The 144,179-nt window shown below is 43.4% G+C and overlaps 1 protein-coding gene across 1 annotated transcript; it reads left to right on the top strand.

Annotated features, from left to right (window-relative positions):
• The first annotated feature begins 38,873 nt into the window (after positions 1-38,873).
• ACBD3 (acyl-CoA binding domain containing 3) lies at positions 38,874-90,905 on the top strand. The gene is made up of 8 exons (XM_077485852.1): positions 38,874-39,138; positions 69,933-70,074; positions 76,187-76,327; positions 76,530-76,688; positions 79,453-79,627; positions 80,265-80,463; positions 83,206-83,490; positions 89,794-90,905. The coding sequence occupies exons 1-8, from the start codon at positions 38,928-38,930 to the stop codon at positions 90,003-90,005; spliced, it is 1,524 nt and encodes a 507-aa protein (XP_077341978.1). The 5' UTR covers positions 38,874-38,927; the 3' UTR covers positions 90,006-90,905.
• The last annotated feature ends 53,274 nt before the right edge of the window (positions 90,906-144,179 follow it).

The raw sequence follows: 144,179 nt of genomic DNA, 5'->3' as shown, positions 1-144,179 counted from the left end.
GACGTAGGGCTGGCGGGGTCCACTGCGCATCGACGTCATGTTTCCAGCGCCGGAAGTTCGGCGTCCTCGTGGCGTACTTATACCGGCTGCTTGGTTGTACATCTCCGACGATTGAAGGGCTCGGTCCGACGCTCGCGGCTGCCAAGCCTGGCTGGCATGGCGGGCAGCTGGTGACGCTTCCCTTGCCCTTCCCTATATCGGCTACATGGCGTTGGGGGTAGGTCTAGGGCGGCACCCTCTGCATGGGTTCTCTTCCCTGAGCAGGTTCCTATACTTAGGTCTTATCTTTCTTCTGCAGTCTTTTGCTACATTCCCCTTCAAACACACACATTATGTTTTTTTACCTCCACTCAAGTTACTCTTACGCACCCTTACATCTGTATTTCTTTTATTCTAGAACTATTCTTCCCTTTTGCTATTTTTCTAATTTCACTCACCTGATCTCACTTTTGTAATTCTCATCACCTAAGTTTTTCCAATTCACATCCCTTTATCCAACCTTTCCTTGCACTTTTTATTATATTAATTTATGATTATTATTCATTTTTTTTTCCATATTCATTTTCATTCTCCTTTTTTATTTTCATTTCTTTCCCCTTTCTTTTCTCAACACCACTTATTCTCCCCACATTCCCTTGTCACTTTTAGATTTTTTGATTGTTTCACTTTTAGATGTTCCATCAGCACCCATCACTCCATTTTCAAACACTGAATGTGTGTCTCATCCTACACTTGGACCTGCTTGGGTTGCCATTCGTGCGTTTGGTTGTCGCTTTGATCCTGCCCCCTCAACCCCGGTCTGTGGCATCTATGGCTTGGCCTGACTACCGGTGTCCTGCACCACCTCTGCGCAGGTATATATGCAAATTTATGGATCAAGGATACATGTGGGTTTTTCCACATTGTATATTTGGCCAGCTTTTTCCCTAGATATCTCCAAATATGGTTGTTTTCTTTATCCATAGGCTACCTTCATGGTTCTGCTCCTGATGAGTGATAAAAAGGTCACGAAACGCGTAGAGCTGTCAACTTCCATGTTGGGTACACATCTTTTAACAAAGAATGAACGTTCCATCTTTGGTTCATTCGATTTTTGTCTTTATTTATTTTTAGGTGACACTTCAGAGTGCCACATATCCATAGATAACTGGTATTTATTTTATGTGAAGATTCTCATGTATGTACTATCAAGTCCTTGTTGGAATGTATATTTTGATGAAATTCTAAATATTAATTTATGATTATGTGTAAAAATATGTGCAATATATGATTATTTGAACTTATTAAAACCTGTTTTTTATCTAATCGGATTTTCTTGCTTCCCTGTGCCTCATTTAAAGTCCCGCCCGTTGCTCTCCCTTTTTTTCTAGAATTGAACCCGGGATGGAGGAGGGGTTTTGAACGGCCCCTACATATACCTCATTTAAAGTCCCAAACATTGTTGCTCCCCATTTTTAACTATGTAATTAGGGATGGAGGCACAGGGACGCTTTAACAATTATTTTCTTTTTCTACATTTTTTTATTTCTTCTTTTTTCAATCCCATTTTTATTTGTTATTTTTTCTATTGCTTTTAACATACCAACAATCAATTGGATACTATATTTTCCCTGTGTATTTTTGCTGCATGCGCATCGGTGGTGTTGGACGCTGCCTGTCTTATGGCTGTGCTGTTCTTTGTTACGTCCCGGGGTTGCGATGCGCACAGGATTTCCCCTCCGCCCGGTTCTGACGTAGGGCTGGCGGGGTCCACTGCGCATCGACGTCATGTTTCCAGCGCTGGAAGTTCGGCGTCCTCATGGCGTACTTATACCGGCTGCTTGGTTGTACATCTCCGACGATTGAAGGGCTCGGTCCGACGCTTGCGGCTGCCAAGCCTGGCTGGCATGGCGGGCAGCTGGTGACGCTTCCCTTGCCCTTCCCTGTATCGGCTACATGGCGTTGGGGGTAGGTCTAGGGCGGCACCCTCTGCATGGGTTCTCTTCCCTGAGCAGGTTCCTATACTTAGGTCTTATCTTTCTTCTGCAGTCTTTTGCTACATTCCCCTTCAAACACACACATTATGTTTTTTTACCTTACATTCCCTTGTCACTTTTAGATTTTTTGATTGTTTCACTTTTAGATGTTCCATCAGCACCCATCACTCCATTTTCAAACACTGAATGTGTGTCTCATCCTACACTTGGACCTGCTTGGGTTGCCATTCGTGCGTTTGGTTGTCGCTTTGATCCTGCCCCCTCAACCCCGGTCTGTGGCATCTATGGCTTGGCCTGACTACCGGTGTCCTGCACCACCTCTGCGCAGGTATATATGCAAATTTATGGATCAAGGATACATGTGGGTTTTTCCACATTGTATATTTGTCCAGCTTTTTCCCTAGATATCTCCAAATATGGTTGTTTTCTTTATCCATAGGCTACCTTCATGGTTCTGCTCCTGATGAGTGATAAAAAGGTCACGAAACGCGTAGAGCTGTCAACTTCCATGTTGGGTACACATCTTTTAACAAAGAATGAACGTTCCATCTTTGGTTCATTCCGATTTTTGTCTTTATTTATTTTTAGGTGACACTTCAGAGTGCCACATATCCATAGATAACTGGTATTTATTTTATGTGAAGATTCTCATGTATGTACTATCAAGTCCTTGTTGGAATGTATATTTTGATGAAATTCTAAATATTAATTTATGATTATGTGTAAAAATATGTGCAATATATGATTATTTGAACTTATTAAAACCTGTTTTTTATCTAATCGGATTTTCTTGCTTCCCTGTGCCTCATTTAAAGTCCCGCCCGTTGCTCTCCCTTTTTTTCTAGAATTGAACCCGGGATGGAGGAGGGGTTTTGAACGGCCCCTACATATACCTCATTTAAAGTCCCAAACATTGTTGCTCCCCATTTTTAACACAGTAAATGCATAGATAAACAATAACAGTTATACACTTAGTGAATGAAAGTGCATAAAAATAAGTAAGAATAAAAAATGAAAAACAGTCCATAATAAACTGTGTTCTTTTTTGCCTAACATGTGAGCGTGAGGCAATAACTGTCGGTGAGTGTACATCCTACTGGGGAAGGTGCTGTGCGGAATCACACAATCAACTGATTTTTTTATCATGGATTATCAATTATATCCATACTGAACTGGACACAGTATATTATGGACTGTTTTTCGTTTTTTATTCTTAACTGTTACTGTTTATCTATTCATTTACTGTGTTTTTAGCACCACTATTTAGCTGATTGTTTTTATGGTAGATGTGTTTTATACTTTTAGATTAATATCTGGTATAATCCTGTATATTAAATATTGTCATTCAAAGTGTGAGAGCACCGAAAGATGAAAATTGGTCTAGTTAGGAAGGGGGTTTAAGTGCCTAGTGGTCAAGTGGTTAAAGCTTTGATCGCCTCTGATGTTAAACCTTTGATCACCTCTGATGCTAATATGTACATGAGACAATCCTTCCCTGCCAGTGTCATTTATACAGTGACAATACATATTTTTTAGCACTGATCACTGTATTGGCATCACTGGTCCCGAAAAAGTGTTACTTAGTGTTAGATTTGTCCACCACAATGTCGCAGTCTTGCTAAAAATCACTGATCAAAAAAAAAATCACGATAACTGTCATTACTAGTAGTGATGGACGAACTTCCGACGGGACGTTTCGCGAACGCGAAACGCGAACGGACACAAACGTTCGCGAAAACGACCGTTCGCCGCGGGCTCCATTGACTTCAATGGGAGGCGAATTTCGCAAACCTTTAGGTCGAATTTGCGGCCACGGGGTAATTATTAGGGGGTAGCACGTAGTCCCACCACCTGGACAATAGCATAATACATGTATGAGGTGAATTTGGGATCGATAACTACAAGCATTTTTTTTTTATTTGGGAAATTGTTCTGACAATTCAGGACTATGGAGCTAATGAAGGCAATGGAGGAGAGGGAAGGTCAGGGACCAGGGTAGGCAAACAAGAGGGTGCAGGAGATACAGAGCACTGACAGCAGCACCGTAATACAGAGCACTGACATCAGCACCGTGACATACAGCGCTGACAGCAGCTCCGTGACATACAGCGCTGACAGCAGCTCCGTGACATACAGCGCTGACAGCAGCTCCGTGACATACAGCGCTGACAGCAGCTCCGTGACATACAGCGCTGACAGCAGCACCGTGACATACAGCGCTGACAGCAGCTCCGTGACATACAGCGCTGACAGCAGCTCCGTGACATACAGCGCTGACAGCAGCTCCGTGACATACAGCGCTGACAGCAGCTCCGTGACATACAGCGCTGACAGCAGCTCCGTGACATACAGCGCTGACAGCAGCTCCGTGACATACAGCGCTGACAGCAGCTCCGTGACATACAGCGCTGACAGCAGCTCCGTGACATACAGCGCTGACAGCAGCTCCGTGACATACAGCGCTGACAGCAGCACCGTAAGCAGCCCCAGGAGGAAGTCAGCACAGCACAGGGATGGTGTGATCCCCTCATAATAAGAACCCCCAGGAGGAAGTCAGCACAGCACAGGGATGGTGGGAGCCCCTCATAATAAGAACACCCAGGAGGAAGTCAGCACAGCACAGGGATGGTGGGAACCCCTCATAATAAGCAGCCCCAGTAGAAATATGACACCGCTCAACCTCTTCAAAGAGGAGGGTAGGGGCATATAGTACGGTGTGCTTTTTTGGGTCAGGGAAGTGAGCCAAATGAATTAAGAAGGTCTGTGTGCTTGATTCCAAAAATTGTTTATAGACATATACATGGTCTACTGATCACATGTGTTGAATTCCTCCGAGATCCATGCCTCATTCATTTTTAGAAATGTGAGGTAGTTAACACTGTGGTGAGCTAGGCGAGTACGCTTATCGGTCACAATCCCCCCTGCTGCGCTGAACGTCCTTTCGGACAGGACACTGGATGAGGGGCAAGCCAACAGTTCGATTGCAAATTGGGCAAGCTCTGGCCAGAGGTCAAGCCTGCCCACCCAGTAGTCTAGGGGTTCATCACTCCTCAGAGCGTCCACATCGGCCGTTAACCCAATGTAGTCGGACACCTGACGGTCTAGGCGTTCCCTGATGCTGGATCCGGATGACACCTGTCGATGGGTCGGCTGAAAGAATGACCTCATATCCGAAGTCACCAACACATCTTCAAACCGGCCTCTTCTTGCAGGCGCTGTTGGATTGGTACCCGCAAATCCTTCTCTGGGAGTGGGAATTGCTCCTCTGCCAGCGCACGCAAAAGCAGAATGCAGCATTTCTCGAAGCAAGGCCTGGAAGTGCTGCATTCTGACAGCCCTCTGCGACGGCGGTAACATTTCCGCCATTTTGTGTTTGTACCGGGGGTCTAAGTACGTTGCCACCCAGTACTGGTCCTTGACCCTCATGCTTTTTATACGGGGGTCCCTATTAAAACACTGGAGCATGAAGGCCCCCATTTGCACTAAAGTGGAAGCGGTGTGGTGGCCTGGCTCCTGCTCATCATCCAGGATAATGTCGTCCTCTTCATTCTCCTCTCCCCATCCTCGCACAACAGGGATCCCAGAAAGGTTTAAAGCATGCTCTTCTTGCTCCTGCTCATCCGCCCCGGCACCATCCTCCTCTGACTCCTCATCAGACTCCTGTTGTTGACTTGTCTCAGATAGAGTAGCCCCCCCTGGGAATTCATCCAGCATTGCGACTTCCTCATCTTCCCGCTCCTGCTCCTCCACAGCCTGATCAATGACACGACGCAATGCACGCTCCAGAAAGAAGGCATAAGGTACCATGTCACTGATGGCGCCATGGCTGCGACTGACCAGTTTGGTGATCTCCTCAAATGGCCGCAGAAGTCTGCATGTGTCGCGCATGAGCAGCCACTGGCGCGGTGAAAAAAAACCCAGCTCCCCAGAACCGTTTCTTTCGCAGAGTTCATACAGGTAGACGTTAACTGCACGTTTCTGCTGGAGCAGCCTATCAAGCATATAGAAGGTTGAGTTCCATCGCGTCGGGCAATCGCAAATAAGACGTCTGACCGGCAGATGGTGTCGCCGCTGAATGTCAGCAAGGCGAGCCATGGCCGTGTAAGATCTTCTGAAATGGGCCGAGATTTTCCTTGCCTGCCGCAAGATGTCCTGGACCCCAGGGTATTTGACAAGGAATCGCTGCACGACCAAGTTTAAGACGTGTGCCATGCACGGCACGTGCGTGATTTTGCCCTGTTTCAATGCGCTAAGCAGATTGGCACCGTTGTCACACACCACTTTACCAACTGTCAAATTGAGCGGTGTTAGCCACTCATCTGCCTGTGAACGCAAAGCTGAAAGGAGTGCCGGGCCAGTGTGGCTCTTTGCTTCCAGGCACAACAGACGCAGCACGGCATGGCAACGTCTCACCTGGCATGTGGAATAGGTTCTGGGGAGCTTGGGCGGTGCAGTGGAAGAGACGCTAGCAGCGGAAAAGGAGGAGGCAGCTGAGGAGGAGAGGGAGGAGGATGGAGTAGGAGGAGGAGAAGAAGAGTCAGGCCTGCATGCAATCCGTGGCGGTAAAACCAAATCTACACGGGTGCCACGGGTTACATGCTTGACGGCCGTCAGAAGGTTCACCCAGTGGGCAGTAAAACTGATATACCTTCCCTGCCCGTGTTTGCTAGACCACGTGTCTGTGGTCAGATGTATCTTGGCACCGACACTGTGTGCCAGAGATACATTCACTTGCCGCTGAACATGGCCATATAGCTCTGGGATGCCCTTCTCTGAGAAATACTTCCTTCCTGGGACCTTCCATTGTGGTGTTCCAATGGCCACAAATTTGCGAAAGGCCTCCGAGTCCACCAGTTTATATGGCAGTAGTTGGCGGGCTATGAGTTCTGACAAGCCAGCCGCCAACCGTTGGGCAAGAGGGTTATCCGGCGTCATCATTTTTTTACGCTCAAACATTAGGCCCACGGAAGCCTGCCTTTTTGCAGAAAAATGTGAGCTTGGCGTGATGGAAGGTGGAGTGGAGGACAATTGTGAGGAGAGAGGAGAAGGAGAAGTAGAAGACGAGGCTGGACGGTGAGAGCCTGCAGTGTGGCTTTGTGTGTTCCGTTGCTCCCACTGGGCTCGGTGATGGCTGCTCATGTGCCTTCTTAAGGCGGTCGTCCCTAGGTGAGTATTGGGCTTACCGCGACTAACGCGTTGACTGCAAAGATTGCAGATGGCAACGCTATTGTCAGCAGCGGACACGTTAAAAAAAGCCCACACTGCGGAGCCATGTGCCGGTGTCCTGGGAGCGCCAGATGTGACCGTACATGGTCGATGACTCGCTCCTGATACATTTGCAGTCTGCTTTGTCCCTGCTGTGCAATGTAAGTCATTGCTGCTTCTCCTCCCTATCTGCTGGTCCATATCTCCCTCTGAACTCCCCTCCTCTTCCTCTCTTGTGGGCACCCACGTGACATCACTAGACACGTCATCATCAACGTCACCTTCCCCACCGCTATAAGTAGAGTAGGCAGCAACACCGGGGACCAACCTCCTCCTTGGGCTGATCTGGGTACTGGCGTCAGACTGCTGAGTAGCGCTTGTTGCTACCTCCTCTTCCTGATCCAATACCAAGAGTGGCTGCGCATCAGAAATGTCCTCTTGATATGGATCGGAAAATAATTCCAGTGACTCAAGCGGAAGGTATGTGGTGGTGGTGGTGGTGGTCGTGTTGTTGGTGGTAGTGTCTTTGGGGGTGCACATAGCAGAGAGTGAAGAAGAGGGTGCAGATCGAGAGGATGAGGAGGGTGCAGAAGAGTAAGGCTGAGCGAGCCACTCAACCAAGTCTGGTGCATCCTTTAAAGTAATTGAACGCACCTTCTGCAACTTCCCACTTTGGCTCAAGCCTGTTGCTCCTGCCCTACCCCTACCACCCCTGCGGAAGGGCCTGCCTCTTCCTCTGCATGTCATTTTTTAAATGACCCTGTGACAAAACTCTTAGTCCCTATACCGCTGAAGGACTGCTGCAGTATAGGTGAGCGGTCAGCAGTGGTGCACGTCAACCCTATCTATTGTGGACCTATAGCGGTCCTTACAGAACAGCAGACTGTACCGCACTCAAGCCTATGTACCGTAGCACCCTATACCAAGTTACCAGTCCTTATAAGAACTTTTGTGGACCAAGCAGGTTGTGTATTAGTGTTTAGCAGACTGTACGTCAGTCCCTATACCGCTGAAGGACTGCTGCAGTATAGGTGAGCGGTCAGCAGTGGTGCACGTCAACCCTATCTATTGTGGACCGATAGCGGTCCTTACAGAACAGCAGACTGTACCGCACTCAAGCCTATGTACCGTAGCACCCTATACCAAGTTACCAGTCCTTATAAGAACTTTTGTGGACCAAGCAGGTTGTGTATTAGTGTTTAGCAGACTGTACGTCAGTCCCTATACCGCTGAAGGACTGCTGCAGTATAGGTGAGCGGTCAGCAGTGGTGCACGTCAACCCTATCTATTGTGGACCGATAGCGGTCCTTACAGAACAGCAGACTGTACCGCACTCAAGCCTATGTACCGTAGCACCCTATACCAAGTTACCAGTCCTTATAAGAACTTTTGTGGACCAAGCAGGTTGTGTATTAGTGTTTAGCAGACTGTACGTCAGTCCCTATACCGCTGAAGGACTGCTGCAGTATAGGGCAGCGGTCAGCAGTGGTGCACGTCAACCCTATCTATTGTGGACCGATAGCGGTCCTTACAGAACAGCAGACTGTACCGCACTCAAGCCTATGTACCGTAGCACCCTATACCAAGTTACCAGTCCTTATAAGAACTTTTGTGGAACAAGCAGGTTGTGTGTTAGTGATTAGCAGACTGTACGTCAGTCCCTATACCGCTGAAGGACTGCTGCAGTATAGGGCAGCGGTCAGCAGTGGTGCACGTCAACCCTATCTATTGTGGACCGATAGCGGTCCTTACAGAACAGCAGACTGTACCGCACTCAAGCCTATGTACCGTAGCACCCTATACCAAGTTACCAGTCCTTATAAGAACTTTTGTGGAACAAGCAGGTTGTGTGTTAGTGATTAGCAGACTGTACGTCAGTCCCTATACCGCTGAAGGACTGCTGCAGTATAGGTGAGCGGTCAGCAGTGGTGCACGTCAACCCTATCTATTGTGGACCGATAGCGGTCCTTACAGAACAGCAGACTGTACCGCACTCAAGCCTATGTACCGTAGCACCCTATACCAAGTTACCAGTCCTTATAAGAACTTTTGTGGACCAAGCAGGTTGTGTATTAGTGTTTAGCAGACTGTACGTCAGTCCCTATACCGCTGAAGGACTGCTGCAGTATAGGGCAGCGGTCAGCAGTGGTGCACGTCAACCCTATCTATTGTGGACCGATAGCGGTCCTTACAGAACAGCAGACTGTACCGCACTCAAGCCTATGTACCGTAGCACCCTATACCAAGTTACCAGTCCTTATAAGAACTTTTGTGGAACAAGCAGGTTGTGTGTTAGTGATTAGCAGACTGTACGTCAGTCCCTATACCGCTGAAGGACTGCTGCAGTATAGGTGAGCGGTCAGCAGTGGTGCACGTCAACCCTATCTATTGTGGACCGATAGCGGTCCTTACAGAACAGCAGACTGTACCGCATTCAAGCCTATGTACCGTAGCACCCTATACCAAGTTACCAGTCCTTATAAGAACTTTTGTGGACCAAGCAGGTTGTGTATTAGTGTTTAGCAGACTGTACGTCAGTCCCTATACCGCTGAAGGACTGCTGCAGTATAGGGCAGCGGTCAGCAGTGGTGCACGTCAACCCTATCTATTGTGGACCGATAGCGGTCCTTACAGAACAGCAGACTGTACCGCACTCAAGCCTATGTACCGTAGCACCCTATACCAAGTTACCAGTCCTTATAAGAACTTTTGTGGACCAAGCAGGTTGTGTATTAGTGTTTAGCAGACTGTACGTCAGTCCCTATACCGCTGAAGGACTGCTGCAGTATAGGGCAGCGGTCAGCAGTGGTGCACGTCAACCCTATCTATTGTGGACCGATAGCGGTCCTTACAGAACAGCAGACTGTACCGCACTCAAGCCTATGTACCGTAGCACCCTATACCAAGTTACCAGTCCTTATAAGAACTTTTGTGGAACAAGCAGGTTGTGTGTTAGTGATTAGCAGACTGTACGTCAGTCCCTATACCGCTGAAGGACTGCTGCAGTATAGGGCAGCGGTCAGCAGTGGTGCACGTCAACCCTATCTATTGTGGACCGATAGCGGTCCTTACAGAACAGCAGACTGTACCGCACTCAAGCCTATGTACCGTAGCACCCTATACCAAGTTACCAGTCCTTATAAGAACTTTTGTGGACCAAGCAGGTTGTGTATTAGTGTTTAGCAGACTGTACGTCAGTCCCTATACCGCTGAAGGACTGCTGCAGTATAGGGCAGCGGTCAGCAGTGGTGCACGTCAACCCTATCTATTGTGGACCGATAGCGGTCCTTACAGAACAGCAGACTGTACCGCACTCAAGCCTATGTACCGTAGCACCCTATACCAAGTTACCAGTCCTTATAAGAACTTTTGTGGACCAAGCAGGTTGTGTATTAGTGTTTAGCAGACTGTACGTCAGTCCCTATACCGCTGAAGGACTGCTGCAGTATAGGGCAGCGGTCAGCAGTGGTGCACGTCAACCCTATCTATTGTGGACCGATAGCGGTCCTTACAGAACAGCAGACTGTACCGCACTCAAGCCTATGTACCGTAGCACCCTATACCAAGTTACCAGTCCTTATAAGAACTTTTGTGGAACAAGCAGGTTGTGTGTTAGTGATTAGCAGACTGTACGTCAGTCCCTATACCGCTGAAGGACTGCTGCAGTATAGGGCAGCGGTCAGCAGTGGTGCACGTCAACCCTATCTATTGTGGACCGATAGCGGTCCTTACAGAACAGCAGACTGTACCGCACTCAAGCCTATGTACCGTAGCACCCTATACCAAGTTACCAGTCCTTATAAGAACTTTTGTGGAACAAGTGAGTTGTGAATGTTTAGCAGACTGCAGCAGAAGGGCAGCAGTCAAGTATAATATCCTTTCTATATTTGGAAGAAAGAATATTATACATGTACAAGCCTATTACTGTACCACTGATACCAGTCCTGAAAAGAACCTTTGTGGAACTAATAATAACAGCAAGTCTTTAAAATTACCCTCACTGCCTGACAACACTGCTTCCTTCCTGTCCCTATACAAATTGGCAAAAAAAGAGAACGATTAGTGGTTACTGGAACAGCTCTTTTGTGGACCTTGATAGTAACAGCTAATGATGATGATGATGATGATGATGATGAAAGACTAATCTGGCTGTCCCTGTAGCATACACCGTCCTTTCCCTTTCTCTAAACTAACAAAAGACACTCAGGCTGCTGCAAGAATCAGCAGCACAGCAAACCTATCAACACCTAACACCTATACCAGTCCTGAAAAGAACTTTTGTGTACCAAATAGCTAGTGGTTTATCTCTCCCTACTCCACACAGGAACCTGTCCCTATCTTAACAGAAGAAAGAATGTAAAATGGCCACCGGATCGGGTGTATTTATAGGTTAGGGGGAATGTACAAGTGTCCATGTGCTGTCATGTCTCAATTGGCTGTCCTGTATCACATGATAAACGTGTCACCAAAGGTTAAAGTTCTTGTATACATTAAACACGTAAGTCCGCCGCGGCGAACGACGGAAAAAGGCGTTCGAACGTGCGGACCGCGAATGTCGGAAATTCGCCGCGAAACGACCGCCGGGCGAACCGTTCGGCCATCACTAATTACTAGTAAAACAATAAAAAGTCCATAAATCTATCCCATAGTTGGTAGATGCTATAATGTTTGCGCAAACCAATCAATATACGCTTATTGGGATTTTTGTTTAACAAAAACATGTAGCAGAATACATATTGGCTTAAATTGATGAGGAAATTAGATTTTTTACATTTTTTTGTTGGATATGTTTTATAGCAGAAAGTATAAAATTGTTTTTTTGTTTTTTTTTTCAAAATTGTCAGTCTTTTTTTGTTTATAGCACAAAAACTGCAGAGGTGATCAAATACCACCAAAAGAAAGCACTATTTGTGGGAAAAAAAGACATCAATTGTATTTGGGTACAACATCGCACGACCACACAATTGTCAGTTAAAGCAACGCAGTGCTGAATCGCAAAAAAATGGCCTGGTTAGTTTATTATGACGCAGCTTAAAGAGGAAGTAAACCATGCACTTTGTATTGCGCTTTTCATGTCATATATATGTCATATAGTCATGCATTTTTCGCTCCATAAGATGCACCTGACCATAAGACGCACCTAGATTTTAGAGGTTGAAAACAAGAAAAAAATATATTCTGAACCAAATGGTGTACTAAAATATTTTCTAGTGCCCTTGAAACGCAGAGTGACCATTACCATAGAAAAATGCAGAGTGTGTCTTATAGTCCAAAAAATACGGTAATATGTAACATTATTACAAATAATTACCCAGTCTAATGTCTCCAAAAAACGCTTGTTATTTTAGTAGTTTGTATTTAGTCTGTATTTAATAGTTTTAATAAAATCAACAAAAAACTGTTGCTGTAACTGGATCCCATCATCTCTGTAGCTACAAAATCTATATTATTCAGTGCTTCTCTGTTTACGGGGCACACCCGTACCTTGAGGCTCCATGCACACTGGATGTTAAAATGATGCCAGTAGCTTTGCAGTGGGTCTTTTAACATTTAATGTTTTTGCATTAGCTTTTTTTACCGTTTTTTCTTTTCAATGGATCAAAAACAGTAAAAAACGCTGGTGAGCCACATCGATTTTAATCAGCGTTTTTGCACGTTTAACGGTTTTAAGCGTTTTTTTGTGGTCAGAAAAACAGCTCCTGAACGCGATTTTAGGGCGTTCAGACAACAGCCCATAAACTCCACTGCCGATAAATGTCCAAAAACGTCCACATAGGATACCATAGAGGGGAGTTTATGGGCTGTTATAAAAAAAAAATGCCCAAACTCTCAAAAACAGCCGTTTATGAGCTTCAGTGTGAATGGATCCTTAATGTTATCTCTTGTCATGTTTTTTCCTCTATGCCCAGATCTCCTTGTGTGTAGACTGCAACAGGTTTTACTGTACAATTTCTTGTTGAAAAAGTGGTCCTTTTGTACAAGTTACTTTGTCCTTTCTGTAATGACACTGTTTGCTCAAAATGTGAACATCAATAAAAGATTATTGAACTAAAGAATGTTAGCTTAAGTCAGGGCCTCCTTAACAGCAACATGAGCCCCTGGGCAAAGTAACGCACTGGGGCCCCAACTCTCAACAATTAAAGTATAAATAGTTGATAGAATTATCATATATATTGATAAGTGCTTTCAATAAAATCATTTTTTAACAGTAAGAATACATGCCATAAATCAAAGACTAATCATCATCAAGGGTACAGTACAGGTGGGGGGTCAGGAGGGCACAATAAAGGGATCAGGAGTGACATAGTACAGGTTATACTATACTAGACTATCCCGGCAAATCTGGGACAGTTGGCAAGTGCAATATAATGCAAGATCATCATGGGGCCTCCATGCACCTGGGGCCCTTGGGCAGTGCCCAGGTGTGCCCATGCATTAAGAAGGACCTGGCTGCCAAGGCATATATGAGGGGTCAATTTATTAGCACAATTAACCGTATCAAAACAAACACAAAAGCTTGGGAAACTGAGGTTTGCAAGACACTTAAAGATTCCGAGGATCAATATATTGCTAATCCCACAGAAGACACAAAAAGAGTCTGGTTGGGGGCACAATCTATGTCCAGACAACTGGTTTTGCAGCTGGCTGAAAACAAACAATTTTTCTTGCAACAAACCCATTTTGAAGAGGGGGGGTGTACTGGGCACCTGCTGGCTATACTAGCGTGTGCACAGAGATCCACCGCTACGGTTTCAGCCATCTGTGATGCACAGGGTGTTACTCAGATGCAGACTGCCACAATAGTGCAAAGTTTTAGAACATTCTATGCAGATCTCTACACATCTAAAGTGCATCCTACGGAAAGGGAAATAGAGGGATTTTTGGAAAAATGTACATTGCCCCAATTGTCGGCCTTGGATGCGACCCTGCTTAACGCCCCACTAACGGAGGAAGAATTAGTCACGGCAATAGTACAAACCCCTGGGGGCCGATGGCCTTCCGTCTGAGGTCTACAAAAGATATGCAGGCTCATTGCTGCTCAAGCTTTTGAGGGTTTACAATGAGGCACTGAAAGAGGGAACGTTGCCCAATTCTATGAACAAGGCCATCATTATTCTACTCCTAAATCCAGGCAAGGAAGCTACAATACCACACTCTTAAGGGCCCATTTCCCTCCGCACGACTGGCTGTTGTGTTAGCCACTAGACTAGCACAAGTGATACATAATCTCATACATAAAAATCAGTCAAGGTTTATACACACTAGATCCACTGCTCAAAACATCAGGAGACTCTTTCTAAACGTACAGCTCCCTGTCAATAACACAGGAAATTGGTCAATATTATCACTGGATGCAGCTAAGGCCTTCGACAGTGTCGAGTGGTCATACCTGTGGAAGGTGTTGGATCACATAGGCTTAGGCACAAATTTTATTAGCTGGGTTAAACTATTGTATGCCCAACCATCAGCCCGGATCAGGGTTAATGGGGAATTATTGGAACCCTTTCCACTGTTCCGGGGCACCAGACAGGGGTGCCCACTGTCACCCCTGCTGTTTGCCCTGGCCTTGGAACCTCTTGTGTTGCTAATAAGGGGGGATAACAACATAGTAGGATTTCAGCGTGACATGGGCACTGACGTAGTGTGACTATATACTGACGACACACTGCTATACTTGGGTCACGTGTAGGATTCATTGAGGGCAGTAATGACTCTCATCAAGGCCAACGGCGCACTATCTGGCTTCTCTATTAATTGGAACAAGTCAGTACTAATGCAAATAGACCCCATCACAACCCCTTTACCTGGGTACAATGGTACAAGTGGTTTCCTCCTTTCACTATCTAGATGTACAGATATCATCAGATGTATCTCAATACATATCCCTTAATTTATTTCCCCTACTTGCTAAGTTTCGGGATAAATCGAATGCTTGGTGCAAACTGCCCTTATACGTAGTAGGGACAGCCAACCTTATAAAAATGGTGTGGGCACCCCAATTACTGTACATATTTAACAATTCTCCGGTCTGGATTCCACGACGTTGGTTTGAAAGGCTAGACTACCAGTTTAGGGAACTTATTTGGAGCAAAAAGACGGCAAGAATTAGCTTATCGACGTTACAATATCATAAAAATTAAGAGGGACTAGCAGCACCTCATTCTAGAGCTTATTACCTTGCCTCCCAACTACAGCAGCTGGGAGGATGGGAACTAGTGGATACATCAGCCCCAATCTGCAGGCTTCTCCACAGCACATCTGAGGATAACACAACGGCACTGACATGCTTGGAGGCGGGATATCCGCATTTGGATTCTGGGGCCCCAATTCCTTCTAAAGACACTATGGTCTTATATTAAAAGTCTGCTAGGGATACGGGGCTTTTTGTTCCATACCCCCCTTTGGCAAAACTTGAACTATAAAGAGCTATACAAACTCAGAGGATTTGGGAACTGGGAAAGAGCAGGAATAAGATGCATCATACAACTATATAATGGGCCTACCCTCAAATCATTTATGGAACTACAATCAGAATTTGACATACCACGTATGGATTTCTAGAAGTATCTGCAGCTGTGACATGCATTGCAAACACAGTCACAGCAAACAGAGCTTAGATTGATAGACCACTCACTGATACAGGGGATCCTAATGGAAGGCGAAATAAAAGGTATGATTTATAGGTGTTACAGCATGCTTCTCAATGCAATCCAGGATGCGGCTGCTCTACCTTGCATAAATGGGAGGAGGATGTGGGAGCCATGGATGGGGAGACGTGAAATTTTTGCCTTGCCTCAGTATCTTCCTTTCAAAAATTATCCCATCTTTATCTACTACATCGGGCATACGGAACGCCGACACGACTCCACAAATGGGGAGTATATGACACACCCCTCTGCTCAAAATGTCTGAGAAACAATGGTGACCTCTTGCACATGCTCTGGAAGTGCCCCAAACTCTTCCACTATTGGAAGGAAGCCCTTGACACAATTTCTCAGGTGTATACTTTCGCCATACCTCAAAACCCTATGGTATGCCTATGAGTGCCCTGGAAGAAGAGATATTATCCTCATTAATACACATGGCGATCCTTCGTCTGTTATATGTTGCCTGTAAACTAATTGCACAATTCTGGATAACTCCCAGGGTTCCCACTAGGCAGCAATGGGTGAACAGGTTACCGTAATAGATTTCTAATTAGAGAGACATTAACATATTAGCACAGAAACACAGCGTGCACATTTTATACAATGTGGCAGGCTTGGTTGGAGGTCCCTGGGTTGGCACCACATCAACTGGTTAAAGACAGGCTTTTACAGGATTAAAAAATGAAAATACGCTACTTCAAATAGCTGAAAAGAGAAGTTGCATAGCACTTGACTTCAGTAGGAGTGATGACTTTGGTGGGTCGTGTAGAATGTTGGGGAACAGCATGTCCCCAGGGTCCTGGGGGCATGCAGAACCCATTAAGAATATTTAATTGTTTTATTTTTCTTTATGTTGGGTCTTTGTTGTTTTGAATTGGTTTCTTCTTAATTAAATTCTATCTACTATGCTTACCTCATGAATCATTGTACATTATTGGAGATATCTGAAACACTTATGAATGCACAATACAATGTTTGACTGAACGTGTGAAAATAACTGCTCTCTATTGTACTATTGATTCACAGTACTCTGTCATATCCTGTATGATATGTATATGGCATAATGAACAACAAAATAATAAACTTTTTTCTGATTTAAAAAAAGAAGGCCCTGGCTTAAGTTCACCAGTACTGGCCATCTAAATCTCCTAGTGATCTAAAGCTGGCCATAGATTATTATTATTATTTGTTTTTATATATATATATATATATATATATATATATATATATATATATATATATATATATATATATATATATGGAAGATTTCCCCCAGTGATTTTTTTATGGCAGTCAGGCAATTAGAAAATTAAAAGGAGCTAAGCAATGGAATGCCATGTATTTTTCTGGTGCCAAAGGAATGGTGTTATAGTTATAATCTAAATGTGCACATAATCCCTGAGCTAAAGCCACTATAAAAATACATATATACATAAATGAATATGAAAGGCCTTTTGGACCAACATCAGATGTGAATTAGGGAAACAATCATAATGATTATTGCTCTTTGCCATTTAAAGGACACAGTTCATGGCCTGTCATTGTTTGACATAACGCTACTATTTTATGCGTTTCGTCCTCCATTGTACTTTTATATATAAAGGACATTGTTTGGAGGTTTCTATTAGGTGATAGTACATTACATAGTTGTCTCTTTCACCGTTCCTCCAATGCAGAGCTATTTGGACAAGCAGGAGATTTCAAACAATACAAAGACCTCTGAAGGGGTTTGTAGATGATGTTATTCATCATTGTAAATGAAAAAGACAACAGGGCCCAAAATGAAGATGGATTGGTTTTAACAAATTTGGTAATGCTTTAATTAGTCAGTTTTTTATGACAACAGTGATAGACATCATTTTTTTTTTTTAAAGTAGAACTATGGCCTCCCTTTAAAAGATACACTATATTGTCAAAAGTATTGGGACACCTGCCTTTACACACACGTGAACTTTAATGGCATCCCAGTCTAAAGGCCCATACACACGCTTTGATTTTCGGACGTCAATTGTGTTACGACGACCAATCGTCTGCAAATTTTACCGTTAGTATGGTGCTTTTGACAGCCTATTTCACCTTTTCGTCAGACAAAAGCTGGATGTGCAGACTATAATTTTTTTGTCGGATGTGAACTCAATGTCTGATTTTCGTTTCATTAGTATGGTTTTCATATGAAAAAAATCATAAGAGCAAGACTACGGGTGCTCAGAAATGAAAGAATACATACAAAACTATTGAATGCGTTACGTCACTTCTGACGTTGTATTCTGTCAAACTAAAATTCTCATATTGTTAATAACCTCTTCAATTTCGACATGAGACTAGCATGCCACAAAAATTGGACATTCTGTTGTCTGAAAATCAAAGCGCGTGTACGAGGTTTTAGTCCGTACGGTTCAATATTAAGTTGGCCCACCCTTTGCAGCTATAACAGCTTCAGCTCTTCTGGGAAGGCTGCCACAAGGTTTAGGAGTGTGTCTATGGGAATGTTTGGCCATTCTTCCAGAAGCACATTAAGTAAAACGGAGGCTTGGGGGGGCCAGAGAGTGCAAGGTGTTTTTTCACCTTAATGTATCCCCTATTTCACCTTAATGTATAGGATGCATTAACTGCTTGTCGACCGCCTCGCGCCAATATATGTCGGCAGAAGGGCTCGTACAGGCAGAATCATGTACCTGTACATTGCCCTTTAAGAGGCGCACAGCGCCCTCGGCAAGCCCCGTGAGACGGGTAGCAGGTCCCGTGGACTCAATCGCCGCGGGGATACCCGTGATCGCCTCACAGGGAGGAAGAACGGGGAGATGCTAATGTAAACAAGCATCTCCCCGTTCTGCCTAGTGACAGTGTCACTGATCATAGCTCCCTGTGATTGGAGCAGAGATCAGTGACATGTCACACACAGCGCCACGCCCCCCCACAGTTAGAAAAATGCCTCTAGGACACACTTAACCCCTACACTGCCACCTAGTGGTTAACCCCTTCACTACCAGTGTCATTTACACAGGAATCAGTGCATTTGTATTGCACTGATTGCTGTATAAATGACAATGGTCCCAAAAATGTGTCAAAAATGTCCAATGTGTCTGTCATAATGTCGCAGTCACAATAAAAATCACTGATCGCTGCTGTTTAAGTAAAAAGAAATTCATAAAAATTCCATATAACTATCCCCTATTTTGTAAACTCTATAACTTTTTTTTTTTTTTTTTTACCAGAAATATGTATAAGAATATGTATCGGCCTAAACTGAGGAAAAACAGAAAATTGTACCATACTTACCGTAATTTTCTTTTCCTGGTGCCTATCCAAGGGAGCATACCTGTGACAAGCTCCGCCTTGGCTCCTCCCTCAGGACTAGTGAATATTATAAAAGAAAAGGTTAGTACGGCCCCCGCATTCTCCGTAATATAGAATACCAAGGGTGGGATTATATGCTGCCATGGATAGGCACCAGGAAAAGAAAATTACGGTAAGTATGGTACAATTTTCTGTTTTCCTGGTGCCTCCATGGCAGCATACCTGTGACAAATAACTAGCTGAGACGGGTGGGATGCTTAGAAGTTTATTTTAAAGAAATTATTATTTAGAAGAAGCGAAGGCCGAAGTGACTGCCTGTCTGCCAAACTCCACCGAAGAGAGAGCTCCTGGGTCCACCCTGTAATGTTTCAGAAATGTATGTTGGGACGATTAAGTCGATGCCCGACAAATAGTCTTGATCGACACATTCGCTCTTGCCGCCCAAGAAGCAGAAACCGCTCTGGTGGAGTGCGCCCTGACCGCCGAAGGGGGTTCCATTCCCTTCGTCCTGTACACCTTGTGGATGAGTTTAACGATCCATGAGGCAATCGTTCTTGCTGATGCCTCCTTTCCTTTGTTTTTACCCCAGGGAATTATAAACAGCCTGATGGAAGCTCGGAATGATGCTGTGGCCTGCAGATAGCATTTCAAAGTGGAGGCGATGTCTAGCTCATGAAGAGAGCCGGAGTCCTGTTCTGAAAATGTTGGGAGTGCCCAAGGTTCTGACATGTTCAAGGATGATGCGACCTTGGGAATAAACCCTTGCACTGTTCTGAGTTCCACTCTGTCTGGGTAAAATATAATGTGATCGTGATCTGCTCCTAAAGCTTGGAGCTCCGAAAACCCGTCTGCCAGAGGTTATAGCTATCAGAAAGGCTAAATTCAAGGTTAGATTCCAGAGCGATGTCGAGTCCGAAGGGGCAAAGGGTGGATTGGTCAAGGACTCCAGGATGACGGAAAAGTCCCAAGTGGGAAAAGATTGTTTGGTTGGTGGTCGGATCTTTCTGACAGCTTTGAAGAACTGGATTAACAATGGATCCTCTGCCCATCTTCTACTGGTTGCTGCTGAGATCGCTGATACCTGCACTTTTAGTGTACCTAATGCAAGACCTAGGTCCAGGCCTGTCTGCAAGAACTCGAGAATTTGAGAAGCTGATGGGGAACCTGGATCACAGCTTCTGTCGAGCATGAAGGCCCTGAACTTGTTCCACACCTTATCGTATATGTTGTTTGTGGATGGTTTTCTTGCTTTGAGGAGGGTTGCGATCACTTTGTCGGAGCACCCTAGGGATTGGAACCTTTTCCTTTCAGCTGCCAGATGTGAAGGTCCAGCCTGCGGGGATCTGGATGGGTGTGACATCCCTGCGACAGGAGGAGAGGTATTATTGGAACCTTGACTGGAGATCGGGTGCTCAGATCCATTGCCGTGGGGAACCAAGGCCTTCTTGGCCAATATGGTAGGACCGCTATCACCGTTGAGGTTTCCCTCACAAGTCTTGCCAAAAATCTTGGAATGAGAGGCCGCGGAGGGAAGGCATAGGCCCGATTGCATGCCCAAGGGGCTGAGAGGGCATCTGTTGCCTCCGCCTGGGGGTGAGGAAGCCTCGAGATAAACCTTGGAAGCTTGGTGTTGAATGCTGTCACAAAGAGGTCTAGCTCGAGGGGACCCAACTGGTTCACTATCCAGTTGAAGATTTCTGGGTGTAGGGACCACTCGTTGGTATCCGCGAACTTGCGGGAAAGGCTGTCTGCCCTCAAGTTGAGATGACCGGGCAGATAGACTGCCCTTAGGTCCTTCAGATTCCTTTCCGCCCAGAGGAATATGGGTTCCCCCTCGTTCAGGAGGGACCTGCTGCGCGTCCCCCCTTGTCAGTGCACATAAGATACCGCGGCCCTGTTGTCCATCCTGAGGAGAACTGGTTTCCCCAAAATCTCGAACTCTAGGGCTAGTAGTGCAAGGTAGGCTGCTCTGAGCTCCAAGACATTTGACACCATGCCCGCTGCATGGAAGGACCATCTTCCTTGCACTGAGGTCTGGTTGGAGTGTGCTCCCCAACCAGCTGCACTGGCATCGGTAGTAATTATGATCCAGTCGATATGCCCTAGCGGGCATGATTTCAGAAGTGTCTGTTTCTTCATCCACCAATGTAGACTCCTGAGCATCAGGGTCGTCAAGTGTATGGGTTGGGATAGATATCGTCTGTCCCACAGTCTTAGGAACTCCAGCTGGAAATGTCTCAAATGCCAGTGGGCCCAGGGGACCATAGGGATACATGACGACATCCGGCCTATCAGGCTCAAGCAGTTTGAGGCTGTCAGGTAGGATCTCGTGCTCACTCTCTTCATTTGCTGAATAATGGAAGTTGCCTTCTGAGGTGGGAGAGACACTGTTCCGTTCCTTGTGTTGAACAGAGCGCCCAAATAGACCATCTCCTGGGTTGGAGAAAGGTGACTTTTCTCCTGGTTTATCTTCCATCCGAATTCCGTTAGTGTTGTCAAAAGGATGCTCCTGTGCTCCACTAACTGGGCTGGATCCTTCGCCAGGAGTAGAAGGTCGTCCAAGTAGTGATATACCCGAAGCCCCAATTCTCTCGGAGGGGCTATGATGGCAATCAGGGTCTTTTTGAAGACTCTTGGTGACGTGCAGAGGCCAAATGGAAGGCTCTGAAATTGGAGATGTACCTGCCCCACCGCAAATCTCAGATACTTCTGGAAAGGAGGGAGTATGGGTATATGCAGGTAAGCGTCCTGCAAGTCTATTGACAACATCCAGTCCCCTGGTTGGACTAAACGAATAATAGTCTGTAGTGACTCCATCTTGAATATTTCTAGAAAAATATAGCGATTTAGTCTTTTTAGGTCTATCACGGGTCTCCACCCTCCGTTTCTCTTGGGGACTAGAAACAGGGTGGAGTAAAAACCTGAAAATCTCTCGGATAGAGGCACTGGAACTACTGCTTGTTGCTCCTGCAGGGAGAGAAGAAATCGCTTTAGCTTTTTGGGGGGACCTTGACACCCTTGTCGGGGGAAAAAAAGTCCTTGGGAGGTTTGTCTAGGAAAGACCAGAAATGGCCGTGTTTTACCGTGGCAACTACCCAAGGATCCCTGCACTTTTGTTCCCAGATCTTTGAGAACTGTTTTAACCTGGCCCCTACAGGGATCACTTGGGCTGGCCTGGCGTCAAAAGGATTTCATTGAATCCTGTGGGGTAGGCACTGGCCTCTCTCTCAGGGTCTTGAGAAACGTAGACTGTGTGCTTTTCCAATTGTGCCTGAAGCCTTTCCCTTGCCTGGACTGTCGGTAGTCCTTATTTTTGGAGTACTGGAACCTGGGTGCGAATGACCTGGAGCGTCTGGATCGCCTGTCTTGGAGAAGTAGGCCTGATTTTCCGCCAGTGACCCGAGAGATGGCCTTGTCCAGCTTTTCCCCAAACAAGGCTTTACCGTCAAAAGGTATCTTGCACCAGTTCTGCTTCGAGGCAATGTCCGCTGCCCACAGTTTCAGCCACAGGGCCCGTTTGGCCATTACTGAATGGAGCATTGCCCTTGTGGAGCAACGAATTGAGTCAATGGCGGCTTCTCCAATAAAGTCCGCTGAGAGCTTCAGCTCATCTAAGGCCTTAATTATATCTTCCTTTGGGATGTACTGTTGGATTGCAGACTCTATATTATCCGTCCAGACACGTAATGCGTTAGACACTGATGTCAGGGCTATCGCAGGTTTACAGGCGTTGCCTGCCATCTGATAAGCCTTCTTAAGGTCAAGGTCCATCCTTCTGTCCAGAGGATCCTTGAAAGAAGTTGAATCTTCCAGGGGCAAAGTGACACTTTTTGCCAGCCTTACCACTGCGGCATTGACCACTGGAGAGCCCTCCAGCATTACGGAATCCGCCTCAGAGAGAGGGTATAATTTTCCCAAGCAATTGGTGGAAAATCTCTTTTCTGTCCTCCCCCACTCTTCCTCGATCACTTCCTTGATCTCTTCCATAAGAGGGAAAAAGGAGGTCAGGCGCTTGAGAAAGGGGAAGTATGATCTCGACTTCTTAACCTCCGTGTTGGACTCTTCCCAGCCAATCGCTTGTTTAACCGCCTGTACATAAGGCTGGACCATGGCAAAAGCAAAGCCGGAGGCATCTAGGTCATCAGATGATTCCTCTGAAATGGCCATCTCATCTTGATGCTTAGAGGAAGATGCAGGCGTCGGACGAAAAATTCCACTCGTGGATGGCCCGGGAATGGAGGACTCAGCCATCTGCTCCTGAGGAGGGATGATGGTTGTTGCGTCGGCATTGTAGCTACCAATTCCGCAAGGGAGTCTTTTACTGCCTTTTTAAGGAGATCGGCCACTTGCAGGCCCTTGGATTCTCTGTCCGCTGCATAGTCTCTAAGACAATTTCAACAAATCAGTTTGTCCGGAAGTGGGGTACCTCCACAGGCCTGACATCTAGTGGGTCTCGGTCTCGGGGAGCGCGAATGACGGCGCTTCTTGGCCGAAACTCTCCTGCCACTTCTGTAATCCCCACGCCTGGGTGACCTGTCTCTACTGTGACTAGAGTCATCGTCGTCTTCATATCGCCTTGAGGCCCTCTTAGACGTCTTCTGGCGTACAGGACTGAAATACAAAAAGTACCATCCTCAGTACACTCTTTTTTTTTTTAAAGACTTACCTGGATGTAGGTCCTTACCTTGGGAGTAGAGTAGGATCTTGAGCGGGCGGCGAAAGGCTCATGTTAGGCAGCTTAGCAGAGGCAAAGGAAAAGAGTCAGAGGAGAAGCGTCAACTGGTCATGCCCTAACTTACGAGGAAAAAGGGAATTTACCTGCATAAATAATGACTTTCCCCCTTTTATTTATTTTTTTATTTTTTTATTTTTTTATTTTATATTTTATTTTTCGGAACCGTAAATGATCAATTAATTAATTAAATTTATTAATTTACATTTATATAAATAAATTAATATGTATTATCCATTTATATTATTTAGTACAATATATATATACATCAATTCATTTGCCTACCTTTAGAAGAATGGGTATAACTTCCCTGGAGCTCTAAAGTGCAGTTCTCCCCACAGCCACAGGCATCCCACTGAGGCTATTAGGGAGATAAATAGGAGGAGGAGGGGTGTGCTCTGCCCCTGACGCTCTGAGGGCAAAGTAGACACTCCGCCCTCAGCAAAAATGGCCGCCGTAGCCTCCGAATCTACCGCGCATGCGCCGAACGGCGGAACGAGCCGTTGGAAAATCCAAACCGCCGGCGGGGAATGCCGACAGTAAATAAAAACCCGACGCTGGCCGCGCGCGGCCCCTAGGGAGCCTGAAGGACGGCAGGGGCGAGGGGGGAAGGGAAGGGGTCTCTGAGAGGTATGGGAAGCCAGGGGAACAAAACTAGAAAGTTGGGGAGGAGAGGAAAGGAGAGGAAAGGAGAGGGGGAAGAGGAAAGAGATGCAAGAGACGGATTGCAAGCCTAAAGATAAAGGGAAAAAGGAAAGATAAGGAGGACAGGAGGGAAGAGAGAGACAGAAAGGAAAATAGAAATAGCTGCTACCTCGGCTGCCATGAGCTGAAGCCTGAATACCCAAACTGCAGATAAAGCTCTTATTTAAGAGACAAACTACTTGTCCCAAAAGATCCTACAGAAGAGACTTCCAACCTTATAAGCGCATTTAGCTGCCCAAGAGAAGGAACTGAGTCCGGGAGAGGCTTGAACCCGGACGGAAGCTGCCGAATGCAGAAGGTAAGGACGCCAACCAGAATTCACTGCCATGAGGTATGAGGGAAAAAAAGGAGAATGCGGGGGCCGTACTAACCTTTTATTTTATAATATTCACTAGTGCTGAGGGAGGAGCCAAGGCGGAGCTTGTCACAGGTATGCTGCCATGGAGGCACCAGGAAAAAAAAAATGTCATATATTTTTGGGGCATATTTATTATAGCAAAAAGTAAAAAATAATGTGTTTTTTTTTCAAAATTGTCGCTCTTTTTTTGTTTATAGCGCAAAAAATAAAAACCGCAGGGGTGATCAAATACCACCAAAAGAAAGCTCTACTAGTGGGAAAAAAAAGGACGTCAATTTTGTTTTGGAGCCACGTTGTACGTCCATGCAATTGTCAGTTAAACCGTCACAGTGCCGAATTGCAAAAAGTGCTCAGGAAGGGGGTCAATTCTTCTGGGGCTGAAGTGGTTAAGGTGAAAAAACACGAAGCTTTACAACCCCTTTAAGGCATATGTATAGATATTTTTTTGGATAAAGTATGGGAGGATTAAAACCCCTAGGTTATTTTTGCTGTGAGTGTCCCATTGAGGGGATTTATCTTTATTTCATGTTCCAGAGAAGCAAAGGGAAATGGGGGAGATCTCTACCATGTCTGGCGGGACAGAAGACCTGATTTTTCTCTGCTGCAGTTAAAGAGGTTGTATACCTGCACAAAAAAAAAAAAAAAACCTGTAAGGCAAAGGCATAATGAGCTAGTATGCACTGCATACTAGCTCATTATGAAATATTTACTTGTTCGTGGCTCTGGTGCTGTGAATGGCTGGAGCCGCCATGAAATCACTCCTGGGAGTCTTCTTTCTGGCAAGGTCCGGCAGCATCCGCTGATCCTTCAGCCAAGCCTTCAGAGCACATGCGTCACTGACGTCAGCGGCTGCATGCGAGGTGAATATCTCCTAAACCGTACAGGCCTTATTATAGGCTTCCCTGTAGGTAAAAAAAAGAGGTAAAGCAGTATTAAACCTAAAACCAAAAATGTAATATATTGCAGTTTACTATCATTAGTTGTGGTGGCTGCATTAGTTTTATTTACTTTTTATTTACTTTAGCCTTTTATTTCTGTTTTCACTTGGTGATCTGGCCAGTAAAACACCTCTTGTATTATAGTATACCTAACTCTGAATGAAAGAGCACAGGAGGCACCTTTGGACAGCAGCATTGTTAATGGGGGGGGGGGGGGGGGGGGGTGAGTTGTTAGAAGTGCTAAGATTTAAATACACTGTCAAGTTGAAGCTAAACTCCAGCTAATGCTTTATAGGTAGTTGTAGTAGTTTTCCTTCCATTTTGGATAAAGGTTTTACATAAATAAAAGCTGACCATTGTAAGCCTCCTGTCAGTGGTAAATGGTTTCTAACTGCTACATCTGCAGGACAGCTTGTTCTGTTGAAAACCAATAGACTTACTGGTCAGATCACCAGGTGAGAATGAAGGAGAGCCTAAAAAGGAAAACTAACAGAGCCACCACATCTAATGCCCCGTACACACGATCAGAAATTTGGCCAGCAAAAGACCGATGAGAGCTTTTGGATGGCTTTTCGTGTGTATGCTCCATCGGACTTTTGCTGGCTGAATTTCGGCCAGAAAAAGACTGAGAGCATGTTCTTAATTTTTCGGTCGGAGAAAGTTCCTATTCGAAAATGCGTTTGTGCATATGCAATTCCGACGCGCAAAAACTCATGCATGCTCAGATTCAACTATGAGATGGAAGCTATTGGCTACTGGGTCTTGAACTACCTTTTCCTAGTCCCGTCGTACGTGTTGTACGTTACTGCGTTCTTGACAGTCGGAATTTGGTGTGACCGTGTGTATGCAAGACAGCTTGAGTGAAATCCCGTCGGAAGTCCGTCGGGAAAACCATCAGAGCTTTTTCCGACCAAAATTTACGATCGTGTGTACGCGACATTAGAGTAGGCAAGCTAAAATGTAATAAATGTTTGCTTTTGGATTTAATACTGCTGTAAGCCATACACATGGTATTTTGATTGAGCTACCATATTTTCAATTCGATTTTTTCCTTTGAAGTTGCAAAGTACTCAAAAAGGTCGTTTCAGCCAGATGCAGGGAAAAGGGGTCAAATCTTGTCAATTATGTCTTGATGAAACCCAGCGGAAACCCCCCCCCCCCCCCCCCCCAAAAAAAAAAAAAAAAAAAAAACGATTTCATCAAATTGACACTGGTTTTTCTGGGTTTGATTTTGACCTTTATTAACCTATATAAAAGCATCAATTTATTGCCCAGTTTCATCGATCGGATGGGAAAAAGACACCCGCCGCTCCAGGGGAGGCCAGGAAGCCTAATGATCCAGTAGGTGCTCAACTCACCGCACACAAGGAATTTAGAAGAAATGGCCGCAAACCACTGTAGATCAAAATCCTTTTTATTTGAACATCCCAAAAATGACAATGCTGGGTAGACACGTTTCGCACACTTCACGTGCGCTTAGTTATACTGAGATGCCAATTTCATTTTCCAGCAGGACTTGACACTTGCCTACACACAAATTACCAATACCTGGTTTAATGATCATGGTATCAATGTGCTTGACCTAAACCCCATAGAGAATCTGTGGGGTATTGTCAGCAGGAAGATGAGAGACACCAGTCCCAACAATGCAAATGAGCTGTAGGCCTCTATCAAAGAAACCTGGGCTTCCATAACACCTCAGCAGTGCCACAGGCTGATCACCTCCATGTCATGCCTCATTGATGCAGTAATTCATGCAAAAGGAGCCCCGGCCAAGTATTGAGTGCATACTATACTGTACATGGATATACTTTTCAGTAAGCCAACATTTCTGTATTAAAAAAACATTTTTTTCTGGTCTTATGTAATATTCTAATGTTCTGAGATACTGAATTTTGGGTTTTCACTAGCTGCAAGCCATAATCTTCAACATTAAAATAAAGAAATATATCACTCTGTGTGTAACACACCTATATAAAATTAATGAGCTTCACTTTTTTAATTGAATTACTGAAATAAATACCGTATTTATCGGCGTATAACACACGCCGGCGTATAACACGCACCCCAAGTTTAGGAGGGAATTTTAAGGAAAAAAACTTACATTTAAATGCCCATCAATGCAGCCTTATCAGTGTCATTTGCAGCCTTGTCCATCATTGCATGCTTGGCAGTGTCATATGCAGCTTTGTCCATCATTTGCAGCCTTGTCAGTTTAATTCTCAGCTTTTCCTTTTAAAAATGGTGCCGCCGAGATACAGAGCCGGATGTCCTGTGTATCATGGCGGCACTCGGTAGTTCTCGGCGGCTTTCAGCCGCCACGAGAACGGCCAAAGGCAGCTGATAACCGCCCAAGGCTAACAATCAGCGGGGGATCAGAGTATAACATGCACCAGTGATTTTTCCCCTGATTTTAAGGGGAAAAAAGTGTGTGTTATACGTCGATAAATATGGTATTTTTTTTTTTTTTTTTTTAATATTTATTTAACATTTTTTACAATTTTTCTCATCCGACATTTACAGATCCATTCTCTATTTCACAATACTGTTTCTAGACCTAAACCCTATTGAGCATCTGTGGGGCATCCTCAAACGGAAGGTGGAGGAGCGCAAGGTCTCTAACATCCACCAGCTCAGTGATGTTGTCATGGAGGAGTGGAAGAGGACTCCAGTGGCAACCTCTGAATCTCTGGTGAACTCCTTGCCCAAGAGGGTTAAGGTAGTCTTGGAAAATAATGGTGGCCACACAAAATATTGACAATTTGGGCCCAATTTGGACATTTTCACTTAGGGGTGTACTCGCTTTTATTACCAGCGGTTTAGACTTTAATGGCTGTGTGTTGAGTGTTTTTGAGGGGACAACAAATTTACACTGTTATGCCGCATACACACGATCGGAATTTCCATTAGAAAGTTTTTCCGTCCGGAAAATTGAGAACATGCTATCAATTTTTGGCTGGCGGAAATGCGGACAGCTAAATTCCGATGGAGCATACACACGGTCGCATTTTCCGATGAAAAGCTCTCATCGGTCTTTTTCTGGCTGGAATTCTGATTGTGTGTACGCGGATTTATACAAGCTGTACATTCACAACCTTACATTGTAGCAAAGTGTCATTTCTTCAGTGTTGTCACATGAAAAGATATAATAAAATATTTACAAAAATGTGAGGGGTGTACTCACTTTTGTGAGATACTGTATACAGTATGTTGTACCAATGGGGCTACTATGAGCAACACCAGAGATTTAGTCTACCTGTCTGTGGCTGGGTTTTGATCTACCTGTTTGGTGCATACTCCTTCACATAGGTAATGTGGGCATCCTTTGGGATTGATGTGCTCTGATCTTTGATCTGTACAGATCAGTACATTCTTTTTTTTTTATTATTTTTTTTTATTTAGCGGTATGCGACATGCCCAATGGAAAGATAACTTCACAGAATACGTTTAGAATACAAAATGCAATAGGATCACATCAGGTAATTACCAGAGGATAAAGACGAAAATAAACGGGCAGTCCTGGTACCTATGAAATGCAAGTCTAATGCCGCGTACACACGGTCGGACTTTCCGACAGGAAATGTTGGATGTGAGCTTGTTGTCAGAAAGTCCGACCATGTGTATGCTCCATCGAACATTTGCTGTCGGACTTTCCGCCAACAAATGTTTCTTAGCAAGTTCTCAAATTTTCTGCCAACAAAGCCTTGTTGTCGGAAAGTCTGATCGTGTGTACACAAGTCCGTCGAACAAAAGGTCACACACACTTTGAATCGAGCAGAAGGAGCTGCACTAGCTATTGAACTTCCTTTTTCTTGGCTCGTCACATGTCTTGTACGTCACCGCGTTCGTAATTGTTGGCCAACATTTGTGTGACCGTGTGTATGCAAGACAAGTTTGAGCCAATAACTTTCGAACAAAAATCCATGGTTTTGTTGGTGGAAAGTCCAATCGTGTGTACAGGGCATAAGGTTCGTCTTAGGCAGGTCACACACTTGCCCATACTGCCATAATGAGGGGTCCCTATGTTCTTGAAGAACAGATATGAGAACATGGGGGAAGTTTAATGTGGGATGTCCCATTAGGGCCAAGACCCACCACATTTTTGAGTTATAATGGAAAAGAGGAGAACAGAGAGAGAGAGAGAAAGAAACAAAAAAAAAAGGGGGGGGGGGGTTGATGGGAGATAGGGGAGAGGGAAGTTCCACCTAGGGGGTAAGGAACGTCTGTTTTCATCAAACTGCAAGGGTGTCAGGTTTAAAGCTGAAGCCCTTGACACTCATTAAAGCTAAGCTATGTATAGTGGAGGTATTTATCTGAGAAGCAGAAAGGGTCCCAATGGAACCACCTGGTCTTATGTTCCTCTGATCTATCCTGAATGTTAGCAGTCAGGTCTTCCATCCGTTCAATATCAATAACCCTTGCAAACCATTGGGCTAATGTAGGCGCAGATTGATCAGTACACTCTGAATGCCCTAAGCTGAGTGGTCAGGTCATATTAGACTATATTCATTTTGATGACCTTGCAAATGGGCCTTTAGCAGTCCAGCAATGAATGGGTTACAACATATCAGACTGAGTGACATCACCAGGTCCCAGACAATGACCACTGGATGTGGATTGCACCACTGCTGTGTATTATGGGAGCGTTTCCATTGTGGCTCTTTGATCTGGATGGTTTTATTTCACACCTTTACAGTGAAGACTGAACCTGTCCCAGACATCTCCTGAGCGCAGACAGCTGCCCTCCCAGCCCCATTAGGAGTACACAAGACAGATCTGTATACATAAAGGTATACTCACTTTGTAAAGGTTTTTATGTTACCTGAATGCTGAACTCCAGGCAAAGAGCTAAATGCACAATTGTACATTCACATCTATAAAGTATCTTATCTGCAAAAGGGTTTGTAATTCTGTTCTTTTGATTTAGTGGTGGGGTCACATCCCCTTCCACAATATGATGACCAGACAATGAATGAGCAACACGCCCCTGATAAGTCCTGAAGCCTGCTCACTCTGCCCTCTCCTCCTCTCTGCATGTTCCCTGGCAGCACATGTGAGTGCAGCAGAGATCTGATTGGCTCTTAGTGCTGTCCCTCCCACTTCTGGTCTGAGTAATATACATTTCAGATATAATTTAACATGTTAATGCAACTTTAAATGCCACCAAAAATGCTTGTCCAGGGCTGTTGTAAGATGACAACACTCTCTGTCTCCCCATTGTGCTGCTGCATTGTCACTCTGTAACACAGGCCTCTTATAGAGACTACAAGTGGCTGTTAGAACACCCATTATGCAGGCAAAGTGTATTGTTGTCAGCATCCTGAAGTGGCTGCAAACAGGCTGCAGGAGATCCCCAACACTGAGTCAGCAGTAGAAAAAAGGCTAAACAAGAATTGTATTTTTAAAAAAAAGCATATTTTAAATACACAGTGCTTTAGCTAACTTTATGTCATTCATATAGGCCCGGGCTTACATCTACGTTAACGGTACACTAAACATTTGCATAAACAGATCAGGATTTCCTATTTACTCCAGAGGAACTTTTGAATACATGTTCAGGACTTAGAGAACCTCTGCTGTAATGATTATATCTGCAGCTTATGGCACATGAGCTGGTTTACCAGGAGTACTGATACCTAGGGTGGATAATTTTTTTAGACCCCCCCCTGCTCTGTGTGATGAAAATATTTTGAAGTACTAATCACAAATGAAAATGAGAGCAAATGAATGATTAGAAAATAAAATAAATGTAGACAGATTTCATTACATTGGTGGTCATTGGAGAAATCAGATCTATTGGGAATACGACCTGTGTTGGGATGAAAAGGTAAATCTGTACATGTCTTCCCACTAGGAGAAGCTGCTGTCACACTAGTGCCCTCTAATGGCACTTAAATATCACTACAGTTAAGACGAGTACTTTTACTTGTTCATTTGAGAAATGCCTCCCTGCACCTATGTTTAGTAAAGGGTTTCCCTTACATTGTAGTCAGGAGGAGAGGTGAGTGGAGAAATTACCCCCTACATTTTGATTACATCTAAGGAAATAATTTAATTGGGATATTGGGGTCAGGGGGAAGAATGCCCTTTTCATTGGATGTCATGGGATGCGTGTCCCTCTCATAGGTCTGCGCAGCATTAGTATGCACCCCAAATGTATTAATGCATTAACCATGTTAGTAGGGCAGCGGTTGGTGTCAGTATGGCAGCGGTTGGTGTCAATCGTTTTTTATTTTCATTATTTTTTTTTTATTATTACTTTTTTTTTTTACTATTTTGTAGGAACCCTGTTGGGGTACGGGGGGGGGGGGGGGGGGTGTCCAGGCTATGGTGAATCTGCGCCACATGGGGTGATTAGGGTGTGCCCAAGCACACCTGGCACACCGCCTGTGCACGCCTAAGGCCTCTTTCAATGGGGCCAGTGGAAAGACTGCAGCTCTTACAGACACATCATTGATGTGATGCCACTGCCACTGGCTCTGCACATACCATCAGACAGTACAGCTCTACAATGACAAAAAGGAAGTGAGATTGCGCTATGCGTTATTTCAAGACACTAACAATAATGGGTATGAGCTGCCTCTACTTAATACCTCCTCCCTAAAAGGGGGGGGGGGGGGTTATACTGAAAAAAGAAGAAGAAAAAGTAGATGTGGCACTATACCTTTGAAATCTCTAGAATGGTATAATTGATAATAGGCAAATATTATGAAATATGTGGAATACAACCTAATAAAAAGAGGTGAGTGCCGTAAAAAAAATATATATATATATGTATACCAACTCTATACGTGCATGGATGATATGCTAAGTGCTTGTGACACTCTAATAAATGTAGTTAATATACATGCAATAAATAACTCCTCGTGCAATAATCCATGAAATGTCACATAAACAATTTCCTCCGCAAAAATAAGTATCAGTAAAAGAGAAGGCCATCCATAGTGTAAAACCATTTCAAAACTGGCTTTATTGTTTAAAAAAAACTACTCACATTTGCACAATGTATCAATCGCATATCAAAATACAGCAGCCGTCCGCCGTGGCGTTCTAAGCCGGAGAGAGTGCGTACTATAGCCACGCCCTATGCATTTCATCACTATGACATCCTCTGGAGCGCTCCAGAGGACGTCGTTGTGACGAAACACCACAGCGGACGGCTGCTGTATTTTGATATGCGATTGATACATTGTGCAAATGTGAGTAGTTTTTTAAACAATAAAGCGAGTTTTGAAATGGTTTTACACTATGGATGCCCTTCTCTTTTACTGATACTTGTTTGAGGCACCCCCAACGGACCAATTAAAGGGACCCCCCCAGAGGAGAACCAGACAGCGACACAGGGGCTCACACTGTGGCAGCGAGTTCACCCCTGAAGGGGGGCAGGTGATCTGGTGAGGGCAACAAGAGCCCTTTTTTTGGATACACTTGTTGGGGGATCTTTCTCTTTGAAGTGGCAACACCCTTTTTTCCTTGCACTATCAAGAATTTATTTGGACTGATTGGCTAATCCTGAGTTGGATTAATTACTGTTTAAACACATTATATTTTACTTATTATGTATTTTGTTCTTCACTATAGTTATTAATTAACCCTTAGTGGGTTTGATTATTACTTTTAGAATATATTTTTCACCATTTATTTCTTCACGTTTTCACAATTTTTGCGGAGAAAATTGTTTATGTCACATTTTATGGATTATTGCAAGAGGAGTTATTTATTGCATGAATATTAACTACATTTATTAGAGTGTCACAAGCACTTAGCATATCATCCATGCACGTATAGAGTTGGTATACATATATATATATATTTTTTTCTCTTTTTTTTTACGGCACCCACCTCTTTTTATTAGGTTGTATTCCACATATTTCATAATATTTGCCTATTATCAATTATACCATTCTAGACATCTCTGCAATGCATACACATTATTATTATTATTATAGAGGATTTATATAGCATCAATAGTTTATGCAGCACTTTACATATAAAAGGAGACAATACAGTTACAATACAATAAAATACAAGAGGATTAAGAGGGCCCTGCTCAGAAGAGCTTAGAATTTAATAGGTATTTCCCCATGTTTATACCTTTATGACTCTGCGGGTGCAGAAAGATTCAATAATTAGAAAATGGACCCTCTTATGGCTACTGCTATTATATGAATCATATAGAAAATATAAAAACATTATACATACTAGTATCTGTCTGTAGCATTCCACAAATCCCCCTCCCTTTTTCCCATGCAGGGAACCCATCCCCCCACAGAAAACATCCCTGAAATACCCCCCTCCTGTAAAACTCCTCCAATAACTAGACCCTCCCAACTCTGAAACCATCCGCGATTGATGCCAATGAGACCCATATAAGCCACAGAAGGCTGGTCCCAGTATGAGGACAGATAAAACCTGTAACTTGGTCTCATTGTCCCATCAACTGGGTCCCATTGTTTGGCTGGCATCAATCATGGAGGGGTTTGGGGTTAGGTGGGTTTAGTTTAGGGGGGATTTTTAGGGGCAGTACAGAAAACTACTTTTTGTTCTGCGAGAAACGTTCTCAGCTCCTAAGTCCTCTTAAAGACTGACAACACACAGCATTTTTTTAGACTGATGGGTGTCAGCTATGCCTAGTGTCTTTTGCTAAACTACTCCACTACTCCCACTAGTATAGAGCATAAAGACTAATCATTCTGTAGTCTAAGATAACAACAAAGGGAGGCCTATGAAATGAAGAGTACAGAGGGCTCAGCACAGATCTAAATGTCTGACCAGATCAACAGAGTTTTTTTGTTCCTTTGCCAAATAGATATAACAAAACGCTTCCAATGGTAAAATAATTTTATACACTTTAAAGCGGTATTAAACCCAAAACCAAAAATATAATATATTGCAGTTTATTGATCATTAAATGTGGTAGCTGCATTCGTCTTTCTTTTTAGGCCTTGTTTTCACCTGGTGATCTGGCCAGTAACACACCTCCTGTATTAGAGCGCCCCCCCGCTGGATGAAGGTGTACAATGGGCAGATTTGGACAGCAGTTTTACCATTCTGGGGGGTGGGGAGAGTTAGATGCACTAGAAAGTTCAAATACACTAATATGTTGAAGAAAAACTGCATCTAACACTTTATAAGCAGTCACCAGGGCTGGATTTACATCTCAGGAGCCTATAGGCAGAGAATCGCAAACGGACGGCATAGGTGTCTGTCAGTTTTACACACAATCCCAGTGGCTGTACGGGCCTGGCAGTAAAAGTGTTAAAAAAAAGGGCGCCTGTAGGCACAAGCCTAATGTGCCTAGTGGAATATCCAGCCCTGGCAGTTACAGCCAACAGTTTTTCCTCTATAACTTATAGTTTTTAGTGCATAATTACATTGGTCCGGTGCGATCCAATTACAGTATGAATATTCCATAACTGTCACACTGCCCCACATCTCAACGAATCAGAGAACGGCCTGCATTCACTAAAAAGAAAAAGAAAAAAAGAAAAGAGTACAAGACATTCTGTGAATGACAACCATGTTGAAAAAGCAACCCCCTTTCTTCACTGTGCAAAAGGTCAGCTGCTTGCCACATGATCTAGAAGACTATGGTGATAACTAGCATACCTCCCAACATTTTGAGATGGGAATGAGGGACACCTCATATATGTATGTAGGCATAGGACACGCCCCCTGCCACACCCCCTTAAAGGAGAATTAACAAAAAAAAGGTTAATTAAATCCACAAGGGCTTTTTTTTACCACTGCTATTCCTTTATATTGGCTTTTAAAATTTACAAATACAGCCATTTAGACTTTGAATGAAAGGTTTAGCGCTAGGAAACACTTTTTAAAACATAAAAAGTGCATTTTATATACAACTATATAGATCAGACCAAAATGAGGGACACATGATGGGGAAAGAGGGACATTGCTCCAAATCAGGGACAGTCCCTCAAAATCAGGGACAGTTGGGAGCTATGCTGTAGTAGCACCCACTACAACAACGATTCTCCGCTTCCACAGCGGTTTAATGGAAATGGAATTATGCATACTAACATTGGTCACACTGGACCTATATAACTATGCAATAACTACCCTACCTGGAGGCTGGCTTTAACTAAAGGTAAAGTTGTTCTTTGATCACCACTGCATTGGAAGTTTTGTTAGTTCAGGCAGCTGAAAATGATGCTATAAGCTATGGTGCTTTGCCTCCCTCTGCTGGTGTCCACTGGTACTGACACTAATTTAAGGGATGTCTGAACAGAATAAAAAAAAAGTATTATATTGCAGTTTATCAGTCCTCAGATGAAAGGCTGTATTGTTTTTTACAGTCTTTTTGCAAGTACAGAAAAATACCTGTTAATTCTTCATCTCTAATAAATATGAGGAGAGTGTGTGGTATTTGTATGCACATCAGGAGAGAAACGTAGGGTTAAAGCGCAGCTCTTCCATAGATACAGTAAATGAGTGAGCATTGTCCCCCTAGAACAGGAAATGTGTTAATGGCAAAATAAACAGGTGAAAATTTAGGGAAGAAATTATGAAAAAATAAAACGAATGCAGCCACCACATCTATGGACTGCCAAGCTAAAAAATTTTTTTTTTGTTCATAGGTTTAGAGACGCTTTGAAATAAATGTAATTTTACACATTTGTGTATTTTGTAGATATAAAAATAACATTATAAACACCTTTCTTTTCTTTAAAAGTGATCACATTCCCTATATTCTCAACTGCATAAGACCTAAGGGAGGAGAAACAGCAGCACACTGAACTTCCCAGTGAATTGCTGTGCAGGGAGGTGGGGTGTCAGGACAAATCAAATCATTGGAAGATTGCAGGCTGAGTTCTCAGCACAGCAAGAGAACTGACCACAGTGTGTTCTCTTGTCTAGTGTGGTCAGCTTTTAATAGGCAAGCAGAAGTACTGGAAGGAACACCAGGGATTTCACATAATGGGATTGGACAGAGTGGTCCTGAACCTCCTCTTCTGGGGTCCCCCGCCAGTACGCTTGGCTCCTCTTCTCCTGCGGGCTTGCTCCCGAACTGGGCTACGTGTGTCCATAGACTTGGCCCCAACCCCCACTCCCTCCTTACAGGATTTAATTGCCAGTAGCAGGGACCAAGGCTTGTGAAAGTACCTTGTCTTAAAGTGGTTGTAAAGGCAGTAGTTTTTTTTTGTTTACCTTAGCGCATTCTATGTATGTAGTAAGGTTAAAAAACTTCTGCATGCAGCTTCCCCTTCATCCCCCTTTAAACACATGTCAGTGAACCTGATCTCAATCCAGCATTGTACACAAGAGTTGAGGCTCTCTTGGCTCCCTCCCTCATTGACTCATATTCAGCAGTGGGAGCCATTGGCTCCTGTTGCTGTCAATCACAGTCAGTGACGAGGTGGCAGGCCGAGCAGAGCTCAGGAGAGAGCACACAGGACTGCCCCCTAGCAAGTGGCTTGCTGTGAAGGCATTCAGCTTTGGGGGAGGAGCCAGGAGCGGCGGCTTGGGACCCAAGAAGAGGAGGATAGGGACTGCCCTGTGTAAAACCATTGCACAGAGCAGGTAAGTATAACATGTTTGTTATTTTAATAATAAAAAGCTTTAAGCTGGGACTGAGCTAGACAAGGTTGCCCAGTGGAGTGTCAACACACCTGGCGTAAATGGTCCCTTTTATAGCCAGGTACAAATGCCCCATAAACATGCCAAAAATGCATCATACATATGTTTTGGTGATCTAGGATCTAATCATAACACTACATTTAAAAAATCTGACGGACCTAGAAATAGAACATGAACAAATCTGTCCGAGGGACTCAATTCCTATCGGGAAAACCGTTTGTATGCTGGTCCGACGGACCAAATACGGCATAAGGGAAGCTATTGGCTACTGGCTATTGAACCTCCTTTTTTAGTCCCGTCTTACGTCATCACGTTCAAAACGAACGGACTTTCGAACTAACTTCGTGTGTGGCCAAGTCAGTTTTTTCGTAAGTCTGTCGGAACTCCGCCGAAAGTCCGTTGAAACTAGTCTTCCGGAAAGTCCGGTCGTGTGTATGCAGCATCAGAGTCTGCAAAAGACTTGAGTCTGGGGTGGAGGTTCACCTTCCATCAGGACAACGACCCTAAACATACAGCCAGACCTACAATGGAATGGTTTAGATCAAAGCATATTCAAAGTCCAGACCTAAATCCAACTGATCATCTGTGGTAAGACTTGAAAATTGCTGTTCACAGACACTCTCCATCTAATCTGACAGAACTTGAGTGATTTTGCAAAGTAGAATGGGAAAAATGTCACTCTGTAGATGTGCAAAGCTGGTAGAGACACCCCCAAAAAGACTTGCAGCTGTAATTGCAATGAAAGGGGGTTCTACAAAGTATTCACTCAGGGGGGCGCCATACAAATGCCACACTTTTCACATATTTATCATTTTCCTTCCACTTCACAATTATGTGCCACTTTGTGTTGGTCTATCACATAAAATCCCAATAAATTACATTTTTTGTTTTTGGTTGTAACATGACAAAATGTGGAAAATGTCCAGGGGTATGAATACTTTTTCAAGGCACTGTAATTTACTTTATTTTTGCTTTTATAAATTGTAAAACAATGAGACTGAGGAGGAGCCATCATTATTTGACACAAGTAGAACATATACCCCTTAGGAGCCATTCATGCCCAGTGCACCACCAATGTGCCACAAATCTCCAGATTTACCGGGAAGTTTTGGGAAAATAAAAACTGTAAAATGCCCTCATCCCTACTAAAGTCCGGGACAAGGACTGGGGTCTGTCACTGGACACCAGGCCCAGTGAAGACAGAGGAGTGTGGCCAGCAACCAGGCACACAGGGGTTCGGCCTGTCTGTGTCCCCGGCAACCACGGCCAGTTGTCACTCCTCCATTGGCTGTCACTGTGGCAGGAGGTGGGGGCGCGCCCGTCACTGGCGACAGTCCCGAGGAAGCGACGCGCGCTCCACGCCCAGCTGTCCGCGCATGCGCTCAGGCGTGAGGTGACTGGCTGGCTGGCGGAGGTGACGTGCGCGCCCCCGTGTCTGGGAGCCGGAAGTCGGGACGTGGCCGGGAAAGGATGGCGGTGGTAAGCGGTGTAGAGAGGCTGGAGGTCTCTATAGACGGGCTGACACTGAGCCCTGACCAGGAGGAAGAGCCGCCACAGGGGGCGGATGGAGAGGAGGAGGCGACGGCGGAGGAGGACGAGGAGGCCGGACAGCTCAGCATGGAGCAGCGCTGGGGGTTCAGCCTGGAGGAGCTCTACACCCTGGCACTGAAATTCTTCAAAGGTGAGAGGTACCTGAGGAGGGGCCCCTGAGGGCTCACTACTGCTGTGTGTATGGGGCCTCTCTATTACCAAAACTGTAGGGCCCCTCAACAGCTTTGTATTATAGGGCCCCCATGTCACCTGTGTGTGTTATTGGACACCTGTGCTGCTTTGCACTATGGGACCCCATATCATGTGACAGTGGGGCCCCTGTACTGATACTATGTTTCCCCATATAACATTGCAGTATGGGGCCCCCATATCTGAACTATTTTGGGACCCCCGTACTACTACACATGAGTCCCCATATCATCTGAATGTGGCACTTCCTGCATTGCTTTACACTGTGGGTCCCCATATTATGTGACTGGGGGCCCCTTTAACATTATGTGCTGTGGATCAGGATATATCACTGCTGTATGGGGCCCTGTCTCATCTGTATGCATTGTGGGACCCCTGTACTACTGTGCACTATGGGTCCTTGTGTATCATTACAGTATGGGCCCCCCATATCATCTCAGTGAACTGTGGGGCCCTTGTATTGCTTAGCACTGTGGGACCCCTGTACTACTTTACACAATGTGTCCTCATGTATCATTGCACTATCGGTCCCCATATCATATGACTGTACTGTTGGGCCCCTGTTCTATATTGCGTTATGGGTCCCCATGTCATCTGAATGTACTGTGTGGCTCCTGTATTGCTTAGCACCTTGGGTCCCCTATCATGTGACTGTGAGGCCCCTGTGCTACTTTGCACTATGGCTCCCTATAGCATCTAAAAGTACTGTGGGGTCCCTGTGTTGTTTGGCCCCATATATCATTGCACAGTGAGTCAACTTAATCTGACTGTACTGTGGGGCCCCTGTATGCACACCATGGGCCCCCATATATCATTGCACTATGAGTCTACATATCATCTCACTGTACTTTGTGATTTCCGTAGTGCCATCTTTACTTTGTGGCCTTTATATAGCTGTCAGTATTATGCGCCACCCACCTCTTCACTAGACAGACCCCCTGTACTGTGGTATGTACTGAGTTTCTGAATATTTTTGACTGTTAATGGGGCCCCAGTGCTACAGTATATATTAAGGGTGCCCATATTATCCAAATGTATCCAATGATCCACTACTGCTGTCATCACAGGGCATTTATACTGGTGACTTTACTATGGGGCCCCTGTATTGCATTATACTCTATGGGACCCCATATGATGACTGTACTGTAGGATTCCGGTATGGCCTTGCACCATAGGGACTAATATTTACTTTGTGGAGCCCCATGCTTCTTTGATAATCTTATCCCCATGGTGCCCAGAAATCTCAGTAACGCCCCCCCCCCCCCCCCTCTCTACTGCATGGTCCCATTGTAAAGTGTCTCCTGTTGTCCCATTGACACTGACTTGTGCTGTGTGTAAGGATTTCTTCGATTGTGTTATAGTGATAGTACTTTATTATCATAGTACCTGCAGAGAATGAACACTATTGGTTATGGGTAGAGAAATCGGAGAAGGATGTGTTTATAATGCCACATGCCGATCCTTCCCTTATCTGTCTGCTATAGGAGAACAGAGAAATGCAGCGATATCCTGCTGTACTCATCTGACTGGATAGCATATCGTGTATGTCCATTACTAAAAAAGTGTCAAAGCTAAAGATTAATCTGCTTATACTTTACCTTTCCTGGTTCTTCTCTCTCCCTTCATCAGCATGAGAATGACATGACAATTAGGTAAAATGTTTTCATTTTTTATTTGGATAACTTTTTTTTTTTTCTACCCAGTGACATCATTACTGGGTCGTTGTGCTTCTATGTGCAGTGCAAGCAATTTATTGCAGATGGGAGGAGCCAGCAGGGTGCTGTACATAGCTTCCTAAAAATATTCCAGTACTCTTCTAAAGAGCCCTTGGGCCCTGCTGTAAGAACTGAAATCCAGTGAATGAAAGGGGCAGGCAAGGGATCGTACAGCTGGAGAGGAAAGAGATAGATGATGCTGGATGTCTTACAGCCAGAAAATGAGAGGGTTTCTATCTGACTTGCTGCAGCTTTGGGGGATGCTTACAGCCTGCAGTGAAATTAGAGTAAGCACTTGGAGTACAGGAGAGGAGTCTGTGCAAGACTGAAGGAAAGATTGGAATTCAGCTTTAACTATTGAAGCCACAAAGAAATCAGAAGCAGAGATACACATATTACTGCCACTGTACAGCGTCTTCCTGTAATATCTCTGTGTGTATATAGATGTATATCTGTGCAGTTTGGTGATGTCACACTTATTCATTCGACTTCCTTCCTCATTCCAGCACACCTTGTCCAGCTCATCAGTGACATTTTCAACAATACTTAGTAGGGCTGCAACTAACGATTATTTCCATAAGCGAATAGTTGGACGATTATTGTTTCGATTAATCGGTTAATAACCTTAAAGTGTGGTATTATTTAGTTAATATGTACAGTTAAAAAAAGGCATTTTATTCTTAAATATCTCTATGCAGTGGTAAATATAAATTATCAACTATATGGTTAGAGAGCAAAATCTCTAATCCGCTCTGAGAATAAGACAAGAGATATATACTATTAAAGGGTAAATCTGGTAAATATCATCAGACTCGGAGATCACATTTTTTTTTTTTTTTTTTTTTGAAAAAACAATGTCTTCCTTCAAAAAAAAAATTGTAATTTTTAAGAACGTTGATTCGATTTTTCTAATCATTAGTGGGGTCAAATCGACGTAGATTTTCAACCACAGTGACAGGAACATTTGGAAATGGCAAACTTCTTGGTCAAAGGAATTTTCAGACAGTGTATGTGATTTTTGTTCAGAAATTGCATTAATTTTAAAAACAGGTAAAAATTTCAAACAACGTTCTTTCAGCGAATGTACAAAGATTTTTCGTCTGAATATTCTCGTCTGAAAATTGATCCGTGTGGCCAGCATAAGGCTCGGTAAACTCCTATGCGGTTTGCTTTTGATCTGTTTCTGCAGTGCTTTTTGCTGTGCATTTTCATTTTTGCGCATGCGATTTTGCTGCAATTTGCATTTTTATGGGCCAATTTGTTTTTGGGCAAATTAAAAACACAAATTGCTGCAAAAATGCATTACATGCTTTTCTGCAGCTTCTCCATTGAAGTATATTGAACCAAAAAAGCACCGATTTGCGTTTAAAAAAAAAAAAAAAGCCCTGACCCTTTCCAAATACGCAGCGGCTGAAAAAAACATAGCTATGAACATGTCCCATAGGAAAACGTGTAAATTAACTGTAGTGCTTTTCTGGAAAATGCATCAAAAACGCACAGATGTGAACCAGGTCTAAGACATTTAGTAAAATAATGGGGTTAAAAAATTTAAAATTAGCCCTTTATAGTATAAAAAAAAGCAGATAATCACTTCTGTAAGGGTTTAATTTTTTTACTGTAGAACTGTGAAAGTAATATTTACAGTCTCTTTTTAGTGTGTGTTTTTTTTTATTTTTTCTTTTTTTTTTTTTACACCCCATTATTTTACTGCCCGATTATGAAAATATGAATCGATTCATTTCATAATTGATTAGTTGTCGATTAATTGATTAGTTGTTTCAGCCCTAATACTTGGTGTCATTACTATTACAATGAATCTAGCGTTTAAGTGAAAAAAATAATATATATATATATATATATATATATATATATATATATATATATATATATATATATATATATATATATATATATATATATATATATATATATTTATATTATGTGTGTATGTATGGTGTTTTTTTTTTTTTTTTGTATTTTTTTTACACTCTGTGTCCCATTGGTTGGGAAACTCACCTTTCACATTCGGTCCTATAACGGATTGTCAGAGAAAATCTCTCTAAAGTGAGGGGAATCCCTTCTTGTCAGCTGCCCTTGTTGAAAGATTTCCCCTCTCATCCTGTTCCGTTGAAAACTCAATTTGGGATTTTCCATCATTTCAGTTGCGGTGACCATGGCAACCAAGACCCCAAAGACTAAATTTCCTGAGCAAGGACACAGACAACAGAAAAAAAAATAGATCTGAATATATATTTTAATCCTTTATGTTCATATTGTTACTTTTCCAGTTTGGTTTTAACCACTTCGCATCCAGGCCAATTCTGGCATTTCTCTCCTACATGTAAAATTCATAATTTTTTTGCTAGAAAATTACATAGAACCCCCAAACATTCTACATGTTTTTTTTCTTTTAGCAAAGACTCTAGAGAATACAATGGTGGTCGTTGCAACTTTTTATCTCGCATGGTATTTGCGCAGCAATTTTTCGAACATGTGTTTTTCAGAAAAAAAGTTTCATGCTTTAAAAAAAACAAAAAAACAGTTAAGTTAGCCCAATTTTTTTGCATAATGTGAAAGATGAAGATACGCCGAGTAAATAGATGCCCAACATGTCACGCTTCAAAATTGCACGCGCTCTTGGAATGGCGCCAACCTTTGGTATTTAAAAATCCCCATAGGTGATGCTTTAACTTTTTTTTACTGGTTACATGTTTTGAGTTACAGAGGTCTAGGGCTAGAATTATTGCTCTCGCTCTAACGTTCACAGCGATACCTCACATGTGTGGTTTGAACACAGTTTTCATATGTGGGCGGGACTTAAGTATGCGTTCGCTTCTGCGTACGAGCTCACGGGGACAGGGGCGCTTTATATTTTTATTTTTTTGTTAATTGATGCGCCAGTAATGTCACCGGAAGCATCGCTGGTGAATATCTCCTAAACAGTTTAAGTTTAGGAGATATTCCTGTGTCTCTAATTATAGGCTTACCTGTAGGTACAAGTTCGGCAGCTGGGCTGTGGTGTGGAGCGGCAGCATATTTGCGTGTAATAGCGTCAACAGTGCTGTCCTTTATTGGTTTGCAGGGTTCTGTTAGATTTATCCTTCCTGTCTTCCTGACAGTGTTTTGCCTGACAGGAAGGGGGGATGGGGGGGAGTGATCAGCAACAGAAATATAAATATTTTTCATTTGTAGGGTAGAGGAAAGCCAAAAATCCCTGTCAGATTTTTATTTCTGTCTGTATCCCTGTTGCAGATTTTCCTTAATTTCCTGTCAGGTGAAACAGGTCATCGGGACAAGAAGTGATGAAAAATCTAGGTAACGGAGCCCCAGAAGTAAAAACTCATCTGGAGGTTAATACTTTTCTCACTCTATCCAAAACTAGAAAAAGTTTTTGGCTGGACATACACTTTAAGGCAACTTTTTAAAAGGATTCATTTTTAAACCGGTCTTCAAACCTAAGGCTCCATGCACACTGAAGCTGATAAACTGCAGTTTATTGGCGTTTGGGCGTTTTTTGTAAAAGCCCATAAACTCCACTCTATGTTAGCCTATGTGTCCATGCACACATGGACGTTTTTCAGCTTTAACGAGCAGTGGAGTTTATGGGCTTTTTTCTGAACGCCAGAAATTCGCGTTCAAAGTGCCGTTTTTCAGCGGCAAAAAACGACAAACGCTCATTAACGCTCATTAACGCTCGTTCATTAGTGTTCGGCATTCTATTTTTCAATGCATTGTGGGATTTTTGGAGTGTCCTCTGTGTATTTTTATAAAAAACGCCCATTAACGCTAACGCTGTAAAACGCTCTTTAACGCTCATTAACGCTAGTATAAAACGCTGTTAAAAGCAGGTTTTTCAACCAGCGTTTTCTGCCAGCAATCTGGCGTCCAGAAATAGCTTTTTTGAGCTTCAGTGTGCATGGAGCCCAAGGGGCTTTATTTGCTAAAGATAATTAGACTGCACTTTGCAAGCGCAGTTGCACACATTTCCCCCAGAGCTTAGTAAATGTGGCGAAGCTCTACTCAATCATCCACTCAAATGCAAGCAAAAATACAGTTTTTGTTTTTTTTTATTTATTTTTTCCTTGCACCTTATTGGGTATTCTTTACAATGTAAAGCTTCAGCATATTTATTAAAGTGTTTGTTGCCCTAAAAAAACAAAACAGATCCTGTTGTTCCCTTAACCACTTTAATACCGGGCCTATTCTGGCACTTCTCTCCTTCATGTTAAAATCATCATTTTTTTTCTTCTAGAAAATCACTCAGAACCCCCAAACATTATATATATATTTTTTTTAGCAGACACCCTAGGACAGTGATGGCGAACCTTGGCACTCCAGATGTTTTGGAACTACATTTCCCATGATGCTGCACTACACTGCAGAGTGCCAGAGCATCATGGGAAATGTAGTTCCAAAACATCTGGGGTGCCAAGGTTCGCCATCACTGCCCTAGGAAATAAAATGGCGGTCATTGCAACTTTTTATCTCACACGGTATTTGCGCAATAATTTTTCGAACGCCTTTTTTTTTGGGGAAAAATAACGGGTTTCACGAATCAAATTACAAAACAGTAAAGTTATCCCAATTTTTTTTCTATAATGTGAAAGATGATCTTACGCCGAGTAAATAGATACCTAACATGTCACTCTTTAAAATTGCGCACAATCATGGAGTGGCGCCAAAATTCGGTACTTAAAAATCTCCATAGGCGACGATTTAACATTTTTTACAGGTTACCAGTTTAGAGTTACAGAGGAGGTTTAGTGCTAGAATTGTTGCACGTGCTCTAATGCACGCAGTGATACCTCACATGTGTAGTTTGAGCAGCGTTTACATATGTGGGTGGGACTTACATGGGCGTTCGCTTTTGAGCGTGAGCTGCCGGGAACAGGGGCGTTTTAAATTTTTTTTTTTTTCTTAATTTTTTTATTTTTACACTTTTTTATATTTTCTTTTGATCACTTTTATTCCTATTACAAGGAATGTAAACATCCATTGTAATAGGAATCTATGTGGCAGCTCCTCTTTATGGAGAGATATGGGGTCAATAAGACCCCACATCTCTCCTCCAGGCTGGAAAGCATGAGATCGGGAGGGGGGGGGGTAGTACCCTCCCATTGCCTATAAGAATGATCAAGCGGCGGAACTGCCGCTATGATTGTTCTCATCATGCACAGAATCGCCGGCCGGAAAGATTGATATCTGAATGATGTCTGTAGCTATGGGCATCATTCAGATATTCCCCCACAAACTAGAGGATGTCATTTTACTATGGCCGAGTATTAAAGCATGTTACACAGCACAAGCACTGTGTGGTATAATTTGGCCCCTTCTGTCACCTAAAATACCTGTCTGATCCTGCCTGGTTCTGCCCTTCCCCCTGTAAACTGACCATGGTTTATCATGGCTGCTGAGCCCTGAAACCGTGGTCAGTTTACATGCCTTCCGCCATCTGCTGTCTCTCCTCTCTGCTCTCCCCTCCCTGCCTGTTAGCTCCATCCACTCCCAAGCCCTCCCCTCCTGCTCCTATTATAACTACACTATAAACTTACCATCCCCTCTGTAAAATAAATGATGTGCCCCGTGTCTGTTATATATATATATATATATATATATATATATATATATATATATATATATATATATATATATATATATATATATATATATATATATATATATATATATATATATATATATACACACCACCTGTGTTTGGTTTAAAAGGGGGAGGTGTTTGTAGTATGTTACACATTGCCAGTCATCCTGAGGAAGAGCAGGGATGCTCGTAACTGTATACGGTAGCTGCGGTTGCTGATTTACATGATTTGTCAATACCTGATGATTTGAAGACAAAGTAAAATTATTACAATTGGAGAACGTGTCCCTGTGTCGTCTTTTAAATGGATATTGGTGGAAGATTAGGAGTCCACCTTGACACTGTTCCAGCCAAAAAAACAGGATAAAGAAAAGGCAGTAACCCACCTGAAGTTCTGATATATATTAAAAAAATGCTGATTCCCTTATATCAGAGCTTCTCCCGGCACTCATGTGACTCCTCAGCTCTCTTTCCTCCCTGTCTGACGTCAACGGGAGTGCTTGGCCACACCCGTTATAGCTGTTGCCTGGGAATTCCCCATGACTAAGCTCCAGGGAATGGTGTGGCCCAGTTGGAGTCCAGGCTGAAGTTACCATTCTACTTTCCACTCCAAGACACCTAGACGTGAGACCTTTAAGGGCCACACAATTGTTCTCTGATTCTATAACTGTCAGCCGGGGAGAGGAGAGAGCCGAGGAGTCACATGAGCACCGGAAGACTCTCTGATATAAGGTGTAATCTGCAGTTTTTTTGTATATAACGCAGACACATGGGCACATAGTGTTGTTTTACCGAGGGGATGGTATGTTTTTAGTGTAATCATGATAGCAGCAGGAAGGAAGGCCTGGGGAGAGCGGAGAGGAGAGCTGCGGATGACGGAGGCATGTAAACTGACCATGGTGTCAGGGCTCAGCAGCCATGATAAACCGTGGTCAGTTTACATAGGGAGGGCAGGATCAGCCAGGTATTTTAGGTGTTAGAAGGGGCCAAATTACACAGCACAAGCATTCATGCTTTAAGGGAACAGGATCTGTTTTTTTTTGGTAGCTAACACTTTAACCACTTAAGCCCCGTACCAATTTGCAGCCAAAGGACCAAGCCCTTTTTTGCGATCTGGCACTTCGTCGCTTTAACTGACAATTGCGAGGTCGTGCGACGTAGTTTCCAAACAGAATTGGCATCCCTTTTTTCCCACAAATAGAGCTTTCTTTTGGTGGTATTTGGTCACCTCTGTGGTTTTTATTTTTTTCGCTATAAACAAAAATAGAGCGACAATTTTGAAAAAAAAAAACAATATTTTTTACTTTTTGCTATAATAAATATCCCCAAAAAATATATAAAAAAAACTTTTTTTTTCCTCAGTTTAGGCTGATGCATATTCTTCTACATATTTTTGGTAAAAAAAAAATCGAAATTGCCGATTATTGATTGGTTTGAGCAAAAGTTATAGCGTTTACTGATTCCTGTGTAAATGACACTGGCAGTGAAGGAGTTAACCACTACGGGGCGAGGAGGGGTTATGTGTGACGTTGTGTTTGTTTTTTTTTTTTTTTATTGTAGGGGTCGTGGCTTGGCATTTGAAGTCACTGATCATCTTTCCCTATAACAGGGAACAGAAGATCGGTGATAGCCACAGTAGGAAGCACGGGCAGAGGTTTGTTTACACAGACTTCTCCTCGTTCTTCAGCTCTGTGACCCGATCGCGTTACACCATCGGTGATTGGGTCCACTGGTCCTGCTGCCACGGTCACCAAGCTCAGGCCCGGGTCGGGAGCACGCCACCAGCTGGGCACTTAGAGACAGGTACGTGATTGTGCCCAGCCGTGCCATTCTGCCGACGGATATGTACAGGAAGCAGTCCTTAAGCAGTTAAGCTCTGGGGACAATGAGTGCATCTGCTCTTGAAAAGTGCTCAGTGTTTTTGCCTTTAGTAAGCTTCTGTTCACAATGGTGCAACTTGTCATGCAAATTGACAGTTCCAAATCACATGACAAGTCGCACCCCATTGCTGGCAATGAAACTAATCATATCGCTGCTACGTAATTATGAAAGGTTCCTGCACTACTTTTTGCTGGTTTCATTGGTATCGCGACTTCAAAGCCGCACCTTTGTGAACAGGGACTAAATTGTATGGAAGAATGGAGAAGACTATCAACTGAAAGGTTTATGTGCCTTCAGCAGCCCACAGGTATCAGCTCTGCTTTCATCCAGGGGAGATGACCGCCTCTGTATGGTCTTACATCCACCAACTGATCCAACACTGCACTCCTCTGAGAAGGAAAGAATGGAACCTAAAGCGGAACTTTATAACAACTTGATAAGAAAATTTCTTTAGAAGGGATCATACATTCCACAATAATTATGCTATCCAAATTAGTTTGTGCTGTAAATTGCCTCCAACATTGTTCCTGTTTCTTCTTGCTGAAGGCTGCCATTTTACTGAAGCATAGAGCCCCTGAACAGCAGTAAATCAAAAAGCGGCAGTAAACCCGTCGATTTAACAGTTTAAAAAAAGGTACATTCCTGCATTGCCAAAATTGCTAACTGTCACGTTTGCTTGTGTCCTCCACCCAACTGTCAAACCATTTGCTGTCATAACTGATCACATGTGTAGCACCATGTCAGTTGCAGATCAAACAGAAGCAGCTTCCTTGAATGTAAAGAATAGGATGGTTTAATTCCACTTTAAGGCTGTCAGCAGATCGGCCTCTACAAACTCAACAGTGCCTAAAAATGGAGAGTAACTGAGCATGTGCAGAGCAGGTTTTAAACAGTATAGGCACTTATTTTTAATGTTTCACATAGCCTATACCTGGAAAAGGGGCCAGCCTGAAGTGATCTAGCAGGACTTAATTTTCTGACTAAAATTCTACTTTAAGGCCGGGTTCACACTGGTATAATCTGCAGTTTGGCCACAGCATGGATGTATTTGGGTTTTTTATGCATTTTACCTATGTTTTTAGCCACGGTCCCATAGACTTCTATTAGGTTGTGCAATTTTGCAGATTTTTCTGAAAGTGCGCCAAACTTACAGCATGTAGGACTTTTTGTCCACTTTCAGAAAAAGCTGTAAAAACGTGTGACCCAATAGAATTCTGTGGGCCTGCGGGAAAAGCACATGAAAACCCTGGGTACACCCGGGCTGTTCCCAAACCGCAGCGCAAGAGTGTGAATCCAGCCTAAAAACGGAAGACTTGGCATTACATGAAAGGTATGACTGCACCAGATTCAGATGATTGGCAATTTCGGATTTGCTCTCTGATATTCAGCCATATTAGACATTAGGCATGTCATTGAATATACCTGTTTTGTGGTACTGTTATGTAGGTCCGATTTGCCTCCATCTGTGTTTGTGCTATATTTGTATTAGGCCTCATGCACACAAGACATTTTCTAAACCCTCCTAGACTCCTTTCCTGCTGGCAGCAGAGTTTTGGCAGAAAAAACACTTGACGCTTGTAAACTTGTGTAAGGCCCCTTTCACACGAGCGGACCGTTAAGGTCCGCCTGTCCGTTTTTTTAGGCGGACCTAAACAGATGATCCATACAGGTCTATGGAGGGACGGATGTCATCGGTGACATGTCCGCTGACAACCGACCCGATCCGCTAAAGTGTGACGGGTGGAAACCCTATTTTTCTATCCACCTGGTGAATCGAATGAGATGAAAACGGACTCTGCGGTCTGTCTTCATGCGATTCCCCCATAGAGGAGAGCGGCGCTCTGACAGGTCGGTCCCTGCACAGTGTGCAGAGACCGACCTGTCATCTGCCTGCTCTTTGGGGATCGATGGAACGATCCCTGCTGAGCAAATCGGAGCCCGGACACGTCTGTGTGAAAGGGCCCTAACACGTTTTAGGCGTGTGAAGCATTTGGATATTCATTTCCTTGGCCAGAATAATAATTTATTTTGCCCATTGAAATTAATTACCTATCAGACGCTAAATGTGCCTAGCACTTGCAATGCGTTTAGGCAAGTCAACTGTTTTTATCTTATTTTGCCAAAACTCTGCTGCTTCTGAACGCACTGGTAGTTTTTTTTTTTTTTTCTTTTTTTTAAATCTGCATCTAAACTCCTCTAAAAGTCTCCATGGAGATGTAGGTTTTCATGCTTGGGTAAAAAAACAAAAAAAATGCCAAGTGCCCCTAGGAGCAACAGAAAACTCTAGTGTGCATGAGGCCTTATAGTTAACCTATCTGCTATGAGTTATCAGTAGTTAGTGACAGTTGAATTTATCTTCCACATGTCAGTAGTACAGTACATCCCCTTGTAATAGTGTGTCTGCAGTTGTTTTATGGCAGATTTTTATTCCTAGGTTCTCGCTTGTGACCTCTCACTGTCTTTTTTTGTAATTCTTTTTTTTTTTTTTATCTATATCTTGAAGTTTGCTTGGAGGAAACCAAAACTAGGCAATCAGTCAGCTTATTTGAAGTTTAAAGATTTCTTTATATTAAAGTAGAACTATAGGCAAAACTTTTTTTCCATTTTGGATAGAGCAGAGGAAGGGTTATACACCCTGTCAGTGTTTGTTTTTTTTTTTTTGTTTTTTTTGCAGTCTGTGTCTCGTTATAGAGATTTCTCTTCACTTCCTGTCTCATAGCCAAACAGGAAGTGAGAGAAAATCTCTTTAAGGGAATTCCTTGGGGAGCCCAGGTTACCAGAACTAGTGTCCCTATTGGAAGATTTTCCCTCTATTTCTTTTTTGAGGACAACTCCAAAATTTTGGGATTTTCTTTTACTTACGATGCTAATGGTTAACAGAACAAATAGAGAGGGTGAAACTTCTTGGACACCTTGCACTCTGGGGTGCTTTTCAGCTGTTTTAGTGCTAAATATAGCGTTTGTAAAGCACCTCTCAAGCCACCCCAGTGTGAAAGCCCGAGTGCTTTTACACTGGGGCAGTGCGCTTGCAGGATGGGAAAAAAAGTCCTGCAAGCAGCATCTTTGAGGCAGTGCGGGAGCGATTTATACACCGCTTCCAATATGCCCTGCCCATTGAAATGAATAGGCAACGCTGCCAAAGTGCCCCAACATGGGTGCTATTAACCCTTCGGCTGTTATTGGGGGTTAAAAGAAGCTGAAAACTGCTGCTATGACAGTGGTAAAGTGCCGCTAACACCAGCACCACCCCAGTGTGTAAGTACTCTTGGGCCACTTTCACACTGAAGACCGCCCCACGCTGGCAATAAAGCGCCATTTGTTTTAGCAGCTTTTTTTTATCGGTGCTGTGCAGGCTGGAGCGGGGAGCTTTTAACCCCAAAGAAGTGCTTAACCACTTAAGGACCGCCTCATGCCAATATACGTCGACAGAATGGCACGGCTGGTCACAAGCACGTACTGGTACGTTGCCCTTTAAGTGCCCAGCCCTGGGTCGCGCGCGCCGGCGGCGCACACTCGAGACCTTGTCCTGAGCTCCATGACTGTGGCCACGGGACCCACAGTGCTGAAGAACAGGGAGAGGTAAGTGTAAACAAACCTCTCCTCATGCTTCCTAGTAAGCCTGTCACTGATCGTCTGTTCCCTGTCATAGGGAAAGACAATTGGTGATGTCACACGCCAAGCCACGCCCCCTACAATAAAAAACCACACACACTTAACCCCTACACTGCCCCCTAGTGGTTCACTGCCAGTGACATTTTTACAGTAATCAGTGCATTTTTAATCGCACTGATCACTGTATTAATGTCAATGGTCCCAAAAATGTGTCAAAATTGTCCGTCATGTCCGCTATAATGTCAGTCACAATAAAAATCGCTGATTGCCGCCATTACTAGTAACAAAAAAAAATTTATAAAAATGCCATAAAACTATCCCCTATTTTGTAGACGCTATAACTTTTGCGCAAACCAATCAATAAGCGCTTATTGCGATCTTTACCAAAAATATGTAGAAGAATACATATCGGCCTAAACTGAGGGGAAAAAAATTGTTTTTTTATATATTTTTGGGGGATATTTATTATAGCAAAAAGTAAAAAATATTGAATTTTTTTTCAAAATTGTCGCTCTATTTTTGTTTATAGCGCAAAAAATAAAAACCGTAGAGGTGATCAAATACCACCAAAAGAAAGCTCTATTTGTGGGGAAAAAAGGACGCCAATTTTGTTTGGGAACCACGTCGCACGACTGCGCAATTGTCAGTTAAATCGACGCAGTGCTGAATCGCAAAAAGGGGCTTGGTCCTTTAGCTGCAAAATGGTCCGGGGCTTAAGTGGTTAAAAGCGCTTGCTGCTGAAGCGCTGTCCATTGATATTGTATATGCCCATCTCCCCCACCCCCCCCCCCCCCTGCACTTGGGCTTTCACACTGGGGAGGCATGGGAGGCGCTTTACATATTTTTAGTGCTAAAACGCCTGTAAAGCATCTTGGTGTGAAAGTGGCCTTAACAGGGCCACAGACGGCAACAAAAACTGACAGCCATTCTAATACCTCTCCACTCTATCCAAAACTGCTAAAAAGTTTTGCCTTTTGTTTATGCTTTAAAGCAGAAATAGACTAATTGATTTATCTGTTTTCGAAAACAATTTTTACAACTTTTACAGTTGCTTTGACTCTCAACCAAACGGTCAAGCCATCAAATGGCTGGTGTCATAACTGATCGCTTGTTCAGCACCATGGCAACTGCAAATTTAAACAGAGGCTAAGACCCCATACACACTATTAGATTTTCTACAGATTTTTGTCTTCAGATTTACCAAAACCATGTAGTACAAGGGCCTGCCTGATCACATACAAATTAAAACTCTTAAGGTTTGACCTCATAATTATATGGTTTTGGTAAATCTGAAGACAAAAATCTGCAGAATATCTAATAGTGTGTATGGGGGCCTAAGATGGCAGCTTCTGTACTGCAGACGCTACATGCATATATAGCTAGGAGCCAGAGGAAGAAGGGTTTGCTAAGATTAAGGACTGGTTCACACCTAAATCCATGGTCTGCCGCCTCAATTCCTGCGCATTCTCATGCTGTTTTTTTTTATTTTTTTATATATATATATATATATATATATATATATTTTTTTTTTTTGTTTTTATAGCCCATTTATTAGAAAGGGTTGAAAATTGCACCAGAACACAGTAAAAGCAGTGCATGTGGTACTTTTAAAAAAATACTAAAACACTAAATTGCATGCCACTGCGGTACTATACAATTTGGTGCCTGCAAACGCAATGTTGTCACAATTTTGGGTGTCTGTAACAATGTGCATTTTGAGCACAGTGTGGAAAATGTGTACGGTATGCTTCATTCCCACACTGCTTTTTGCTGTGAAACAGCCTAATCATTTATTCCTTGACCTCAGTCGTGTTTAAAATCCTCAGCAGGTCCCATGAAGTGGCTATGGGTTTTTATTTTTTGCATATGTTCCTCTATTATTTTCGGTATTGTAGTATGCTATTATGAGCAGTGCCTGAGTTTGTGGTTAGATATATTGTCACTCCAATAACATTAGGCATTGAACAGGTTTTCTCACTTGGGTTCCACAGCCAATCAAATTCTTGGGGAAGGCGGCTACACACAAGCAACACAATGTTTTTACAAGATTGTGGGGCTTTAATATATATATATATATATATATCTTTAAATATAATTGTATTTGACTTTTATAAATTAATATCATGAATTTAAAGGAATATGAAATAGTCGGCCATTATTGCCACCTTTTTTAGCTCAGGAAAAATATATCCCTTTAAATTCTATGTATGTCTTTAAACTGGTCTGTTGCACCTTTTTGTTGTGGTGTTAAAAATCCTGCTTGCTTAATTTTTGGTCAGTTAAAAAATAAAAAAGCAACAAAAACGCGCCTCCCGTTAAAGTGCATCGAAAATGGACCGAGAACGTACCCGAGTTACATTTATGATGCGTTTTTTGAGTCGCATGACCAATGAAAAACACACATAAGCACAGCAAAACCATGGCAAAATCGCATGCATTTTCAACGCCCTTATCGGCACACTTTTCTCTTATTTGCAAAATGGTGATAACGCCTTTTTTAGCCACCAAAATTTGGGTGCATCTCTAGTTTATAGTACACAAGTGTAAGCTAAGGAGCTTTGTGTATTGTTAGTGAGTAAATCTGAATCGTTTCATATGTAAATTTGTGGTTGCAGCTCCACTTTAGGCTGGGTTCACACTGCAGCAAGCTTCGGCTCACATCAGAGGTCCGTCTCCATTCAATGTTTAAGGTCAGATCTCAGCCTGAATTTTTGGCTGAATTTGGACCTGAAATGGACCAAAAGACGCACAGCACCCCTGTGCAATTCGCACCAGAGACTCTGCGGAGATGTGTGAGCTGCTCACAATCTCCTAAAATGCGAATTGAATGCGGAGAAACCCACTTCCAATACACAACAGTGTGAACCCAGCCTTAAAGGGATCATGTAGTGAAGACTAATATGTAGGCACCATCTCTAGACTAATAAAATGCTAGTTGCCTGGCAATCAGTAGTTTTAAGTCACTGACCTGCCATTGGATTGACATGACCTTCAGGCAAACAAACAGCTTTGTCCAGGAGATGTTCTCCTCTAAGGTCTGGATATATTTATAATTGTATGTGGGTGATGATAATTATAACCATCCTCCAATTCATAGTGGAAGAGTCATGTGCATTTTTCCAGGTTTTTCAGTAGTCTTCTGTGTGTCCTCCCTGAAGCAGCCTGCATGATAAATGGGCAGGTCTTAGCTCTGTATGTATCGGTGCTCAGCGCACATCTTATTAACCTAGATGTGCTACAGCCAAGGCCAGTGTGTAAATGGAGACTGATTCTAAAAGGATGACAGCTGCTTGCTGGCTGACTGCCCTGCTTCACTATCCCAGAGGCAATTCATCTTGAAGATTCTGCTTTTGTTTCTGTATCTGTTCATACAGTTACAACCCCAAGACACCTTTTGACAGAATGGAAGGTTTTTTTTTTTTTCTAATCCTTTGCCAGTTTTGTCGGCATAATTTTGTATTTGGAGCGATGGAATGCTTAGGGGTTTTGGCCTCCTTTACCCCTTTTGTAAGAAATTCTGCAGACCACTTTAGGTATTCATTGAATGAAACTAATCCGTCCAGATTAACAAACACAAGGGACCATCACATCTTAGTGGAGAAGCAGCAAAATCCAGTTTTTTAACACTGCAGGTATAATTTATAGAGAATCTTCCACTTTGTCCATTCAAGGCTCTTAAAATAGGGCACCTCTTCACCCACCGAGACATTGTTTTTCTGCAAGAGCCCTGAATCTAATGCCTATATATGCCCCATGTCAGTGTCATAGCTTATACAGGGTTAATGGGTTTCTCTGCTCCCTCCCTCTGATCAGGCCTGTGGATTGGCTACTAAGGTCCAAACATTGCATCCGTGATGGAGGCACGTAAACTGACCACAGTGTCAGGGCTCAGCAGCCACCATAAACCGTGGTCAATTTACAAAGGGGGGGGGGTAGAACCAGGCAAGATCAACTGGGTATTTCAGGTGATAAAAGGGGCAAAAATTACACAGCACAATCACTGTGCTGTATAACATGCTTTAAGAGAACAGGATTCGTTTTTTTTTTTTTTGGGTAACAAACCCTTTTAAACTGTTTTATATTTCTCAGGGACTTTTGTGTTGAGCTATTCAGCCCAATGGATTCCACGTATTACTGAAATATTACATTTTAGTTGCTGGTTTTCTTTTTAACTAAGGAGATTCAGGTATCATCGCACAAGGTTGCTGCATGAAAGGGCAGTAAGGTGATCTCTTACATAAGGGTATGCTGCCATGGCAGTACTTTTTGGACAGTCAATGCAGAGCAGTTAAAATGAACCTGTGAGGTTACAGTGGAAGCTTCTACTTCTAGGAGACTGCACTTCTTGGAGGAAAAGCTCATACACATGATGAGATTATGGGACCAATGATCGTCCGTTTTTTTTTTTTCTTTTTTTTTTATGCTAATCTCCATATCGAAAATAAATAGGTTACTAAAGTGGGAAAATTCTCGTACGACCAAATAAAAATTCGGAAGTGATGTAATGTGTTAGTGTATTTGCATTGCATTTTCGGGTGAAAACTGTGCTGATTAAATTTAAAAATTGTGCGATCTGGTATTGTATGAGAGAAGAACATCCTGAAGGGTTTTATTCATTTCTTACTCTAGCCAAAACTAATAAGTTTTTGGCATTTAGTGTTTCTTTTAAAATAATTTAGAAATGTCACTCCCTGTATTGGGGATCAACCAGATGAACCCGCAATTCTTGCTGGTGGAGAAAATTACCTCTATGCACGCTCTGTATGTGTGTAGAGCTGCGGCCAGTAGCAGTGAGGCCAGATTTGCACCCAGTACACATCAATGGGCAGCACTGCACTTGTTTGCATGTAATCAACAATCATGTCATACGGGTGGTTACAGCACTCCTGACAAGCCCTGGATGCAGACACTTTGCATCCAGGGACAGTGATTCTGGTTGCACACAAACTGGATGCAGCGGATCTCCCACTTGCATGCAGATAGCCCAGCCACCTATTTTTCATATGCCCTATCTTTTCTTACTGACTCCTATTGCCAGTTGGGAAGGTTCTATAATGCTTCTGCTTGCTATAAACTTTTATAAAGCAATAACGTTTACATGAAGAGGAGCCTGTTTAGTTTATAAATCCCCTGGTCTAGAAGACAGCTGTCTGCTTTGGGTGTTTTGTACACATTGTGCTATCTCTAGGACTCCTGTGATCTGTGGTATGCTAGGGACATACTTAGAACTGAGCCTTTCCTCCAGTCCAGGCCGCCTGTAAGTGTTTACATTGCCTTTGCTAAACCAAGTTTCTCTGCTTCTGCACTGTGTGCAAACATCACAAAGCATGCCTGGCACCAGAGGATTACACTTGTTGACTAGGCCCCCTTTATTGACATTTTTCTTTCTACCCTTCATCTATCTGTTTCTTACATAGGAGAAGTTGTCACTTTGTGTGCCACAAAATCCTGCTAGAGGGAGTTGCCTGATAATTATGACATGTCTTCCTTGGCTCACACCATGAGGTGACATAAGCAGCTGTGAATGTGGATCTGTGACTCCAGGAGTTTTAAGATGATTGGTAAACAAATTCCCAGAATAGGGGCTTCTGAAGCTTCATCCGCTCCCATCTCTTTAGAAGCTGCAGTATGATATTTTAAAACGAAACTGAAATTGAAAAAAAAACGAATGGCAGGTAGAGTTTTATGACAAGAGACTGCACATAAAACCTCTTGCCCTTTTTTTTTTCTGTTTATTATGCACTGACAGCTGCTCTTGTGCAATGCAGTGTATCATCTTGGCATCTGTGATAGAAACTCCGGACCTAGAGGAAGACTGGGCATAGATGGCGAGGAGGGAGCATGGACCTCGCACTGCTGGGGGAGAGCACAATAAAATGTAAGTCTTCAATAATGTGCGCGTTCTCCAGGTGATGAAGATTACACTTCCTTACATAGTTTGGCAGCTCAGTACTTCACAATGTTTTGAGACCCCTTTCTCTGTGATAAAGTGCTGTAAGTATTACTATAAAGTACTTAGTGTTTTCATTCTTTCTTCTTTTTTTTTTTTTTCCTATAAAGTGCTGTAGACCTAATAAAGCTGATTTACTGAAAGCTAGGGATCTTTTACATTTGTGTTAAATGTAAAAGCTGCCTAAATGCACATTAATGCACCTATAGCGTTTAATGAGCATTTAGAATGTGTGTTACAGGCGTTTTTGTTGCGCAGAAAACATTTTTCAAATGCCCCATATGTGTGTGTTTGGTTTTTTTTTTGCAAGGCTTATATGGGAAGTGATCACTGTTTGATGATTTGCAACTGCACTGTAAAGGCCATAGGACTCATTTTCAGTGAGTTTAAAGGGTGAAATTGTGGTGCTGTTAAATAGGAGTGAGGCAGTTACAAAGCCTCAATGCCTGCCAAACTCTGCAGGCAGTGTTATTTTTGTCTTTGCAGCAGCGCTATTGCTGCAGTGTGAACAGCTCCATCTGCTCTCTATTAAATTCTGTGTGACATTGCTAGGCATCTGGGAAGCGTTACAAATGCAACCCAACCGCTTATTTTCAATGCACGTGTGAAAGAGCCCTACAAGTGATACTAGTCTTGTTTTGTTTTTTTCTTTAAAAATGACAAACGTGTTATGCTCACCTGCTTGGGGTAGTGGTTTTGCACAGAGCAGCCCTGATACTCCGCTTCTTGGGTCCCCCGTCAGCGTTCCTTGCCCCTCCCTCCTGTCCAGTGCCCCCACAGCATGCAGCTTGCTATGGGGGCACCTGAGCTGCAGCTCTGTGTGTCCATTCAGTCACAGAGCCATTGTTTGGCACCGCACATCTCTATCCTAATTGCCTGTGTCTCAGCCAATCAGGAGGGAGAGTGCCGGACGGTCGAGGGACTTGAGGACATTTCTAGGTAGAGAGGGGGCTCAGGTAAGTGTGAGGGGGGCTGCTGCGTACAGAAGGCTTTTTATCTTAATTTATAGAATGCATTAATATTAAAAAAACCTTCTGCCTTTACAACCCCTTTAAATGGTCCAAACAGGAAAAGCTAATTTCTGTTTATTTCAAGTGCACATGATTTGATAATTGCCGTCAATCTTCATTTAGTTTTAGTGAATATTGTTAAAGGAGAAGTGCAGCCTAAGCTAGTTTGGCTGGGCTTTTATGGGTCACATTAGTGCAATTTGTTTTGCATTCCTGTGACCCGTTTTCAGCAGAGAGCCAACTAAAATCTACTCTCTGCTGATGTCACAGAATCAGTCCAGGCACCGCGTCATCACGTCAATGGAAGTAGGGATCCGCCTGGTGCCAGGACTGATAGCTGTCTCAGCGAGCCGCTGAAATAGCCGTTGCCCACCCCTCCACAGCTCAGCGCTCCAGTGAGGGCGGAGGAGCAGTGCGGAGAGAAGCTGATTGACAGCAGCTCTGCTCGGGGTGTTGTGAGAACCGAGTCATCAGCGATGTTCAATCGCTCAGTTTTCAGTGTAGAGGTGCCAGGGGACAGATGCAGCATCGAACCAATGCTGCATCCACCTAGGTAAGTAAGATGGTGGAAATACCCCCAAACCCATACTACTTTTAAATCCTTTAGCAAATCGGCCTCATTTTGACACCTTCAGCTTCCCTGTTTCGTTTGAGTTTGACATGCCTGCTCTATACACTGTAGTTTTAACCACTTGTTACTAGTCACCTAACCCCCCCTCCTGCCCAGACCAATTTTCAGCTTTTAGCGCTGTCACTCTTAGAAAAACAATTGCGTGGTCATACAACACTGTACCCAATTTAAAAAAAAAATTCCCACAAATAGAGCTTTCTTTTGGTGGAATTGATCACCTCTGAGTTTTTATTTTTTTGTTAAAAGAAATGTAAAAAGACATTTTATTTAAAAAAATAAACAAAACCATTTTATATTTTGTTAATACATTTTGCAAACATTACATTTTTCTCCTTCATTGTTGTGCGCTGATGGGCACAGGCTGGCACTGATTGGCAACATTGGTGTCCATTGATAGGTGGCTAGCTGATTGATTGCTAGCACTGCTGTGGGCACTGATTTGTGGCACGGACAGGCGGTACTTGTGGGCACATGTGAGGCAGCTTCACCTCTTCCTCTTTGGGACCAATGTCCCTTCAAACAGAAGCTGTCAGTGTGAGAAGAAAAAAAAAATTACTGATCCTCTGTTTACATCATATGATCAGCTGTCGTTGGCTGCCCGGATTGGCCCCTTACTCAGATCTGTGATCACCCAAGTCTCATTGACTCTGTGATCACAGCGCGCCCCTTAAGTGGGACTTGACCAACTTTGAAAGGGGAGGATGTCAATAGACGGCCTCCCGGGAAAGCAGATCCGCGCTGTAGCCGTCATTTGGCTATAGCGTGGATCTGGAAAAGTTAAAGGAGTTGTAAACCCTAGAGGTTTTTCACCTTAATGCATTGCAAGCATTAAGGTGAAAAACCTCCTGTAGTGCAGCAGCCCCCCTTTTACTTACCTGAACCCGATCTTTCCAGCAACAAGAATGAGCCCAGCAGCTCTAGCCGCTATCTTGGGTCCTCACTGGACAGATTGATAGCATCAAATCCATTGACACGGGTGGGAGCAGGACTCGGTAGCTGACCCGCATGAGTGCCCCCTTGGAAAGCGTGTCTCTGAGGAGGCACTCAATGCGGGGAGGGGCCAGGGGTACCACTGGTGGACCCCAGAAGAGGAGGATTGGGGCCACTCTGTGCAAAACCCTTATACCATGTTATTTTTTTTCTTCTTTCTTTTAAATAACAATCTTTTACAACCCCTTTTAAGCACATTCTTCCTCTTGTATTCTTGATATGGTTTGTGATAGTCTGGCCAGTAACTGTTGAATGTCTGCAGTGCATTCAGCACATTGTGTATGTTCGGTGTCCCCAAGCCACGACTCCTGCAGCAGTGGGGTTTCATCTTTTATAGATCTTTGTAGTTTCATTGCACTGAGCAGCTGATGGTATGAACTGCAGAAATGATAAAATGTCAGGGGGATCAGGCTAATTTCTACAGCCAGAGAGAAGTCATTTTATTATTGGCTGCATTAATTAAATTCATAGGAAAGGCAATATTACTCAGCGTCCCCAGCGGAAGTGTCAAGGTCATTCTAAAGATAGGATTTGTTGCCTTGACTCTGCCTTCTGTCCTGCGATGGAAGTTCAATATCGGGCAACAAGTGAAGTGCCAGTTCTATAAAGGAAATATAAATACAGTAGCAAAAAAGTGTGCATCTTCTTAGAGATAACTGGTTTTCTGCAGTAATTTGCCATAAAAAGTGATCTGATCCTCATTTAAGTCACAATAATACAATGTGCTTAAAGCGGAGTTCTGCCAAAAAAAAATTAAAATTTTTAAAGTCAGCAGCTACAAAAAGTGTAGCCGCTGACTATTAATAATCGGACTCTCGTCTGTCCCACGGTCCCACGGTCCAGCGATGCAGGCGTACGAACCCCCCTCCTCTCCACGGTGTGAGCATTCTTATTGAGGGCGCCCGGCTATGGTTTCACAGCCAGGCACGCACTGCCCATGAGTGAGCCACGCTGTGAATGGCCAGTCAATCTACTGGGACCTGTGACATGTCCCAGAAGATTGCAGGGAGGGAGGGGTCAGAGGTGATCTTCTTTCCGGTGCCTCGGAGCCCCAGGAGGAAGTGGGAGCTGGATATGCTCTCCCCCCCCCCCCCCCCCCCCCCAAAAAAAAAGAAAAGACATGTCAAATGTGGCTTGTCAGGGGTCATCTGCACTTAAAGCGGAAGTTCAATCTTTGGGTGGAACTTTGCTTTAAGTTAACACAGAAAACATTCTAATTTCATATGTCTTTATTAAACACACACATTAAACAGTCTTAGTGCTGGAAGGAAAAGTAAGTGAACCTTTGGAGGCAATCGCTGATCGAACCTCCATTGGCAGCAATAACTTCAAGTGCTATCAGTAGGTCTGGATTAAACCTGCACAACTTTCACAACTATACCACACATAGTTGAACAATTTAAATTTTTGTTTCATCCACCAAGCATTTTTCTTAGTAAAGAGCTCAACAGCTTCCGTGGTGTTCTGCCATATGGACTTATGTATGATAGACTCATGAACAGGGATGTTTGCCCGTTCCAGTGATGTATTCAAGCCTTTAGCTCAGGGATCTCCAAACTATGGCCCTACAGTTGCTCAGGAACTACATTTCCCATTATGCATAGTCATGTCTGTGAAGGTTAGAGGTTTACCATGCCTCATGGGACATGTAGTTCCGCAACAGCCGGGGGGGGGGGGGGCTATAGTTTGTAGATTTCTTGGAACGTTTAACTGTTACTCATGGATTCTTCTTTACTTCATTGAGGATTCTGTGTTGTGCCTTGGGAGTCCTCTTGGCTGAGTGCCAACTTCTAGGACGAGTAGCCAAAATAACTCTCCATTTGAGATGGCTTTGTATCCATTTCCAGCCTTATGCAGATCAAACTACTCTGGACCGTATGTCTTCAGAGAGCTCCCTTTTTACAAGGCACATTTCACATCAGCTGATGCTTCTTATGAACAGCAATCTTAAAATGTTTGAGTCTTTTATCAATCAAAGTAGCTCTAAACCAGACACGAATTTCAATAAAGCGGTATTAAACCTAAAACCAGAAATGTAATCTATTATAGCCTGCCAATCATTAGCTGTGGTGGCTGCATCAGTTTTCTCCTTTAGGCTGTTTGCCCCCCTGTTTTCACCTTTTCACTAGCCAGTAACACACCACATGTATGAAATTCCTCCATTCCTCCATTGTTGGTCTGGGGGGGAAGGTAGTGTTAAATGTAGTAGCAAGTTTAAAAGCATTAACAAATTGAAGCAAAACTCCTGCTCGCATTTATAATCGGTTGCACCAAATGTTTTTTCCTTTTGAGATAATGAATAAAGAAAAGTTGATCATTGTAAGCACTCCTGCCAATGTTGAATAGTTTGTCTCATCCATGTAAACTCATGCATATGGAGGAGATCCTGTTCTTTTGAAAAACAGACATGCTGGCTGGATCGCCAGTTGAAAATGAAGTGAGCCTGGAAAAAAAAAAAAATAATGCAGCCATCATATCTCGTATTGGTAAGCTGCAATGCAGAATAATAAAGGTTTTTGCTTTTGGCTTCAAAGCGGTTGTATACCCCGCTTGATGATTTTTGCCTACAATAAGCCTTACCTGTAGGTAAAATGAATATCTCCTAAACCTGTACAGTTTAGGAGATATTCACCCTGCATGCAGCCGCTGACGTCAGCTGCGCATACGCTCTGAAGGCCCGACGAATATCGTGTGACATAATACTAGGGGTGTTAAAATTATGCTACAACTTTAAAAATCGATATTTTTTTTTACTGACGTCATCCTCGTGCCGTGCCACGCCATGCTCTGCCTCGGAGTCTGGAGCCGAAGTAAGCCGCGCCGTCTTTTCCCTTCTCCCGCTGACATCATCCCCAGCTGCCCTGTGTCGCTTGCTTCACTTAACTGGCAAGAGAGGAGACAGGCATGTGTCCCGAGTCCTGATCCCCAGCGCTTTTCTCCTCCTCAGCTCACTGTTGCACACTGTGCAGTGTACACAGGCTGTTACTGGGGGGGGGGGGGGGGGGGAGACTGTCACCCGACTCCTCTTACAACTGGCTGTGTGGGCAGCAGGACTGTGGGAGAGACCCCAGCGAGCCAGACTGTGCTTGTCCTCCTCACAGACAGATTCTCAGTCCAGAACTTATGGATGCAAACTCATAGTCTGCTGCTTATATCACATTTGGAGGTCTTCATTAGATCATAATATCATTAGATAAAGTAGAGGAATTGGATCAAATTTTAAATTGGACTGTCTCTTATTTATACTGAAATTATTTTTTTATAATAACCATAGCTAGCAAAATTTCTGTGTTACCCACTCCGAGAATCCTTACAGTATGGCAACATGATAGCTAGGCACTAAGTACTCTTACCTTGTAATACAAATTTGCAAAATTATGACCGTAATAAAATAAACTTGATGGTGGACCTAAACATTAAAAGGCAACGTACCTGTACGTGCCCAGCCATGCCATTCTGCTGACGTATATTGGCGTGAGGCAGTCCTTAATCGGTTAAAGAGGAAGTAAACCCTGATGGGTTTTACTTCCTCTTTGTTCCCTGCAAAGTAAAAGCATAATGGGCTTGTATGCATCGCATACTAGCCCATTATGTGCCACTTAACCTGAAAACAAAGCCTGCAATGTCCCCGAGGTCCCCGCTGGTGGAAGCATCCATATTCACCCCTCTTCCTTCCAGGGCTGTGTACTCGGCTCTGTTACTGGCTGGAATTGCGTGACGTCACTCACGCGCATGCGCGCTGGAGCCGACAGGCACGATTGCCCGCTTTCTTCAGTGTGCATGCGCTGATGTCATCAGCACAAGTGTATATGGTTAATATTTCCAGTACCTACAGGTAAGCCTTAGTATAGGCTTACCTGTAGGTAAAAGTGGTCTGTAAGGGTTTACAACCACGTTAAAGAGGAAGTAAACCCTGATGGGTTTACTTCCCCTTTCATTCCCTGCAAAGGTAAAGCATAATGGGCTACTATGCATCGCATAGTAGTCCCATTATGTGTCACTTACCTAACACAGGAGCCAGCAAAGTCACCGCTGTCCCCTTGTGTATGGAGCCTCCATCTTCTTGGTGGGTCTCGCTGCTGTCATTCGACGGAGCCGCGATGATGTCACTCCTGCGCATGGGAGCCGCCACTCGTGGCACATCGCCATTAACAGCAGCACGCTCAGTGCGCCTGCGCACCGCTGTCTACGGCACATGCGCCGTAGACAGCGGTGCCTGTCTTTTGGCATATATCTCCTAAACCGTGTAGGTTTAGGAGATATTTCTTGGACCTACAGGTAAGCCTTAATCTAGGCTTACCTGTAGTTCAATGTGGTTTGTAAGGGTTTACAACCACTTTAAGCACATTGTGTTTGTCTATTGGGACTAAAATGAGTATAAGATCACATTTCTATGGCAGGTTACTGCAGAAAAATCCAGTTAAATCCACGGGGTACACATACATTTTCTTGCCACTGTATGGAAATTGTTCATCACTGCTCCTTGGACATCTTCTGACCACATATGTGTTTAGTTCACAATCTCTTGTGTAAAGTGTTTGCCAAATTTGTCATTTCTCTTGAGTATTATTTTAATATGTCCCATTGGACAATAGGGTGTATTGTGTACTATATACTGCTGCCTAGATGTGGAGATGGGACCTGTGCTTGTATTCCTTTTGCTGTGTGACAGATCTATGCTATCCATCGTTTGTTACTGCGTTCTGATGTATTGCATGAAAATAGTTTTCCATTTGGCTTGCAGTGATTTTTCTGTGTATGCTCTTTTTTTTTTTTTGTTTCCTTGCCTCTAATTTTAACTTCCAAACCTCTTTCAGTTGTCTAGCACATGTTTTTTCCATGAACTGATTATGGGTATATGTTAATTGTGTCTTCCTGTATATTGGTTTAGGTGCAATTCAGGTTCGACTTTTAGCCTGAATTTGCATCTGAACTAGAGCTGCACAATTAATCGTTAAAAAAATTGTGATCTCGATTCGCCCCCTCTGATGATCTCTCCTGCAGAGGTTGCTAATTCTTTCATATAAACAAGTGGAGAAACTATCTGCTCACTCAGCTATCAAAAGAAAACATCCAGGCAGTCTGGCAAGTTTTTTTTTTAACTTGCAACATTGTAACTAAGCTTGCTTCTTAGATCAAAGGGATAGCATTTCTGTGTAAATAAATAATCTGGGCAGACTGACAAGTTTTCAACAAGGTGTAAATGCAGGAAGTTTAACCACTTAGTCTAAATCTTTTCCTGACCCCCCCTTAAGTTAAAATCAATATTTTTTGGTAGAAAATTACTTGGAACCCCCAAACTTCTATATATTTTAGCAGATACCCTAGGGACTAAAATGGCAATTGCTGCAATATTTTATGTCAAACTGTATTTCCCCAGAGGTCTTTAAATTGCAATTTTTTGGGGGAAAAAATTCACTTCAATTAATAAAAAAAAAAGCAAAACAGTAAAGTTAGCCCAATTTTTTTTTTTTTTGTTTTAATGTGAAAGATGATTTAACGCCGCGAGAATTGTGAGAGAATCATGATCAATATTCTTAGCAAAAAAATTGTGATTCTCTTTTTAGCCAGAATCGTGCAGCTCTAACCTGAACCAGACCGAAAGACGCACTGGACCTTTTTTCAATCTGGACTGTGGCTGCCCCGGACATATGTGAACCGGCCCCATTGAGAGCTGGTCACACTTTCCTGTCATGTGAATTGAATGCGGGGAAACCTTTTGTAACATGTTACTGTGTAATTCAGGGTGTAACATGTGACAGCAAGGCTCCGCCCACCCAGCTGTGTCATCCATTCACAGAGTCCTGTATATGTCAGAAGTACAAGTACCCACAGCCTCTGTGGCTGTCAGCTTGTAACTCAGTGAACTACCAAGGCGATGTTGAGCTCTCTAGGTCTTTGATTCTTCCTATCAGTGTCTAACTGTCTGCCCATAGGGGGTACGAGCAGACAGCTTACACTGACAATCTGCAGGAGTCCTGCATTGAAACTGTGATCAGCTGACTGTGGGTGCAATGCTTTGCAGGCTCCTAATAAAAATAAATAAAAATGCACACTTATCTTCAAGATGTGTATTTATTATTTTATTTATTTTTTATTACAAAGGTGAACTAATTTATGGATGCATCTAATACTCCACTCCCCCCAGTTGGTATTATACCTTCTTTTGATAGTGAGGGCAGACAACACCTCTATGCAAGCAGCATCTGTGCTCAGAGACCTGTGTAATTAGTGCAATTGACACGCAAGCTGCCATTGGTAATGCCCACCAGCTGACCAGAATTTTTAAATGACAGCCCGGTCACTGATTAAATAATTGATGCAGGGCGCCACTCAACCCTACATCATTGGGCATGTGATTCATAGGACATTAGAGGCACAGTGCGGAGCAAAATCAGAATAAATACCGCTGCATTGATGGAACCAGAAGACAAAGGCTGCAGTTCAGCTTTAAAGAGGAAGTAAAGGTTAAAAAAAACAAAAACAAAAAAAACACACCCTACAAGGCAAAGGCATAATCAGCTCATTATGAATAACTTACCTGAGAACGAACCCATCCCCAACCCCCCCGAAGCGGTCCTCCGTCTTCATGTCCGCCGCTGCCATAGATCCCGGAGTGACTTCCGGGTCTCGCTGCTCCAGCGCTGTGATTCGGCGGAGCAGCGATGACGTCACTCCCGCGCATGCACACGGGAGTCGACACTCGAGCCAAAAACAGATGTCCAGTGTGCATGAGGCCTTAGGGGAACTGCTGAACACAGAAGGTTTTTTTTTTATCTTCATACATAGAATCCATCACTTTCTGTAGCTTTCACTTCCTGTAGGTCATTTTTCAGAAGCCTTCACTTCCTTGTTCCCTCACAGAAGAGGGTGTGATAGGGCATGTTCACCACTCTGAACCACACCTGTCTCATTGCAATACTACTTTCCACCCACTTGCTATACAATCTGATTGCACACCCTCCTTTAGATCTCCCATCAGCAATGTAGTTCAAGGAAAAAAGGAAAAATCGCGCTACAGACTATAAATAAAAGGAGATTTGAAATCCCGTGAATGCTGCAGTTCTATTATATACCAAAAAAATATATATGTGAAAAATTAGACCAAAAGAACCGAGCTCTCTAAATACCCACACTTCCCACGTGATACCAGTATTCCAACTGGGTAACCGTGTTTGTGAGGAATATAAAAATATATGAAAAGTAATAAATGAGAGCGCGGTTCTTTTGGTCTAATGTAGTTTAAGGGCCTGCCTAATTTGATACAAATTGGTCAGATGGGTCCTTCTATTGCATAGTTCTGTTAAATCTAAAGGAATCTGTACAGTGATTGTGTATGGCCTTTATACAGGTACATAGGTGGAAGTGGAGAAAGACACTTGGTTGTCACACCACGTTCATATCTCCACATAGTGAAAACTCACATTTCTGCAGGTGTTTGTTTTGGGTGGTTTGGAACGTTTTCACTTGTGCCCTACCTGCAACAATTGCCCCAGAGAGGTTACAGAACTTTTTTTTGAATGGAGCATGGGGTTTTACCGCACTTTTTGGTGCGTTGCCACACTTTCGGTGCCTTTAACATGTAATGACAACACAAGTGCAATGCACATTTTCAGCTTTTCTAAAATGCATGGAAATCATGCATTTTCTGTGTGGTTTGCCATATGTTTGGAAACGCATGTGAATGGGGCCCCATTGTTCTTGTGTAAACGCACCAATTTCACTTTCAGGCCCCACTCACACCCGGAGTAGTGGGAGCGCATGCTTTTCGGCTTGTTTTTCCAGTGACACACACAGGACACCCTGTTGACTTCAATGGCCTGCGCTACACCTGGCAAAGTAGCACATGGAATATTTTGGCATGGTGCGAGTTGCACTTTTTTTTTGCTGCATATGTCACCTGTTTTTTCATGTGGCAAAATGTGTTTGCTTCTATGTTTGGTGTGCCGTTAACAATTAATGGCACTGAAAGAGCAACTAGGTAATTTTAGGTTTTATATAATTTTATAAATGTGCCCATACACTATACAATCTGATTGTACAGCCTGTCTGAAGGGACCCTGGAGAAGCCAGGCAAATGCATGCAAATACTAGGGGTGCTGCGAAAACTTAGTTGATGGGTGAAAGTTTGCTAATGAGTTCAGCTGGTAAAATCCTTCCCATGCCTTACTGGTTCCTCCATCTATATACGAGGGTGTCTCTGAAGCTTTCTAATGCCTCGTACACACGATCAAACAATCCGGTGGAAAAGTCCGGCGAACTTCCCCCTGTGTGTGGGCTCCGGCTGGCTTTTTTATTTACTCCGCTAGTAAGAGTTAGCAGAAGATAGCGGAGGAGTCTGGCAAGAAGACCCCCGAAGACGGACAGAAGACCCTCGGAGCTGTGCAATAAACTATTTTAACCCTTGTGTGTTGTGTTTTTTTTGTACATTTTTTTTTTCACAGGTGAATGGGTAGGGGTACATTGTACCCCATACTTATTCACATAGGGTGGGGGGCCGGTATCCGGGGGCTCCCGGATTCCAATAAGCCCCCTGCCCGCAGACCCCGACAACCAACGGCCATGGTTGTCAGGAAGAGGCCCTTGTCCTCATCAACATGGGGACAAGGTGCTTTGGGGTGGGGGGGCCACGTGGCGGCCCTCCCTTCCCAAAGGCACCCCCCCATGTTGAGGGCACGCGGCCTGGTACGGCTCAGGAGGGGGGGGGGGCGCTCGCTCATCCCCACCCCCTTTACTGGCCGGCCGGGTAGCGTGCTTGGATAAGGGTCTGATAATTGGCCTGGGGAGGGACCCCCACACAGATTTTTCGGCGTAGGGGTTCCCCTTTAAGTCCATACCAGGTGACGGGGCCAGCGACGCCTCCTTCACTGGCCCCGGCTACCTGGAGACGCGCTCAAAATGAGCGGACTTTCCTCCACGTGTGTGGGCGAGTCCGTTCATTTCAAAAGTACGGCGGATAGTCCGGCAGACTTAGTACGCCGTATTAGTCCGCTGAAAAAGTGCCGTGTGTGGGCAAGTAGCTCGTTCGGAAAGTCCGGCGGACAGTCCGCCAGACTAAGTCCGCTGGATAGTCTGCTACGTGTGTACGCGGCATTAGAAATATGGCAAGGGCTAAGGTAAAGCTTGTATATTTCTGCAGCTGTGGTCCATTAATAGGCAAACTGGATTTGGGAAAAAAAGAAGCCTTCAGTATGCATTGCTTATCCTGTATGTTAATTGTGTATATTCATCCTTGTATGAATAAATGACCGTGTCCACACCAGCTAACTTTCATTGTAGGTTGGAAGGCTGTATAAGCTTCCTGTATATTTGTATTACATTAATCACAATAATTTTTTGTTTAACAGAAAAGGATGGGAAAGCTTTCCACCCAACCTATGAAGAGAAGCTGAAGCTGGTGGCTCTTCACAAACAGGTTCTCCTGGGACCTTACAACCCGGACACCTGCCCTGAAGTTGGCTTCTTTGATGTCCTTGGCAATGACAGAAGGCAAGTCTGATTCATTTTATGTCTGGTTTTCCAGTAACTTCCATATACTGCCTACTCAGTATTTATTAACCTTGTTTGATTGGTCCCTGCAAAATACCATATTTTATAGTGTTGCTTTATTTGGTTGCACCTAAACCACTGACATGAAACTGCCGTATCTTGCAACCTGGCCTTGCTGGGTGAATGGTATATAATGACATAGACAATGAAAGGCGCATGACTCTTCAGTATCGTGATGGTGTATGCTGTAGAAACCTGATAGCCAGGGCTGCTGTGGAGGAGCAATGATACCATGAACACTTGACATTTTTGTCTCGGCAAGATGACACTCCTTACATTTACTGTTCTTCCTGCACTCAATTCTTTTTTCAGTGATATAGTGGGTGTGGTCTTACTATGACGTGTGTCCATATGGGACAAAAATTAGAAGTGTCATTCCTGTTAACCAACTGTACAGATGTTAGTACATACTGTACATGTTAGGGATGCATCGAAGGGTTTTTTTGGTGCCGAAACCGATACCGAAAATATACACATGTGGTATTGCTGCAAATTTCAGGAGCAGAATGATTTATTTTGGGTTGTCCTTTGGTAGGTTATGGTAATCGCATAAAATATACAGCTACATTTAAAAAAAATTTTTTTATATATTAGTTTTGCTTTGTTAAATTAAAAATTAGGAGATATCCATTACCATTTGCTATAAAACAAAAGGCCAATTTGTCCTAAAAAAATAAAAGCAAACAAAACAGGCATACTGGGGATATTAGTTGCGATTTATATGTACAGTTTTACTTATGCCAAAGTTGCAAAATAGTTTTCAGGCATTAAAGGGGAGGGCCACCCTGAAAAACAAAAAAATGTTAAAAATTACAAAAAATCTAAAAAAAAAAAAATGAAAAAAATTTATTTTTTTTACTTACCAGAAATGCCTGTTGCTAGGCACTTTATCCTAATCTTCCTCTTCCTCCTCCGCGGAGATCTTCTGTCTTCTCTCTTCGTCGCGGCGTCTTCTGGGTAATGAGTCGCGCTGTGTTCTGGGAACTGTGTGTTCCAGAACACAGCGCGTCCCATTCGGAAAGCGCTGCGGGACTCGCGCATGCGCAGTAGCTGCGGGACTCGCGCATGCGCAGTAGGAAACGGGCAGTGAAGCCATAAGGCTCCGCTGCCTGTTTCCCTTACAAGGGATGGCGGCGCCGGGACCCGAGAGCCGAGGGACGGGTCGGCCTCGGGCGGCCGACATCGCGGGCGCCCTGGACAGGTGAGTGTGTTTGTTAAGTCAGCAGCTGCAGTGTTTGCAGCTGCTGACTTTTTTTTTTTTTATAACCGGCCCTCCGCTTTAAAGGAGTTGTAAAGGCAGACCCTTTTTTTTATCTTAATGCATTCTGTGCATTAAAATAAAAAAAACCTTCTGTGTAGCAGCCCCCCAGCACCCCCAGTTACCTACCCGAGCTCCTTCTCTCTCCAGCGATGTCCACAATCCCCTCAGCCATCCAGTACCCTCCTCCTGATTGGCTGAGACATAGCAGCGACGCCATTGGCTCCTGCTGTTGTCAGTCAGTTAGCCAATCAGGGTAGAGGGGGTAGGGCCAGGTCGGGGCTCCATGTCTGAATGGATACACTGAGTTCTGACTCGGCTCAGGTGACCCCCTGTAGCAAGCTGCTGGCTCAGGGGCACAGGGGCACTCAAAGGAGGGAGGGGCTAGGAGGAGCGAAGAGGAGGATCCACGCTGCTCTGTGCAAAACCAACTGCACAGAGGAGGTAAGTATAACATGTTTTTCTTTTTCTTTTAAAGAGCCTTTACAATCACTTCAGGATTTGTATTACCTTCCATTGTGAAGGGGTTTTTTTCCCCATTTTTGATTGGCCACGTATGATTTTGACTTTTTATAATTTAGTTGTATTTCCAATAAAGTTATCCTTTTATCTATATTAATGTGAGAGTTGAGGAACCATTCTTTTCACTAAATGGAATAAAAAAGACCCGGCCATACATGGTCCTGCTGAACCGGCTGAGATTCAAACCATTAATGGGTACGCTGAGTGTACATAGTTGATAAATCAATTTGGGTGCAACCAGCCTGCCAAATTCGTTGTGATTATCACAAGTGGCTGCCACTTGAGTTAAAGGGGTTGTAAAGTCAGAATTCTATGCATTAAGATAAAAATCCTTCCGTGTGCAGCAGCCCTACTAACACTTATGTTAGCCCCCTCTCTATCCAGCGATGTTGTAGGAATGTCTTGGCTGCCCGGCACTCCCCTCCTCATTGGCTGAAACAGCAGCACCATTGGCTCCTTCATTCTAAACTGTCTCACAAAAGACAGTTTTCTGGCTAATTAAGATGTGTGTGAGAACTGAGATTTCTCTATCGTTCATTGACGGACACAACTCCAGTAATCTTGACCGTAGGGTTATTACGCCAAGCAGGAATTTCAAATGCTTGTAGCAGTGGTGATCAGCCTTCTTGATGCCGGAGGTCTCAGGTGCTGCTCCTGACGTCACCAATGCACATAATAGTGATTGTAATGCAGAAAGCTCACTTTATATATGCAGCAGGAGATGGTCAAAGACTATGGGCATGCTACAAGTGATGGTCAATGACCGTAGACGTGCTATAGGAGTTTTTGGAGACAGAGTCCTAGATTGAAGACATGTTTGTATGAGGCTGCTAGAGATTGCTGGTATTACAGTCCTTTACAAATCGATTTGTACTCCCTACAGCCCTATTAAAATTATGTGCGCCACATTTGATATTTCTTTCAGCAAGGTCCATTATAAAAGATAATAGGGAAGCCACGCTCAACCCGGTACAGAGCGGAAGATCTTTTATGCACAGAGCTCTTTTTTACCTTACTCATCCTGTAATCATTCCTTATCTCCAGAGTTTGGTTGAACTGGATGGACTTGAGTCTTTTTTTTTCTACCTATGTAACTATGTCTCTTCTAGCTCTATTCAGAGCTACTAGGAATAATGGAATGCCTTTGAATTATCAACTAATATGCACCCATTTACGAACTATATGCACATGGTCTTTTATCCATGAGTATATGGTTATATACACCATTTAGCCTGAGCTAGAGTGCACCAAAATTGTTTGTTTTTGGCATCTGTCAAGATCTGACTGGTCATTTTCTTGCATTTTCTGTTTCAGTATGCCCTGGTGTGCATCTTGGGGACCATACCTGAACCCCACTATGTGGGGCCAACCTGTAATGTTTCCTTTGGGCACAGGATCCTGCATTAGGCCTTCACCTTGGCAGGAATTGCAACGTGTGCAGTAAGCCTTGGGGTGCTTTACAGCTCCAGGGCTGTGGCCAATTTCTTTGGTTCCCAGACCCTGAAGACCTCTTTGGCTGTAAACTCACCATGACGGGAGAAGTTTGGATAACCGGAAAATCTCCAGATATAGACCTGGGTAGCTGTGTAGCTCCTTCCAGCTGAATCCTGACACACAAAGTTGCTGCCCCCCTGCTGCCATGTTCTACAGAGACACAGCCACAGGAACATGGTCAGTGTTTGGATTAGGCCCAATTTAAATGGGGCTATTTACAATCACCTATGGGAGACTGAGCGCAGTTCCCTCCTCCTAGTGGGGTGCTCATCTGTTGGCATTTGCGCCAGTCTGGACATTGGACCGGACACAGGTCTGCGATGTCTCACCTGTCATTTCAAAGGATTACAAAATAATTTCTCAGCTCCCTCCCTACTTTTTAACTTCCAATCTGCTGTCGTCTTTAGACAAAAAGATGGTAGATGTAATGACTGCTTGGCACCAACTTCAGGCACAATGAATACATTTATCTCTTCCCTTTAGAAGAAAGGTTTCTAATAAAACCTTTTCACAGTCCCAAAAGCAAATGGAGGCATCCACCCAATACTGGACCTAAAATCTCTAAACTTATTTCTTCAGGCAACATTGGATCTCTCATTGTTTTTCTCAGACTAGGGGAATTTCTGCCATGAGTAGACCTATTAGATGCCTATTTTCACATCAAATTGTAAATTCTTTATCTTAAAAGTACAGTACAGGACCCAGGCCCTCTTCTGTGTCTTGATCGCTGCTGTTTTGCAGCTAAAAAAAATAAAAATCTTGTCGTGGGTGTGGTTAGGAGTAAGGATGAGCTCAAGCGTGTTCACAACCCATACATGTAGTGCCCGCCAGGAAATCGGCACTGCACAGCACTAATTGCAGGCAGGGAGACGTTTTCCTGATCCGCGGCTGCAGAGATTGGGAAATTTTTCCCTGCCTGTGATTGGTGCTATGCAGTGCCAACTACCGGACGGGCTCTGCACATGCGGGGTGGGAACACGCCTGAACTTATCCTTAGGAGTGGACACTAGGGGCGGCCTAGCAAGTATTTTTGCCAGTGTGCAGTAACTTGAAGGTAATCTGCATATTGTCCATGGTCTATGAATACATATCCTGTGTCCTGTACTGTACTCCAAAATAAGAAGCTAAAAAAAAAAAAAAAAATGTTTGCTGTCTGCGTGCCAACTAAGTATATTCATCCCGCTGACCATCGTGACCAGTACAGAAAGTGATTGGAAAACAAACATTTTCAAGCTAACAAACCTGTTCAGTTGACAATTAAGAGGGAATTTCAACTCACTTTGTAGAGATTTCCTCTACCTTGCTGTTGCGTTTTTAGGACTGCGGGTGAAGGGAAATTTCCCCAATGAGAGAGCAGGAAATAAACTGACAAGGGTTTTTCGTTGTTGAGTGCTTATTAAAAATAAATAAATTAATTCTAACTGTTAGGCCTCATGTACACTGCTGCTGGTAAACGGACGTTTAGGCGCAGTTGGGCATTTTTTTTCAACTGCTCCTGAACTCTCCTCTGTTATCTTATCCGTACATGTACACAGGGTCATTTATAGTCATTTCTAGGCAGTTGTGTTTAGAGGTTTTTTTTGGAACCCAAAAAAATGCGTTCAGAAGCTGTGTTTAGAGGCATTTCAAACGCACCTTAACTCCGTAACTCGCATTGAGCCGCTTTTCATTTACAGCCGTTTTTTCATTTTTGGCTATTTTGAAAAAATAGAATATATATATATATATATATATATATATATATATATATATATATATATATATATATATATATATATATATATATATTATTTTCCAAACGCAGGTTTCTAGCTGTCAAGTTAAATCATTCAGGATAGGTTGAACATCCCATGTACATGAAGCCTTAAAGGTGGCTAAAAGATTCATTTTCCCATGTCAACATTGTCAATTTAACCACTTGAGGTCCGTGCTATAGCCAAATGACAACCACAGCGCAGACTTGAACTTCCGGAAGGCCGTCATAGGACATGATCCCTGGGTGCCCCCTGCAGGGCACGCGCTGTGATCACTGAGTCACAGAGACTCGGGTGATCAGCGATCCGAGTAAGGGGCCGATCCCGTCCCCTTACCACATGATCAGCTGTCAGCCAATGACAGCTGATCGCATGTGTAAGCAAAAGGCAATCACTGGCTTATGCTGAAGGAACATCGGTCCTGAAGAGGAAGGAGGCACATCTGCCACCTCCTCTTCCTGCAAGTGCCATCTGCCATTGCCCACAGTGCCCACCACTGCCACCTATCAATGCCCACCAGTGGTGCCAGTCAGTGCCACCTAGCAGTGCTGCCTTTCAGTTTAACCCATCAGTGCCGCCCTATCAGTGCCCACCAGTGCCGCCTCATCAAGCGTACATCAATGAAGGAGAAGAATTACCTGTTTGCAAAATTTTATAACAAAATATAAAACTTTTTTTTATTTTTATTTTAATTCGGTCTTTTTAAAAAATTTTAACGAGTTAAAAACCGCAGAGGTGCTCAAATACCACCAAAAGAAAGCTCTTTGTGGAAAAAAAGTGATAAAAATTTGTGTACAGTGTTGTATGACCGCGCAATTGTCAATCAAAGTGCATCAGCGTTGAAAATTGGTCTGGACGGTGCCCAGTAAGCAAGTGGTTAATCTTTACCAGCCAGAATGTTAAGTGCTAAACTCCAAATACACCCAGCAATCCCTACCTATTACATACTGTCCTAGAGAATCCCTGTGTCATTTTTAGGTGGTATACATGTATGACAAATATTTTGTGTTGTGTTTTTATGTAGGAAAGAATGGGCTGCTCTTGGCAATATAAGCAGACAGGAAGCCATGACTGAGTTTGTGGGGCTGCTGAACCGATGTTGCCACCTGTTCTCCACATACGTTACATCACATAAAATAGAGAAAGAAGAGCAGGAGAGAAAGAGGTAACCCTCCCACCAAAATGGCAGCAACCTTCGCAGAAAATATTCTGGTCACCCTAACTTTATTTATGCCCCTTCTATGGGTAAAAGAAAAAAAAATGTTCTCCTGACTTATTGTTACAGTTGCAAAACTCTTTTTGCTCCTTTTATGGCTTGCTGAGGCAGTCATAGTACTGACCAAACTAAAACATATCTTTCCTTATAGGAGAGAAGAGGAAGAGCGCAGGAGGCAGGAAGAAGAGGAACGTCAACGCCTGCTTAGAGAAGAAGAGAAGCGGAGAAGGGAGGAAGAGGAGAGACTGCTGAGAGAGGAGGAGGAGAGGTTGCGTGCTGAGGATGAGCGATTCCGCATGGAGCAGCAGAAGTAAGAAACTAGAGTTATTCCTGCCTGACAGCTCTTCATAGAGTGTGTGTAAAGTTTATTGGTGTCTGCTTTGAAGTTATTATATAGGCTACTTTCGCACTCAGACGCCCGCCCGTAACGGGCTAAAGCACCGCTCGTTTTTTCGGTGCTTCAGCGTGGCGAACTGTTCAGACGGTGTTTTTTTTTTCCAAAGTATTCCTAATGTAGTGAGGTCCATCACATAATCATGCCTGTTTTTAGCGCAGTGCCATCCGAGGACCCAAAGTTCACAGGCATCCAATATTGCATTTTAGACTTGTCCCTTGTACACAGATTTCTCCAGATATCTTTGAAACTTTTGATCATATAATGTACTGTAGATGTTATATTTACACCCCTTTCACACCAGGGCGTTTTGCAGGCGCTATAGCGTTAGAAATAGCGCCTGCAATCCGCCCTAAAGAAGCTGCACCATTGTCTGTAGTGTGAAAGCCAGAGGGCTTTCACACTACAGCGGTGCGCTGGCAGGACGTCAGAAAAAAGTCCTGCCAGCAGCTTCTCTGGAGCGGTGTGTTTACCGTTCCTCCACCGCTGCCCCCCATTGAAATCAATGGGGCAGCGCTGTAATACCGCCGGCAAAACGCCGCTATTGCGGTGTATTGCCTGCGGTTTTAACCCTTTCGTGGCCGCTAGCGGGGGTAAAAGCGCCCCGCTAGCGGCCGAAATGCGCCACAAATTTGCCGCAAATCTGGCGGAAAAACGCCGCTATTTTTACCGGCGTTTTACCGCCGACGCAATGGGCGGTGTGGTGTGAAAGAGGGGTCTTAAAGTCTTCCAAGTTTAATGTCGAGATACAGTATTCGGAAATTATTCAATAATTTTTAGACGCAGCTTTTCTTTTCTTTTTTTTTCTTTTTTTTTTGTACTCGAGCATGTTGCTGACCTTTTGCCGACCTTTTGCCAATTATCCTAATTAGTTGCAAAATGTTTTTTCCCAGTTCTTCCATGTTGTTATCCCTTACCAGCTTTTTGTTGCCCTGCCCCAACTTTTTTGAGACATGCTGCTGCCATCAATTTCTACATTTACATTATTATTTTGTACATTTTCTCAGTTTAAGCGTTTGTTATATTTTCTATTGTGAATAAAATATGGGTTTTTGAGATTTGTAAATCATTGCATTCTGTTTTTATGTAGATTTTACACAGCGTCCCAACTTTTTTAGATTTGGGGTTATAATGAATGAACCCCCAGTCAGTTTTAAAAAGCCAGGAAATATATTGCAGCCAATGAAAGGAATTGGGAATGCTATAAACAGCAGCTGTTATTTCGAATGACTATTGGATATTTGTCTATTTGGTATCCGTCCGTGGGCCCTGTTTGCTACTGTTTATATTCTGGTGTTCTGATTTTGCCTTGGGTACCATTTGAAATGCGGCTACTAGTAAATGTGGAGGTAATATAGAAGCCTGAGCCCGTTTGTCACTTTAAAGCGGTTTTGTACTCAAAATTGCAACTTAATGTTATTTAAATCACTTTGGACCATAGATCCTGAAATTACATTTAAAAAAAATTATTATGCAGTAATTACCTTTTAGCATTAATTATTACAATGACTTCCGGGCTCTCCTCCCATGGGAGTAGGCGTGTTTATCGCCTTTCCCCGGATTCGCAAAGACCCATGGGAGCTTTGTTAGATTCTTCCCAAGAATCAGTGGGGGACGCCGTCATGCCGAAATCTCGTGAGATTTCGGAAGGAAGATGGCGATCACGTGACGACGCTGCCCATTGTGATGGCAACCCGAAATTCTACGGCGCTGCTCACTGATATCACTGAGCATGCGCGGGATCGAGCGGTGAATGCTGGGAGCACAGAATTCACTGCATCCATGAAATCAGTGGTTGTGGGCTTCAAATGCCCACAAGCAAAATGGAAACCGCCAGGAGGAATTTTTATAAGTTTACCTCATGGACGAAATCGGCAAGCAAGGGATAGAAAACCAGCAAGAAGTGAGTGATAGAATAATAGTATAAACGTATATCAATGAGACACACAAAAAGAAAATTATAGGTCAGCGGAATCCCGCTTTAATCCAAATTCAGTCAAATTTGCATTTTTTTTTATTTTTATAAACGAGTGTGGAAAGGTGAACAGTTTAGTCAGGATTTTATTTTCTGTGCCTCCATTGGGAGGATTTTAACTTTCTGTTCAGGTGACACCTATGAAAGAAAAATTCGAATTCGTTGCCACAGAGACTGGAAAGACCCTTCCTCACTCTAATAAATGTATCTTTTTTATTTTATTTTTTATTTTTTTGTTTCTGCCCCTATAGGGAAGATTTCACATCCTTTCTTTTCTGGACTGAAAGCATGGGACCCCAATGGCAAATAACACATTTTCAAATATATTCAAAAACTTTTTTTTTACCGGAACTTGGCCTTTAAGGATTATGTTCTATATTCAATTAAATTTGTCTCTTAATCACATAAAGGGGTTGATTTACTAAAACTGGAGAGTTCAAAATCTGGTGCAACTGTGCATGGTAGCCAATCCACTTCTAACTTCATCTTGTTCAATTAAGCTTTGACAAAACAACCTGGAAGCTGATTGGTTTCTATGTACAGCTGCACCAGAGTTTTCACTCTAGTTGTAATAAATCTCCCCCATGGTGTAGCCCATACTGGGAAAGAAGGGGCTATAGACTTCCGATTACAAAATGCCCCAAACACAAAGGCACCAAATGCCTGGGAGCAGTAAGGGTAACTTTGTTTTTTTTGTCTTCACAGGCAGCAAATCATGGCAGCTCTGAACTCGCAGACAGCTGTTCAGTTTCAGCAGTACGCAGCACAGCAGTACCCTGGAAACTTCGAGCAGCAACAAATCCTTATCCGACAGCTGCAAGAACAGCACTACCAACAGTACATGCAACAGCTCTACCAAGTTCAACTGGCACAGCAACAGGTATGTCGCCAGGTCCTGTCATTTACAAACACAACAGCAAGTACATCTCTAAAGTGGACCAATTGGGAATGGGCATTGGTAATCTACAGTCTTCTGATGATGATAGCAAAGCTTTATCTGTTAGGAATCATGTGTTTGCTGTTATTTCATTGCTTTTCATTACTGTCAGCCATGTGTCAGGATGCCTATGCTGCACCTTTTCTGTGTCTCTTTTCTATGTTGAGCTCAGGAAGGAAACAGGAAGGCCCTACAGCCCAGCATTCCTGTTCTAGCAAAGAGGGAATATGGTGAATAATCAAAAAGAAAGTAATCCCTAAGCGTTTAGGCCTGCACTATTGTGATAATTCAGCAATGGAATTACCAAGATACTACTAATGGCCATCTGGTATCTGTGCTTTTACAAAGCACATGGCTGTCATTAACACAATAACAAGGCTATCCCTAATATCTGCCTGCAAAAATGCCCTTTATCTTTTAAAATCAATCTGCCCTATCATTGCCAGTAGTACCAGGAGGCCACAGATGCAGGATATAAATATGGGCCTCACCCATGGAAAATAATAATCTAGCTGCCAGGATATTTGTGTGGCCCTGTGGCATTTAGTTTTTATTTTGGTTATCTAATCCTCTCCTGCAGGCTGCACTACAGAAACAACAGGAGGCGGCAGCTGGAAGTGGTTCCCCAGTGAACTCTCCCATTAAAGCAAGCTCTGGAAATGCATTGGCAACCGGAGAATCCCCCTCTGTGAATGGTCAGAGTCACCCCCACATAGACGGCACTGAGACAGAAATGGAACCTGATCCCTTGGAAGAAATCCTAGAGAATGGACCAAAAGGTGAAAGATGAGATTTCTCAGCCATGCAACATCTGTATTTACATGCACCTTGACATTTTTTCACAGGTTTTTTGCTGCCTGGTGATAGGCATTACAAGGACAGGAAGTGCAAGAAGTCTATCCAATGAGAACAAAAACTCCAATAATTCAGTCACTTTTTAAAATGTTATCTTATAATGGGTTAAATCCAGCGAGGTGTATGCTTTTATTACCAATTTACAGCTATCACTGTACATTCTGGCACTCCAGACGGAAGCAGCTGCTCTGACCGCTCCTCTTTTCTATTGCCCAATCACAGAATGCTATGTATTATGTGAATCTATTTACAAAAAACAAAGCCTTCTGTGAATGGACAGCAGAGGGGTGGGGCAGGGAATGATGCTACTGTGTGAGAAAGCTGCATCACTCCTGTCAGAGCGCCGAGAGTACAGCAATAACTGTACTCCCGATTCTCAGTCTGTATAATGTAAATAAAAGAGAGAAGTCTACAAGGTGGCATATACCTTGTTGGACTTAACTTATGAGCCAGTACATTTTAACCACTTGAAGACCGCCTTTTACACTGTTTAATTCTTCTCTTTTTTTAATCACTTTTATTGCTATCACAAGAAACGTAAGCATCTCTTGTGATAACAAGCAGTGACCGGTCCTTTTAACTGAGGCATCTGGGGTCCAATAGTCTCTTCTGCCCTTGAAAGCTTCGGTTCAAACTTGAAATGGTTTGATCTGAAGTTTTTCTAAGCAGACAATGGCCGGTAAACAACAGACAGAAAGCAGGAGTGACAAAATCCTCCTCACTTCCAGTTTCTGATATCGCACAGTAGGAACAACAACATCCGTTTCCTCCTCTGTGTCCTTTAAACAGGATGTCGTTAGACGCATCCTTAATGGGCTCCCCAAATGCACGCTCGGATTACTTTTGCTGGTTTCAGAATCGCTGGCTGGAAACACTTATACCTTGGTTATCGCTGCAGCGACATACCGATATGTCACTGGATGGAAATCAGTTAAAGTGTCCCAATTTGCTTGTGCGCAAAGGCAAGTGTATGCGCTAGTCTCGCACGCAAACTTAAAACTGCGATCGCGCCACATATGTGAGGTATTGCCGTGAACATCAGAGCGAGAGCAATCATTTTAGCACCAGACGTTAAAGCATGACATGTTGAGTATCAATTTACTTGGTGTAACACCATCTGTTATATTTTACAAAAAAATTGCATCTTTTGTGTTTGCATGCATTAAAATCCATTAAAGTGTTGTTTTTTCCCCCCAAAAAATTGTGTTAAAAACATTGCGCAAATACAGTGTGACCTAAAAAAATTGCAAAACCCACCCATTGTATTGTCTAGGGCTTCTGCTAAAAAAAAAAAAAATGTTTGATAGTTGGAAGTAATTTACACGTAAAAATCTGTAATTTTTGCTAAAAACAAAGTCAGAAAAGTCCTAGTCTTAAAGTGGTTACAAGTGACTGAATTCTTGGAGTTCTGCGTTAAAATGTAAACCTTTACATATATTTCTCAATATTCAAGGCTGGGTTCACATATATGTGAATTGGTTCCATTTTGAACCCCATACGATTTGCATGACTTGAACAAAATCGACTTTCTATAGAGCGTCTGGCTGGCCGCTGTGCATTTTTTCAAGAGAGTCATGTACAATTTTAGTTCCGGTTCAGGTGAGATTTCAAGTGTCGTACACCTGAACCAGTGAACAAAACCACACCTGACTCCTTTGAAAACCACATTCAAACTGTCCCCAGACATATGTAACTGAGCCTAATAGCTAAGCTACACAGATGTTTTTGATTAATGGTTGTGGTTCTAATAGTCTTCTAATTACCTGTGATTAAGTGCTATTTCACACCAGATGCATTTCCGGGCACTTATTTTCTGCACAAGTGCTAGTTTACACCAGGTGCAGTTCCATGCGGTTTTTTTTTCTGCACTAAAAATGCATGCAGTGTTCTACATGTATTCCAATGGCTCTAGTTCACACCAATGCCATCAGTTCCAGTCAGTTTCCGGTGCAGTAGAAAGTAGAGCGTGCTGCATTTTTTCCTGTACAGAACTGTACAGGAACATAGCAAATTGTATCAAAAACGTAACTGCGTTTTGGAACTGCATGTAGTGTGAACTGTAAGCAAAAATTGATCTGAAGCGTATCTGGAGTGCATTTTTGTGGTGTGAACTGGCCATAAAAATGCATGCAGTGTTTTCCATGTATTCCAATGGCTCTAGTTCACACCAGTGCAGTCCGTTTCTGCACTGGAAACTTACCTGGAACTGACTGCATTGATGTGAACTAGAGCCATTTGAATATAGGGAAAACATTTCATGCATTTTTAGTGCAGAAAAAAAGCACAAGGAATTGCATCTGGTGTGAACTGGCCCTAAGTGCTAGCCATGGTTTGCTTACCAGTGGAACCAATACCCCCCTATGGTGAAAGCCACTCATGTACCACCTACTAGCCAATAATTGCACGCAATTACAACATTACGCCGTCCTATTTGATTTAATCAGTAGTACTCTATGCAACTCGTGTAGCTTAAAGCATAGGGTGCCCAACACCCCCCCCCCCCCCCCCCATGATTTTAGTAGCCTATATTAGTTACTATAAATAACCTAAACAGCCTGTACAGTACATCTGTACCTTAAAACCCCACTCATGGCCAAGCATGTTTTCTAGAGATGTACAGTGAATTGAAGGTGTGCAGCTAAATTATATGGAATTTTCTTCTGCAGAAAACACGCCGGTGATAGCTGCTCCCTCCATGTGGACCCGACCTCAGATTAAAGATTTCAAGGAGAAGATCCGCCAGGATGCAGATTCAGTGATCACTGTAGGACGAGGGGAGGTGGTGACAGTCAGAGTCCCCACACACGAAGAGGGATCCTACCTCTTCTGGGAGTTTGCCACAGATAATTTTGACATTGGTTTTGGGGTTTACTTTGAATGGACAGACACCCCGAACACAGTGGTCAGCGTTCACGTCAGCGAATCCAGCGAGGATGAGGAGGAGGATGAAGGTTGGTTAGGAGGTCAATCTAATCTGTTCTTCTTTCTCCTGCTATAACTTGAGTCTTACAAAGAGCCTGCAGAGCTTTGTGTTTGTCTGTTTTAGCCTGTATAGACACACGCCCCATCATTAATATCAGTGGGTGGAAAAGTGCACCATCATTGGTGTCAGTGGGTGGATCCGGGGTCTCCAAACTTTAACAAAGTTCCAGTTTACTATCCTTCATACATTAGAGGGGTTGGACTGTGGCCAGTGGCAGCAGAAAATGTCCTATAGTCAGTGGGAGTAAACAATGCTGCCTCATTGGTATTAGGGGAGGAATAGTGCCCCCATCATTGTATCAATGGGACGAATGGTGCCCCCACTTCGGTGTCAGTGGGACGAATGGTGCCCCCACTTCGGTGTCAGTGGGACGAATGGTGCCCCCACTTCGGTGTCAGTGGGACGAATGGTGCCCCCACTTCGGTGTCAGTGGGACGAATGGTGCCCCCACTTCGGTGTCAGTGGGACGAATGGTGCCCCCACTTCGGTGTCAGTGGGACGAATGGTGCCCCCACTTCGGTGTCAGTGGGACGAATGGTGCCCCCACTTCGGTGTCAGTGGGACGAATGGTGCCCCCACTTCGGTGTCTGTGGGAGGAATGGTGCCCCGTCACTGGTGTCTGTCGAAGGAATGGTGACCACTGCTTTAGATGGTGCTAGTGTAAGCACCCTAATGTGATTTGGTATAGCCTCTTGCAATCCCCTAGACGGGTGATGGCGAAACTTGGCACCCCAGATGTTTTGGAACTACATTTCCCATGATGCTCATGCACTCTGCAGTGTAGTTCAGCATCATGGGAAATGTAGTTCCAAAACATCTGGGGTGCCAAGGTTTGCCATCACCGCCCTAGACAGTAGCACTTAGTCTGGGAAAAGGGAGGGCAGAACTAAGATCCTAACTGATAAGAAACATGCAAACTGTCGGAGAGAACGCACAGGGGGGTGACCAGGCTGTACTGCCATACTGCAGTAAAGAAGTGACAGTTCAGCTATAATGTCTTGTTCTGCTTGTTTGCTTTTGATATCAGTTTTAACACTACTATTTGCTTATTGTTCACTAAGGGGCACAGTCAGGGTTCCTGAGATGTATGGGGTCATACCCCCATCTACAGGAGAATTAGACACTGGCTACAAAAAATGTTGTTCGCATGAATAACCCCTTCTACTCCCATCAGTTTCTCCTTCATCCACTGTGAATGGGGGAATTGAGTCTTTTTTTTATTTATTTTTTTATTCAGACAAAAAAATTACTAATGTATGGGCTATTTTTAGGCTTTAAAGGGGTTGTAAAGGTTCGTTTTTTTATTTTCTAAATAGGTTCCTTTAAGCTAGTGCATTGCTGGTTCACTTACCTTTTCCTTCGATTTCCCTGCTAAATGTTTTTTTTCTTTGTTTTCTTTGTCTGAATTTCTCACTTCCTGTTCCTCCTCAGTAAGCTGTTCTGGCTGACTAAACACCACGGGATGAAGGTGTGAAGTTTTACTGAGGAGAAACAGGAAGTGAGAAATTCAGACAAAGAAAATTTTTTTTTTAAAAGGGAAGTCAAAGGAAAAGGTAAGTGAACCAACAATGCACTAGCTTAAAGGAACCTATTTAGAAAATAAACAAAGCTTTACAACCCCTTTAAGGAGCCATATTTGTTCTTATTATTGCAATGCATATGTTTAGCACTGGCGAAACATGGGTCTGTGCTCTTAAGGGTCACCAGTCTGGGCTCACTGAAAGATTCCCAAACTTTCGAATATTTCCCTTACGCTCGTTCCTGCAGCCAGTTTTGTATGGTAGCTGTTTTGATCCTGACTAATTGTTCTCTCCTCCTATGCATTTTTCTGAGCAATAGCCTATGGGGGAGTTGTTTACTAAAGCTAGTTATACACAGGCTAAACAAGATAAAATCGAATAGATTCACCCACCCATGCTAAAACAGTGTAGATGGAGAACTCTCCCATGCTAGCTGTTGTATGCTGACAGCTGGAAACTGTGGCAGTCTGAATACCTTAACAGTGACAGCATTTGGTTGGCCAACAGTTTTCCACCTGTCTCCCTTAAGAAAAGCCAATTGAAAAAAATTGTCAAGCCAGATGGTGTTAACAAGGTCCTCCCATGCCTCAAATGTTTGTTAATCCAGCAGGATCATGGTTTCTTCTTCAACCTACTCAAGATCCCCAAAGTCAAAGAGATCATACATCCCAATCTGGATTTAAAGCATACTTGTCAGGGCACATGCCTCTGTGCTTACTTTGCTTCATTAACTGGGTATATCAACTGGCATTTCTGGACAACTTCTTGAGAGAACAGTCGGCACAGACTTTATCAGTCAAATGTCCAACAAATTGTTCAAACTCTACAGATGTTTGGTTGGATCTTGAACCTCCAGAAGACAGTGCTGGAAACAACACATTGAGCAGTATCTAGAAGACCCAGATACTCCAAGCAGTCTAAAGAATTGTTTCTGCAGAACAACCTTCTGACTCTCCACTCCTCTGTACTCTACAGTAAAGGAGCCTCCATCCTCTCTGCTTAACAAGGGGAAATACATGGGGTAGTGGCGCAGACTAATGTGTTTTAAATATAACACTAGTTCATAAAGCGTCCTTTGAGCTAATCAGCTCTATAGAAAATCAGTCCACTGTGTCATGGCAGCCTTGCAGGGGAAGTGGAAGTGAACTCCATACGTGTGTAAGATACAGGCGCCTCTGAGTATGGACTGCAAAATTTAATTGACAAAGTACATTAAAATCTTACAGGTTACTGTATGTAGGCACATATGGGTCCAGTGGGCCACACTGTCAACCATCTGTGGTGTGTGTGTGATTCCCCATGTCCAGATAGAATGGAGTGTCCTGACCGGCAGGATGCTGTGGTGCTCAGTCGGAATCCAAACTGAGGGTTGGAGCGCAGCTCAGGTCCGATAGAGAGAGCTGTGGCACAGTTGCGTCACTGGCGTGCTCGCGAAGCGTTTCAAAGTATGCTCACTCGGAGGATGTGTACAGTGCGCGCTCCTTTCTCAAGCTGATAGATTTGATTTTGGTCGTCTTTATGGCAGTCATGTATGCCCAATTCCACTCCTGAAAGTTGCAACCCAAACATAGTTTCTGGCCCTACACCCTGGATCAGGTTATCCTTTGCCTTGTGTTGCAGGGGGAAAACGCTAGATGTGGACCTCTTGTCTTCCAAGTTCAGCAGCAAATTGAGCACGTTTGTCTCCAGGTGCAGGGACCCTCTAGCCATAGCAATGGATACGGATACTCTGATGACGGGATGGGGTCAGTTCAACTTAACCTATGCCTTTCCCCTTCTAAAATGCCTTATTTGTGTGCTCTGTTGGTTTGAGATAAAGGCCATTCTCCGTCGCACTGAACTGACACAGGCGGATGTGGTGCTTTGACCCAGCCTTTCTCAACTGGAATGCTGTCTGAGGTCACTGGGGATGCCACAGCATCCTGTTAGAAAAAGGTATTCAGATGAGACCGAGCTCCCAACCTTCCGCTGAATTGTAGCTTGGCACAGAAGCTCGGAAAGAACAATAACAAGAAGTGGGGGGGGTGGGGGGTGGGGAGAATGTTCCTGCTGTCTAAACTGTCTCCCTGTTCAGTGCAGTACCCAGCAGTGAGGTTCCAGGTACAGTACTGCAGATTTTTAAAAATGTGCTTGTGTGTATGTATATATGCGTGTGTGTACATTTATTTTGAATCTTGACCCCCCCCTCCCCTAATCCTGTATGATCAGAACTGCTTTTTAGGGCTCGTTCATAATAGTGGGAAGGACTGCCACTCTTCTGAAAAGTGATTCATACTCTGATCGCTTTTGAGAGGGAGTGATGAGGTGATATGACACCACCTTAATGTCTGTAACTCCCCAAATGCAGTACCAATGTGCTGCAGCTTTTGCTACTCACACACGGTTGCAGGACAGTTGTAACATAGCCCCATTCACCTGGGGTTATGCTTTGAGCTGCAGCCACAGCACGTGTTTTACTCTGGCTGCTGCCTCAGCGGCAAAAGGGGGAGCAGTTGGGGGTGGTAAAAACTGCTCTACCACGTAGATTTACCATCATCGGCAAGATACTCTGTAATCTCTTACCTGTTGAAGTTGAGGTTCTGAGAGATAGGGGACTATCTGATTTGATTATTTTTACACTCCTCCAAGCTAGGAAATGTACTTCTCGTGAGGTTATCATTCCACTTGAAAGTGTACTTTCTGTAGTTTGAGACTTGGCAATTCCATCCCAGGAATTACTCCAGGGAACGCATCTTGAACTTTTTTCCAATGTGGTCAGGATCACCATTTGGCCTTGTGTAATGTCTTATTTGAGGCTTGCATCACATTTCTTGGTGTCCACCTTTGTACAAGGGGTTGATCACCTGTTTTCAGTTCCTCAATGACCACAGTTTGGACCTATCGAGGATATTTTACTGTCAACACTGTTCAACAAGGTCACAGAACTATGTTGCTTTCACCTCTGAGGCAAGTTTCTGAGTTAGTGGCTTGCTATTGTAGAGAACTTTTTCTTGTCCTACAGCCTACACAGACAAGGTTGCTTTGAAGCCCTGGACCTTATTTCTTCCTAAGGCTGCCCATAGATGGGTCTCATTTTTCTTTTTTCTTTTTTTTCTTCATTGTTAATCGGCCAATTGAAGAAAAACCCATGGATTCCCCCATCCCTACAACCAAGGTAGAGGGACGATTTCCCCCCACTGTGCTATTGCATTCTGACAGCAGGGACTCCTACGCTGTCAGAATACACTTAGCACTGCATCTGGTGATCTAATGAAAAATTTCCAACCTTCCCATTTCACAGATGTTGTCAGTCCCTGCTGAACTGAAAGATTTTTGTTTTATTGAATAATCTCCAGGACATTGTTTCTACCATCTCTCTGTCCTGGTTCCATACACCTCACCTTGCTCCATTAACGGATGTGGAAATCGCTGTTAGTCTAGCTTTACAGTGGTGTTTTTTTTTATTTTTTTCAGGCTCAGTGATTCTTTCGAGTAATAAAATCCTTTTTTTACCGTTTTATGGTCCCTCCTACTAGGGCCATATATGTTCAAGGATGTATGCACAGAATGTGGGTATTCTAAATTCGGGGCATATGTCCCTGTTGACATAGGTTCTTAAACACCAGTACCACTCAATACATCGTTGAGGCCCATCTAGCCACAGCATGTTTCATAGACTTTGACCGATTTCATGGAGCAGTGCTGGAACCATACACTTGTGTCTTCCGGGCACACTAAAACACTGGGATTAGATGTTTAGTGTGCAAGTTGCCTTATACCATCTAACATCTTTTTTTTGTTGCTAGTGTCCAGTTCTCCTGCAGATGACTGTGAAATACATACAGTGAGACAACATCTGTGTCCCTTGAAGGAGAAGTATAGCCAAAGCTTTTCCATTTTCTGATTATTGCATTTTTTCTGTGCCTGCAGTCTTCAAAGTTATAAAATACGGTGATATGTGTATGTTTGGCAGATATATGCTGACCCCAATTAAATAATGCATTCCTTCCCTAGATCAAAATGTAAGTGGTAATTTCTTCACTCACCAATGTAAGGGTCAGCTCTCCTCCTGACCATAATGTAAGGGAAACCCTTTACTAAACATCAGTGCAGGGAGGCATTTCTCCAATTAACAAGGAAAAGTACTCCTCTTAACTGTAGTGATCTTTGAGTGTCGCTAGAGGGCACTAGTGTGACAGCAGCTCCTACTAGTGTAAACGCATATACAGGTTTACCATTTTATCCCAACACAGGTGATATTCCCAATAGTTCTGATTTCTCTTTTGGCTGTACTTCTGTTGGTCACAGGAGTGCAGTTGGTTCTGACAGTTGTAGCTGGGATCGGTGCTGCAGCCATCTACCCAAGTATGATTGATTTATTTATTTTTTCTTACGGACTTCCAAAAAAAAGATTATATGGCAAGTCAAAAATCCTGTTATTTGAGAAGTCACAACCAATGACAGTTGAAAATAATCAACTTTGGCAAATGTTTAAGCTCACTGAACTGACCCTAAAGAGTCCAAACCCCCTTGACTGCTGCCAATTTTGCCATATGGGGGAGTGAGTAGGTATGAATACCCCTTCCAAACTTTTAAAGGGCTATCTGTTCAGTTTTTTGTATACTGTTCTGTTTTTAAACTGTAGACACCATTTATGAAATCTGATATTTTTTTATTTTTTTTTTGATGTCCATATTCATTTGCCTTTTTATGATAATTTAGCAAAATATTCACATCAATGTAACTGTGTTAATCCTCTTCTCTTCACACAGAGAACCCGAACAGTGAAGAGAAAACTAAGAAGAATTCCAATAAGCCTCAGGTTGATGAAATAGTGCCGGTATACAGGCGGGATTGTCATGAAGAAGTTTATGCCGGAAGTCACCAGTACCCTGGCAGGGGGGTCTACCTGCTGAAATTCGACAACTCTTACTCCTTGTGGAGGTCAAAGTCTGTCTACTACAGAGTGTACTACACCAGATAAATGGGGGGAGGGCCAAGGCCAACAGCAGGGCTAAGGCAGTGAGTGGATCACTTTTTGCTGGATCCTGTCAAGTCAGTGTTGTCCCTCCATCTCTCCTCATCTTGTGATATTTGGGGGCTTAACCTGCTTAGTGCAACACTAACTCAGCCCGGCGCAGTTTGTTCCTTTCGTTGCCATCAAGCCTCTGACAGTGAAAGGGTCGAAGTGTTGGAATTCAGCTACACTGGCAACTCATTGTTATCTTCCTGTACCAAGTTTTATTTTTATTTTTTGTTTTAAATTAAGCCCTTTATGGAGTTTTCTGATCTGCAGAGGAGAAACAGGAAGTTGTGTGTGGGAGTGGCATGGTGTATCCATGGATAAGTTCTTTGACTCATGAAGAATTCCTGTCTTTCTGGTGTTGGTGCGGTTAACATCTCTTATGTGAAGACACAAATGACAAAACTTCCCTTATAATTATCCTGAAAATTCTGTACTGAACGGGGATGGTTCTGGACGATGGGACAAAATGTGGCTGCCCTCCTGATTTCACGGTGGTCCTGGGCTTGAAGACTTGTGTGAAACATGGCGGATTGAAGTGGTTCTCTCTGTATGAATGAGCGTTATCCTTAATAATTTAATATTGGAGATATATAAACGGGCGGGTATAAAAATGGTCAGACTGTCTGCTGCATGATTGATTGTGACCTTCCTTCTCTTCTGTTATTCCTAGTGATGTATAATACTGTGCAGCCTATCTGCAAATTTCCCCGCCATATCAATCTTGTTGGTTTGTCAGAAGAGTTTTATAATCTGGCGCTCCTAAACTTTCTGGTACGCAAATGAAATTATCTCCTGTACCTTGTGAATCTAATATTAATCCTATGAATTATGGTTTGTAATAATAATTATTCTCTAATATTTTGAACTAGAGTCATTTTTTTTTCAGACCTACCTGTTTTGACCGAAAGAGGAGCTCCCACCTTGAATAGCTTTGGGTTTAACCAAAGAATTAAGTGAAGTAAGGGCTAAACCCAAGAACAAAATTTTATATATTACAGCTTGCTGGTACTTAGCTGAGGTCACTCTACAGTGGAACCTTGGATTACGAGCATAATCTGTTCCAGGAGTATGTCTGTAATCCAAAGCACTCGTGAGTTTCCACATAGAGGTCAATGGAAACATAGATGATTTGTTCCGCATTGACTTCTATTGCATGCAATACCGCATGTGGCCCGGGGGGAGGGGGACGGGGTGCCGGAGAGCCTCGGAAATACTCGGGGACAGCTCGGCTGAACTCGGAAACACTTGGGAACTGAGTATTTCCAAGTGTCTCCGAACCTTTCCGAGTGTCACTGGCGCCCCCGCACCTCTGGTCATATGCGGTACTGCACAACACATTAGCTTGAATTCTGCTTGTTTTGCGAGACAACACTCGCAAAGCGAGTCAGGATTTTGAAAAAAAAATTGCTCGTCTTTCAAAGCACTCGTTAACTGTGTTACTCATTAACCAAGGTTCCACTGTATTTGTTTTCCTTTATACGTACATTTTCTTTAAGGTATTGAAAAATATCTGGTATTCCTGCCAGGGATCCTATGGCCTTGTACCTTGCTATGAGCTAAACTGAAACGTCAAACCATCTTACCAGCCTTTCCAGCTACACTACAGGACACCACCTTCCTGTGTAATGGAGATGAGGAGAGAAGCATTTGCAGTTCAATTCAGAAGAGCTGCCTAGGATGACAATGCTGCTTTTTCAAAGATAAAGTGCAGTAAGTGAACTGAGGAGCAAATGTGTTACTGGCAGGCTCACCGAGTGAAAGAATAGGGAAAAAGCCTGAAGAAAACTAGAAACCTATGAAGACTGATATGCTACAATATATTAAAATTTTGTTTTTGGGTTTAGATCTGCTTATTTATCTCGTGGTATTATAGTCAAAGATTGGTATATTTAAGGCTTATTAAGTGGTATGTCTGAGCAAAAAAAAAACATTTCAGTACATCTCTGAAATATATGCACATCTTCTGCACTAAAATCCCAAGAAGTGTTATTAGCCCTGCCCATTTCTCTCCAGTTGTACTACAGAACACACCCTCTTGTATATAAAGTGGGAGGTTTGTTTTGTTATCCATCAGGTGAGAACTAATCAATGCTTTGGATCTCAGTTCAGCTGATTTCTGTTGCACAGCCAGGCAATGATGAACAGGAATCAGGTGAGTTCAGTTTCATTAATAAATTCCTGTTTTAGCTGGTCTAAAGTAACACTATGGTAAAATAAAAAATTCCCCTGACCATTCCTTAAGGCCGGGTTCACACCGCTGCGATGCGGGAACGCCGCGAATCCGCGGCGTTTTCCCGCATCGCATTACTCCCGCCGGCAGTTCACACTGCCCTATGCGGACGGCTGGGAGTGTCAATGTTATGTTAATGACACCCCCAGATCCGTCGGCATATCGCAGTGCGATCTGCCGACTCGCACAGGAATCGGATCGCATGGTGTGAACCCCCATGCGATCCGATTCTGTTGCGGACCCAAAAAAGGGTCCCGTGCGAGTTTGCTGCGGGAGCGCTGCGAATTCAGCCATACTATCTGTATGGCTGAACTCGCAGCGCTACGGAGATCGGATGTGATTTGCTGTGCGAATCACATCCGGATCTCCCCCCGCAGCAGTGTGAACCCAGCCTTATTGTGCATCTGTTCAGAGAAAATCTTTCAGTATTTAAATTAGATTGGACTTGATGGGTGACCATAGGCACCACATCCTTGGTAATTTTAAAACCAAAATGTCTATTCAAATGGAACTTTCTGGGTGCCAAAAAAACTGCATTAAAAAAATTATTACATGAATATTAAGATACATTCCTTGCCACTTGCTGAAGCAATTGTTTGCCCCTGATAGCCAACATCTGATCTCCGTTGCTTCAATATATATATTCACTGCCAATTTGGGTCTAAAGCACTTGATTACTTGTAGATATGACTTGATTCATATGGTGAAGAGGTGGCTACATTTAATGCCTTTCCCAATTGGCTACCTTGGGAAGTCAGGAATTGCAAACATTCTTAAATGTTCTTGCTTTTTGCAGCCTTTCAACATTTATGTAACGTTACTAGTACACGTGTGCTATTCCTTGTTTGTAGAACAGTACACATAATGTGTAAACACATTTTGTAAAGGAGAACTATATGTTGTAGTAATTTTATTGTATTTATGCCACATGGCAATGAAATTGTAATTATGATTACACTCTTAATATTTATATAATAATAAAATATGTACAATATTTGGCACCTGTAAAGTCCTATGTATTTGAATAGACATGTCCGAAAGAAAATCTCATGTTCGTTGCTAAATCTTTTGCAGACCTGTATGAATGCGTCTCCGTTGGTTGCCCAGAAATCCTGATGCCATGGGTCGCAGATGCACTGAAGAACTGTCACACAGACTTAATGAGGCAACTTGATGTGTGCCTAATTGTGTTAACTTTCTTGATATCCCCTATTGTGTTTCCTCTTACAAATCTCCAAATAAGTGTTCCTTCACTGGAAAATGTCTGAGTTCCAACACACAGGCCAAACAGCAGCCGAGAATAGGTCCTTCACATATTGTCTGCTTAAAGTTAGACTGTGTTTAAGTTGCCCCAAAATATCTGCTTGGATAAAGATGCCTACAGACTTGGGATCAGTTTTGCCCATTCTAGGCAAAGGTCGTATGCAGCCTTTGGCTTTGTCAGGCATCACCTGGCCAACCCTTCTTAGACTATTAACCTTGCAATTGGTTTTGGATGAGTGATTCCCTTACTCAACAGGCATAAACATGCACATTTAGACTTGAATGTCCAGGTTTGCAAAATGATCTTTTGACCGTCAGATTGTATCTATCATCTCTTTTCTGTTAGTAAAAGAAACAGCTGGGATAAAAGCTATGATTGTATATTGGAATGAGTGCATGATTTTCCTATGTTGACTGTTAATCCTTCATGTGGATGGTTGGAACCTGTGCTAAATGAGTAAGATTTTTGGCTACAGATTTGGCACCACCAGGTGGTTTAAAAACATTACCTAGCTATACAGTACAAACCACTGGCTCTTAAGTCATTGCAAATGGTTATATGCAGCTACCTTCAGGTATTTGGACACTGCAAGGGTATCCCATGCATAACCTCCTTCCACTGCCAGTTAGCCTGACTCTTTTTTTGCTAGTGTCCTAAGGTGCTGGACCTTATCCCTTTTTGAAAGCTTACCTTCTTGTTTGGAGATTTTTTTTTCTCTGGATTACACTGTTTGAAGATAATTCTTCTATCAATTGGCTGCACCATAGCTATGTTAACTTTTCACACAGCTTTCGGAACAGTAGATTCCTTGACAGCTTTGGGGAACTGTACAGGGTCCCCACCTAGTGGAAGTTGAGGGGGGACCTGTAAAGTGGTTCCTGCTGTGGGTGCTGCCCTTGGCACATAGTGCAACATGTGAAGTGTGCTTTACAGAGGCAGGCCTGTGGTTTGCCTGTTGTAGAGCCCTGTTCCTAAGATCCTTGGTACCCCTTTGTGGAGGGTGAAGCCAGGATAGGTAATGTCCTGTTATGTCCTGTCTACTGAGGTGTGCGGACTACAAACCGGAAGCCCTTTAAACATTCAGCTCAGGGTGCCCTTAGTCCCAATTACTTCCCTGTTGTGCATGCCCCCTTCTGGTGGCGGTGGAATGACTGGGACTGCCAGAGTGACATTTAAAATTGGCTCCATTTTTGGTCACTGAGCCTATAGTGGCTCTATTGCACTATCATCCCACCAAAGGTACCTAGTGCAGAGGAAGCCATCATGGAACCCATTTCACAGATTGGAGTACCTGGGCTTGAAGGTTGTCTCCTTTCGAGGTTGTACAGTGTGCCCAGTTTCATTGCAGACCAGTGCAACTCAGCATCCTGGCAGAGTGGGGCATACAGACTTTGACGTTCTTTGACAGTCCCTAGCATCTGACACCTTGGGTCAGACTCTCCCTACTGTGGTTAGTTTCCAACCCAGCACTGGAGCTAGGCAAGTCCTTTCCTTCATAGTTATGGATGGTTCCCACAATAAATGTTCCTGAATTGAGAAGGTGTTCTATACTGCTTCCCAGCCAGACAAGCTGATGGTCATCAGAGGAAAGTCCACTTCCCATCAACATTCTGTAGCTCATGGCCATTCGATTGTCCCTTCAACGCAGGACCCCTCTTTTACAAAGACATCTGATGAGCACCAAGTCATTGCCTACATTAAGGACGCACCAGAAATTACACCACTCTAAGGAAAGTGGACTTGATCCTCTTAGACAGAAGTTCAAGTTCCTGCCCTTCCTGTCACTTCCATCCTACACTCGCATGGAAAATTGGTAGGCCATCTTTCTTGCCAGTGCATGGTTCCAGAATAGGCTCTCCAACCTTAGGTTTCTCAAGCCCTTGGCCACAAATGAGAGATGTTAAATGTGGATCTGCTGGCGTCAAGGTTTAACATCAAACTGGACAGGTATGTCACAAGATAGAGGGACCCTCAGAGCCTTTGCAGTGGATGCTTTGGTGATACCGTAGGATCAGTTCAACTTGATCCACCATGTTTCACTCATCCAGCTTCTCCACTGCCTACTTTGTAGCATCAAAAAGATCATTCTAGTCATTCTCCGAATCAGTCCAGGAAGGCATTGAATCATGGCAGACTTTCCATTAGCCCTTATATAGCTTTTCAGACCTCCTGCTCCAAGGGTCTCTGGCTTTAGCAGCATGGTCAAAGCCAGTGACGCTAGTTTGAAGGATAGGGCTCCTCTCTTCCCTGTTGTGGCACACTGTAGCAGTTAGCACTTCATGGGTTTTTCAGCGCCATGCACCTGTTTCTCAGATTTGCGAGGCTTCTACTTTAGCGTCTGTTTGCACATTAGAATTTACCAGGTGGATGATCAGGTTTCTTCTGATGCCAGTTTCGGGTGTAAGGTGCTATTGGCTGCTCTGAATCTTTCAAATGCTTCTTGAGCCATTCTGTTATGCAGGCCTTGTTTGCCATGTTGCCCAGCCCTCAGCTGGACTGCTTTTGGACATCTCGGTTGCAATTATTAAAGAGGCTGTGTCCTGTACTGTACGATTAGGAAAACAGAAATTTTGATATAGTAGTAAAATCAATTTTCTGGAGTAGAATACAAGACATGTTGTGCCCCCCCCTTTCTGTTTTTGTTATCTTTCTGTTGCTTGCTATAAAACTGAGGCTAGCTGGGAATGGGAGGGAGCCTGTGTCCAGTACTGTACTTCAGGAAACTACTAATTGTACTGGCAAGTAAAAAATCTAAATTTTTGTTTCCCCAGCCTGCCTGTTTATGGGGCAGCTGTAGAAGAACTTAGATGGGATTGGGGAATTCTGCTGTAGATCTCTCTGCGATTGCTCACTCTGCACAATATAAAGATTTCATATTGCACTAATATCTTGTTTGTTTAATAGAATTGTGCAATCCTAGAAGGTGTTATATTATGTACTTCCAACAAAGGCTTTATTTTTCAGTGTCTGATAGAATGAGTTTGAAAATCTGTTCATATACTTTCTGCCTGGTTTTTGTCACAAAATCTTGCAGTTACCGGATATAGATATATAATTTTTGTTCTATTTCCTGTAATGATCCCCTGCAGGAGATTTTGTTTATGGGGTGATCTTGGAGTAGAATTTAGTGTTTGCTTTTTTTTGTGCACTTTTTTTCTGTTTTTGGTCAAAACACGTGCATGTTGTCTGGCTCTGTCTCCCTTTCCGAATCCTGATGTCCCTAATAGGGCTTGGAAAAGTTACACGCACTCAGTATTGGATGGTCAAACAATCCTTTCTACTAGTTCGATTTTGAAACTTCTATATTGAAATTTATTTCCCTTGTGTGCTGACCGTAGCGCAGCCTTTTTCCTTTTGTGCGATACCTGTCTGTGGCTCCACAATGATCATAGTATTACAATCTGACTAAACAATCTCCTTTTGATCCACAAAAAAGTATGTAGTGCAAGGTCCTACCTTAATGCCTGGTACACACGATGAGATTATCGGATGAATGATTATCTGTTTTTGTTTTTTTTTTGCAATTTTTTTGCATGTTAATCTCATATCAAAAATGAAGCGTTTACTAGAGTTACACAAATTCTCATACGACATAATAAAAATTCGGAAGTGATGTAATGTGTTGTAGTGTATTATTATATTTTGGAACAACTTTACTTATTAAATGAAAATCGTATGGTCTGGTATCGTACAAGCAAAATTTTTGTGCTTGTCCCATCAGATGATATTGGATGAACTGTCGTGATCGGCATTTGAAAGCTGTATACTAACCAACAGATTATCGTATGATCGCATCGAAAGCGGTATTTTTTCTTTTTTCATATGATTTTCCAAACGTGTGTACGGGCAAACAGGGTTGCAAAGTGATTGGATATTAGGTTTTCAGATTACATCGTTTTGGTAAATCTAAAGGAGATTGTACAACCAGATTGTAATTTGGATGGTGATCTCCATGCTCATCGCAGACTGGCAGATGTCTCTCCATAAGAATGATGGGTAGGACCCACCACAACCTTTGCCTGGTACTGATGGCCCAACCGTACCTTTTTTCTTTTGTAGTATCTATCTCTGCTCGCACAAAGAAAAATATCAGTGATTTAGGAGGTTGGTGTGATCATATATGGCTCTCTAGTACATCAGGAATGGCTGATCATAGACAATGCTGTGGAATTCATGCAAAATTTGCAATTGCGTTTTTTAGTAAAAAAAAAAAAAAAAAGCTATCTGGTAGCCTAGTTGATAGTCACAGCCACCTTGTCCTTCATGTGTCCTAATAAAGTATGAGATAAGGGCACATTAGATGCAGTTATAAAATGCAGATCGGGTAGCAATGACACCTTTTAACTTGTAGCTGTATATCTTTATGAAGGGGTATTAAACCCAAAACTGTAATATGTTGCAGCTTACTAATCATTAAATGTGGTGGCTGCAGTACTTTTCTATATATATATATAATTTTTTTTTTTTTTTTTTTTTTCTGTTTTTCACCTGGTGATCTGGCCAGTAAAACACCACCTGGATGAAGTATAAGGGGGCACCTTTGGACAGTTACATTGTCTGTCTAGGGCAGCCTTTCTCAAACTTTTCAACACAGAGGAACCCTTTTATATAGTTCTCCGGGCTTAGGGGACCCCTGCTAAAAATTAGAAATCTACAACTCATGATACATTAGTTTGATGGTCAGTGGGAAGAATTACCTCCTTACATATAGCTAAAAAGATCAAAAGTGCCAGTGGGAACTTATCTGAGAGGCAGAAATTGCTCAATGCTGAAGGAACCCCTAGCAACCTCTGGAGGAACCCTGGTTGAGAATCACTGGTCTAGGGGGAGGGTAGCGTTCGATTTACTAGCCAATTCAGATACACTAACAAATTGAAGCCAAACTACCGCTAACACTTTATAAGCAGTTACAGCAAACAGTTTTTTTCCTTTTGGGATGAATTTTACATAAAAACTCATTGTAAGCAGGCCAATCAGTAATAAAAGGTTTGTCTCATCCCTGCATCTGATACATTCCGCTGGAGATTTTTCTTTTGAAAAACAGACACTGACTGGATCACCAGCTGAAAATAGAAGAGCCTAAAAATTCAAATTAATGCAGCCATCGCATCTAAGAAATGGTAAGCTGCAATATAATTAAATGTTTGCTTTTGGGTTTAATGTTACTTTAAAGCTCATCTCCTTGTTCCTTAAATTTTCCATTTCTCACTCTTATACTGGGCTTGAAAAAAATAGGACACATTCATTCCATGCAGTCACATGGCCAGCATGGTCCCCTTTTCCATATCTAGCATTTAAGAAGTTCTTACATCCTAACATATGGGCAATGTTTTAAGATGTATTCATACTATAGACGGTGACCTGTGTTTTTCTGCACAAGAAAAACACAGCTCACTGCTAGGGCACATGGAAAACCATTTGGTTTGTATGATACAATGTGGAAAAATATTGAATGACACGTTTCTGGATTGCCACTTGTTTAAAAAATAATAATTTTGTTCATTTTAAAAAGCCACCCTTATTATTTACACACATGAAATGAACATTAAACTCTGTCAGGAAACCAGAGAATTAGGATGATGCAAAGAAGTGGCAATATTTAAATAGTCTATTAAAGTATATCTAAACCCAAGAACAAAATTGTAATATTTCAGCTTAGATGTGGTGACTGTTTTCTGTTGGGTTTTTTTCCTTTTATTTTCACCAGGTAATCCTGGTAATAACATACCTTTTTGCTATTTGTTCAGCTAACAGGAAGTGACCAAGGGCACTGGCAAGATCAACAAGCATTTTCTGTACTTGCTGAAAATATTGGCCTTGAAAAATATAACTAATGCAGCAACCTCATCCAAGAACTGGTAAGCTGCAATGTATTACATCTTTATTTTAAGTTTAGGTACACCTTGCGGGAGTTGATTTACTAAAATTGGAGAGTGCAAATTCTGATGTAGTTCTGCATAGAAACCAATCGGCTTCCAGATATAATTTTTATTTTATTTTTTGTCCGAAGCCGATTGTCTACCATGCAGAGCTGCACCAGATTTTGCACTCTACAGTTTTAGTAAATCAACCCATGCGTTTGTTCACAAGCCAGTTTATTAGAATATAAAAAATAATCCTTAAAGGCCAAGTCCCAGTAAAACTCATTTTTGGATAGAGTGGGAAATGTGTTACTTGCCTTTTGCCATAGGGGCAGAAAAATATAAACTGGAGTGCACAATCCAGTGCTTAATCCGCTTCCAGTTTTTTTTTTTTTTTTTTTTTTTTGTCAAAGCTTAATTGAACAAGCTGAATTTAGAAGCTGATTGACTACCATGCACAGCTGCACCAGATTTTGCACTCTCCAGTTTTATCAAATCAACCCCTTTGTCTCCTCAGTTCCAGGGTTCAGAATACTGCAAATAGGATCCAGAGAGGCAAAGCAAAGTTTGTATAACGGAATGCCAGTACTGATGTTCCCACATTCTTCATCTTTCTTTTCTTGAGGTCAATCTCCCCCACCTTGGTGTGACTTTCCCGTCTGGCTGCCTTCAAGCTGTTCCATAATACAGTACAAGTGCAATTTAAAGAATTAAATTTCTTGAGATAAATATATTTAACCATATAATTAAAGTTACAATTCTCTGTATCTTTACTATTTTGTGTGTTTTTATATTGCATCTGTTGTCTGACCAGAAAGATTAACATACACTGTAAATTTAGTTCTTATGAAACAAAATGTTTATCTGCATTAAAAATCAATTTTCTTCTTTTTGATTTCACAGTGGAAGTTGTACAGATTTTATTGAGTTCTGTATATGGAGTCTCCATATCGTAGTTACGTACAGTAGGTAAAATATCACTCACCATCTTTGTAGACTGGACAGTGATCTAAATGTGTCCTGGCTAACCACAAAGGTCAGTGTCCCTCTAGGGAGGGGAAGTGATAGTAGATTGGATGGATACTGTGCAAAATCTGGACTCACTAGTTCCAAAAAAAGTAAACGTTTTGCCTGGGAGAGAGAATGGTGACCTGGTTGGAATTGTAGCTCCTGAGACAAGTAATGTCGCAGGGACCTCAGCCCTACCTATTAAACTAAGGAGGACTCGGATTCTAGGTAGACTATAATCCTAGCATAACAGGATTCCGGATTTGCGGATATCAGTACCCTGCAGAAGGCATGGAAAACACCAGAGCTGTTGCAGCGAAACTGTCCCCATGGTGTCTGGAAAAAGATGTAGTATCACAACCCTGGCAGCTGCTAGTGGTTGGATGGCTGGAGGGTGACTAAAGGCTCTGTTGAGGCATGCTGGTGGAGGGGATGAAGGCTGACCCTAAAGTCCATTCCTTCTGTAGATGGCCGTGTAAGCTGAAGGGCAAGATTTAATGTGTCCCTCAATCACTAAGAATACATTTCTTGTTTTTGGGTTTAATTACACTTTTATAGCTGAACTCTGAGACACTAGATATAATTAGCATCCAGTCAAAAAAAGTATATGTATTCTTAGCTACAGCTAATATAAGTACATAAGCTTACCTTTTCATAATGTCCTGCAAAGAATGGGAGAGACCGCCAGCTGATTGGCAGCCTCCGCTCTGTTCCTGTATGCTGTTTGAAGGCATGTGTCCTACTTCCCAATCAGCTCTCAGACCTTTCCCCACTGAGCTCTGCAGAGTGTAACTACAGCTCTTCACCCCCTGTTTTTTCCCCTTAAAGTGATTGTAAAGGTACATTTAAAAAAAAAAACATATATACTTACCTCCACTGTATAGCTCGTTTTGCACAGAGTGGCCCTGAATCTGGTCTTCTGGAGTCCCCCGGTGGCTCTTCCCCACATCTGATAACCCCCTTGGAGAAGCGCCCAACCCCCCACCCCCGGCGCTCGCATCATTGGATTTGATTGACAGCAGCGGGAGCCAATGGCTGTGCTGCTATCAATCGATCATACAAGCTTTACAATTCAGCACTTTGAACAGATGTAGAGAAGAAAGGGCTTATGTAGGAGATTTGTTTCATCTGTGTATCACCTGAGGCCTGTCACTTCACTGGGTATTTTTGAGGGTTTACAACCCTAGCTGCTTTCTATTACTAGATAAGCCCTTAGTAGCAACTGCTGACCATGACTTCTGATCCATACAACAGATACAGTGCTCAATAATGAGGAAAATGTACACTTGAAACAAAACAGAACACTTCTTTTTAGTGGAGATGTTCAAATACAAAAGCAGATGTTCACATCGGGGCATAAAACTGTAAATAATCAGCGAAAACTCTTCTTTTCCTTGAAGGGACATAACTTTGACCTTGGAGGGCACTTGGGAACTAAATTGAGAATACTTAAAGCAATGCAACATTTTAATGCCGGTTTCTTTCTGACCGTTACACAAACAAAAGAGACACATGCCTGTATCCTAATTGGGGATAGTATATTAAAACATATGTTACACTGTGACTCATCCTTCTGGAAGGTGTCTGCAGGCCTTGGGTGAAAAAGATATAAAGCATGATAATGCAAATTTAGAAACAAAAACCTGTAAATTTGAGCTGCAGAAAGGGTCCAGGCAGAACAGGAAGTCAGTTTCTAACTGTCCCCAATTTGGTGAGACTATCCCTCTTTTGGGCACAAATCTTGTTATTCATTTGTCCTCCTCAGATATTCTCTTTGTAGTTTGATGTATAGATGTATATAGAAGGGCTCCTGCGCTCTATGGCAAAGAATTGGAAAGGAAGCAAAGAATATGTTCTAATCGGAGCAGCAAACACTTTTTGAGTAAACTCTCAATGGTATAGAAAACAGAAAAAAGGAAGGGGATGTGTTGCGCTTCCTAAATACCAAAAAATAAAAACTAATAAAATAAATAAGAATTGATGATACTCAACAGAGTGTGAATAATCATATAAAAAAGGTGCAATAGTACTTAATATGTAGCACTTAAAGCTTATAAAGGTGCATTTAAATGAACATCCAATATATAATGTGCTTGTGCATCACTCCAGTGTCTGGAAATAGGCAAAAAAATGTGCTTAAAACCATAAAGTGCATATAATAAATTAATATTGCAGTGTGTATAAAAAAAGATAATAGATAAACATCTGTGATAAGACTGCAAGCAAAATTATACTATATATAAAGATGAGTATATGTGATAGAATAATCTAAAAAAAGGTTCTATAAATGTATTAAAAACAGTGATCTAAGATGTGCAAAAAACAGAGAAAAGTACTAATATATTCCTTGATATAAAGGGAACGCAATAGCAGCAAAAACGTGGATCTCGATAAAGTGTCCCATACACAGTCCAATCGTGCAACTTTCAAATGTGATTTCACAGCCGTAAATAAAGTGCAATGTGCCAAGATAACTCCTCCAACGGTGTTCCTGTGCCAGTGCTGGTTATCCTAAATAATTACCTCACGGCTGCAAGGTGTGCAGCAGAACAACAGATTTGCAGGGGGAATTCCGGAGGGTCAAGTGGGCTGTGAATGGGACTTCTGACGGTGCCGTTCTTCCTTGCAGTTATGGCCAACGAAACAGTGCTCAAAACAACAAGTAAAGGGTATCCTCCATAGTGTAGTAATTTAAACAAGCGATTTTATTTGAAATGATTAAAACTACTCACAAGCAGGAACAAATGAACAGGCACACAGCTTAACAGATCAGTGAATGGTTTCCTTAGATACAAACATCACTTCCGGTTTCCTACGCGTTATGTCACATATGGACTTCAACTTGGAACTTGATGTATAGACCTTTACAAAAAAAGCACTATTCACCAAATAGGTTATACTATATAAAATCTGTCAATTTATCCCTATATTATTTGTTTCATTTGAAATGGCAGTATAAAGAGAATATAGTGGTGAAAAAGCACTTTTGGGTTTAACCAATCAACTTTTAGGTATTTTATATTTTCTCATATTCACCGACCGACACAGCTCCTCTCTTAGCCATTGGGTTGTTATGTCCATTACTAGGAGAATACTAGGCATTAGTTGTAATACAACACTCAGAACTCTTTAGTTCCGCCCAGGGAGCGGTCCCTTGGGCAACAACCCTCCAGCCTGCCATGCAGTTATCAGTTTTATTTTGCCTAGTGAAGGAGAAAGACCTAGGAACCGTGCGGGCCCATCGGTCCCTGCTTTTTTTCTGCAGAAGCATAAGATGATTAATCCTGTGATCTAGTATCAACAGCCGGCTGAGTGACAGGCTGGATGCTCTTATCCTTGTAGTCTCCCCAGTCCAGCCATCAAGTGTGCAGGCTGCATCTACACGCTAGGCAGGCCACAATGAAACCTCAGCTCCAGAGGTGGTCAGTGAGCTTTTATGCTCCAGGGCATACATATGACCGGGCTACTGATGTCTGCGTCACAGTATGCTGGGCCAGCAGCCACCCTGTACTGATCTGTGAGTGGGTTTGTGATGGAATGTCTCCCAGCTCTTCAGGACTGGTAAGTACAGCTCTCCCTGCCTCAACGGGGCTGAGCAGCTGGGCATTTCCTGGAAGGTCGATTCGGGGGTCCCTCACCTCCCTCTCTTCTCTCCCCTTCCCCATATTCCCTACCCCCCCCCCCCCTTGGGGGATGCTGCATGTGGCTGCTGAGCTGGGTGTGTGTGTGTCTCTATGCAGGGGCTTTCCAGGGGGCTCTCACCTTGGGGGGTTGCACTGGCTAGCTGTCTCCTGAGTCCTGTTTTCATGCCCCTGGAAGGTGTCTGTGAGGCCATGCTGGTGTCCTGCGCAGCGCTGTGCTCACTGCCATTGTTTTCTCCTGTGCCTTGTGGAGCTGCTTTCGGTGGCCATTTTAGGTGTGGACAAGGGCAGCATGCTCTCCTGGGCTTCAGCTGCCATTTTCCTGGTGATTTCCTATACAGGACACCGGTGGCCATTTTCTTGAAGCCTGAACACGTTTTTGAGTGTTCTCTAGTGGCAGCATGTGCTCCTGTGCTCTCACAGCCATTTTCCCTGTTTTATGTCCTTGTGCTGGACGATGGGCAGCCATTTTCTTGAAGTCTGAGCACACTTCAGAGAGGTTTTAGCGCCATTTGCAGCTGCTTTCACTGACACAGCACTGTTTCCTCGGCACCTGGGAGCCAACAGGGACTACAGGCACTACCTGCTGAAGAGCGCAGAACTCCTCAGGGTGGTGAGTCGGGTGGGAAAGAGCCCCTCATCCAGCGGCAGTAAGGAGGGTGGGACTGTCATTGTCCTAAGTCCCCTTCGGGTAGCAGACAGGGTAGGGTCGGCATGGCTTCAGGAACTGGTGTGTGTTCCCCCGAAATCCAGGTACTTGCAACCGGGTCACCTGCGGACTGCGCAATGCCCATGGACACCCTGGTGGCGGTCCTCAATTCGTTCGTTGCCAAGATGGCACGTGGGAAAAAGGGTGCAAAAAACCCCTGACCCCCCCCCCCCCATCTTTTGGGGAGAGCTCTGATGCAGACTCGGGTCCTGCTGAGGCTGGTAACCCCTGCTCTGTCTTGTCAGAGGACGCTGACCAGGACCATTCGGACAGTGAGGGTGAGTCCCCGTTCGGGTCCACGTGTGACAAAGCGCTTGTTGGAGCACTTATGGCTGTGCGTGATACCCTGAAGAATCAGGAGCCAGCAGTTCCCTCTGCTGATGTAGCGGTCCCCTTTGGGTTTTTCCTCCCTTCAGATAAGCTGCAGACTCTGATCCGCAGTAAAACTACTGAGGAACCGCAAGCAGTCGTCACCCCGCTTCTGCATGCAAGTCCTGGGACTCATGGTAGCCTCCTTCGAGATAGTACCATATGCCCAGTTCCACACCGGAGTCCTGCAGAAGGAGATTTTGTCAAAATGGGACAAATCTTAGTTGTCCCTGGATCGACAGATCCAGGTGAGTCAGTCAGTCAGAGATTCACTGATCTGGTGGCTGTGGTCCCCAGTGATTCAGTCCGGGAAGTCGTTCCTACCTCTGAAGTGTACAGTGATCACAACGGACGCCAGCCTATCCAGCTGTGATGGCTCAGTCGGCGGAAGAATCCAAGTTGCCGATCATTCTGCTCGAACTAAGACCGATCAGGCTGTGCATCTCCACATGGTCGATGAGACTTCAGGGGTGTTCGAGCAGAATCCAGTCAGACAACGCCATGGCTGTGGCATACGTCAATCACATACTTCGGTGAGCAGAGGGACACGTACCGGCCCTGTCGGCCATTTACATCCCAGGAGTGGAGAACTGGCAGGCGGACTATCTGAGTCGCCAGATGCTGGACCCAGGAGAATGGGCATTGCATCCGGAGGTATTCAGGCTACTGTGCCTGAGGTGGGGCACACCAGAAGTTGATCTTCTGGCCTCCCATCTCAATTGGAAGGTGCCGAGATTCGTGTCCAGGACAAGAGATCCGTGGGCAGACGCGTCAGACGCTCTGGTGGATCCGTGTGATCAGTACCAGCTGATCTACGCCTTTCCTCCACTGAAACTGTTACCACGTCTGCTTCGCAGGGTGGAAGTCGAAGGGGATCCCAGTAATATTGATTGCCCCAGATTGGCCTCAGCGTCCTTGGTATGCAGGCCTAGTGCGGCTGGTGGCAGATGCTCCATGGCGACTGCCGTTACGATAGGACCTTCTGTCTCGAGGTCAGATTCTCCATCCTGCTTTACCATCGCTGGCTTTAACGGCATGGCTATTGAGAGCCAGGTGTTGAGGTACCGGGGTCTGTCGGACTCTGTGATCCCAACTATGTTGAGGGCGTGGAAATCTTCTTCTCGGAAGATATATCGTCGTACCTGGAAGGCTTACATCTCCATGTGTGAGGAGAAAGGATGGCATCCGCGCTCCTTTTCTATATCCAGGATCCTGCTGTTTCTTCAGCGAGGAGTAGACCAGAAATTGGCGTTAAGCACCATTAAGGGGCAAATATCAGCCTTGGCTGTCTTTTTTTTTTTTTGTCTTTTTTTTTTTTTTTTTTCTTCCTTTTTCAGCGATCCCTGGCGTCTCACTCATTAGTGAGTACCTTTTGTTCAGGGGGTGCCACATGTAGTCCCTCCGGTGTGTCCACCGTTACCCCCGTGGGATTTGAACCTGGTGTTATCGGCGCTTCAAAAACCGGCGTTTGAAAATATCAGGGAGAGTCCCCTGTTGACTCTTTCCCAGAAAGTGGTCTTTCTAGTGGCCATCACATCGGCCAGGAAGGTTTCGGAATTGGTGGCTTTGTCCTGCAAGTTGCCTTATCTGGTTATCCACAAGGATAAGGTGATGTTGCGTCCGCAACAGTCTTTTCTACCGAAGGTGGTCTCGGCTTTTCATATCAATGAGGACATTGTATTACCATCTCTGTGTCCTAAGCCGAAGCATCCTAAGGAAGTGGCCCTTCACGCTCTGGACGTGGTACTAAAGGTGTATTTGTCTGCCACTGCTCCCTTTCGGGAGGCAGACTCACTGTTTGTTTCGGTGGCTGGTCCCAAGAAAGGCATCAGCCACCATTTCCAGGTGGTTCAGACAGATTGTAGTACAAGCCTACACCTTGAAGGGGCAGGTGCCCCCCTTTCCGGTCACGGCCCACTGCACAAGGGCAATCGGAACATCTTGGGCCTTCCGACACCAAGCGTCTGTCGCTCAGGTGTGTAAAGTGGCGACCTGGTCGTCTGTCCACACGTTTACCAAGTTCTACAAGGTAGACGTCAGTGCATCGGCTGATGCCTGTTTTGGCTGCAAAGTTTTGCAGGCAGCCATATAGTTGCAATTGAATATGCAATATTTTATTTTTTCCTTTTTTTTTTTTTTTTCAATAAAAACACAGTACCGTTAAGTTAATGCGCTGTTGCATTACATTCTGCAGTTTTGATGCGGTTGTGGGTAGTCGCCCCTTTTGAGGGTACCCTGGTTTTGTGGGGGATCTCTCCACACACTGTTTTTTTTTTTTTTTTTTTGTGGGTAAAGTTTCACTAGTTCCCACTTGCCATGGTGGATGAAGTTTTTATGCTGTTTTCCCACCCCTCGTTTGGCACGGCTTGGGGATGTCCCAATAGCTAAGAGAGGAGCTGTGTCGGTTGGTGAATATAAGAGAAAATAGGCTTTTTTTGTACTCGCCGTAAAATCCTTTTCTCTGTAATTCACCAACCGACACAGCACCCACCCCTCCCTTTTCTCTTTACGTTATACTGATGACTGCATGGCAGGCTGGAGAGTTGTTGCCGAAGGTACCGCCCTCTGGCCAGAACTAAAGAGTTCTAAGTGTTGTATTATAACTATTGCCTAGTATTCTCCTAGTAATGGGCATAACAACCCAATGGCTAAGAGAGAAGCTGTGTCGGTCGGTGAACTACAGAGAAAAGGAGTACAAAAAAATTCTATTTTTTTTTTTTTTTTAAACTGGTACCATGGCGGGGCTATTTCTTTTGCCTTTGTGCTGGAATTACCCTCTTGCTAAGGGATATGTGATGTGTGGGTAATCTCTTGCCTGATGGGAAAGCAGGATTCTTAAAATATGGATGCAGTAATATTTTTAAAAACTGGTAAGATCTTGACATTGTGACTACAGGCCTTGAAAAAGTATTCATACCGCTTGAAATTTTCCACAATTTTTCATGTTACAATCAAAAATGTAAATATGTTTTTTGGTATTTTATGTGATAGACCAACACAAAATGAAGTGGAAGGAAAATGGTTTTCAAGATTTGTTTTACAAATCTAAAAAGTTTGGCTTCCATTTGTATTCAGCCCCCTTTACTCTGATACCCCCAACTAAAATCTAGTGGAACAAATTGCCTTCAGGAGTCGCCTAATTAGTAAACTGAGTCCACATGTGTGTAATTTAATCTCCATATGCATACAGCTGTTCTGTGAAACCCCCAGAAGTTTGTTAGAGAGCAAACCGCATCATAAAGGCCAAGGAACACACCGGACAGGTCAGGGATAAAGTTGTGGAGAAGTTTAAAGCAAGGTTAGGTTATAAAATAATATCTCAAGCTTTGAACATCTCACAGAGCACTGTTCAATCCATCATCTGAAAATGGAAAGCTTATGGCACAACTGAAAACCTATCAAGACATGGCCATCCACCTATACTGATAGTCTGGGCAAGGAGTGCATTATTCAGAGAAGCAGCCAAGAAGCCCATGGTAATGCTAGAGTAGCTGCAGAGATCCACAGCTCAAGTGGGAGAATCTTTCCACAGGGCAACTGTTAGTCATGCTAAAAGCCATAAGAAGTCCCGTTTGGAGTTTACGAGAAGCCATGTGGGGGACACAGCAAACGTGGAAGAAGGTGCTCTAGTCAGATGAGACCAAAATTGAACTTTTTTGGCCTAAAAGCAAAACGTTATGCTAACACTGCACATCACCCTAACTAAACACACCATCCCCACCGTGAAACAGGGTGGCAGCATCATGTTGTGGGGATGCCTCTCTTCAGCAGGGACAGGGAGGCTTGTCAGAGTTGATTGGAAGATGGATGGAGCCAAATACAGGGCAATCTTAGAAGAAAACCTGTTGTGCAAAAGACTTGAGACTGGGGCGGAGGTTCACCTTCCAGCAGGATATTGACCTAAACATACAGCCAAAGCTACAATGGAATGGTTTAGATCAAAGCATATTCTTGTGTTTAAAAAAAAATGGTGTTCAGACGCTCTACATCCAATCTGACAGAGCTTGAGCTATTTTGCAAAGAATTGGCAAAAATGTCACTCTCCTAGATGTGCAAAGCTGGTAGAGACACCCCCAAAAAGACTTGCAGCTGTAATTGCAGTGAAAGGTGGTTCTACAAAGTATTGCACGCCACGTTTTTCACATTTATTTGTAAAAATAAAAAAATTGAAAACCATTTCATTTTCCTTCCACTTCACAATTATGTACCACTTTTTGTTGGTCTATCACATAAAATACATTTACTTTTTTGGTTTTAACATGACAAAATGTGGAAACTTTCAAAGGCTATGAATACATTTTCAAGGCACTGCAAGTATTTGGGACATTTTCTGCACCAAATCAAATGTATAAAATAACATTACTATTTATGGGAAAAAAAATAAAAATAACATTACTGGTAAAGTGCAGGCAAAGTAACTGCACTGATCTGCAAATCGGTTCTTTTTTGATTTGGGTTGACCCTGGATCCTTAAAGGCAAAATTAAAAAACAAAAATCAAACGTTATACTTTCCTGGTCTGTGCAGTGTTTTTTTCCACAGAGCACCCCCGATCTTCCTCTTAGGGCCCCCAGTTGACGCTCCTGGCCCCTCTCTCCTGCCAAGTGCCCCCAGAGCAAGCAGCTTGTAATGGGGGCACCAAAGTAGGCTCGCTCCCGGGGACACGGCTTGGGCCCCCCCCCCCCGCCTCACTGGCTGTGATTGACAGCAATGGGAGCCAGTGGCTCTTGCTGCTGTCTCAGCCAATTAGGAGGGAGAGTTCTCAGAGAGCTAAGGATCAGGATGGGGTGCAGGTAAGTATTTGGGGTGTGCTAATGGACAGGTTTTTTTTTTTTTTTTTACCTTCATGCATAGAATACACAAAGCATGATTATCCCTTACAATGGTCACATGATCAGGAGCTCATGCTGGTGGCTCCAGATCACAACCAAAGACTGAGAGCTGTTGCTCTTAGCACAGAAACATCTTGCATATGCATAACCTGGATGGCAAGCGCTTGAACTGTATACAAGGCCTCAACATTTCAGCAAGCCAGCACTAAGCCTTATACCTTCCATTGAACAGTCATGTGCCAGAGGCTCTGGTGTTGGTAAACTATGACATGGGTATGGGGTAATCTCAACATCTCAAGGTCCTGAAGCAGCACTTCCCTAGCTTTTACTTTTTACACTTTTTCATAAATGTGACAAGTTAACTGCAAAGTACACTTTCCATGAGAGAGACAAGGGGGCTGCCTGTGCCAGTCTCTGAAAATGCTATCCTGGCTTTTTTTTTTTTTTCTGACCCTCTGATTTCAAAGCTTTGGTATGATATAGACCTATTTATAACAGTAAAGTGAGTTAATAGTGAATAGTTAATAGTGAAATACAGTACTTAGAACTCTGTCTGGGTGTTTAGATGTTGCATTTTAAAAGCTATAAACTTCTGTCAGTTTAGCAAACCTGTGAGATGAGCAGAAGGGGGGGTATTAACGCGCTAAAAAAATAAATAAGCCAGAAGAGCAGCAGCATACAGTGTGATAACACAGGAGAATCAAATAAAATTGTAAAAGCTGCGCTAGAGTCTTAATGTATCAAGTCCATAAAACTAACATGGTGCCACAAGCACTCGCACACAATGTACTGTGCAAATGTTTTAGGCAGGTTTCAAGATAAATGAAGAATGCTTTGAGAAATAGAAGTGTTAATAGTTTTTCTTATCAATTAACAAAATGGAAAGTAAATGAACAGAAAAATCCAAATTATATCAATATTTGGTGTGACCTCCCTTTGCCTTCAAAACAGCATCAGTTCTTCTAGGTACACTTGCACACAGGGAAGGAACTCAAAAAGTACATTGTTTAAAACATCTTGGAGAACTAACCACATACCTATGGATATAGGCTGCTCCACATCCTTGTAATCTCAGACAGATGTGATGGTATTGAGATCAGGGCTCTGTGGGGGCCAAACCAATAATTCCAGGACACCTTGTTCGTTTTTTTTTTTTTTTTTTTTTTTTTTTAAAGCCAAACTTATTAATGTCAAAAAGTGGCTGTACATTCAAAAAACATACAATGCAACATAGATCTCGTGCATCACTAAATGCGGGCGAGCAAGACTAAGGTTATCTAACCAATTCTGCCAAATAAGATTCAACTTCCTTGTCGCATTCTAATGGCAATAAGGTAGTTGTTCTCTAAGTAAGCAAGTTAAGGTGGATGTAAACCCAATTCATGAAATTTGAGCTTGACACCTATATTTGCAGCGTTTTCTTATCTCTCTTCAAAACATTGTCCCAAAGCTCTCTCCTGCTCAGTTCCTCTGTTATCAGCCTGATAACTTTTGACAAGTCCTCCGAGATGGTAATCTGAAGTGTGTCTCGGAGGAGGTTGCTATAAATAGATTAGCAGTCAGCTTGCCGTCTAAGAACAGAGCGCTGCTCATTCCTTCCTTTGCCAATGAGGAGAGGGGGTGTGTGCCTTTCCTCCAATCAGCTGTCTTGTATGTATGCCCAGGCTTCACTGCAGTGTTGAACAGGAAGAGAAAATATAACACAAAAAGCACTTTATAAAGGATATATACAGATGAAGACAGCAGATATGCATGTAAAAGTTATATAAGGAGATTTGTTTCATCCTTGTGTATCATCTGAGGCCGTTCACGTCACTGAGTATATGTGAGGGTTTACATCCACTTTAACAGAAGCAATCCACTGTGTCATGATAGGCACTGTAGATGCCATTCAAAATTGGGTGATTAGCTTTCTAGCTAGATATAATAACCTGGCTCGTGATATAAATACCCTTTGAATACATTTCTGTATCAGTCATGCCCAATAGGCACACTAATGGACTGAAAGGTATAGGTACTTGAACTAAATTAGAGAGAACTTGCATAACCTCAGGTTATTTTCGTGTACGTTTCAGGCAATGCGAGATTATGTGTATAAAGTCACCCCTATGCACTTTGCATTTTGGGCATAAAACTGAAGTTGTTTTTTAACCACTTGAGATCCGCGCTATAGCCAAATGACGGCTACAGCGCGGATCTCCTTTTCCGGGACTACGTCTATTGACGTAGTCCCGTGTACGAGCGGCCTGCGCGCCCCCCGAGGGGCGCGCTCTGTGATCGGCGAGTCCATGAGACTCGCCTGATCACCGATCCGTGCAAGGGATCGATCCCGACCCCTTATCACGTGATCAGCTGTCAGCCAATGACAGCTGATCAGGTGATATAACGGAGCCGGTAATCGGCTAGTATTCCTATAGAAAAAAAAAAAGCCGATCACCGGCGCCCGTGATCGGGACATCAGTCCCGATCACGGCCAGCAATGCAAGCGCCCACCTGCCCCCTGCCAGTGCCCACCTGCCCCCTGCAGTGCCACCCTAATAAAAATTAAGTGCCACCCAGCAGTGCCCATAGTGCCACCCAGCAGTGCCCACAGTGCCACCCACAGTGCCCACAATCTGCCTCAAAGGTGCCGCCCAGCAGTGCCACCTATCAGTGCCCATCAGTCCCATCTATCAAGTGTACCTATCAGTACCCATCCGTGCCATCTTATCTGTGCCCATCTTTGCCCATCAGTGCCGCCTTATCTGTGCCCATCGGTGCCGCCTTATCTGTGCCTATCAGTGCCCACCAGTGCAGCCTATCAGTGCCCACCAATGCAGCCTATCAGTGCCCACCAATGCAGCCTATCAGTGCCGCCTAATCAGCGCACTTCAATGAAGGAGAAAAATGACCCGTTTGCAAAATTTTATAACAAACTATTAAAACATGATTTTTTTTTGCATCTTTTTTTGTTTGTTTAGCAAAAAATAAAACTCCGAGCTGTAACTAAATACCACCAAAAGAAAGCTCTATTTGTGGGAAAAAAATGATAAAAATTTCATTTGGGTACAGTGTTGTATGCCCGCGCAATTGTCATTCAAAGTGCATCAGCATTGAAAGCTGAAAATTGGTCTGGGACTGAGGGGGGTTTAAGTGCCCAGTAAGCAAGTGGTTAATGACATTGGCTGTATGGTTGGGGTCATTATTCTGCTGCAGAATACATTTGGGGCCAATCACACACCTCCCTGATGGTATGGCATGATGGATAAGTATCTGCTTGTATTTCTCAGCATTGAGGACACAATTGATCCTGACCAAGTCTCCAACTCCATTTTCAGTATTGCAGCCCCAAACTTAAAAAAAAAAACACCCCCGCCATGTCTCACTGTTGGCTGCAGACACTGATTATTGTACCCCTCTCCAGCCCTTCACCAACAAACAGCCTCCTGCTACAGCCAAACATTTCACATTTTGACCCATTAGACCCCAGCGCCTGCTGCCATTTTTCTGCATCCCAGTTCCTATGTTTTCATGCATAGTTGTGTTGCTTAGTCTTGTTTCCACATCAGAGTTATGGCTTTTTGGCCGCAATTCCTCCTTGAAGATCACTTCTGGCCAGACTTCTCCAAGAAGTAGATTGGTGTACCTGGGTCCCACTGATTTCCATTAGTTTTGTGCTGATGCCACTGCTGGACCTCTTCTGATGTGGAAAGGATGGAAGCATGATGTGTCTTTTTATCTTCTGTATCAAGTTTCCTTGGCCAACCACTGCATCTATGGTCCTCAATATTGTCAGTTTCTTTGTGTTTCTTCCATGAGTTTGAACAGCACATCTTGAAACCTCAGTCTGCTTCGCCATCCTTGCCTGGGGAGAGACCTTGCTGATGAAGTATAAGTTCCTTGTGTCTTATTGCTGTGCCAAGTCTTGCCATGGTGTATGACATGTGACACGAAACCCCACCTTGGTAGCAGAGTTTGGTAGTTCTACACCCAGTTTTAAGCCTACTACACAGCTGTTTCAGTTAATGACTGTGTTTAAACCTACATATGAAATTGATGATCGTTACCACCTGGTATAATTGGTTAATTGTACACCTGAGTCTAATCCTACAAAATACCAGACTTTGTGCAAATGTAAGAATTGATGCTGGTTTGAAGCCAAAGGATAGTCACACCAAATATTTAGATTTAGATTTTTCTTCTGTTCACTCATTTTTGCATTTTTGTAAATTTATAAAAAATAAACAAAATATATTTTATAAAAGCATGACTTTACCTTACAGCATTTCTTCACACCTCAATAAAGCTTTTGCACAGTACTGTATATCAGAATAATCAGACATGGCTAATCATTCCATGATTTATATCAGTGGCCTAAAGTATTGATGTTTCATTATGATAGCCAGTCAACTAGCAATTTTCTGTAGATGTCAGCAATGGCAGCCTTCATGTTACTGTCAAGACCGGTTACTGATAAATACACATAGTAAATGCATATATGAGTGCTGTTTTACCTGTCAAAGGAGATATGTATTTTTCTCCATCTGATTTATGATATTTGCAAAGCTCTGTCACATAGCACAGTTCTGTCTGGCACAGGAAGGGACTTTGATTTTTCACTGCTGCAGTTCCACTTTTACCTACAGGTCTTCTCCCAATCCTGTACCCTGGACAGTGAGAATAGAAGTAGCACCCTTATGAGCACATCCATCTGTAACTCTGCTCTCTCTTATGCTTAACCTGCAACACACCTGATTGTTTCCTTGTGCTCCCTCTCCTAGTGTCAGCCTTGCTGTACATGGATTGCAAGAGACCGATAGAGGTCTAATTCATGTGCTTTGCTTTCATTTAAACAAACCATATTTAAAGTGTTACTAAACCCAGGACCCTGCATTCATTATAACTGCTTTCCCATAGTACACAGAACATGGAAATGCAATTACCTTAGTAAATACAAATTATTAAATACCCTTTCTCATCAGCAGTATATAGCAGTCTTGTGATTTCTAGTGTCTGGTTAAAGCTTGTAGGAGGACTTTTCCTTATATTCTGACTGTTGTATGAGGCAGAAGGATCCCTGACCCTCTGTTTGGACAGGGCTGTTTGGCCCTGTGCTCACATCCACTCTCCTGAGCAGGTACAGCTTTTCCCCTAGCTCCGTAAATATCAGGATATAGGGCACTGTGAAAGAAGGGGAGGATCAGAGAAGACCGGATCAAACAAACTTTTCTTTAATCGTACCTCATGGGACACAGACCCATAGTAATTACTATGTGGATTATAGTCCACCTTCAGGTGCTGGACACTGGCACACCCTAAACAGGAAGTTGCCTCCCTAAATAATCCCTCCCATACCAGGAGTATCTCAGTTTTTTGTTTAAGGTGTTGGTCACCAGTGAAGATGTGCTGTGCTGAGCTCCACTGGAGCAATCCTTGCTGGGGCTAACTGTGCAGCTGGATCCATTCAAAGTGTCTTTTAGGCCAAATTGAATGGTGCCCGGGAGTCGTATCTGAAGAAACAAGGATTTGCTTGTAAACGCTTCTCTTTTTACAGAGCTGTACCCCTGGATCCAGTACTTTTGGTTTTTAATTTTTAAATGTTATGAAATGTCTCCTTTAAAGTAAATGTCATGCCCAAGTGTCACCACTGGAGGCTGTATGGAGCATATACCTTTTCATGCTTTGCTCAGAAATCACGCTGTGTCACGGAAGCAGCAGACTTTTTTGCCTCCAGCTAGTAGGCAGACCGCCGGTAAGTTTGGGGGGGGGGGGTTGCTTCCTCCAGACACCCCCACCTGAGTGGAACTCTTCCTCTCTTCATGAGGCTGAGTATAAACGAGAACTAAAAACTTTTTTTCACCGCTGAGTAGTACTCAGCGGTGGCTTCCAGGTCTCCTCCATGCAATCCAATCCCTCAGAGGCCCGTGCTTTCGCGGGGAAACTTTTTTGAAAGACAAAGGAGGGGGCGCGAGGTGGGGGCGGGGCTTAGTGCGGCATTGGTATCCTTCAACACGGGAGCGTATTTAAAAAAAAAAAACTCCATTTGTGCTGGCTGAAAAATTGTCGGAGAGACATAAGAGTAAAGAGGAACATGAAAGAGGTTTTGGTGTCACAGGCATTTCCTATTTGACACATTTACTATTTGCATCAGGCTGAGCATTAATAGTAGCGGCAGTGGCTAGACTATTGCTAAAGCAGTGGATTTGATTTCTTCTAAGGTCAAAAGGGGGGTTAAAACACCCCCCAAAAAAGAGCTAAAAGGGTCTCCCTCAAGCTCTGGAAAGCCTACTCATCTCTACAAATGGAATCCTCCCCTGAGGAGGGGGGGGGGGGGTGGCTGGTCAGAGTGAGGGCCATGCAATATTTGCAACTGTTTTCAACACTGCAGCCCCTGTTTATTTTACAAAAAAATATATTTTTTCCTCAGCCATGATAGGTTTAAAAAAAAACTTTAATCGCATTCCAGTGTGGGTCAAAATGCGACAGGTTCTCTTCCATTACTCAGGACCCTAAAACTGAGGAACTAGGGGCAGGAGAAGACAAATTCCCTCTGGACCGTGGTGAGGCTGATGACTCCTTTTCTGAGGTGTCAAATGCGGGAGAATCAGCTTTTTCCATCTTAAGGTTGGTGCAATTTCTTGCTGAATGGTCCGCTCCACATTTATGTACCCTTAACTGAGTGGGTTCGCTAAAGTCTCTTCAAGCTGTACATACCTTTCCTGTCCATTCATTGTTGGAAAAGCTTTTTTGTATCCTGAGAGGATCACCCAGATGAGCATTATTTTTCCTCCTAAAAAGTTTTCACACTTTATCCTATGGTGGAGGAAATTCACTAAGTAGGGTATACCAGCAATTAACACTGTTATATCCCCTGTAATTAAGGGTTTGACTTGTCCGGCAGGCAATGCTCAAATGCTTAGGGATCCAACGGATAACAAGTTGGAATTCCTATTAAAAACAAAAAAAAACACTTTTTTTCTCTGACAGATTGAGTATCTCAGCCTGCACTGACAGTAATTGCTTAATTGTTGAGAGACCAGTTTAAACAAGTGTTCAAGGTTATCCTGTTCAGCAGGCCCAGGATCTGGCAAGCTACTAGAAGCTTTATGTTTGCAATAGTTGCTACGAGTGCTTCTATCCTTCAGGCCTTGCGCCCTTCGCTAAGCACTATGCAGAAGCTCCTGGCTAATCTTCCTTTTTGCGTTGAAACAGCTATTTGGGGATGTTTTGGATACATCCAAAGAAATTCTAGTGGAAAAAGTACCCCTTTTGCCATTTAAGAAAAGGAGTAAATGTTTTTTCGTTTTATAGCTGCTCCTTCTGTGCCAGGGGCATCAGCCTCCAGGCAGTCACAACGGCTTTTGCCGTCAGGTTCAAAAGAGGTCTTGGGGGAGGAAACTTACAAGATATTGAAGCCACCTTATGAGGCGGTACCCCCCCCCCCTCGCTCAATTGGGGAATTCTTCTGCAGTTCTCAAGGATCTGGCAGGAAGAGTGTCAAGACGAATGGGGCACTTCCTCAATAGCTCCAAGGTACAAACTGGAGTTCCAAGAGTTCCCGCCTCCTCGTTTTCTCAGATCAAACGTTCCTAAGGATCCAGAGAAAAATAAATCTTTCTCTCAAGCATTGGACCATCTTTTGTCAAAAATGATCATGGTGGCCCCCATGTAAGAGCAGAGGTTGGAGTTTGGCTAAATCCAAATGGACATTCTGGATCTCAAAAATCTAAATTCAATTCCTGAATATAACCACTCTTTTTTCACATGGCCTCAGTCCAATCAGTTATCTCCATCCTACAAGGAGGAGAACTTCTGGCGTCAATCGACGTCAAAGATGCATACCTCCATATGCCTATTTCCTCGCTCACTAGTAATATCTACTTTTCAAGGTGGAAAATCTTTATTTTCAGCTTGTAGCTCTGCTTTCTGGTCTAGCTACTGCACCTTGAGTGTTTACAAAGGTTCTGGTCCCTCTTCTAGCCAGATTAAGGGCCCAAGGTATAATGATTATGATTTACCTGGAACTAATTTAGGTGGTTGAAGCAAGATGAATTCTTCTATTCAACTTTGCATGAGGTTGTTGGGAAAGATGGTGGCTTCATTCGAGGCCATTCTTTTTCTGCTCAGTTCCATGAGACTGCTGCAAAACAGTATCCTATCGGCTTGGAACAATGGGTTCAAGCTCTAGATTACCAATGTGTCTGACTCCAAAACCTACGGCCACATCACCCTAAAAAGCGCCTGATCTCGTCTGATCTTGGAGACTAAGCAGGGTCAGGCCTGGTTAGTACCCGGATGGCCCACCTGGAAATACCACGTGCTGTAGGCTGGGTACGCCAGAGCCTCAGTTTATGGTTAATATCCAAAAATCTGCAAGGGGGAAAATCCTTCCTTCACTTACCACAGGAGTGGCCCAGATCAGAAATGGTCTTGCCCATTATCATTCTAGAAATTCAGGCAGAGCACTTGGTTCTGAGGGCCTGAATGTTCCATTTACGGTATTGTCCTGCCAGGATTCAATCCAAATATTCCACAGCAATGGCCTATATTAATCACCAAGTGGACACAAGAAGTTGTGTGGCCCAGAGAAAAGTGAATCATATCCTATCTTGGGCAGAAAACAATGTACTTTACCTATCGGCGGTCTTCATTCTAGGAATAGAAAATTGGCTGGTGGACTACTTGAGTTGCCAGCAGTTGTTCCCGGGAGACTGGTTCCTTCACCCTGATATCTTCCAGTCAATATGTCAAAGATGGGGGATCCCAGACATAGGTTCACCAAAGAAATCGACAACTTGGTGTCAAAAACAAAGGCTCCGCTAGCATGCGGAACAGATAACTTGCTATCCCCGTAGACTCGGTTCTCATTGATTTATGCATTCTGTCCTATTCTGCCTGCGTCCACGATTACTACGCAGGATCAAGCAGAAATGGAACTCTGTGATTCTTGTGGCCCCAGCGGGGCCCAGGAAATCTTGGTATGCAGAGATCGTAAAGATAACAGTAGGGGAACTATGGACCCTACCGCCACAGCCAGACCTTCTCTTGCAAGGTCCGATATTCCATCCTACTTTACAAACGCTAAATTTAACGTTTTGGCTATTGAGACCCACACTCTGAAGAATCGTGGGCTGTCAGGTTCAGTGGTTTCTACCTTGATTAATGCAAGGAAGCCAGCCTCCATAATTATATATTATGGAGTCTGGGAAGCGTGTCTCCTGGTGTGAAACCAAGGGTTGCACCCAAGGAAATAGGTCAAAGGTAGAATCCTTGACTTTCTGCAGTTGGGATGAGAGATAAAGCTGGCCTTGAGTGCTTTTTAACCACTTCAGTTCCGGACCAATAAACACCTTAAGGACCAGAGGTCTTTTTGCAATTTCGCACTGCGCTGCTTTAACTGGTAATTGCGCGGTCATGCAATATTGCACCCAAACGAAATTTGCGTCCTTTTCTTCCCACAAATAGAGCTTTCTTTTGATGGTATTTGATTGCCTCTGCGATTTTTTTTTTTTGCGATATAAATGAAAAAAGAGCGAAAATTTTGAAAAAAAAAGATATTTTCTTCTTTTTGTTATAAGAAAAATCGAATAAACTAAATTTTAGTCATACATTGAGGGCAAAATTTATTCAGCCACATGTCTTTAGTAAAAAAAATGTCAATAAGCGTATATTTTTTGGTTTGCGCAAAAGTTATAGCGTCTACAAACTAGAGTACATTTTCTGAAATTTACACAGCTTTTAATTTATGACTGCCGATCTCATTTCTTGAGGTGCTAAAATGGCAGGGCAGTACAAATCCCCCCCAAATGACCCCATTTTGGAAAGTAGACACCCCAAGGAAATTGCTGATGGGTATGTTGAGCCCATTGAATATTTATTTTTTTTGTCCTAAGGGATTGAATAATGACAAAAAAAAAAAAAAAAAATTTTTTTTACAAAAAGTTGTCACTAAATGATATATTGCTCACACATGCCATGGTTATATGTGAAATGACACCCCAAAATACATTCTGCTGCTTCTCCCGAGTACGGGGATACCACATGTGTGGGACTTTTTGGGAGTCTAGTCGCGCACGGCACCCCGAAAACCAATCACCACCTTCAGGATTTCTAAGGGTGCAAATTTTTGATTTAACTCCTCACTACCTATCACAGTTTCGAAGGCCATAAAATGCCAAAATAGCACAAAACCCCCCCAAATGACCCCATTTTGGAAAGTAGACACCCCAAGCTATTTACTGAGAGGCATGTTGAGTCCATGGAATATTTTATATTTTGCCAAAAGTTGCGGGAATATTACAAACTTTTTTTTTTTTGCACAAAGTTGTCACTAAATGATATATTGCTCACACATGCTATGGGCAGAAGTCAAATTACACCCCAAAATAAATTCTGCTGCTTCTCCCGAGTACGGGGATACCACATGTGGGGGACTTTTTGGGAGCCTAGTTAACTAGCTACCTAGCGACACTAGCGACACTGATGCAGCGTTCAGAAAAATTATCGCTTAGTGACACTGGCAAAAGGGGGTGAAAGGGTTAACTAGCGGAAATCAGGGGGTTAAAACCATTATTGGGTAGTATATCGGGGTACCTAGCGCTATAAAAACCTGGCGGTGAACCTAAAAAAATAACTAGCTACCTAGCGACTGTAGCGACACTAATGCAGCGATCAGAAAAACGATCGCTTAGTGACACTGGCAAAAGGGGGTGAAAGGGTTAACTAGCGGCAATCAGGGGGTTAAAAACATTATTGGGTAGTATATCGGGGTACCTAGCGATATAAAAACCTGGCGGTGAACCTAAAAAAATAACTAGCTACCTAGCGACACATGCAGCGATCAGAAAAATGATCGCTTAGTGACACTGGCAAAAGGGGGTGAAAGGGTTAACTAGCGGCAATCAGGGGGTTAAAAACATTATTGGGTAGTATATCGGGGTACCTAGCGCTATAAAAACCTGGCGGTGAACCTAAAAAAATAACTAGCTACCTAGCGACTGTAGCGACACTAATGCAGCGATCAGAAAAACGATCGCTTAGTGACACTGGCAAAAGGGGGTGAAAGGGTTAACTAGCGGCAATCAGGGGGTTAAAAACATTATTGGGTAGTATATCGGGGTACCTAGCGATATAAAAACCTGGCGGTGAACCTAAAAAAATAACTAGCTACCTAGCGACACTAGCGACACATGCAGCGATCAGAAAAATGATCGCTTAGTGACACTGGCAAAAGGGGGTGAAAGGGTTAACTCTAGGGGCAATCAGGGGGTTAAATCTTTATTGGGGGGTGATAGGGGGCTACCCTGGACCTAACACTAACTGTCCTGACAGTTTTTACTGTCACAACTGACACTGAATGCATTGATCAGTAAAGAAATGATCAATGCAATCAGTGACACTGTGACTGGGGGGGGAGGGGGGGGGATCGGGGGGGGTTTGTGTGCCTGTGTGTACCTACATGTCAGTGTAGTGTTCGTGCAGACTTACTTTTACTCTTCTCCTCGTAGTCCGGTCAAAAAGACCGCCCCGAGGAGAATGACATCACTTCCTCCTTCCTGTGTAAACAATACACAGGGGAGGAAGCTTCTCATTGGCCAGGAGCGATCCAGAGGGGGTGGCCGAAAACGAACGGCCATCCCCTCATCACGGAGCGCTCCTGGACCGAATCGGACCGCCGTATCCAGCGGGAGGGGGTCCGATGGGACCCCCCACCCGCTGGAAGGCAATCACGTAGATGTACGTGATTCTGCCTGCCTGTGCCATTGTGCTGACGTACAATGGCAATACGGCGGTCCTGAAGTGGTTAAGGACAGGTCTTGTCCTTATTGGTATTATTTCAATGACCATTTGCTTCGCATTCTTTGCTTAGTAACTTTATTCAGGAGGTAACACGGCTTAATCTCCGGTTAGGTCACCCCTGAACCTTTGGGACTTGAATTTAGTTTTTTTCGGGAATTACAAAACAGCCTTTTTTGGGCCGATACGACATATATTAACTTGGTTGTTTTTGACAAGGAAACTATTTTTTCTGGTAACCATATCTGCTGCAAGAAGGGTATCAGAATTAGCTGTTCTTTCCTGTAAAGAGCCATATCATTGTTTTCAAGGATAAGGTAGTATTGTGTCCTCATCCTCATTTTTTACCGAAGGTAGTATCCGGTTTTTTATCTTAACCAGGATATTGTTCTACCTTCATTTTTTTTCCAGAACCCTGTTCTATGGAAGAAAAATCACTACATTCTCTTGATGTGGTGAGAGCAGTCAGTCTGCTTAAAGGCGACTGCTCATATTCGGAAAACGGATGTTTTGTGTTGCCTGAAGGTTCTAATAAAGAACTCAAGCAGTTGTAATAATGTGTTTAGCTTGATTATAATAGTACCTTTTCAACAGCAGCAGATTCTCATTCTCACTCTTAACTGTGCGAGAAAAACATGGGATTATGGTTAAATCTTATACTCATAAACCCATGTTTTTACCTTGTAGTTAAGAGGGCTGGGCTGGAAGGGAGCATTTATCTTTTAGACACATGCCCCTTCTATGACACTGCAGTGAGAGGTGTGCATTGAAGCATTTTTATTGGACAGCTGGGGCTAATGGTACTTTACCAAAGGTCCAAGACTCCGAGCTGTCCATTGAGCTCCGTGCCTCTGACAAGAAGTGAGGAGAGGCCCTGTGAGCTCATCCTCTGTCTGCTGCAGTGTGCCAACTTGTGTTTTAACTAAGCTCTGCCTCACTTGACTGCACATCCCTGTATGATACAATATTTAATATGAGCACCATGGCGTGCATGGCTGGGATCTTCAACAAACTAAATCTAATTGCCTTAAGGAAATTTACATCCCATTTACTACCTCTCAGGAACCAAAGCAAAAATAGCATTCTTTTGACACAAGCTTCTTTTCTTTACAACTGGGTTCTATGCAGCCACCTTCAGCTGATTGGACACTGGTAAAAAAATAAAAAAAATAAAGCTGCTGGGACATCCCCCATTTAACCGCTCACACCTCCAGTTAGAATATCCCTATTATTTTCTACCAAATAGACTAATAACAGGGAGGATGGCCCTGTGTTTTGTGTTCTGTTCTGTCCTCAAAACAGATTGTACTAAACTTTTACTTTAAAAAAAAAATCCGAATTTTGAGTTACCTGTATATTCCTTATCCTGGAGCACAGTCCAGGACCCTGGGTTTGTATTCACAGACCATGGGTTATATGCAGCTACCTTGGGGTGATGGAGACTGTCAAAAAAACTTGCTTGGTCTCCCAAGAGCATACACATAACCCCACCCAATCCAGGAGACTACTGTTTTAGTAAGCAATAAGGAGTGAGTAAAGACAAAAGGGGGGGGGGGGGTGCTGTATCCTGTACTGTATTCCAAGACGAGGAATTTACAGGTAAAGTGGTCCTAAAGGCAAAGTTTTTTTTCTTTTAGTGTACTGCATTCCCTTCCTTAAGGTAAAAAAATAATTTAGAGCCGGTTCACACAGGGGCAACTGACTTCCAGCACGACTTTTGGAGGCAACTTGGATACAACTTGAGTACAACTTGAGTATGAATAACAGCGTGTCTTGGGGTGACTTCCGCACGACTTGGGGCAACTTACAACACAATTTTAAGTCGCCGCCAGGCGACTTTGGCCGTGGCCTATCACAGAATAATCAGCTCTGGAGGGGGAACTCCACGCCAAATTTTAAATAAACCAGTATGGGTTCCCCTCCAAGAGCATGCCTTAGGTCTGGTATGGATTTTTAAGGGAACCCCCTTTACCGAAAAAATGGCATAGGGGTCGCCCCAACATCCATACCAGACCCTTATCCAAGCACGCAGCCCTGATTGTGTAGGTGCTGGAGATAAGTTGCCTTTAGCTGAGTGGAACCAAAACAAATTGGTTAAGTACAGCCCGTTGGCTCAGGAATTGGGAGCCGCCTTGCCAGTTTGGAACACGGTACAGAATAAGCACAGCTCATTCCTAATCTTCAACAACAACAAATATAGAAAAGAGGAATTTCTTTATCATACATCATGAGACACAGAGCCTAAGTAATAACTTAATGGGTTATAAATCACCGTCAGGTGATGGACACTGGTATACCCAATACAGGAAGTTGACTCCACTATATAACCCCCTCCTCCTTCCAGGAGTACCTGTTGTTTTCGCCAGTGTCTAAGGTGTTGGTCACAAGTAAAGATGTGCTCTGAGGATTTAACTGCTGGATTTAACTTCCTCCATAGACCGGATCCATCCAAGCCACTGAGGCCACACAATGGTACTTGGGCCTCGCATAGAAGAACAAGGTTTTGCCTGTAAGCCTCTCTTTTGACAGCTGAACCTAAGGAACCAGGACTCTTTGGTCATGCTACATTACCTAAAGTTGCTCCTGAGGGGTGTGCTATACAGGTCCAAAGGCGTGGAACCCCTATTATAGGGACCCGGTCTTTGAAAGTTTACTAACGCTGCCCACTGTGATGGGTGAAGTTTGGATCTGTCTGTTTTCAGCAGTATCCTGCAGAGAGGAAAAGGTAAGGGAAAGAAGCTAAGGAACTGTAAAAAGTCCACCCATGCCTTTTTTCTTCCATATGAAAAACCTTGTAATGCCTTAAAATCTCCACTAGAGGGAGTAAACCTTGGTACGTTGCTCCCAACACCGCTGTGTCCAGTAGCCAGGAGGGGGTTCGTAATTGAACAAGGTGTTCCTCTCCCTTCAATTGGGGAAACTAAGGGGCTGTGGGGCTACAGCATTTTTATATGTACTATGGCTCCAGCTGAAATGGATATTAATCTTATACTTCTCAGTAAAATCACCCCCCCCCCCAGAGGGGTGCGGGGCAGCGTCTATATTACCAAATGACATTTTGCTATGCTTTACCTGCCTTTTTAAAATAAAGCCTTGTTGCGCCCCATGTAAATGTGGAAACCTGCCAAGAGCGCCAGATGGTGGCTGCAGTCTCCTCTCCTTTGGTCTGCATTCCAGACCCAAATGCATGCTGTCCGCGCGCGCTGGTTCATTTTGAAAGGAGGAGGGTGGGTCACTGGAGATAGCATGGCAAGGCAGGCGGCATCGTATGCGGGACTCACCGTCCACGTGACATGCATGCTGGGGCACCAATCTGGCTCACACCTGAACTATAAGATGCTCTTATAACAGAAGGTCTCTATCAGAGCAGCTGAAGTGAAGTGTCTGTCACACAGGACACAGGAGCGCTGGGGCACGTAAGGAGTGTATACAGGCATTTCCAGTACAGGAAATAAATTGTTGCTCAGCATCAAGCTGATCTTTATGGTGCCATTTTTATTTCTAGACTATTGCTCAGCAAGTAGTACAATTTACTAGACTGCCTCTGCATTTGTGCTTAACACTATGGCTTCTAGAGTTACCACAAAGGTACCGAAAATTCCAGCCCAGGCACTGGGAACCCCAGTCAGGAGATACCAGATATGGCAAGCCAGGGTAAGTCATTGGAACCTATTGGTGGTGCAACTGCTCACACTTTAGCCCCTGTATACCTGACTGAAGATGAATTTTCCTCTGCCCTGCAGGGCTTAGAAGGAAAATTAGTGGCATCCTCCATCCAAATGGATAGGAAGTGTGCTAGATTCCCTTCCCCCACTATAAACCCTTTACCAAGGGAACAGTGGGCACAGGGTGAGGTATTACCCTCAGGCGATCACCTGGAAAAACAAGTTGGAGAAAACAGTTGATGAACCTTTTGCAACCTCGCAATCTGAGAGATTGAATGTACAAACTCTTACAGAGATGGTTCGTTCCATTTTCATGCTACTCCTAACAGTCAGTTGAAAGTTTGGTTTCTTCCTTGGGTTCTTTAAAACCTTTACAGCCTTTGCATGCATTTCTGATCCATGAATTACTAGAAAAGCTTATTAATGCTGAATGGGATCACCCGGATAAGCATTTTCTCCCTCCAAAGCTGGGAATAAAAGCTATTGGCTAAACTTTCCGGACGTGATCTCATCTCCGTGGCTCCCAGCATGCATTCCAGAGACAGGAAGTGACAGTATCCACCGGCGCAGCCTGCTCGTGGACACCGCAGCCATCCAGCCTATGGTCCCACTCGCTTCACGGACATCCGGCATTACATGCCTGTTTTGACTGTACCTTTGTGAGTACCATGTTTGCATGTGCTATTAAACAATCATTTGATCTATTGCACTTAGAGTGGCGCCTCTGTTTTATTGCCAACAATGCCAGAAGACTTCTTATTCTTCAACTGGACTGCCTTCTAAAGCTGCTAATATACTAAAAGTGTATGGACTTGTTTTAAGTCTGTGTTCTTAATATATATTGTTACTGCCATTATTTCACCAATTGTTTTATTCTTTTACCTGGAGCTATTAGGAGGCATACATGGTTCTTAGTGCTCACTTTATCTCTGTATGTCTCCCTCCAAAGAGATTCTCAGTTCTCTATCCCATGGAGGAGAAATTCACCAAGCGATGGAATATAGCAGCAGTTGACGCTGCGATTTTCAGTGTGAACAAAAGTTTAAATTGTCCGGTAGACCATGCGCAAATGCTTAAAGATCCAACAGATAAGTTGGAATTCATGTTGAAATATTATTTTTCCTTAGGGGCCTTTACTCAGCCTGCAGTAACTGCAATGGGCATCTGCCAGTCCCTAAAGGACCAGTTCAGAGAAGCCCTTAAGGAGATCCCTGCACAACAGGCTCGTGAGTTGGCCGAACTACCAAAGGCATTATGTTTTGCCATAGCCACTATGAAAGACTCTATTCACCAGGCGTCCCGCCTTGCGCATGTGCTAGTACACATGAGTAGTACCCTTCGGTTAACAAATTGGTCAGCCGAAGCACCTTGCTAAAGGCTTCTGACTTGCGACTATTTGGGGATGATTTGGATAAATACATCCAAACGATTTCTAGTGGGAAGAGTACTCTTGCCAGTCAAAAGAAAGTATAAACGTCCTTCATTTAAACAGAATTTTTCTCTTGCGTCTGGGGCATCCACCTCTAGGCAGTGGAGATGGCCTCTGCCATCAGACTTTAGAGGAAAGCCTCATCATGAAGAGGCGCCCCCCCACGCCAGAGTGGGGGGAAAACTTCTGCAATACTCAGAAGTTTGGCAAAAGGAAATTCAGGACAGATGGGTCAGCTTCACGGTGTCTCTAGGATACAAACCAGCATTTCGGGAGTTTCCACCGTCTCATTTTCTGAGATCAAATGTTCCCAAAGATCCAGGGAAAAGGCAACCTCTGTTTCAAGCATTATACCGATTATTGGCTCAGGGGGTGATCATACAGATCCCCACAGAAGAGCAAGGGTTGGGGGTTTTATTCAAACCTGTTTATGGTATCAAAACCAAATGGAGATGTCAGACCCGTTCTAGATCTAAGGAATCTAAATCCATTCCTGAAAATCAACTCCTTTCGCATGGAGTCAATCAGGTCAGTAGTTTCTATCCTACAGGGAATAGAACTTCTGCCGTCCATTGACATCATGGATGCATATCTGCATGTCCCTATATTCCCCACTCACCAAAGGTTTCTGCGATTCGATATAGAACAGCAGTACTTTCAGTTTGTAGCCTTGCCCTTCGCGCTAGCTACAGCACCCCGGATGTTCACGTAAGTACTGGCCCCACTTCTAGCCAGATTAAGGGCACAGGGCATAACAGTCTTGGCATACTTAGATGATCTATTGTTAATTGACCAGTCAGTGGCTTGCTTGGAGCAAAGTGTATGCATTACAACCAGTTACCTGGAAAGTCTCTGGGTTGGATTCTCAACCTAGAAAAGTCTTCTTTAAAACTGCTAAAAAAGATGGAGTATTTAGACCTGATCATAGACACAGCCCAGAAAAAGGTGTTCTTGCCTACGGCAAAGATCAACTCCATACGAGAGCTGGTGTGGATGGTCAGGTCGAAAGGAAATCCCTCAATTCGCCTTTGCACAAGGTTGTTAGAAAAGATGGTGGCTTTCGAAGCAGTCCCCTATGCCCAGTTCCATTTGAGACTGTTGCAAAACAGTATCCTGTCTGCTTGGAGCAAAACGATCCAAGCTTTGGACTTGCCACTGCGGCTGTCCCCAAGGGTGTCCCAAAGCCTCAGTTGGTTACTAAACCAGAATCTGCTGAAAGGAAAATCCTTCGGACCAATTATCTGAAAAGTAGTAACGACAGATGCCAGCCTTTCTGGCTGGGGAGCAGTAGTAGAGAAACAGCTGTCCAGGGACAGTGGTCATGAACCGAAAGAGCCTTGCCCATCAACAGCCTAGAGATTTGGGCAGTGCGTCTGGCTCTGAAGGCCTGGGTCTTCCAGGTTAAGGGATTGTCCTGTCAGGATCCAATCTGACAATGCCATGGCTGTGGCCTATATTAATCACCAAGGGGGCACCAAGAGTCTATCAGCGCAGAGGGAGGTGAACCATATTCTAACCTAGAGAGAAAGGAATGTTCCATGCCTAACAGCAGTCTTCATTCCGGGAGTAGAGAATTGGCAGGCAGACTACTTAAGTCGCCAGCAGTTATTCCCAGGGTAACGGTCCCTTCACCCTGACATTTTTTCGGGCTGTTTGCCAAAGATGAGGGACTCCAGAAGTAGATCTTCTAGCATCCAGATTCAACATGAAGTTAGTCAAATTTGTGTCCAGGACAAGGGACCCACTCGCGTGCGGAACAGATGTGTTGGTGACCCTGTGGGATCAGTTCTCACTGATTTATGCATTCCCTCCTATTCAGTTGCTACCACGACTTCTTTGCAAAATCAATCTGGAAAGAAAGGCAGAAATTCGGGTAGCACCAGCATGGCCCAGAAGGTCATGGTATGCAGAAAAAGATGGCAGTGGAGAAACCATGGTCCCTTCAACTAAGGCCAGACCTGCTCTCACAGGGGCCGATATTCCATCCTACTTTACGAATGCTAAATTTAACGGCCTGGCTACTGCAACACACGTTCTGAAGAAAAGTGGGCTTTCTGAGTCAGTTATCTCTACTTTGTTTAATGCAAGGAAGCCAGCTTCCAGAACCATATATTAGAGTCTGGAAGGCTTATGTTTCCTGGTGTCTATCCACAGGTTTGCACCCTCAGAGATATATCATAGGCAGAATTCTTGCCTTTCTCCAATTAGGCGTAGATGAAAATGGCCTTGAGTACTATTAAAGGCCAAGTCTCAGCCTTATCAATCTTATTTCAATGACCACTTGCTACGCATTCTTTAGTCCGGGGTTTTATGCAAGGGGTGATGTGGATTAATCCACCAGTTAAATCGCCTATGAATCCTTGAGACTTGAACTTAGTTTTGTCAGTGTTACAAAAACAGCCATTTGAACCGATACAGCATATTCTCTTAGTCCTTCTGACAAGGTAGCTGGTGTTCTTGATTGCTATATCCTCACCAAGGAGGGTTTCAGAATTGGCTGCTCTTTCGTGTAAACAGCCATATTTGATTATTTATGAGGACAGGGTGGTTACGCCCTCGTCCAGACTTTCTGCCAAAAGTAGTTTCAGGTTTTCACCTGAACCAAGATATTTTCCTGCCATCGTTTTTTCCAAAATCATCTTCCAGAGAAGAAAAGTCACTACATTGTCTTGATGTGGTGAGAGCAGTGAAAATCTATTTAAAGACAACTGCTCAGATTCGTAAGACTGATGTTATATTTATTCTGCCAGAGGGTCCTAAGAAAGGACAGGCAGCTTAGAAATCCACTGTCGCTAAGTGAACTCGGCAAGTTATAAGATTCCCCCTTTTCAAGTTAAGGCGTACTCAGGTCGGTTAGTGCTTCTTGGGCAGTGCGTCACCAGGCCTCCATGGTTCAGCTCTACAAGGCCGCAACTTGGTCTTCAGTACATAAATTCACCAAATTTTATCAGGTGGATGTAAGGAGGTATGAGGATATTGCCTTTGGGCGCAGTGTGCTGCAGGCTGCAGTATAAGTCCTCAGGTTTGGGGGTGCCCTATGGGTTGTCTCTCCCTCCCCTCAAATAGCATTGCTATGGGACATCCCATTAAGTTATTAGGCTCTGTGTCCCATGATGTATGATAAGGAAAATAGGATTTTTATAAAAGCTTACCTGTAAAATCGTTTTCTTGGCGTACATCATGGGACACAGAGCCCCCCCTCCCTCTTTTATGGGGTTTAAGTATATTGCTTTGCTACAAAAACTGAGGTACTCCTGGAAAGGGGAGGGGTTATATAGGGGAGTGAACTTCCTGTATTGGGTATAGCAGTGTCCATTGCCTGAAGGTGGTTATTAAGTAATTACTTAGGCTCTGTGTCCCATGATGTACTCCACAGGTAAGCTCTTATAAAAATCCTATTTTTGACTTGCATGTATCTTCCATATCTTGGAGTAAAGTACAGGATACAAGCAAAGTATTGATAGACCTTAAGTTCCAGGACCCGTGGGCCTCTCCCCTATAACCCTGCCCCACTCTGTCAGTCCTCAATTTTATAGCAAGCAATGCAAAGTATGCAATGAATGGAAGGGAGGATGGCCTCTGTCCTGTACTGTATTTGAAGATATTGCATTTACAGGTAAGGCTCTTAATCATACAGAACCGGACACAGGCAAGCTATTCATAGACCTGGATGTTCCCAAGCAATGAATGAGAATGATAGGCAACAACTAGGCAAACACAGCTGTGTCAAGAGGCCCAACTTCAGAGGGCCACTGCAAGAAACTTGTGCTGAAAAGCTGCAATTGCAGAAGATTGCACATCCAGCTGGTAGAACAATAAATGGGTATGAACCTAAAACCACTTTGTCATTTTGAAGGCTGAGGGGAAGGCTTCTTACAAGAGAAAGTCACCAGTTCTCTGACAGATATAGTAGCAACCAAAAAGGCCACTTTGCAAGAGAAGTCATCTAAGGGAATATCCCTAATGGGTTCAAAGGGTGATTTCTGCAGAGAACCAAGTTAAGATTCTAAGGTAGTACAAGATGCAGCAAGGGGGCGTGATGTGTGATGCACCTTGAATAAACATTTGCACAAAGGAGTGCAGAGCCAGAGGTCTTTGAGAAAGATTGGACAAGGCTAAAACATGACCTTTTAGAGCACTTAAGGCCCAATTTGTGTCAAGACCTAATTGTTAGAAGGCCAGTAAAGCCAGGATGGAACAGAGAGCCCAAGACAGTAGATCTGCTGGGGAGAGGCCAGGGGTCACCTGCTAGAAATATGCCTGTTTACCAGTTTAATGCAATGAGATCACAGTTTTCCTCTCCTGCACCATCATTTTGGTCAGATGAGGCAAAATTTGCATTGGAGGGAGGGTGTAGATAAGTCTGAACTGAGAATAGTGAACTATTAAGGCATCTGAGAGAGAGGTAAAGACTCCTTGGTCCTGGCCACAAATAGAGGTAGTTTGTTGATGAATCTGGAGGCTAGGATGTCTACATCCAGTATCCCCCATTTCTGTTGAAGATGTTGGAGTGAAGGGTCCATTCCCCTTGACCCAGTGGATGGCGGCTGAGGTAGTCCGCTTTCCACTCCAGGGATGTACCGTAAAGATCACGGGACAGTGAGTTTCCATTCATGAGATTACTTGGCTTGACTCCTTTTAAGGCTACAAGACTCCTGATGTTTGACTGCATCCTGACTGGATGTTCATGCAGAAGGGCTTTTAATGTTGCAAAGCCATCCAAACTGCCCTGAGCTCCAGGATTTTGATGGGGAGTTTGGTTTCCACAGGAGACCATATTTCCTGGATCATGAGGGCCTGAAACACCGCTGCTCAGCCCAAAATACTGGAATCTGTTGTTATCACTTTCCAGTAATAGGTAAGGAAAAACTTCCCTATTTTCAGTGCTAAGGTTGAGATCAACCAAGTTGCGGATTTCCTTGTCTGGCTGCACAGGAGCATAGGTAGGTTGAGAGAGAACACATGCTTGTTCCAGGGTGACAACATGTGGAAAAATTTTCTTTTCTGGCAGAAAAACCTTTGCTTGGGATGTGTCCAGGACCAGACCTAAGTATTCCTAGCGAAGAGAAGACTGAAAAGTATGTGGGAAAAAAGATGGTGCAAAAATTAGTATAGATCTTCAATTGCCCCAGTAATGATAGTCTTAATATTTCCAGGAATATCCATGGTGATGGAAGATGATAAAACACTTAGTATAGCTGCTGCACCTCTCAAAAAAGGACTTTGGGTGATGCTGCGACATGTGTAAAGAAGAGAGAGAGTGCGCCACCTTCGAAGTGTAGTTTATTAAAATTGCAATTAAATTATATATATATATATATACTCACTGTGTAACTTAAAGTACCTGCATATCAATTGACAGATCCAGGTGAGTCCGCACTGGTATAAATAGTCTGTTGAAGGAGAAGGGGCTGATTTCTATATACAGAATTTGGCAGGGATTGGGCTGGGCCAGGCAGCGTAGAGCAGTAAGGTGGCTGGGAAGATAAACACGCGTTTTGGTCTTCTCTGGCTGTGACAAGCAAAGCAAAGAAGCATTTGTATCTCTTTAGCAATCAGTGACATCACACATCCCACACAGATGCCATGTGTGACATCACTGGTTGCTACGAAGATCCAGATGCTTCCCTGCTTTGCACTGTTTGTCATAGCTGGAAGAGACTAGGCGTGTTTTTTTTTTTTTTTTTTTAATCTTCCCAGCTGTCATACCGGTAGACATGTGCACTGCCAAAAAATGTTAGCTTGAGATTCATTCCTTTTTTTCTTTTTTCTTTTTTTGGGGTCATTTGTTATCGAAATTCATTATTTCTTATAAATTTGAAAAATTTAAAATTTTGAAATCTGAAAAAATGAAAATCCCAAAATAAGAACGAAAATTTGAAAAATCCAAGATAACTAACTATTAAATTATTGTACAAATTAATAATATGAATAATACGTTTTTATTATTATTATTAATTTCTTATGTTCCATTTGTTTAGATGCAGCATTTTTATTTTGTATAATTTGTAACTTCAGTTAAATTTGTTTCGTTACGTTCACTAAACAGCCAAATTTGAAAGGGAACTCCAATACCTATAATTTAATAGATAGTAATAGTTATTTCAGATTTTTGGGTTTTCGTTCTTATGAATATTCCGATTTCTGAATTTTCTGAAAAATGTGTTAAACGGTTTTCGTTAATCCGAGTATTTCTGAATTAATTGGATTTAGTCCAATAAACAAATTTAGAATGAAACGAATTGCACATGTCTACTTCCTGCTCCACTCCATTTGGTCCAGCCACATCCCTGTCCAACTCTGCAGATATACTGCCCTGCAGTTTTTGGTTGATTTGGGAAAAAAAAGCTTTGTGAACTTATTTTGTACCCTTTTGAAAACACTGAACACACGTTTGGGCCATCTGTAACCCAGGGAGATGCAAACTGTAACAGACGTCCCCCCACTCTTAGGAGTGAGGGCACCCTTTCATTGTTTAGACGGCTTTGGAGAGGGCTTGGTGGCCTTTGTTGGCCAAGATTTGTGGTGAAAGGAAGGGCTGAGCTAAGCTTTTGAAGCCTGGGTAGATCATGGAGATGCTCTGCAGTTAGAAGAGCTCTTTTATGAATTGGTCAAGTGCCTTATCAGATGTCTTCCTTACAAGAATGTGAAAGTTATGGCTCTCTAAGCCTTTAGCCATAGAATTCTGTGCAAATGAATGGAGATTAGAGCCTAAATATTTGTCTCATTGCATGCTCCAGGTCATCTACACTGAATAAAAGAGCAGAAGGCATTAGTTGTAAATGCTGTAAAACTACATGACCCTGAAAAACAGGGCTATGTTGGTTATATATTGCACTAGTCCAGTTAGCCGTAGTTTGACACACAAATGGCAGCAAGAACTGGTTCCCGGGTGGGGACTTCAGCGCAGAATTCTGCAAAAATATTTGGTGAAAATCCTTTCACGAGTGACCCAATTGTTATAGCCTGCACATTCTATCAGTTGATGAACAGGGAATGGTTTGCAAATTTTTGTAGGTCTCTTTGTGCCCAAATGGGCACGGTGAGACAGAGAATAGACAACGTGTACAATGCTAAGGCATTTGCAGACAAAGGCAATGGAGGTTTTAATAATAGCAAGCATGTTGCGTGGGGGAGAAAAAACTGCAGCTTCCTCAAACACTGCCTCTATTGCCGCGTACACACGATCGGACTATCCGGTGGACAACCCTTTACAGCGGAGGTCCACCGGACTTTCCGAACGAGCGGACCTGCCCACACATGCCCAGACTTTTCCTAGCGGATAAGCCGCCGGACTATGGCGGGAGTCCACCAGACTTTTGAAATGAACGGAATTGCCCACACACGGAGTAAAGTCAATGTCGCCACCTCCATCGGCGAGATTGACACCTCGCTAGCCCAGTCACCTGGTATGGACTTAAAGGGGAACCCCTACACCGAAAAAACAGTGTGGGGGTCTCCCCAAAGTCCATAGTAGACCCTTAGCCAAGCACGCAGCCTGGCCGGTCAGGAAAGGGGATGGGGACGAGCGAGCTCCCCCCCTCCTTAGCCGTACCAGGCCGCGTGCCCTTAACATGGGGCGGTGCTTTGGGGAAGGGGGGCCCTGCGGCCCCCACCCCAAAGCACCTTGTCCCATGTTGATGAGATCAAGGGCCTCTTCCCAACAACCCTGGCCCTTGGTTGTCGGGGTCTGCCCATTCACCTGGGGGAAAAAAGTGTACTTAAAAAAAAAAAAACACAACACAGGTTTTTATTAGACAGCTCCGGTGGTCTTCTTGCCAGACTCCTTCACTATCTTCTGCTCTTTTACTAGCGGAGGAGCCTGCCGCCTTCTGCTGCTGCTTCTTCTGATGTTGACACAATGCTCTCTATGGCTGTAATGGCAGGGACGCGTCGTGTGGCGACTTATATAGGGATAAGTAGCGGTGATGTCCCGGAGGGACTTGTCCTCATCAACATGGGGACAGGGTGCTTTGGGGTGGGGGCCGCAGGGCCCCCCTTCCCCAAAGCACCCCCCATGTTGAGGGCACGTGGCCTGGTAAGGCTCAGGAGGGGGGACGCTCGCTTGTCCCCACCCCCTTTCCTGACCGGCTGGGCTGCGTGCTCGGATAAGGGTCTGCTATGGACTTTGGGGGGGACCCCCACACAGTTTTAGGGGGGTTCCCCTTTAAGTCCATACCAGGTGACAGGGCTAGCGAGGTATCAATCTCGCCAATGGAGGCGGCGACATTGACTTCCTTCACTAGTCCCTTCTACCTGGAGCCACGTTCAAAATGAACGGACTTTACTCCATGTGTGGGCAAGTCCCTTCATTTCAAAAGTCCGGCGGACTAGCCCACAGATGGATGGATTGTCCGCCGGACAATTTTGAGTCATGACTTCTTTCTAAGTCTGCTGGACGTTTGGGAAGAAAAAGTCTGTGGGGGCCCACACACGGGCGGATCGTCCGGTGGACTCTGGTCCGCCGGATAATCCGATCATGTGTACGCGGTATATGTCATTTTCCTCTAGGACTGGCATAACAGGGTCTGAGTCCAGTTGAGAAATGGGTGGGAGGAGAGGCAGGGAGTTTCTGATCTCTGGACAAAGGTGGCTTGAATTAAAGCAGTTATCTTTCCTAGGAATTGTGACTTGAATGCAGAGAATTCAGATTTTTTGTTTTTAATGCAGGCTCCACGTTGTATGCTTCAAATAGATCTATAATTTGATATGAAAACTGGTGTTAAAACAGGTTCCTGCTCCAATGCAAGAGATTCAGTGTCACTTTGAGGTTGAGTGTAGCGTGAACCTTGACAGAGTGAATGATTGCCTGCTGTTTAGAAGTGGCTTAATTTTACCTTGTTTTCTTCAGCGCTACAAGAGAGGGTATTTATCGGTGCGGTACTGTGGGAGATAGTGTCTGGGGTAACCCAGGTGTAGATCCTCCTGTAAAAAAAAAAAAAAAAAAAATCATTGTTGCGGGAAGATACTCCCAAGTACATTATAAAGGCTTTGATGGGGGGGTGGTAAAAGTGCACAACCAGTGGTGTGATGTAGTACCTAGACATTCACCTGAGATGAGATCTTACAGATTAACAGTCAAAGATACAGGGTGACCCTGTCTTTGCTGTCCACAAGGCTAGACAAGTCCAGGCTTCACCAGTCACTGTGGGCAGCATACCCCTGAAGGGTATGCCCACAGCTATGGAGCTGTGTAGTATCCTGCGGCTAACAATGCATTTCACCAACGTGAGTGCCTCATGCAGTATCTCATTCCCGAAGCAACATTATATAGGCCATCCCTACAGCATGGGGTCCTGGCTTCCAAGGGTTATGGAGGTTGTACTGATCTGGATACACTGCTTCTGTATAGACATTGAGGGTTGGTTGAAGAATCAGAAAATAAAAGAAAAATAAACTAGTTTCTCCAGAAAGGAGAAAGAGGTCCATCATCTCTAGATACTAGCAAAAAAATTTAAAAATAACTAGCCGTCAGAGACAGCAGTGCCTTATATGAACTCACACTGTTGCTCTACAACTCAGTGCCATCTTCTATAAGCAATTCATGGCAAAATTGTATACCTTCCTGGGTACCATTTGCAGACAAGTATTTAGGCATTTCCTGCAAGATGGCAAATTTTAATTTTTTTAAATTAAGGTCTTCAAGTTGGAGGCCATATTCACACTGGCAGTCCTGAATTTAGCTCTTCTAAAATTCAAGAAAAGTATAAACTGTTAACTTTCCCAGATCACTTTATCCTGCATTTAGATGTTTTCACTTTAAAGCTGGTTTAGCCTGCAAAGTTTCCCTATGGAAATCATTGTTGTGCATCTGCCCAGTACCACAAAGGATCTGCCAAAATATTACCAGCCAGCAATTGAGCCCAAAATCGAATGCACATCCACAGAAAGCTCTTCAATACGTTGGCAAGCTGTTGCTGAAATTACCATTAAAATAAACTAATTTCAAATTGTAGAAGCACTGAAGATTTACCTGCCAGCAATGAAGACTATGCAATTAAAAAGACCTCTGCAAGCAAAAAAGTATCCTATCTAGAGGCAACCGTCCAAAATACAGGCAGCCAAAGAGGATTGTATCCTCTTACTACTGGTCAAACCACAGGCCTCAGTAAATGTAAATGCACATTATCGCTTCACCTTTTAAAAGAAGTGCAAAACTTCCAAATGAACATGCAACAATGACAGTTCACCAGTCTCGCAATCCTAGCTGGTAGAAGAAACCAAGGGTGATCCTGCCAGTAACACTCCTGGGGAAGGCAACAACCATTAAGCAGAGCCATATTCAATATTTCAATGCAAATTTTTGTACAAAATCTTGTTAGTGCATTCCATAATATTATAAGATCTGATGATTGTCACTCAAAAGTTCTTCAAAATTGTATTTACTTTAAAACATTCAATTTTGGAACTCCAATCAAAAACCACATTCACTGTTAACATTTCACTAATTAAATGTTTTACAATCAATGATTTTTCCCTATTGACCATTAGAAATAAAACATTCCAAAATGAATAAAAAAATAAAAATCTACCCATGTATGGCCAGCATTTGGGAAAGAATCCAAGCCTTTTTTAAAGCAATCTACAGAGCTGGCCAGAACCAGCTTTTGAGGGATATTCTCTCTTTTTCTCCAGATGTAAAGAGTGCCTCCTTGTCCTCTGGAGGACCTTAAACTGATTAACTCTACACCAAGTTCTCTATATGGACTGCTTATATATTTATACATGTTGATCATATCCCCACTTAATCTCCTCATCTTAAGAGAGAATAAATTCAGTTACTCTAATCATTCCTCATAGCTGAGCTCCTCCATGTCTTTTATCAGCCTTAAGGCGGGAACTTCCCCCATATAAACCCTCCCATTACTGGGAGTCCTCAGTTTTGTAGCCAAGAAATCAAAGTGTATAAGAAGAAGAAGGGAGGGACCTCTGTGTCCCCTGATGAACATCAAAGAAAAGGATTTTACAGGTAAGCTGTTTTAAAAATCCTATTTTCTTTTCTTACATCAGGGGACACAGAGCCATAGTAATAAATATGGGGGATGTCCCATAGCAATTGCAACTGAAGGGGGGGGGCAGAATCAAGGAAACAGGAGACCAGAGGACTCGTACTGCAGCCTGCAGTGTATGCTGTGCCCAAAGGCAATATCCTCATAACCTTTAATTTCGATTTGATAAAATCAGATAAACGTCTGCACCAAAGACCAAGTTGCGGTCTTACAGATCTGAGCCGTAGAGGCCTGATGATGCACCACCCAAGAGGCACTAATCGCCCCAGATAAGTGTGCTCTTAATATGAGAAGGAAGAATTTTCTTCTTTAAGCGGAAGCTTGATCAATCTTTTGACAAACCCATTTGGAAAATAGTGCATCCTGACGCTGCCTGTCCATATCTTGGACCCTCTGGCATTACAAAGAAAATCTGTGTTTTGCGAACCTGAGCGGTCGCCTTTAGCTTACTACATCAAGAGACTGTAGTGTTTTCTCTTTCCCAGATTAAGGCTTCTGGGGAGAAAGAATAATATCTTGGTTTAAATGAGAACCTGTTACCACTTTTGGTAAGAATTCAGGATGAGGACATCAAACCACCTCATCCTTATGCATGATGAACTATGGCTCTTACAAGACAGACCCGTTAGTTCCGATACTCTTCTAGCAGAATAAATGGCAAGAAAAGAGATTATCTTTCTTGTGAAAGAGCCAAGAGAATTTCTCGTAAAGGTTCAAATGGCTGATTCAGCAAAGCCGAAAAGACAAATTTTAAGTCCTAAGGATTTAAAGGTGCCTTGATAGGGGGATAAACCGTGTTACCCCCTGAATAAGCTACGCACCAAGCGTGGGAAGCAAGAGGCCATAGGAAAAGATATTGACACGGCCTGGATCTGGCTCTTGATAAAAGTCAAGGCCAGCTTAATTTCAGATCCCATATGCAAGAATCCTGCCTATAGACATACTTCCTGGGGTGACAACCCCTGGATCCATACCAAGAAACCTATGCCTTCCAGATTCTATAGTAAGTGATTCTGGAAGCCAGCTTCCTGGGCTTAGTCAAAGTAGACACTACTGAAGGAGATCACCCACGATCTTTTATAGAGTGGGATTCAACAGTCAAACCTGTTAAACTTCTTGTCTGTAAAGTAGGATAAAATACCGGACCTTGTGCAAGAAGGTCTGGCTATAATGGCAGATTCCAAAGGATTTCTACTGCCCTCTTTATAATCTCGATAAATTAAGATCTTCTGGGACCTGGCTGGGACCACCAGAATCACCTCCTTCTGTTCCTGCTTAATCCTGCTGAGAAGGCGCGGAAGTAGCAGAGCTGGTGGAAATGCATAGATCAGTGAAAACTGATCCCCTGGGAAGACTAATGTGTCTGTTCTGCCTGCTAAGGGACCCCTTGTTTGGCATAAAGTTGTCGACCTTATTAACCACTTAAAGTGGTGTTGCCACCAAAAATATAACTTAAGTTGTATGTGCAGCAAAGGGTCTTAATAAAATGAATTGGATAAAAAATATTTTTTTACTTACCTATTTCTTGCTGTTGCTAGGTGGTCCCACGAAATCTGCCTCTTCCATTGCCCGGGCTAAAAACGTCACTTCCCTCGGCAGCCCGGCTCGCTAAGGCTCCTGGGAGAAATGTGTCACCATTTCCCAGGATGCCTTGAGCATCACCGAGGGCTACAATCGCGTTATTTCCCGTTGTCATGGCAACCGGAGCTGTTGACGGCGCTCGATATTGCGCTTACTGCGCATGCGCAATATCTTTAATCGAACGGGCGGTGCATGCTGGTCTTTTAGCAGCACACCGGAAGAGGATGCCTGTGGGCTTCACATGCCCACAGGCAAAATGACAACCGTCAGGAGACGGTTTTATAAAATCTTTTTGGATGAGAAAACGGCATGCTGCTGTATTGAAAAAAAGAAAAAGTAAGTCTTATATTTAATACTAATAATGATTGTCAGTATGCCAAAAAAAAAAAAAAAGGATAGACAGTGGAATCCCGCTTTAAGCCCTGGACCAATTGTCAGCCTAAGGACCAGAGGTCTTTTTACAATTTCGCACTGCACTGCTTTAACTGGTAATTGCGCGGTCATGTAATGTTGTACCCAAACGAAATTTGCGTCCTTTTCTTCCCACAAATAGAGCTTTCTTTTGATGGTACTTGATTGCCTCTGCGATTTTTTTATTTTTTGCGATATAAATGGAAAAAGACCGAAAATTATGAAAAAAAAAAAAAGATATTTTCTACTTTTTGTTATAAGAAAAATCGAATAAACTCAATTTTAGTCATACATTTAGGCCAAAATGTATTCAGCCACATGTCTTTAGTAAAAAAAATGTCAATAAGCGTATATTTTTTGGTTTGCGCAAAAGTTATAGCGTCTACAAACTAGAGTACATTTTCTGGAATTTACACAGCTTTTAATTTATGACTGCCTATCTCATTTCTTGAGGTGCTAAAATGGCAGGGCAGTACAACCCTCCCTCCCCCCAAATGACCCGATTTTTATTTATTTTTGTCCCAAGTGATTGAATAATGACAAAAAAATAAATAATAATAACATGTTTACAAAAATTTGTCACTAAGGCTGGGTTCACACCGCTGCGGGGGGAGAACCGGATGTGATTCGCACAGCAAATCACATCCGATCTCCGTAGCACTGCGAGTTCAGCCATACAGATAGTATGGCTGAACTCGCAGCTGTCCCGCAGCAAACTCGCACAGGACCCTTTTTTGGGTCCGCAACGGAATCGGATCGCATGGGGGTTCACACCATGCGATCCGATTCCTGTGCGAGTCGGCAGATCGCACTGCGATATGCCGACGGATCTGGGGGTGTCATTAACATAACATTGACACCCCCAGCCGTCCGCATAGGGCAGTGTGAACTGCCGGCGGGAGGTGAGCGATGCGGGAAAACGCCGCGGATTCGCGGCGTTCCCGCATCGCAATAGTGTGAACCTAGCCTAAATGATATATTGCTCACACATGCCATGGTTATATGTGGAATTGCACCCCAAAATAAATTTTGCTGCTTCTCCTGAGTACGGCACCCTGAAAACCAATCACCGCCTTCAGGATTTCCAAGGGTGAAAAGTTTTGATTTCACTCCTCACTATCTATCAGTTTCGAAGGCCATAAAATGCCAAAATAGCACAACCCCCCCCCCCCAAATGACCCCATTTTGGAATGTAGACACCCCAAGCTATTATCTGAGAGGCATGTTGAGTCCATGGAATATTTTATATTTTGCCACAAGTTGCGGGAATATTACAAACTTTTTTTTTTTTTTTTTTTGCAGAAAGTTGTCACTAAATGATATATTGCTCACACACATGCTGTGGGCATATGTGAAATGACACCCCAAAATACATTCTGCTGCTTCTTCTGAGTATGAGGATACCACATGTGTGGGACTTTTTGGGAGCCTAACCGCGTACGGGACCCCGAAATCCAAGCACCGCCTTCAGGATTTCTAAGGGCATTCATTTTTTCACTCCTCATTACCTATCACTACCTATCACAGTTTTAAAGGCCATAAAATGCCAAGATGGCACAAAACCCCCCAAATGACCCCATTTTGGAAAGTAGACACCCCAATCTATTTTGAGCCAATTGAATATTTTTTTTTTTTTTTGTTCCAAGGGATTGAATAATGACAAAAAAAAACATTTTTTTTTTACAAAAAGCTGTCACTTAATTATATATAGCTCACACATGCCATGGTTATGGTGGAATTGCACCCCAAAATACATTTTGCTGCTTCTCCTGAGTACAGGGATACCACATGTGTGGGACTTTTTGGGAGCCTAGCTGCATACCACACCACCTTCAGGATTTCTAAGGGTGCACATTTTTGATTTCACTCCTCACTACCTATCACAGTTTCAAAGGCCATAAAATGCCAAAATAGCACAAAACTCCCCCAAGTGCCCCATTTTGTTAAGTAAAAAGCTATTTGCTGAGAGTCATGACAATTATTTTTTTTCAGCTCTCATTTGTTTTTGAAAATGAAGAAAGTAAAGAAAAATACATTTTTTTTTTTCTTTTTTCAAATTTCAAAACTTTGTGACAAAAAGCAAGATCTGCAAAATACTCACCATACCTCTCAGCAAATAGCTCGGGGTGTCTACTTTCCAAAATGGGGTCATTTGGGGGGGGGGGGGGTTTGTGCCATGTGGGTATTCCATGGCCTCCGAAACTGTGATTGGCAGTGAGGAGTGAAATAAAAAATTTACACCCTTAGAAAGCATGAAGGCGGTGCTTGGTTTTTGGGGTCGCGTACGCGGTTGGCTCCCAAAAAGTCCCACACATGTGGTATCCCCATACTCAGAAGAGAGAAAGGAGAAGCAACAGAACAGAATATGCCCATGTCATGTTTGAGCAATATATCATTTAGTTAAAACTTTGTGCAAAAAAAAAAAAAAAATATATATATATATATATATATATATATATAATATTTTTTTTTTCCCACAACGTGTGTCAAAATATAAAATATTCCATGGACTCGACTTGCCTCTCAGAAAATAGCTTGGGATGTCTACTTTCCAAAATGGGGTCATTTGGGGGGGGGGTTTGAACTGTCCTGGCATTTTATGCACAACATTTAGAAGCTTATGTCACATATGATCCACTCTTCTAACCACTTTAAAGCGGAGGTCCACCCTAAAGTGGACCTTCCGCTCATTGGAACCCTCCCCCCCTCCTGGCGCCACAATTGGCACCTTTCAGGGGGGAGGGGGTGCAGGTACCTGTACAATACAGGTATCTGCACCCACTTCCGGCATAGCTATCTGCGGAAAGGGGCGTAGATTACGCCCCTTTCCGAAAGTCCCCCGCTGCCTGCTGGGAAACACATGGATCCCAGAGGCAGCGGGACCATCCTTATTGCGCAGCACGACTCGCTCATGCGCAGTAGGGAACCGGGAAATGAAGCCGAAAGGCTCCACTTCCTGATTCCCATACCCAAGATGGCGGCGGCAGCACCCGACAGACGATCGAGAGATCGGCTTCGGGTGCCGACATCGCGGGCGCGCTGGGCGGGTAAGTGTCCTTATTTTAAAAGTCAGCAGCTGCAGTATTTGTAGCTGCTGGCTTTTAAAAAAAAAAAACGGCGGACTCCCGCTTTAAGACAAAGCCCTTTCTGACACTTTTTGTTTACATGAAAACATTTTTTTTTTGCAAGAAAATTACGTTGAACCCCCAAACATTATATATTTTTTTTAAAGCAAAGGCCCTACAGATTAAAATGGTGGGTATCGCTTTTTTTTTCCCACACAGTATATACGCAGCGATTTTTCAAACGCATTTTTTTGTGAAAAAAATACACTTTTTTTTATTTTAATGCACTGAAACCCACTATATTGCCCAAATTTTGGATGAAATAAAAAATATGATCTTAGGCCGAGTACATGGATACCAAACATGACATGCTTTAAAATTGTGTACAACCGCGCAGTGGCAACAAACTACATCCATTTTTAAAAGCCTTTACAGGTTACCACATTAGATTTACAGAGGAGGTCTACTGCTAAAATTACTGCCCACGATTTGACCTTCACGGTGATACCTCACATGCATGGTGCAATTGCTGTTTACATATGACGCCAGACCAATGCTTGCATTCGCCTTTGCACAAGAGTAGAGGGGACAGTGATGCTTTTTATTTTTTTGCTTTTTTATTTTATTTTTAAACAGTTCCTTCCATTTTTTTTTATTATTATTTTAGGGAATGTAAATATCCCCTATGATAGCAATAGGTAGTGACAGGTACTCTTTAAAAAAAAAAAAAAAAAACTGGGGTCTATTAGACCCCAGATCTTTCATCTGCCCTCAAAGCATCTGACCACACCGTTCGGTGTGATAAAATGCCTTCCCAATTTCCCAATGGCGCTGTTTATATCCAGGAGGAAGGACATTCCCTCCCACTGCTTTTGTAAAAGCAGTCTAGAGGCTAATTAGCTGCTAGGATCGCTTTTACATGAAAGCCGATCACTGGCTGAAAAGAATGATACCAAGATGATACCTAAACCCGCAGGCATCATTCTGGTATAACCATTGAAAGTCCAGCAACATACCAGTACGTTGCTGGTCCTTGTTGGACATATATTGTAATCTTTTTTTTCATGCAGCCTGTTGGCTGAATGAAAAAAAGAGATTGATCGGTGGGTATGCCCACCATTAGAATACCTCCCTTCATCCACCCACTTCTAATGATGGGCATACATGCACCATTTATATATGCCAAAGCATGGGGGCATACTCCCACAAAAAAGTTATGCCGCGTACACACGGTCAAACTTTTCCACGGGCAGGCCCTCCGTCGGGATTTCGACTGTATGTACG

Source organism: Lithobates pipiens, unplaced genomic scaffold (assembly GCF_037356315.1).
Source record: "Lithobates pipiens isolate NorthernLeopardFrog02 unplaced genomic scaffold, aLitPip1_a1.2 Scaffold_18, whole genome shotgun sequence".
Lineage (NCBI taxonomy): Eukaryota > Metazoa > Chordata > Amphibia > Anura > Ranidae > Lithobates > Lithobates pipiens.
This window is presented reverse-complemented; position numbering and strand designations above follow the sequence as displayed.

What these genes read in the sequence shown, in the direction of transcription:
- ACBD3 (XM_077485852.1), top strand. Translation starts at nt 38,928, where the DNA reads ATGGCGGTGGTAAGCGGTGTAGAGAGGCTGGAGGTCTCTATAGACGGG. An exon ending in TTCCGCATGGAGCAGCAGAA is followed by an intron (nt 76,689 to 79,452) that starts GTAAGAAACTAG and finishes TTGTCTTCACAG; the next exon opens with GCAGCAAATCATGGCAGCTC. An exon ending in GGATGAGGAGGAGGATGAAG is followed by an intron (nt 83,491 to 89,793) that starts GTTGGTTAGGAG and finishes CTCTTCACACAG; the next exon opens with AGAACCCGAACAGTGAAGAG.